The 120759-nt window shown below is 39.7% G+C and overlaps 4 protein-coding genes, 4 long non-coding RNA genes and 2 pseudogenes across 13 annotated transcripts; 7 read left to right on the forward strand and 3 right to left on the reverse strand.

The window, feature by feature from the left end:
• Window positions 1–3793: 3793 nt before the first annotated feature.
• Window positions 3794–5706, forward strand: LOC143883582 (cytochrome P450 89A2 pseudogene; annotated as a pseudogene).
• Window positions 5707–13221: 7515 nt separating this feature from the next.
• Window positions 13222–13974, reverse strand: LOC143882908 (uncharacterized). The gene has a single exon (XM_077386289.1). The coding sequence runs from the start codon at window positions 13972–13974 to the stop codon at window positions 13222–13224; it is 753 nt and encodes a 250-aa protein (XP_077242404.1).
• Window positions 13975–18898: 4924 nt separating this feature from the next.
• On the forward strand, window positions 18899–29421 carry LOC143885259 (uncharacterized). Of its 3 annotated transcripts, none has more exons than XR_013253179.1 (2): window positions 18899–19745; window positions 27273–27461. XR_013253179.1 is itself a non-coding variant. In XM_077389336.1 (2 exons), the coding sequence occupies exon 2, from the start codon at window positions 28042–28044 to the stop codon at window positions 28747–28749; it is 708 nt and encodes a 235-aa protein (XP_077245451.1). In that variant the 5' UTR covers window positions 18899–19745; window positions 27479–28041; the 3' UTR covers window positions 28750–29421. The 3 variants fall into 3 exon arrangements, 1 of the variants encoding a protein (XP_077245451.1); XR_013253178.1 differs by lacking the exon at window positions 27273–27461 and adding an exon at window positions 22627–27257; XM_077389336.1 differs by lacking the exon at window positions 27273–27461 and adding an exon at window positions 27479–29421.
• On the reverse strand, window positions 23851–24623 carry LOC143885260 (uncharacterized). Its single transcript, XR_013253180.1, has 3 exons — window positions 24424–24623; window positions 24295–24328; window positions 23851–24171 (listed from the first exon to the last, which is right to left on the reverse strand). It is a non-coding gene; the product is annotated as an uncharacterized LOC143885260 (long non-coding RNA).
• A 6749-nt stretch (window positions 29422–36170) lies between the features above and the next one.
• LOC143885261 (cytochrome P450 89A2 pseudogene) lies at window positions 36171–37954 on the forward strand (annotated as a pseudogene).
• A 10991-nt stretch (window positions 37955–48945) lies between these two features.
• On the forward strand, window positions 48946–61839 carry LOC143885262 (uncharacterized). The gene is made up of 2 exons (XR_013253181.1): window positions 48946–49713; window positions 61175–61839. It is a non-coding gene; the product is annotated as an uncharacterized LOC143885262 (long non-coding RNA).
• A 7290-nt stretch (window positions 61840–69129) lies between these two features.
• LOC143883583 (ammonium transporter 2 member 5-like) lies at window positions 69130–73569 on the forward strand. Its single transcript, XM_077386925.1, has 3 exons — window positions 69130–69771; window positions 71256–71541; window positions 72829–73569. The coding sequence occupies exons 1-3, from the start codon at window positions 69175–69177 to the stop codon at window positions 73380–73382; spliced, it is 1437 nt and encodes a 478-aa protein (XP_077243040.1). The 5' UTR covers window positions 69130–69174; the 3' UTR covers window positions 73383–73569.
• A 924-nt stretch (window positions 73570–74493) lies between these two features.
• On the forward strand, window positions 74494–77472 carry LOC143883584 (uncharacterized). 2 transcript variants are annotated; one of them, XR_013252432.1, is made up of 2 exons: window positions 74494–75035; window positions 77056–77472. It is a non-coding gene; the product is annotated as an uncharacterized LOC143883584 (long non-coding RNA). The 2 variants fall into 2 exon arrangements; XR_013252431.1 differs by having other exon boundaries at window positions 77094–77472.
• A 13209-nt stretch (window positions 77473–90681) lies between these two features.
• On the reverse strand, window positions 90682–91664 carry LOC143883585 (uncharacterized). Of its 2 annotated transcripts, XR_013252434.1 has the most exons (3): window positions 91229–91664; window positions 90988–91098; window positions 90682–90878 (listed from the first exon to the last, which is right to left on the reverse strand). It is a non-coding gene; the product is annotated as an uncharacterized LOC143883585 (long non-coding RNA). The 2 variants fall into 2 exon arrangements; XR_013252433.1 differs by having other exon boundaries at window positions 90682–91098.
• A 4128-nt stretch (window positions 91665–95792) lies between these two features.
• On the forward strand, window positions 95793–107496 carry LOC143885263 (2-methyl-6-phytyl-1,4-hydroquinone methyltransferase, chloroplastic-like). 2 transcript variants are annotated; one of them, XR_013253182.1, is made up of 4 exons: window positions 95793–96796; window positions 98076–98382; window positions 106068–106460; window positions 107086–107221. XR_013253182.1 is itself a non-coding variant. In XM_077389337.1 (3 exons), exons 1-3 carry the CDS (start codon window positions 96237–96239, stop codon window positions 107239–107241), a joined length of 1023 nt encoding a protein of 340 aa, XP_077245452.1. In that variant the 5' UTR covers window positions 95796–96236; the 3' UTR covers window positions 107242–107496. The 2 variants fall into 2 exon arrangements, 1 of the variants encoding a protein (XP_077245452.1); XM_077389337.1 differs by lacking the exon at window positions 106068–106460 and having other exon boundaries at window positions 95796–96796; window positions 107086–107496.
• Window positions 107497–120759: the final 13263 nt, after the last annotated feature.

The following is a 120759-nucleotide window of genomic DNA, read 5'->3' on the forward strand; positions in this document are numbered from 1 at the left end:
TTGAAAGACAAGGAAACAAACAACTCCACCCAAAATATGATTGATTTTCCTTGTTTTTAATCACTTCTCACACTCCAATCATTTATGCCCTCTCAAATCTCTCCTCCTCACACCTGCCCTACCCCACTCTCTCACCACTTACATAAACTAATTTATCACGAAAAAAATATTCATGGTTGCCAAACGTGGCCTAAATGGAAGCGTATCGTCTCTAGTGTGAAAGTTAGAAAATCAAAGAGATGAAGTGTGATTACACTAAATAATAATAATCAATAATAATAAGATAGTTTAATTTTCTATGCACCCAGTTGAAATAAGAATCCATATACATGTAACCTAATTTGGGTCTCATTGGTGGTGGGTGTGATCAGTGTGAAGATCGAAAACATGACATTAGCGAATGGGGAATGGTTGACATTTCTTCATAGGGAATATGTGTGTGATGATGAACAGTGAGTTATATCTATTAAATTGATTTTTATATGCCCTTAATCATTGACTTGAATATATGACGAGGGGACTTGAGCTTCGTATCTCTCTTCCTTCTCTTGCAGCCCCATTATACCAAAGCTTATCATAATTATGTCTCCAAGATACACTAAGTTCCCTGTATGGGCTTATTATTCACAGAATTTTATCTATGTCACGGCCACAAGCCGACAACATAAGTCAGGGACGTGGAAACGACCACAAACTAAGTCCGGCCAAAAGTGCTTGTCTAATAGCTACGGTTGGAGGACGTCCAAAAATGAGCTCGTCCAAAAATCCAGCCGAGCTACGTATTTCGCAGCATTTTTGGGATTCTTAAAAATCCTAAGTTGTAGCTCGGCCAAAGGAGGTCGTACAAATGAGTCCGGCCAAAAGAGCTCATCTAATAGCTATGGTTGGAGGATGTCCAAATAATGAGCTCATCCAAAAATCAGCCGAGCATCATATTTTGCAGTGTTTTTAGGATTCTTAGAAATCCTAAGTTGTAGCTCGGCCAAAAGAGCTCGTCTAATAGCTATATTTGGAGGATGCCCAAATAATGAGCTCGTCCAAAAACCAGCCGAGCTTCGTATTTCGCAGTGTTTTTGGGATTCTTAAAAACCCTAAGTTGTAGCTCGGCCAAAGGAGCTCGTACAAACGAGTCCGGCCAAAAGAGCTCGTCTAATAGCTATGGTTGGAGGATGTCCAAATAATGAGCTCTTCCAAAAACCAGTCGAAGCTTCATATTTTACGGCGTTTTTAGGATTCTTAAAAATCCTAAGTTGTAGCTCGGCCAAAGGAGCTTGTACAAACGAGTCCGGCCAAAAGAGCTCCTCTAATAGCTATGGTTGGAGGATGTCCAAATAATGAGCTCGTCTAAAAACCAGCCGAGGATCGCATTTCACAGCGTTTTTGGGATTCTTAAAAATCCTAAGTTGTAGCTCTGCCAAAGGAGCTCGTACAAACGAGTCCTTCCAAAAGAGCTCATCTAATAGCTATGGTTGGAGGATGCCCAAATAATGAGCTCGTCCAAAAACCAGCCGAGCTTCGTATTTCGCAGCGTTTTTGGGATTCTTAAAAATCCTAAGTTCGGCCAAAGGAGCTCGTACAAATGAGTCCGGCCAAAAGAACTCGTCTAATAGCTACGGTTGGAGGATGTCCAAATAATGAGCTCGTTCAAAAACAGCCGAGCTTCGTATTTCGCAGCGTTTTTGGGATTCTTAAAAATCCTACATCTTGTCAAATTTAACTTTTTCTTTGATTTTCATTGCCCAAGATCCAAATGGATCATTAAGTTAATGTTTAGAATAACAAGTAATACTCCTTTAATTTAGTAGATAAATCCTCCAAAAATCTCTCTGAATCGTAGTACATATTTATTCCTCTCTCTCTCTCTAAAACGCACTCTCTCAAAACGCATGCCTTTCCGCGACTCTTTATATCCCAAAAAAGTCTCTCTCTTCACCGTTTAATTCTCTGGAAGTATGAGTAGCGCCTGGAATTCCAAACGCATGGCTTTTGGAATTCCAAAAGCCATGTGTTCTGATTCTAATCAATATAAAATATGTCTTTGGGGTATTCATTTCACTTGCTCTATTGCCGTTCCCATTTTCCATAGAACTCTTCTTTATTTGCAATTTTGGGTTCATGGATTTCTCCATGGCCATTCCATTTTGTTGCTTCTCCATACAGGTAACTTTACTTACTAATTTCTTCTTTTTTACTGGTTTAATCTGCAATCAGGGCTTTTTCCCTCTCAATCCTCCACCTAAATAGAAAAAAGGTAATAAAAAATGAATGCATGTTGACCTCTGTAGTAAAAAGAAATAGTGCAACATTTTCTTTCATACGTGAGTAGCATTTTTATTTGGCCCTTTCAGGTTTCTTTCATGCATGAGTAGCATTTTTATTCGACCCTTTCAGGTTATTTATTTCTGATTTTGTTTCATATTCATGATCTGTTTGGCAAAACTTTATGAATTCCTTTGTTTTTGTGCTTAAATTGGTTCTATATTTCAATTATTCATTATTTTTTGTTAAAGGTATGTCCTTACTTCTTTGGACGAATTTCTCATGCCCTCTTCTGTTGAAATTTTTTCTATGTCTTACTCATGAATGTTTCTTCTTTATTTTCATTTTTTTTCTAAAAAAAGTTATAAAGCTTTCTTTTTTGGGCCGCCCTGTGCATCGCACAAGCCTACAACTAGTTTCATCTATAATAGAATATGTATAGGAAAATGATATGGAAACAAGGAGTATGACTGAACATCGACCTACCAAGAGAATGTTGTTTGCAAAAACAAAATTAGTTTTTGTTGATTTTTTAAAACCTAAGGGTGGCTTATGTCAGTTGTGATGTTGCAGCGAGAACCCATTGGTTCCTCGGTACCTCGCAGTACTCTATATGCAAATAATTAGGTTTAACTTTAAAGTCATGTGCATATGTGAGTACTTTAAATATTTTAGGAGAAATTGCCAATGGGAGATATCAAAATACGAGAATTGCCAATGGGGGGCATACTTTTGAAAAATTATTAGAGAGGGACGAAATGGGGGTTATCAAGTCTCTAAAAGGGGGTTATCGACCCTCTTTAACAATTTTTCAAAAATGTGTATCCCGTTGGCAATTCTTGTATTTTGATGTCCCCCATTGGCAATTAGGATGCTTGTTGGCCAAGTTATGGGGCTCCTTTTCTAGAAGGTTGACAAGCAATTCTTTTTAGGAGAGTTTTGCAAAAGAGGTCTTATACTTTTCTTTATATGCGAAAAGAGTTTTGTAGTTTGACCATTTATAAATAAAGTTTTCACATTATTGGACGGGAATTGCTAGCATCCATCACAACGCATTTCACGACTGGTCTGTCGCATGTCAGACCGGCCACCCACATCGTAAATGGAGACAAAAGCTGTTGTCTTCATTCACAAGGTTCCAGACTTCCTCTCAATCGCATTGGAGTGAGTACTTTTCTGACAGAGCAAAAGCCTGGCCCAATCTATAGGATGATCCTAACCCTCCGATCTATAGAGCGACTACTCATTATGAAAACCTATCCATTAACATTTGGATACTTGAGATCCATCGGTTCGTCGGGTCCATTGGGTTCTACTAACAAAAGCTGAGCCGTTGATTTTTGAAATTCTTTATCTTTTGCATAGGATGCCAGTCTGTAAGGGACCAAGACCTAATTAGTTCACCTCATCATGTCCTACAAGATCAATGGTCACGATTGCAAGTAAATGTTCCGCATGGGATCCTAGAATTACGTGACATTTCTCCTCTTATCTTCAAACCAATATAAAACAACATCTCGATGGAAGACAATTACGTATGCTTTCATTACTATGGAAATGTGGTCCCTCATCTTCTTCTCCCTCTCTATTTGCATTTTCCTTAGATTCCTCACCCTCACCATAACCAACCAAAAAAAGAGAAAGCTCCCACCTGGTCCTCCAACTCTCCCCTTTCTAGGCAACCTCCTATGGCTAGGCAGATCCTTCTTCAACATAGAGCCCGTTCTCCGGCAGCTTCGGTCCAAATACGGCCCCATCATCACCTTCCACATCGGTCCTCGTCCGACTATCTTCGTCTCCGACCATTCTCTTACCCACCAAATCCTCATCCAAAAGGGCGCCACATTTGCTGACCGACCCCCGGCAACTGAGGCCGGACGCATCATCAACTCCAACCAACACAGCATTAGTTCTGCACCCTACGGTCCTCTATGGCGCCTCCTTCGTCGAAACCTCATGTCCGAACTTCTCAACTCTTCTCGTGTTAAATCTTATGCCCGCGGCCGCGAATGGGTCCTCAATCTTTTGATAAAAAGATTTAGATATGAATCCGAATCTAGTGATGGGACGGTTCCCGTCCTCGAGGGCTTTAAATATGCCATGTTTTGCTTGCTCTTACTTATGTGTTTTGGTCAGAAACTCGAGGAAGATTTGGTCAAAAAAATCGAATCCATAAAACAACGATTGCTCTTGGGTTTCGTGAGATGCAATGTTTTTGCTTTCTTTCCCAAGATTGGGAAAATCATTTTCCGCAAGCGGTGGAACAAGCTACTAGACCTTCGCCGAGAACAAGATGAGCTTCTCGGTCCACTGATCAAAGCCCGTAGAGAATATCAAAAGAAACAACTGCTGGACGGCAACGACGAAGACTTCTTCTTGTTCTCATACGTTGATTCCCTTTTGGGTCTAGATCTCCCGGACGAAGGGGGAAGGAAGCTCACGGAAGGGGAGATCATCTCACTCTGTTCCGAGTTTCTAAATGCGGGGACAGACACAACATCCACAGCGTTGCAGTGGATTATGGCCAATCTGGTGAAGAGCCAGGAGATACAATCCAAACTGTTCGAAGAGATTAAAGGGGTTGTGAAAGAAGAAGATTCCATCAAAGAAGAGGATTTACAGAAGATGCCGTATTTGAAAGCGGTGATCATGGAGGGGCTACGAAGACACCCGCCGGCGCACTTTGTGCTGCCTCATTCTGTGACGGAAGAGGTGTCTATAGAAGGGTATGTGATACCAAAAGATGCAACTTTGAATTTTACTGTGGCAGAGATGGGTCTGGATGGGAAGGTGTGGAAGGATCCGATGGAGTTTAGGCCGGAGAGGTTCTTGGAGGGGGAAGAGGTCGATATTACGGGGAGTAGGGAGATAAAAATGATGCCTTTTGGGATTGGGAGGAGGATTTGCCCAGGGATGGGTCTTGCCATACTTCATCTAGAATACTTCGTGGCAAATTTGGTGAGGGAATTCGAGTGGAAGAAGGCCAATGAGGAAGAGATTGATATGTCGGAGAAGCTAGCGTTTAACGTAGTCATGAAGAACCCACTTAGAGCAGCCATTGTTCCAAGGAGAAAGTAGAGAAGGCGTGCTGATATCATTTCTTTATCTTTGTAAAAAGCGTATCAATAATTGATGAATATGATGTGTGACATCAAGTAAAATAAAACTGAAATAGAGTTGAGATGTCAAACTTGTTATTTACATAGAATACTTTAGCATCAATTTGTCACGCAGGACGCACGGTTCTTGCCGGCCAATTTCACATTTATATTCATGGGGCTAAAAAAGGGATACTGATATTTGCACTACAATGTTTTGATAATGAAATAAGCTCTCCTTGTTGTTTCCTTTTTAATTGCCCGGTGAGACGTTTTAGGGAATTGTAATAGCTTTTGACTACAGGTTAAATAATAAAAGAGGAAAAGTGAGCATGTCTCACTACCGAAACATGGGTCAATTTTTTGGAAATCTAACCCGAAAATAATAACATTAGCCACGTTTAGAAATCGTGGGTGTTAACTTGGGTTGGGTTTCGTGTTGACAAACCTGTAGGGATCATTATTTTTTTGAAATGGTGTTACATAGAGGCAACCATGACCAAGGTAGTCATGGGGCCTGCATAAGAAGAAACTGTGCAGTAAAGCCCCTAGGGGAAAGAATGTCGAAAAGCTCTAACTCCGATCTGACCAAGCAAGAGGATCTACCTCTTCATTTGCCGACCTCCTAACATGATGATAGTGAACCAAATGCCCCTCAACCTGATCTAGGATCTCATCAAAGAGCTAGGAAAATCTCCACAGGTGAGGAGATCAGCCTTCCATCCACTTGACGACGTTCAGGGAATGTCATTCCACAATAAGGTTATCCATTTCACTTTCTGACTTTTGTCTAATTCCTTGAAGGAAGGCCCTCACTTCCACTTGGTTGGAATCTTTAATTCCTATAGGTCCTGAGTAGGCCCCTCTCATCTCTTAGGAGACCTCCTATACCTGAGGGCCCCAGGTTTCCGAATCTAGATCCATCAAAATATAACTTCAACCACACAAGGGGATCCATCTAGGAGCAACAACCTCTCCGTTATCCCTGCTATTGCAAATCTCTTTCCATCACCTTCTTATGTCAGAGGCCGAATAAAAGGAGAAATTCTGGAGACCTTTGCCCAAGAAACCACTAAAGAAATTATTCTAGAGAATGAGAATGCTGCACTTTTGACCACATTCTTAAACTTTTGTGTGTTTCTCTCTTTCAAAAGGACCCAAGTGGAAGCTAATAGTGCCAGGTTCCATAAAGTCTTACCTTTCTAGGCGAAGTATAAAAAGACCAGCAACCCAAAAGATCAAACATATGAGATGAAAAGACCCATGAGATCCTGAAGAGGGCTAGAAATGATCATGGCTAATAATGCCAGGATCCATAAAGTCTTACCCTTCTGGGCGAGATGATCGCGATCGGAGCTAGAGGCTGAAATGGAAGGATCATCGCTTTGGGTCGGGGCTGCAAGGTATTCTTCACGCAGTATCTGCGGCTCTTCCTCCATTGGCCTCTACACCTCCTGCTCCATTATCCTTTCTTGAAGCTGGGTTACCACGTCTGTTCGTCGATCGAGCTGGACCATTCTCCGAGTCAGAGGATTGAAAACATTACACTGACTACTGTTAGCTACTCTTGGTTCCCCACACTCAGCACCTCTAGTGCGGGGGTGGGGTTTGTGGTGCGTTGAGTACTCCTTCTGGTTGTAATGGTGTTCGATTCTTTACTTCACACTTAGCTCCTTTTACATATGAGGACACAATCAGGCCCTATAGTAGGCGCCAATCTATTGCAGCTCAAATCTGGTCGAGTGTATAAGCGGGTCTCTCCTACCCCAGCTCTGGCAAGGAGGAGGTCGACGGAATGATTATGAGGAATGGCCTGCACCCACAGGCATAGGTTAAAGACACCTGGAGTTTGAACTCTGGGGGATCTCTTTGTCACCATCAAGGCAAAAGATAGAGCTAAATGCAAAGAAAAGAGGCTTTGGATTGTTGATGGGGCGTACCCCGGAACTGGAGTGGAGGCTTACCCTTTATAGGTGGTTGTTTCATGACTTGCAGTGCGACGATGATATGTTGTCGGGGAAATCTTTGATATTGGCGTCGGCATCGGTGTTGCAAGATCATCTGGGTATCAAGCGACAATGGTGTGGCCTGTGACAGGATGCAACTGGGCAATGGCATGATTAACAATGATGTGGAATGGGGCCCATTGAGCAGTCCATTGGGCATAGGAGCGGCGTGTGGCTTACATCGTGTAGTCTTCGCATGCCGTGGAGGATAGATCGCCATGTGAAGATCATGTTCCGCGGTGCTATGTGGTGGCATTCGACGGAGCATGCTCGATGGGCTACATCATGTGCTACCACATGATTGGGGTCTTATTTACCCCCAACAGTTACCAACCAAATTTCTCCAAATTTGATAGGTTATTGATCTAAGTAAAGCTCACTTACAGTAAATGAAATTTCAGGAAAAAGAAGGCACAAAGCATTATGTAAGCCCAATGGTTCCCACCTTGGCATTCCCATCTTCTTTTGATGATTCCAATACACAAGTGATTTTATATCACTAATGTGTTTGAATGTCTAAGTTGTAGATCATGATTGTGTTAAGACAAGATTGCTTGGATTGAGGCCAAGAAGCACTCATTTGACCACATTCGGAAGGCCAAAGTCGTCGGAAATCCAAGACTCTAGAAGACTTGAAGCATTGCAAGTGAAGACCATTTTAAGTCTTTTTTAGTTTATATTGATCCAATCCTAGCTTAAGTTTAAGAGGCATAAATAAGTATCCACACACCCTAAATGCTTAAGTGGTTGTCCTTATGGTGTTCTAACAATTTGGAACCCTCATAACAATCCCACTTGGTGAAGATTTGGAAGCCCAAAACAAATAAGAAATAATAATTGAAAATCTGCTGGAAATAGGCTTCTCGGAACTCCGAGAGAATTTCTCGGAGCTCCGAGATTTGGTTCAGTAACATTTTCCATCTTCTGTTTCAATCCCCGGAACTCCGAGAATACTATAACGAGAAAAAATATAAGCGTTGGGGAACTTTGCCAGAATTACGACTATGCCCCCAAACGGTCATATTTGGGTTTTTCTATATATATGGGTATTATAAACTTCCCAAAGAGGGATCCTAACACTCAAAAACTCTATTTGAACATCCTAAGAGTGAATCAAGCTTGTTTATACCTCTCATCCTCTAGAATTAGGATTTGGATCATTATGCTCAAATTTGTACATCTTCTACAAACCTTGTAAACCCTTGTGAGGGATTTTTTGTTCTTTCTTTCTTATTCAAACGATTGTATTCGGGAGAGTGTTCGGAGAAGCGAAGCCCACTCTCCGTGGTGAGGATTGCCACCAAGGTTAAAGGCAATTGGAATTGTAATTGGCACCGATCTTCGCCGAAGTTAAGAAGATCAACATAGTGAAGCCATCAACGGGTTTGGTTGGTGGAGTAGAGTAGGCCTCGCATTTTGAGGACCGAACCACTTTTAATCTCAGGTGCACTCTCTCTTATCCCTTGCTTTACATTTGCATTGCACTTAGGATTTAACTTGTATGCTTAATTGCCTTTTTGATCTCCTAAATCTTCAAAATTGTGTTAGAATTTTCAAAAGCTTAAAACTTGTTAGAAACCTAATTTTTCCTCCTCATAAGTTGCCATTAGAATAGTACTCGGGCCTACCCTTGGAATTTCACTTGGTATCAAAGCCTTAGCTCTTAAAAGATTTTCTTTTCTTAAAATCTTTGGTAAATTTTTTAAAAAATTTTAACAAGGGAAAGATCATAAGATCATTGGCAACTTTCTAATTGTGAAATGGCAAACATAAATAGAACCGGACTTCTGAAAGGCCATTCTACAACTAGATCTCCTTTCTTTGATGGGTCCAACTATGGACATTGAAAGATCATAAGATCCTTAGCACTCAAGGTGAAAGCAGACTCATCTTCCTCAAGTGAGGCGGATAGTGATGAAGAAGAAGCTTTAAAAAAATTTAAAAGCTTAAGGAGAAAGAAGCACAAAAAGGACAAAAAGAAGAAGAAAGTGAAGTAGAAGGAGGAATAAGATGCTATAATTGTAAGAAGACGGGACACAAAAGACCGGAGTGCCCTCTTCTCAACTCATCTTCCTCGAAGTACAAGGGAAAGAAGAAGGATTGGAAGAATAACAAGGGTCTTGTAGCCGCTTGGGATGCTTCTAGCACTTCGGAAAAAGCTCAAGTGAAGGGAAAGCTAATAAGGATGATCTTTGCTTCATGGCACTCACCCATGAAGATGAGGTAAATTCTAACCCCTCTTGTAATTCATCAAGTAGTGATAGTGAAAACATATCTTATGATGAATTGTGCATTACCTTGCATTCTCAAATTTCAAAAAATAAAGTTCTTAAAAAATCTAATTCAAAATTAGAAAATGAACTTGATGTTTTGAAAAATGAATCTTCTTTTTCCAAATCTCAAGCTAAAGTAAAAATTAAAAATTTTAAACTTGAGATTGAAACCCTTAAGGGTAGTTTGGATGAGAAATCTTGCCAAATTGTAAAACTCCAAAATGTGGCAAGCTCTTCCAAATCTTATGAAGATGACTCTAATGATTTTTTAAATCAAATAACACATCTTCATAATGAAAATGAAAGGTTAAGATGTCTCCATGGATTCCTAAATGATGATAAAATTATTGACATAATCTTGAAAAAGGGTAGTCATAGACCTAATCATGTATTTTATGATAGGACTAGTCTATCTAACCCTCATGTTAGATGCCATTATTGTGAAATCAATTGTCACTACCAATTCCAATGTGCATCTAAGATTAAGGATTGTGGTGGAACCAAGAAAGCTTGGGTTCCTAAAGCCCCCATATGATTCTCTTCATATGTGTTTAGATTAGGAGCTTGCACTTAAAATTGAATATCTTTGTATGGTTGTTTAAATATCCCCTCTTGTATTGAATAAAAACTTTAAATAAGGGGAGTTCTATGTTTGTCTTTTTCCTTGAAAAAGGGGGAGCTTAAAATTGAAAATTTTATCCCTTTGATTTTCTTATACCTCATCTTTTTTATTGATGCCAAAGGGGGAGAAAAATCTTGTGTAAGGAAATATATGTATACTTTTATTGGAAAATCTCTTGTGCTTGTCATCATAAAAAAGGGGGAGATTGTAAGCCCAATGGTTCCCACTTTGGCATTCCCATCTTCTTTTGATGATTCCAATACACAAGTGATTTTATATCACTAATGTGTTTGAATGTCTAAGTTGTAGATCATGATTGTGTTAAGACAAGATTGCTTGGATTGAGGCCAAGAAGCACTCATTTGACCACATTCGGAAGGCCAAAGTCGTCGGAAATCCAAGACTCTAGAAGACTTGAAGCATTGCAAGTGAAGACCATTTTAAGTCTTTTTTAGTTTGTATTGATCCAATCCTAGCTTAAGTTTAAGAGGCATAAATAAGTATCCACACACCCTAAATGCTTAAGTGGTTGTGTTTGTGGTGTTCTAACAATTTGGAACCCTCATAACAATCCCACTTGGTGAAGATTTGGAAGCCCAAAACAAATTAGAAACAAAAATTGAAAATCTGCTAGAAATAGGCTTCTCGGAACTCCGAGATAATTCTCGGAGCTCCGAGATTTGGTCCAGGAACATTTTCCATCTTCTGTTTCAATTTCCGAAACTCCGAGAGAAATTCTCGGAACTCCGAGAACACTATAACGGGAAAAAATATATGCGTTGGGGAACTTTGCCAGAATTACGACTATGCCCCCAAACGGTCATATTTGGGTTTTTCTATATATATATATGGGTATTCAAAATTTCCCAAAGAGGGATCCTAACACTCAAAAACTCTATTTGAACATCCTAAGAGTGACTCAAGCTTGTTTATGCCTCTCATCCTCTAGAATTAGGATTTGGATAATTAGGCTCAAATTTGTACATCTTCTACAAACCTTGTAAACCCTTGTGAGGGATTTTTTGTTCTTTCTTTCTTATTCAAACGATTGTATTCGGACGAGTGTTCGGAGAAGCGAAGCCCACTCTCCGTGGTGAGGATTGCCACCAAGGTTAAGGGCAATTGGAATTGTAATTGGCACCGATCTTCGCCGAAGTTAAGAAGATCAATATAGTGAAGCCATCAACGGGTTTGGTTGGTGGAGTAGAGTAGGCCTCGCGTTTTGAGGACCGAAACACTTCAAATCTCGGGTGCACTCTCTCTTATCTCTTGCTTTACATTTGCATTGCACTTAGGATTTAACTTGTATGCTTACATCGACGGAGCATGCTCGATGACCTACATCATGTGTTACCACATGATTGGGATCTTATTTACCCCCAATAGTTACCAACCAAATTTCTCCAAATTTGATAGGTTATTGATCTAAGTAAAGCTCACTTACAGTAAATGAAATTTCAGGACAAAGAAGGCACAAAGCATTAGGACCTTAATTACCTTAATTTTAGCTCCAAACTAATTTGAAAAAAATTTGAAAAAGGAATTAGCAAAGAAATCCATAAAAAAATCTATTTCAGGTTATTCTTACATAGAATTGTTGGAAATTGCCAAATTTGTAAATTTCTAAACTTAATAGAATCCTTGGAAAGCAAGGATTGCTATGTTTAGACTTACTAAATTTGAGTGTGGCCTTGCATGTTTAGCAACCTTTTATGTACGTAAGGTAATATCTTGTATTTGGAAATGTTTGGCAAGGGAAAGGTGACTTAAATATCACTTTCTATTTTGATTAAAGTGACCAAACGAATTGGACATTAGAATAGAAGTTCTATAGGAGCTTTGCCTATAAAAGGAGACCCTTGGTACCTCTTTTTACACTCCTACAAACTTAAGAGCAATAATGAGACTGAGAGTTTTGCTTAAAGTAAGGTTTCACATAGACTGAGTGGTGTGCAAAGGAAGAGAAGAGCAAAGGGGCGTTTCTGGCCTTTCGTCGAACTCGGAGAGACCACGAGAGAGGGAGGCGGCTCACGGGCCATTCCCCTCTCGCGGGATCGGGTCCCACAAAAGGTTCTACGCTTTGGCCCATGAAAGGAGAAGCTTGATCATTGTAATTGGCTCATTGATCCGGCCATTTGAAAGAGGATCGAGATAGTGGAACTCGCGCGTGGACGTGAAGAGTGGAGTAGGTCTTGTTATAGACAGAATCACTATAAATCTCGTGTACATTGTCTCTTTCTCTCTTCTCTCCTTTGTGCAAGATTGTGGTAATATCTTTTACTTATTCATTTATAAATTAACAAGGGCTAGTTGCACTTTTAATTTCTAGGGCTTAATCAAAGTACAAATTGTAGAGATTTTTAATTAGACCCAATTCACCCCCCTCTTGGTTTGCCTTTGGGATTTCACTTACCATGAAGCCAAGGAACTTCCCGACGGCCACTTCGAATGTGCACTTGGTGGGGTTGAGCTTCATATTGGGTTCCCTCATAACCTGGAACGTCTCTCTCAGATTGGATATGTGATTCAACATCTTCATGCTTTTGACCAACATGTCGTCAACGTAGACTTCCATATTCCGTCCAATCTGGTTCCTAAAGAGCTTGTTCACGAGCCTTTGATATTTCGATCCGGCATTTTTCAGACGAAGGGCATGACGCAGTAACAGTACATTCCCTGGTCCTTTACAAAAGATGTTTTTGGTGTATCCGATTCATACATTCTGATATGATTGTAGGAGGAGAAGGCATCCATAAAGCTTAGCAGCTCATGACCGGCGGTAGCATCTATCAATTGATCGATTTTTTGGAGCGGGTAGCTGTCCTTCGGGCAGGCCTTGTTCAAATCGGTGAAATCTATGCAGGTTCTCCACTTTCGTTGGCTTTCTTTACCATAACAACGTTTGCGAGCCAGTCAGGATATTGGATCTCCTGAATGAAGTCAACCCTCAAGAGCCTCTCCACTTATTCTTTGATTGTTTGTCGCCTTTCTGGGGCGAAATGTCTTCTCCTCTGCTTTACTCGCTTGCAGGTGGGATCGACACTGAGTTTGTGCGTGCTGACCTCAGGATCTATGCCAGGCATATCTCCGAGGGCCCATGCGAAGACGTCTGCATTATCTCTTAGAAACTGGATGAGTTCCTGCCGGGTGTCTTCGCCTAAGGAAAAGCCGATTTGAACCATCTTTTTACTGTTACTTTGGTATAGAGGAATGGAGAGGAGGTCCTCGACTGGTTCATTTACGACGATCTGAGGTTCGTCTCTCAGATCGAGTAGCTCAATCGGTAGTGTCTCTAATGCATTTCTGCCTTTGAGCGCCGTGGCGTAGCACTCTCTTGATTGCGGTTGGTCTTCTTTGACTTCGCCCACACCATTTGGTGTTAGGAACTTCATTTTTTGATGGTATGCAGATGCGACGGCACATACAAGGTTTTGCCCGGGTCTTCCTAAGCTAGCGTTATAGGCCGAAGTGGCCCTCACTACTAGGAAGTTGATCATTGCGAAGGCTTGACGAGGGGGCTCTCCGACAAGGACTGGGAGCTTGATTTGTCCTTCGACCTTAACTACATCTCCCGAGAATCCGAACAGATCTGAATTTGCAGGCCTCAAGCGATCATCTCCTATCATCATTTGTTTGAAAGAGTGATAATAGAGGATGTCTGCAGAACTTCCATTGTCTACCAAGATCTTCTTCAACTCCCAGTTGGCAACGACCATGGTTATGACCAAAGCATCGTCATGGGGAAGTATTAAGTTATCGAGGTCTGCATGTGAGAATGAGATTTCATTTTCCACTTTCATCTTCTTGTTGCAGGTATGGATGGTGTTGACTTGATGGGCATAAGCTTTGCGACCTCAGTAGTGGGATCGCTGCATTTCTGAGCGCGGGCTGAGAGGGGCAGGAGATTCATGGCGTGCTGGGGGCGACGGTGGTCATTGGGGGCTTTTTTAGTTTTGAGGGCTCCTGTCCCACTGCTCTCTTTGGCCGCCGCAACGCTCGACGTACTTCTTGAGGTAACCCCTCTTGATCAGTAGCTCTATTTCTTCCTTAAGATGTCTACATTCATCCGTGTCGTGCCCGTGGTCCCCATGGAACCGGCAGTACTTCGATGTGTCTCCCTTGTTTCCCTTCGATAGCATTTTGGCTGGCCATCTCACAAAGTCTTCTTCCTTTATCGCAGCTGTGGGACCCGATCTCGCGAGAACGCGAGGCGCTACACTCTCTCTTGGTCTCTCGTACCCACGTGAATGACGTGTGCTTTTTATTATTGATTTTAATTACCCAACCAAGCAGGCAGCAACCAAGCCATAGGGGGCAAACAAACATGCAACCCAGTACCCATAAGGGCAGGGGTAAGCCACCGAGCCTAGCAAGGTGTGATTTAATTCATCTTTTCCGTGAACTTGGGATCACTAAGGCAATCCGAATTCCACGCAAAAGAGAGTGACAGAGTCGCCACCTAGATGAGGGATCTAGGACCCATAATTGACCAGAAATCTAGACTCGTTACCTGGTTACGAGAATGGAAGGTATGGGGAGTTACCACCACATCCACCATTCCTGCCCGATAATCGGTCTTCAATTCCAAAAGTTAACTCTTTTGAATTTCTTTTAAATGGCTCATTTAAGTCTATATTAATGTGCGAACTACATGACATGCATCCTAAAATCTAATTTCAGTGTAATTCCTAAATGTGTATCTTGATTTTTGTAATTTGTTTGAATTCAATCTAAGTGAAAGTTCTCCTAAAATTCTAATTTCATGGAAAGTCCTAAGTGATTTAATTACTTTTAATTTAAGGATTAATATACAAAACCCCACCACTTATGTGTGGAGCCGACTCGAGCTTGGTATGCCACTCAAGTATTCAAGTTGCCAACGTATCCCAGCCTCACTGGAATTAGAGTCGATCGTAGTTCGGTGCACCTAAACTAAGCTATTTATGCTTAACTCATCTAGAACACCGATCTAGACTGGATTGACTGTTTCAACAGTTTTCAGAGAAGTTATTTAGTTCAAGTTGAAAATTTTATTATCCTAGGACTTCATCTAAGATACTATATGGTCCTAGCTAAGTGCAAGACATCCCTTAGACTAATGCAGGTTAACCTACATCCTAGGTAACTAAGCCTGTCTTATGGGAAGATTGGGTTACTAGTGTAACTAGATCTATGGCGCGGTTGCTATCCATAGCAAACGGCCGTGATGAGGTTGGACTTCTAACTTTAGGACACCCTAAAACTTAGAGCACGACATGACATAAGTGTTCCTAAAGGGGACTCTAAAGGTTCTTACGATGGAGACCGCAATCCAACGGTTCCGAAAGACATGGGGTAAATTGATTCAATTTGTTGAAGTTAATGATTTTTTATTTTTGATTTTTGAGAATTTTTTATTCCTAAACATCTAAGGAATACCAAAGGCTCTATAGTTCCTAAGTTTCAGCGTCGAATCGCAACCATGGAAGGGAATTGTGCTCTCAACCCTTGTATAATTTAGCACGTAAGTTATAGTATCTTATTGCCTGGCATGTTTCTCAGGATTTTCGTGGACAGTGGATCTCGGAGCCAATAACATATTATAATTTACGCACTCTAATTATGCTGGATCGATCGCAATTAGTATACGATTATGGTTTCGATCTCGGCAGTTAAATTATCACAGCATAGCCAATTTACAAAGACTATCTATGAACCCTAAGGTTTCTGTTTTAAAAAAGTTAGGGATTGAATTTATGATGAAAATTTAAGATTTTTGGAGATTTTTACTGACCTTTGTATTGATTTGCTATTAAATTGTGATTTAATATCATTAAGACCAGATTGCTAAGATTACACAGTAACCCTAAGCAATCGAACTCCAAATTAGTTGAAACGTTTTCAGTAACAAGATATGGATGATTGTGGCTTACTGGAAAATTTTCATGAATTATCATTAAGATTTGATATCAATTTTGGATTTTTCAAAATTCAAATTAGATTATAGATTTACACAGCAACCTATATCATATCAATTTTAAATTACTCCAAACTTTCACAAAATAGAGATATAGGTGATTATAGTTTACTGAAAAATTGGCATGAATTATCATTAAGATTTGATATCAATTTCTGATTTTTCAAAATTCAAATCAGTTTATAGATTAACACAGTAACCTATAGTATATCAATTTCAAATCAACTTACACTCTTACAATATAAATATAATCATAAGATTAGACTACTGCATGACTTTCATGAATTTTTATTACTATTTGATGCCCATTTAAATTCACACATAAATCAGATGAAACCAAAGAATTACTTAAATAGCAAACCTAATGGTATCCTAAAATCAAATAAAAAACTCCAGTAGATACATAATAGATTATAAAAAATTTTGTCAAAATTTCAAAACTTAAAAATTAAATCTCCTCCATAAAATTGGTTTTTAAATATAAGAAATCAATTTATTTTCTAGGCGTTAAAACCCGTTTATTAAAATAAATTGTAAAACCTTATCAAATCTTTGCAAAATCAATTAAAAATATTTCTCTAACATTCCAGTAACCTAAGTTACTGGTTTGTAAAGAAAAATTTTGAAAATTTATTAATTTAATAAGAAAAAGAATTATGGCAAGTAAAACGGGGAAGCGATTAGAAAACAGTGAAAACCATATTTTTTTAAATAGTTGTCAATGGAAACTTCCATTTATTATTAAGCTTTAATTCTGGAAAGTTTGATCAATTTTTAAAACCATTTGGTATTTATTAAAAATGGACAAATTTAAAATAATTAATAATCCGATTAAATAAACTCCCAAAAAATATGAAACTTTTTGGGTGATCTAAACACCTTGTAAAACTACTGGAAACAAACTTTCACTAAATTTGGACATGATTTGATATACTTTTGGCTCCATTCATCAAGAAATAACCCTTTTCGGGGTTATTCTTTGAAAAATAGAATGAAAAATAAAACGGCCGAACCGCGGTTGGAAATTAAGTTTTTAGTAGTTTTGTATTTTATATAAAACCCAGAAAAATATCAGTTTTTTAAAAAGAACCATGTTTTCAAACACTTGCTTTGATAATCTAATTTAAATCCATATTGAAAAGAAAACCATTTTTAAATAGAGAAAAATTAATTTTTGGATCAAATTTTGGATTTTGAAAACTCGTAATCTATATTATAACATACTAGAATTTCAAAGAAAAACTCGTTGATTTGATCCATCAAAATTAAAACCCTAGGATGCTTTTTCTACTTCACAAAGATGAGGAATCCTTATCGTTGATCGCGATCCTTGTCTCTAGGGTTGGTGATCCAAGATATACGCTTTGTCCAACCCTTTTATACTCTAAAAAAGATCCAAAGAACTGTAGACACCCCATTTTGACTGGATCCTAATTCTCGAAATTGAATAAAATTTCGAAGCCCAATCTCAAAATTTTAGCAAAAACCGAGCCCTAAATGTGAAAGAACTTGAAAAATACCAATTCGCAGACCCTGGTTGAAACCTTTGTGGAGCCCGAATGATTCCGAACCCCATCAATATCCATTGATCCGTTACCCTTGATATCATTTCTTATTTTCCTAAAATTTGCAAAAAAAAAGAGTGAAGCGTCCCTTGGATTTTGATATTAACACCACTGTATTGGTACCCCTAATCTCTAAGGGGCTTGAATTCAACCTTGTTCTGATATTTCCATTGACCGTATTCTCTTTTAGTGTCTGAAGAGGTTTCCCATATTTTTTATCACTTCCAAGCATGTCCTTGTAAAATTTCAAGTAAAATGGGAGAGAAGTTGCAGAAAAGACAAGTTGATTTTGTGCCTATATCAAATCATTGGAGTGCCAATGTAATTCCCCTATATCCGAACAGCAAGTGGTTGAGTCAACTACACAGACAATGTCTAGTGGAGGAAAGGAGGGTTTGGAATATTTTATTTTCTATATAAAGGAGTGGTGGTTTAGCAAAACCTGGGTGGACCAAGACTAATTTGAGAGCAAGGTGATTAGAAAGAAGAAACTAAGTGGGGAGGTGCAATTACTACAACAGAGGTATGTTGAAATCATCACGTTGCTTTTCATCTATAAATAGCATTCGTTCAAGGAATTTGAGGAGAAGCTCATTTGAGCGTATGGGAAAAATTAAAAGGGTAAAAATCCTAGCCAAGCCACCCTCTTGTACAAGGGAATAGTCATGAATATTTAATACACCAAAGAGGTGGCTGTCTAGAGAAGAAGAGGGAGATGAATAAAATATTTCTTATAATGGAATGGGGGTTGATTTATTAGATCAAGGAGGTGTCAATACCAATTTCTATGTGTATGTGACAATGAGGAAAAGACAAATGGGTGGTGTGATTATCGAAGTGGGGGTGCTAATATGATTTTTTTTTTCTCACTCATAAAAAGGAGATTAGAATTGGGAAAAAGGGGGGCTGTCCAGGGCACTAATGAGCGTGGGTGACAATATATCATTTCAATAGATATTGCTCGTTTAGAGCTCTTCAAATGGGTGCTGTCCTTGGAATTAAAGGGGTGAAAATTTATCATTCCCTTTAAATATCCATCGAGCAAGGGCATAGAAGAGGGGTTTTTCATTTTTCGTGAGAAAAAAAAAATTCCAGAGGGGAGAGAGAGAGAGAGAGAGAGAGAGAGAGAGAGAGAGAGAGAGGGGCTTTTGATCTCCTTCACCGGAGATCCGACCATCATCCTCCGCCTACCTTGCCGAAGCTCCGATCGTCCTTCACCTCTTCTATTTCACTTTCTTTCCCCCTGATGCAGTCATTTTTCTTCAATTTAACCCTCTTTTAGTTATAAACCCTCACATTTCTATCGATTTGAGCATCCACTTCATCTTCTCCAGCTATTTTGCCGGAGTCCCGATGGCCATAAGCCATTACCACTTTGTATGCTCCATTTTATTTTACTTCATGCTTCAGCAGTTACAGATTTGAAACCCTAACACAGAGAGGGGGAGGAAAATCAGGTCTAAAGAGGAGGAGCATAGAGTAGAAGAGAGGAGAATTGGTTAACTTCTTCGGCAAGCTTCTCAGATTTCGGCAACGATTCTTCTTCTCCGATCAATTTTCCGACCAGCTATCTCCTTTACCTATCATCATCTAAACCCTTTCTCTCCATCAAGCCCTAGATCCGGATCCAACTCAGCCCATTCCTCATTCTATCAGATATCATTTCTCATCTCCATTCCTAGATCTCTCATTTCCATAATTTCTGGCAATTTTCGTCGGAATCCGACAAAAATTCACGATCCGATAACCTCTGCAAGTTCCGGCCTCAAGTTGCAAAAGAAGCAAAGTAAAGAAGATTAGCAGGGAGAGGATAGATTTTTTTTAGGGTATTGAAGGGAGAATCACATATCTAGTTGAATGGGCTAGAGAGGAAGAGGAATAGAGAGTCGGCTACCATCTCCGCTCTGTCGCCGTCGTGGCCGATGTTTCAATTCCGCTGCGATTTTGTCAATGCACGGCCTTAGAGGTAAAGTCTCTATTATTTTCTTACAATTTCATGTTGGTTTGCTCTTATATATGTGTGTTCTGCAAAGGCATTTCTATTTTGGTTTCCTCAATTTTAGGTTTTAAGCTTGGGTTGAAAAGGGTCAGCGTAGGATTATTCTAATTTTGGTGGCCACTTGAATTTTGAGGTTTTGATTTTATAACCATGGAAAATGATGGCAAAGACTAGATTTGTGATATTTTGGTTATAAATTTGTCCTGAGTTTTTCATTATCATGGTCGAATGGAGACAGAGAGGAAGCTTGGTGTAGGCACAATGACTCTTTGATCAGTAATGTTGACACCCCTCTATTTCATTGAGTGTATCTAATTAACTTGTTTTGGTTCGGATGTTCATGCCCCCTTTGCTCTGTCCCAATTTTTCCTCAACTAGATCTGTGACTTGGGCATGCCTTGATTTATACATTCAGATACCTCTACACTTCTATTCAAACATCCGATCTTCTACTTTACGAATTTGAAATCTAGGGTATAATTATTCATTTGGGCTCCTCAATCTTTCAAGGTGTATGCCCAAGTACCATGAGGAAGGGGTTTTGTTGGTTTTCTTTGGGTTCTAGAATTCAATTTATATGGTTAAATGACTCAGTTTTAGGGTTCATCCTTTGCCTTAGTTTGGACTTTGATGTTGGGGCTCCTAGTGTGTGCCTTCAAATATATGGTGTGTATGTCTGAAAGATATGATGGTAGGAATTTGATTCTTGGCCTTGGCCTTGTTTCGATTTCGTAGTTCCTGAGGCGTCTCTCCATACAACGCAAAGGCGAAGCTTGTTTTCCTTCAGTTTTTACTTCATTCGAGTATCGGTTTCTAGCCTAGTAGTAAATATTCCTTAGGGCGATGAAGGCGTTAGCCTAAGCCCATCATTTAGGGGACTGGCTTAGTCCATGTAGCACTTTTCCCCTTTCCCTTTCTCTTTTAGGTAGACTTTCTTAGTTTTTTAGACATCCTTAGACATTGGTTCTCTTTCATTGCAAGGGCAATGAAAGAGCTATCTAGAGCCCTTCTTAGAAGACAGGTCGTGTCTCATTTATCCTAGTGGTTATCATCCTTTTGGAGAGACATGCTTTGTCTCTTTTGCTTTACTCATCACGTCTTTTTCGGGAGACATGCTTTGTCTCACTAGATGGTCATTCTTTTTAGGGAGACTCGCTCAGTCTCATCATTTTCTTTTTTAGGAGACTCGTCCAGTCTCATTCTCTTGTCGATTCTTCTCTTTTAAGAGTCAGGGTATGTCTCATTGATCCTAATGGCCATTTTTATTTGAGAGACATGCCTTGTCTCATCTGCACACTCTTTCAGAGAAGAGCAGTGTAAGACTTCATTTTTTATTTAGTTCTTCTCCTTTCTCTTAGGGTCTAACTCTGTCTTCTTTTTCGGGAGACATGCTTTGTCTCACTAGATGGTCATTCTTTTTAGGGAGACTCGCTCAGTCTCATCATTTTCTTTTTTAGGAGACTCGCCCAGTCTCATTCTCTTGTCGATTCTTCTCTTTTAAGAGTCAGGGTATGTCTCATTGATCCTAATGACCATTTCTATTTGAGAGACATGCCTTGTCTCATCTGCACACTCTTTCAGAGAAGAGCAGTGTAAGACTTCATTTTTTATTTAGTTCTTCTCCTTTCTCTTAGGGTGTAACTCTGTCCTCTTAGGTTTTCACACTATCTTGGGATTCCTTCCATTCTATCATCTATTTGAGACACCAATTTGTTTGTTTAGAACGACCCTTAGGCTAAAAGGGTTCCGTCTTTTCATCTGACACTTCTCCAGGCTAAGGATCACAAGAGTGTTCTTTTTCTTTCTGATTGTCTCTTTTTTTTCCCTTTGGCTAGAAGGGAGAATCCTTTAAAAATTCAAAAAATTATTGAAACATTTCAAAACAACAAAAACACTTGGAAAACTTCAAATCATTTCAAAAGTCTTGAATCATTAGGAGTAGTTAGGGAAATCTTTTCCGAACTACGTTGGCTGGATCACTTTCCACAGGGTACGTAGTGCAGCTTGGGATTCATATCCCAAGTCCAGCCAAACCTTTAAAAATAAACATTTCAAACCCTCCAAAAAAATACAAAAAAATTTGTCAAAACCTTTTTCAAAAGATCTTCCCCTAGAGTTAGGAGTCTGTCTTAGATGTTTTGGGTGTTTTAGAGTTAGGAGGCTGTCCTGATTTGTATTGATATGGTGTGTCCTGTCGTGTGAGTGTCCCTAGAGTTAGGAGGCCTCGAGTTGATCGGTTAGACATTTAGTCGAACTGATGGCTAGACTAGAAAGCATATAGTTAGCCCAGGGTTTTCATTAGGATGCACAGCCTAGATACACATAGGATGTAGGGCCCACCTGCATTAGCTTAAGGCTAATCAACTTGCATTAGTTAGGACATATAGAGAGTCCTAAAAATTACAATTTACATGAACTTAACCAATTGTACAAAAACCTTTAAAAATCAGTCGAGTCTGGTGGATCGAGTCTAGGATAGCGGTTCTAGATGGTTAGGCATCGTAGTGTAAAATAGGTCATCGAACTACGTTGATTCTGATTCTTTCCGAGGCCGGGATACGTAGAGCAGCCAGGGTGGATGGTCATTCTGGTCCGAGTCAAGTTTTGCATTAGAGTTTTAGGATTTGTCTTGTCCAGTCATGTATAGAGTTGATTTGTGTTGTGTGTTTTGTTGTGTTTTCTTACTTTCATGTACATATCCTATACTTTTAGCTGTAGCATGCATGTGTTTGCACACCAGAACTTAGAGGGTGGCATGACCACGTGAGGAGAAACATGATTGCTATCAGTTCTAGCGATTTTCATATAGACAGGGTGACAGACATTGATGGTTTGAATGCGCGTCAAGGTGTTCGTAGGGTATGCACAGGCCCTAGGTGAGATATGAATCAATGGTAGGGGTCATGAGATCTTTGACCAACTTTGCACTGGGAGATAGCATAGGCTCAAAGTGAGCAGGTGATTCAAATTCCAATTAAGGTGGCTTAAGTCCAGTTCAAAATGCGAAAGAGATTGGGATTTGAGGAGAAGCAGAAGATAGTTGTCGACATAAATCATGGAGTTGGCCATTTAAGGAGCAGTTTTCATGTATACTCTTCACGATGAATGAGATCATAAACTAAGCTAGCTCTTGGACAAGGACATCGGACAAAACACCGGCGAGGTAATGCTTGTGAACAAGCTGATACTATTTAGTTGGTGGAAATGGAACTCTTATTGCGTCTAAGATGTAAATTATAGTTGCACCTATTTTCCACTTAGGGAGCCATGCCCTAAGCTGGCAGCTTGTATATATGACTGATGGCAAACAGAACTGGGAAAAATTAAACAAATCATCTGAAATATCCATACAAATCCAATTCAGTTGTTGTAAATGGATCTCTAATTGCGTCTAATACTAGATCTCAATTATGGTTCCACCCATATCTTCCATTTAGGGAGCCACTCCCACTTCGTAATCTTGGAAATTCTAGGGGCCTCACTTTACAAAATACCATGTTTCTTACATTTTTTTTTTTTTTTGCGTCCTAACCATGGTTTAAAATTTCGGTTTCGGACACCTGAAATTTCGAAATTTCGACCAAAATCCAGCAAAACAAAGAAAAGAATACTATATTCAATATTAAATTTCGGTCGAAATTTCGGTGAAATATTAAATTAACTAAAAAAAACAGGTTTTTTGGGTGAAATTTAGGAAAAATCGAAATTTCGGAAATAAAATACTGTTTCGGGTTTTCGTGATTTTGGTGTCGGTCTCCATCGGAATCTGAAATTTCGGTCCAAAATTTCGGATTTCAGTCGAAATTTAAAACCATGGTCCTGACTCTTCTGGTAAGTAGAAACTAAGGTATGATCACCAAGCATTTAGGTTTCAATAAATTATAACTCGTTATACAAGTCGGCAAAAAAAAAAAAATGGCACAATAGCAAAATCAACATGTTATGATTTCAAATATTACAATAGCAAAATCAAAATGTAAATATTTCACAAAAAGAAAATAAATAAATAGATCTTGAAATCTGTTGCTTGAAAGCACAAGCCCCAAATATTACGAGATGAACTTGTAAGATATTGAAGGAAAATACAACATGACCATATTTCGAATAATATATAGAATCCACTCAACATAAAACATAATTAAATCTCTAACTTTAGTGATCCATAAACAATCCAAGGAGGCAAACCCCAACAAATGATTCAAAAACTTCAGGAAAATTCAAGTTCAGCATATTGAAACCCAAAATAAGATACTGAAATCAACAACTGATATACCCTGAGAACAACGATCCTGTACAGAGAGAGATTCAAAAACCCTCAACAACAAAGAGCTACTCTCCTCCTCTTTCAGTGCAACAGGAATTCCTTCTTTTCCCACCTTCACCCTAGGATACACTTCAAAACCCAAAAGGGAAAAAAATCCCACAACAAAAAAAAAAAAAAAAAAAAACGTGAGTTTCTAACTTTCTGTCACACAATCTGGTTCTTAAAAAAACCCATAAACAAATGAAATCTTACTCGTTATCGATTAAGATCTCTGCCCCTGCAAACTCTGCATGAAGAAAAACCCACATCAGAAACATGATTTTCCATCGAAATTTGGGAATAACAAAGAAAAATCAAATTAAAGGGTGTTGGATATTTTACTTGTTTCAGTCGATTCTGGGTTTTTTTTTTTTTTTCCTCGTTTGAAGACGGTTGTCTATGAAAACTCTGGGCAAAGTCAATACATAGAGGGAGTGGAGAAGGAGAGCAGAATCTATAAAGAGTCAAACAGAAGAAAGGTTGTGAAATGAATAGGAGAAGACTTGGCTTGCAAAAAACGAGAATCGTGATGAAAATTTTTGGAATTGAATTCTTAGCGTGGCTCATGGGGTGGGTCCCATTTACTTTTGGGGAATTCGAATTAGGACTAATTACCAATAGGGGACAAACATTAGGCAAAATTATCAACAGGGCCCATGCTTTTCAAAAATTATCAACGGGGGACAAAAGAGGCCTTGTCAGTAAAAGCTGGACAAAAATACCCTTTGGCATATACAACACGTTTTGACTTTGCAATGGGGTTTTCAAGTCTCTACGATTGGGGTTATCAGGTATCAAAATGGGGTTACCAATTTCAGAATGGGCTTATCAAGTCCCTGAAAATTGGCCGAGGGTACTAGAGTTTTGGAAGGGGGTTTTCAAGTATTTGGGATTGGGGTTATCTAGTATCAAAATGGGGTTACCAATTTACGAATTGGCTTATCAAGTCCCTTAAAATTGCCCAAGGGTACTGGAGTTTTGGAAGGGGGTTTTCAAGTCTCCGGGGTTGGGGTTATCCAGTATCAAAATGGGGTTAGCAAATTCCGAATGAGCTTATCAAGTCCCTTATGAACACGTTTTTACTTCCTGTTTTTTTTTCACTCGTTCATTTTCACGTTTTTCTTTCTTTCTACCGTACGATTCATCTTCCTCATCCTCCATTGAAAGGGAGAAGGAGAAATGCAAAACCCTAAAACAAATGAAAAACAAAACCTAGATATTGAAAGATAGATTTGAATGAACTCACGTTTCAAATTTTTGAGTTTTCCCACCTCGAATGGTGGCTAAATGATGAAGATGACTGGTAATGTAGAAAAAAACAAAGTTGAAAATGAAAAAGTGAAAAAAAAAAAAAAAAAAGAGGGAAAGAAGAGAGAAGAGGGAAAAGTGGAAAAGCAAAACGTGTTGCTTAAGAAAATGGCATTTTCGTCCAGCTTTTAATGACAAGACATATTTTGTCCCCAATTGATAATTTCTGAAAAGCATGGGTCTGTTGATAATTTCACCTAATTTTTGTCTCCCATTGGTAATTGATCCTTCGAATTAAATGAGACGTTTCCAATTTTGGTCTCTCCCTTCCTCTTCTTGTTGATCACGACAGAATCCATACGTTTTATTCAAAGCACGAGAGAGAAAGACAGAGCGGTTTTATGATCGAAACCGTTAATTTGTTTTTTCTACATTATGCACCCAAAAGGGTTTCCTATTCTACAGTAGGGCCTGTTTGAAAGCGCTCCTCAACCTCCTATATTTGATTATTTTCTAGGTTGAATTTTTTATATGTTGTGGGCCTGTCGAAAAAAAAGTGGTGGGGTCCACTTCATAGGATGATCCAAACCGTTCATTTGTTGGACCGAAATGTAAAAAGGTTGTACTTGTAGATCATCTCCATGTGATGATCCTAACTGTCAGATTTATAGAGGTTACTATAATATTGTGTTCCTTTATACAGATTGGAGGGTTTGGATTAGACCTGGCAAACGCGACCCGTGCCCGCGGGTCGACCTGACCCACCCGCAAATTTGCCGGCACGGGTCTGAGTTTTAGTGACCCATCAAAACTAACCCGCGGGTGACCCAACCCGCAAAAACACGGGTCAGGTCGGGTCAACCCGCGGGTCACTTGGCTTTTTTAAGGGTGGTGATTTTGTTATGCTAATCTAGTTAGATGGCTTTTTTTTTCTAATGCAAAGGATGGTGATTTTATCATGCTAATCTATTTTTAAGGGTTTGATGCCTGAATAGGTTATGGCTAGCACCATAGGTTGATCCCAACCCTCCGATTTGAATGTTAGAGGGTTGATCACTTGATCCTAACCCTCTATAGATCGAAGGGTTAGGATCAACCTATTGAAATGATTTTTGGGGCAACTCCTATTTAGCCCGTGGGTCATCTAATGGACGGTTTGGATCATCCCACAGTACCGGCCATGCCGCCCTCATCAAAATCCAGTGATAACATCTCCCAAAATAAACAACTGTTTGAATTTGGGGGTGACCGGCGGGTTGACCCGGCCCACCCGCGGGTCGCGCGGGTCACCTAAATTTTGACCCGTACCCGCATCACCCACAGGTTGACCCGGCCCCACCCACCCGTTTGCCAGGTCTAGTTTGGATCAACCTATGAAGTGGGCCTCACTTTACTTTTTGAAAAATAATGTAATTCACTGTTTGTATCTCGCATTTTTGGGTAGAAAGAGAGGCCAGTCCGGCCGTGTAAAGGGACTGCATATAATACAAACTTCTATAGATCTGATGGTTAGGATCATCATAGATGATCTACCGGGTACAGCCTATTTATGTTGTTGTCAAACAAATGAACGTTTCGGATCATCCTATGAAGTCGGACCCACGGTACTTTTTGAAAGATAATGGACTTCATGAGCACACACCATATAATCTTGGGTAAAAAAAAATACTTAGTATGTGATGTCATATTTGGACATAATTGATTTATGAACATTTGGTTTTGGTCACCGAGTTTTTAATCCCAATTTTTAAAAAAACTCAAGATTTAATTGTAAATAAACATCACTCTTTTCTTTGTGTAGTTTGAAACCTCTATCTCTTTCTATTTAAACCAACTTAATTTGATCTAGACTTATCTTAACTAGTGTCTGCCATGATCTTAGCTTCTAATTGACTTCTTACACATAGATTTATCAATATCAAATTGCTTCATACTGATATCAGGTTGCTTCATACTTATCCTTCGTACTTATCTGGGAAGCGATACCTTTCAAATTCCATGGATATTGTACTATTCGGCAATACTCTATTGTTTTGAGTGAACTGGCAAGCCAAGTTTGGTTACTTACCACATGTTTGGCAACCAAAATACCCATGTAGTGCAAAATGGGCAAAAATGAGGGAAACCCTGAAAATTCTAAAAATAGCAGGTTTTTTCACTTGCTTGGAAACTTGATTTTACATCTTCCGGAGGCCAAAGGAAGCCCCTAGAGACCTTCAGGATCGCGAATCGACTTCAAAACTCCCATAATGAGGTGAAATCTACCCGAAAATGCATGGATGCCTAATCTAATGCTGAATACGGATTCAAGACTCGATGATACTACCGAATCTTTCTTGTTAAAGCGTAGCAAAATGGGGGTGTCTACAGCAGCGAGTATGCGTCTTCGAGAAGTATTAAGGAGAGGGTAATTCTCCTCTTTCCTCTATGGGCTTCTTTCTCTCCTTAGAGCTTTATCGTCCTTACGTTGCTTTGTAGGGTTCTTTTCTTCTTCAGAGGTTCTCCTCCAATTCGAATCCAGGGCAGCCAATGTTTCCTCCACAGATATGTACTCTTCGGCCCCAGCCATTAGATTCGCTTGTGAGTGCGGATTTCGGCAGGCTACTGATCACCGAAAATCGTTGGACTTGGCCCCTGCGAGGAGCGCGTTTGTGGCAGCGGATGGATCTAAGTTTGGTACCTGAAGAGCCTTCCTATTGAAACGGCTCATGAATGCCTTCAGGGGCTTGCTGTCTCAGGGCCATTATCGATGCCGCTGTTTTTATTGGCCTTCGACTACTCATGAAGTGTCGGGCCAGTTCATCTCCGACATCCTCAAAATTGTCTATGGAGTTTGGTTTAATCCTTGAATACCAATCTCTAGCTGCTCCTGTTAGAGTGGTCGGGAAGGCCCTTCAAAGGAACCCATCAGAAGCACCGTGGAGGAGCATCATAGTTTTGAATGTCTCCAAATGGTCCACGGGATCGGTGGTTCCATCATATTGCGAGACCGGTGGCATCTTGAACCCTCTGGGTGCTGGTGCATCTAGCACTTTGTCCGTAAAGGGTGGTCTGCTTGAGAACGTCTTTGAGACTGCCGACCATAATCTTTCGCCAGTTCCTCGATTCGATGGTCTATCTCTTCGAACCTTCGCAGCATTGGATCGGCTTCTCTCCCTTCACGGCCAACCAGTTTGCCTCCCCTTTCCGCAGGGGGACTTGCCGCCGAGTCTGAATGCCTTTCTGAGCTCTTCCGCTGATGCCGTGATCTTGCCTGCTCAGCACGGTCATCTCGAGCTCGGTGTCTATGCACTGAACGAGATCAAGATCGGCGACGGTGGTGAGGCTCTGTTTGAGCGTGTCTCGTCCGGGAGTGATGGACTTGTCTTAAGATGGAGTGATGGATTTGATCACAGTGGGAAGGTACTAGTTCTTCTCTAGGAGGGTTCAACTTTTCTTGCGCAGGTCGGAAAACCTCTGGGGGGTGTTGCCGAGGCGCCTGTTGGATCAAGTTCTTGTACTGGTCGACAAGGGTGGTCATCTGTTCAAAAAGTGTCTGGATTTGCTCAGGATTAGGAGCTGAAACGGGGGTTGGATGCTCGGAGCGAGTTGGGCTGTGATCTGCTATCATCAGGGGAACAACCACCTCCGAAGCGATCCATCCATTCTGCACCGTGCGGTGTGAGGCAGGTCGGGTCGCCCTCGTAGCAGGGACTCGTGCACTCCTCCGTCCTGTCATTTATGATGGGATTTTAGAATGGCTTTTAGTTCGTGGTCCCACGGATGGCGCCAATCTGCTACGCTCGAAATCAGTAACAAATGAGACAGTGACGAAAGAGCTGATTTGACGAGCCCTGGTTGTCCGAGCTGGCTAATTAACTGTGTCCTGCGCAAGGAAGCACCCAGTCAGAAGACCAACCCGGAGTCGTAGCTCCGGACGGGCCCTTTGACAATCAAGTCAGTGATGGACACAGAAAAGGAGAAAAGCCAAAGTAAGGGATTCTCACTCTTAGGGATTCGCCCCTCACCTTAGTGTTTTAAAGGCTATTTATAGTGAGGGCCTTGGGTAGCTGGATTACCTACCCAAGACAGGTGTCAGCCTAGGAGTTGGCCAAATTTACATGGTTACCCCTGGAGCTGGTGTTGTCCTGTCAGTGGGCCACGTGTCGACAGCTAATTGGGGGTGACTTTTCATACCCCATCAGGATGATACAAGCCTTTGGATCTATTAGGACTTGTTAAGTGTATGATGCCTTGTATTCCGGACAATTCATTCGAGGGTTATTTCAAACATTCAGCAATGGACGTTTCAATGTCAAGAAAATTACTGGTTTTGACCTTTTATATAGTAAATGAAACTCTATGCATCCCCTTATTTTGTTAGAAAAGCACATTATCATCTGTCCCCGTTTTTAACTTTTTATTCTGAATGCGGCAGTTCCCGTAGGCAATTGGTACTACGAGATTTGCTTCGTGAGACTTGATGCAACCCAGATCATAGCCATTCATCTAATGGGCCCCATCATCAATCAAATGATATTGACCGTTCTATTGAAGGTTTATTTATACATTGAATGTGCATGGTTGCTTTTTTGCTTACAACCATTAGGCCACATGTTAGGTGGTCAGGATCACTTAGATCGGCCGTATCTTCGAGCTATATGGTGAATTCATGATGCACACGGTGCGTCCCACTTTTGGTTGATCAGAACCGTCCATTTGATCATAGCCCAAAATTCAAGTCAATCAACCAATTATAATATCAAATAATCAGTATTTTTTGTCATGATGGTTTAACAGAGTAAAACTATATAGCCAACGGTTCACATTCATCGGATAAAAGTACACATTATTGGATGTTAAAGTAGATGTTTGGCATCATCTTGGGGCCATAGGAGATCGATCCAAAGCAAGGCCTATCAGATGGACCGTTCTGATCGGTTGAAGGTGGGACCCAGTCTACCATAGTGTGACCCACCTTGATAATTCAAATGGCCTTATAAGAAAAGGTCTCATGATATCACTGCCCTAGATTTTTGTAACCATGAGATGTTAGTTTATTGGACAATGGCTGCAAGAGGGCTCACTCTCGCTGGCACTAAGGTAGCTAGCAATATGCCCTTGTCATTTTCAAGTAGTGTTGTTTTCTTTCCTCTTTCTATATTTTAGAATGTGACAGGAGCATACAAAATTAACTGATTTTTTTATGTCATCAATGGTTACGTAAGTCATCAGACATCTAGAAAAAGATGGTATGGTGGGAAGTGAGATTACTATTATGCCAATGTAGTTTTTCATATACCATGTGAAATAAATAGGTCTTTATGTGAGAAGACAACGGATTTCCTTTTATTTGGTTAAAAATTTTCTACCAGGCTCCCTTTCTCTCGACATAAAATCGGTGTTTAAAATAAATTTTAGGCACATTTTTTCTGGAAAATTAGAATAGAATTTGTTTTATGCAAATTTTACAACGGGGATTCTTAAAGATCCCACATCGAAAAGGGAGGAAAGGTTACTGGGCTATATATGTGGATTTCTCATTTCCCTATGTAGATGCATTTCCAGCATCTCCAAGGGGCGGGCCCCGCGGAGTGAGTCAGGCACGGTTAGTGCTGTTGGAAAACAAAACCGGGGAGGGTAGATGACCCAGAACCGGACAAAATCTACACAATGGAGTCAGAGCGTGACAGAATGGTATCAGAGCGGGACCTTCCATCCAGTACGGTGTGCCAGCGAGGACGCTGGGCCCTAAGGGGGGAGGATTGAAAGATCCTACATCGGAAAGGGAGGAAAAGTTACTGGGCTATATATGTGAATTTCTCCTCTCCCTATGTAGGCGCCCTTTCAGCCTCTCCAAGGGGCGGGCCCCACGGAGTGGGTTAGGCACGATTAGTGCTGTTGGAAAACAAAACCGAGAACGGTAGATGACCGAGAACCGGACAATATCTACACAATGGGGTCAGGGGCGTGACATATTCGGATGTAAAATGGGTGTAAAACAAAATTTGTGCCCATTTTCCACTAAAAATGGATGTAAATTTTGTTTTACGCTCTAAAGAAAAAGAGCCTAAGGGCATGTTTGGCTTCCATGACTTTTTTTACTTGGAATATTAGCTTACCCAATGGGAAATGAGGGTGGGAGAGGGATTAACAGGAGAAGGGCCGGTTAAGGAGAGGGTAAGAAAATCTTGAAAGACAAGGAAACAAACAACTCCACCCAAAATATGATTGATTTTCCTTGTTTTTAATCACTTCTCACACTCTAATCATTTATGCCCTCTCAAATCTCTCCTCCTCACACCTGCCCTACCCCACTCTCTCACCACTTACATAAACTAATTTATCATGAAAAAAAAATTCATGGTTGCCAAACGTGGCCTAAATGGAAGCGTATCGTCTCTAGTGTGAAAGTTAGAAAATCAAAGAGATGAAGTGTGATTACACTAAAAAATAATAATCAATAATAATAAGATAGTTTAATTTTCTATGCACCCAGTTGAAATAAGAATCCATATACATGTAACCTAATTTGGGTCTCATTGGTGGTGGGTGTGATCAGTGTGAAGATCGAAAACATGACATTAGCGAATGGGGAATGGTAGACATTTCTTCCAATAGGGAATATGTGGGTGATGATGAACAGTGAGTTATATCTATTAAATTGATTTTTATATGCCCTTAATCATTGACTTGAATATGATCGAAAACATGACCTTAGCGAATGGGGAATGGTTGACATTTCTTCCAATAGGGAATATGTGGGTGATGATGAACAGTGAGTTATATCTATTAAATTGATTTTTATATGCCCTTAATCATTGACTTGAATATATGACGAGGGGTATTTATCTCTCTTCCTTCTCTTGCAGCCCCATTATACCAAAGCTTATCATAATTATGTCTCCAACATACACTAAGTTCCCTGTATGGGCTTATTATTCACAGAATTTTATGTATGTCACGCCCACAAGCCGACAACACAAGTCAGGGACGTGGAAACGACCACAAACTAAGTCCGCCCAAAAGTGCTCGTCTAATAGCTACGGTTGGAGGACGTCCAAAAATCCAGCCGAGCTACGTATTTCACAGCATTTTTGGGATTCTTAAAAATCCTAAGTTGTAGCTCGGCCAAAGGAGGTCGTACAAATGAGTCCGGTCAAAAGAGCTCGTCTAATAGCTATGGTTGGAGGATGTCCAAATAATGAGCTCATCCAAAAACCAGCCGAGCTTCATATTTTGCAGTGTTTTTAGGATTCTTAGAAATCCTAAGTTGTAGCTCGGCCAAAAGAGCTCGTCTAATAGCTATATCTGGAGGATGCCCAAATAATGAGCTCGTCCAAAAACCAACCGAGCTTCGTATTTCGCAGTGTTTTTGGGATTCTTAAAAACCCTAAGTTGTAGCTCGGCCAAAGGAGCTCGTACAAACGAGTCCGGCCAAAAGAGCTCGTCTAATAGCTATGGTTGGAGGATGTCCAAATAATGAGCTCTTCCAAAAACCAGTCGAGCTTCATATTTTACAGCGTTTTTAGGATTCTTAAAAATCCCAAGTTGTAGCTCGGCCAAAGGAGCTCGTACAAACGAGTCCGGCCAAAAGAGCTCGTCTAATAGCTATGGTTGGAGGAAGTCCAAATAATGAGCTCGTCTAAAAACCAGCCGAGGTTCGCATTTTGCAGCGTTTTTGGGATTCTTAAAAATCCTAAGTTGTAGGTCGGCCAAAGGAGCTCGTACAAACGAGTCCGGCCAAAAGAGCTCGTCTAATAGCTAATGTTGGAGGATGCCCAAATAATGAGCTCGTCCAAAAACCAGCCGAGCTTCGTATTTCGCAGCATTTTTGGGATTCTTAAAAATTCTAAGTTCGGCCAAAGGAGCTCGTACAAATGAGTCCGGCCAAAAGAGCTCGTCTAATAGCTATGGTTGGAGGATGTCCAAATAATGAGCTCGTCCAAAAACAGCCGAGCTTCGTATTTCGCAGCGTTTTTGGGTTTCTTAAAAATCCTACATCTTGTCAAATTTAACTTTTTCTTTGATTTTCATTGCCCAAGATCCAAATGGATCATTAAGTTAATGTTTAGAATAACAAGTAATACTCCTTTAATTTAGTAGATAAATCCTCCAAAAATCTCTCTGAATCGTAGTACATATTTATTCCCCTCTCTCTCTCTAAAACTCACTCTCTCAAAACGCATGTCTTTGCGCGACTCTTTATATCCCAAAAAAGTCTCTTCACCGTTTAATTCTCTGGAAGTATGAGTAGCGCCTGGAATTCCAAACGCATGGCTTTTGGAATTCCAAAAGCCATGTGTTCTGATTCTAATCAATATAAAATATGTCTTTGGGGTATTCATTTCACTTGCTCTATTGCCATTCCCATTTTCCATAGAACTCTTCTTTATTTGCAATTTTGGGTTCATGGATTTCTCCATGGCCATTCCATTTTGTTGCTTCTCCTTACAGGTAACTTTACTTACTAATTTCTTCTTTTTTTACTGGTTTAATCTGCAATCAGGGCTTTTTGACTCTCAATCTTCCACCTAAATAGAAAAAAGGTAATAAAAAATTAATGCATCTTGACCTCTGTAGTAAAAAAAAAATAGTGCAACATTTTCTTTCATACGTGAGTAGCATTTTTATTTGGCCCTTTCAGGTTTCTTTCATGCATGAGTAGCATTTTTATTCGACCCTTTTAGGTTATTTATTTCTGATTTTGTTTCAGATTCATGATCTGTTTGGCAAAACTTTATGAATTCCTTTGTTTTTGTGCTTAAATTGGTTCTATATTTCAATTATTCATTATTTTTTGTTAAAGGTATGTCCTTACTTGTTTGGATGAATTTCTCATGCCCTCTTCTGTTGAAATTTTTTCTATATCTTACTCATGAATGTTTCTTCTTTCTTTTCATTTTTTTTTCTAAAAAAAGTTATAAAGCTTTCTTTTTTGGGCCGCCCTGTGCATCGCACAAGCCTACAACTAGTTTCATCTATAATAGAATATGCATAGGAAAATGATATGGAAACAAGGAGTACGACCGAACATCGACCTACCAAGAGAATGTGCCATGTTTGCAAAAACAAAATTAGTTTTTGTTGATATTTCAAAACCTAAGGGTGGCTTGTGATGTTGCAGCGAGAACCCATTGGTTCCTCGGTCCCTCGCAGTACTCTATATGCAAATAATTAGGTTTAACTTTAAAGTCATGTGCATATGTGAGTACTTCAAATAATTTTTAGGAAAAATTGCCAATGGGAGACATCAAAATACGAGAATTGCCAATGGGGGACATACTTTTGAAAAATTATTAGAGAGGGACGAAATGGGGTTATCAAGTCTCTAAAAGGGGATTATCGACCCTCTTTAACAATTTTTCAAAAATGTGTATCCCGTTGGAAATTCTTGTATTTTGATGTCCCCCATTGGCAATTAGGATGCTTGTTGGCCAAGTTATGTGGCTCTTTTTCTAGAAGGTTGACAAGCAATTTTTTTTAGGAGAGTTTTGCAAAAGAAGTCTTATACTTTTCTTTATATGCGAAAAGAGTTTTCTAGTTTGACCATTTATAAATAAAGTTTTCACATTATTGGACGGGAATTGCTAGCGTCCATCGCAAAAGGCATTTCACGACTGGTCTGTCGTATGTCAGACCGGCCACCCACATCGTAAATGGAGACAAAAGCTGTTGTCTTCATTCACAAAGTTCCAGACTTCCTCTCAATCGCATTGGAGTGAGTACTTTTCTGATAGAGCAAAAGCCTGGCCCAATCTATAGGATGATCCTAACCCTCCGATCTATAGAGCGACTACTCATTATTAAAACCTATCCATTAACATTTGGATACTTGGGATCCATCGGTTCGTCGGGTCCATTGTCATCCCTAGCAACATTTATGTGATTGGATCCATGGGCCGACAATAAGTCCAGCCAAATGCGGTTGAGTACACCTTGATCAGATGATCACAGGCCATTGATCATCTAGTGCTTTTAGGGTTCTACTAACAAAAGCTGAGCCGTTGATTTTTGAAATTCTTTATCTTTTGCATAGGACGCCAGTCCTTAAGGGACCAAGACTAAGGGTGTCAATTTTGGCTCGGGCTCGGAAGCTCGCTCGAGCTCGGCTCGAATCCTTAACGAGCCGAGCCGAGCCGGCTCGCCAGGCTCCTTAAGCTTAACGAGCCGAGCCCGATTTAGGCCAGGCTCGGCTCGTTAAGGCTCGTTAAGAATTTAATATATTTAAATATATATATTATATATTAATATATACACTAAAAGGGTTGTCCAGGGAGTGAAAGGGGGAGGCAAAATATGTCACTTCATTTTAGGAACCCCATTTGTTACTTGGACCACCCCCCATAGTGTAAAAAAAGTAGTGAAATTACACTATATAGGGCTGTCCAGGGAAATTGAGGGGTGTGAACTTAATATAACCCAAGCTCGGTAAGGCTCGCGAGCCCGAGCCGAGCCGAGCCCGAGCCGAGCCGAGCCTGGCCAAGCTCGGCTCGGCTCGGCTCGTTTACACCCCTAACCAAGACCTAATGAGTTCACCTCATCATGTCCTACAAGATCAATGGTCACGATTGCAAGTAAATGTTCCGCATGGGATCCTAGAATTAATCGTCACCATTGATCCCAAGGGTGTTATGAGCCTAATGGTTCCCATAAGATATTTTCATCCAGAAGAGGTGTCCCTATTGAAAATAATTGTTCAGGGGCAGCATCCACGAAATTGCTTGTCAACATACTTGAAGAGGTCCTCCATGCGATCTTGACCAAAATCAAAGGAGATCTCAAATCAAAATAAACAAGTGGGCCCCATTGACGAACCCAATTCCGTGACGTCTCTCCTCTTATCTTCAAACCAATATAAAACTACATCTCGATGGATGACAATTACGTATTCTTTCATTCCTATGGAAATGTGGTCCCTCATCTTCTTCACCCTCTCTATTTGCATTTTCCTTAGATTCCTCACCCTCACCATAACTAACAAAAAACAGAGAAAGCTCCCACCTGGTCCTCCAACTCTCCCCTTTCTAGGCAACCTCCTATGGCTAGGCAGATCCCTCTTCGACATAGAGCCCATTCTCCGGCAGCTTAGGTCCAAATACGGCCCCATCATCACCCTCCACATCGGTCCTCGTCCGACTATCTTCGTCTCCGACCACTCTCTTACCCACCAAATCCTCATTCAAAAGGGCGCCACATTTGCTGACCGACCCTCGGCAACTGAGGCCGGACGCATCATCAACTCCAACCAACACAACATTAGTTCTGCACCCTACGGTCCTCTATGGCGCCTCCTTCGTCGAAACCTCATGTCCGAACTTCTCAACTCTTCTCGTGTTAAATCTTACGCCCACGGCCGCGAATGGGTCCTCAATCTTTTGATAAAAAAATTTAGATATGAATCCGAATCTAGTGATGGGACGGTTCCCGTCCTCGAGGGCTTTCAATATGCCATGTTTTGCTTGCTCTTACTTATGTGTTTTGGTCAGAAACTCGAGGAAGATTTGGTCAAAAAAATCGAATCCATACAACAACGATTGCTCTTGGGTTTCGTGAGATTCAATGTTTTTGCTTTCTTTCCCAAGATTGGGAAAATCATTTTCCGCAAGCGGTGGAACGAGCTACTAGACCTTCGCCGAGAACAAGATGAGCTTCTCGGTCCACTTATCAAAGCCCGTAGAGAAAATCAAAAGAAACAACTGCTGGACGGTAACGACGAAGACTTCTTCTTGTTCTCATACGTTGATTCCCTTTTGGGTCTAGATCTCCCGGACGAAGGGGGAAGGAAGCTCACGAAAGGGGAGATCAGCACACTCTGTTCCGAGTTTCTAAATGCGGGGACAGACACAACATCCACAGCGTTGCAGTGGATTATGGCCAATCTGGTGAAGAGCCAGGAGATACAATCCAAACTGTTCGAAGAGATTAAAGGGGTTGTGAAAGAAGAAGACTCCATCAAAGAAGAGGATTTACAGAAGATGCCGTATTTGAAAGTGGTGATCATGGAGGGGCTACGAAGACACCCGCCTGCGCACTTTGTGCTGCCTCATTCTGTGACGGAAGAGGTGTCTATAGAAGGGTATGTGATACCAAAAGAGGCAACTTTGAATTTTACTGTGGCAGAGATGGGTCTGGATGGGAAGGTGTGGAAGGATCCAATGGAGTTTAGGCCGGAGAGGTTCTTGGAGGGGGAAGAGGTCGATATTACAGGGAGTAGGGAGATAAAAATGATGCCTTTTGGGGTTGGGAGGAGGATTTGCCCAGGGATGGGTCTTGCCTTACTTCATCTAGAATACTTCGTGGCAAATTTGGTGAGGGAATTCGAGTGGAAGAAGGCCAATGAGGAAGAGATTGATATGTCGGAGAAGCTAGCGTTTACCGTAGTCATGAAGAACCCACTTAGAGCAGCCATTGTTCCAAGGAGAAAGTAGAGAAGGCGTGCTGATATCATTTCTTTATCTTTGTAAAAAGCGTATAAATAATTGATGAATATGATGTGTGACATCAAGTAAAATAAAACTGAAATAGAGTTGAGATGTCAAACTTGTTATTTACATAGAATACTTTAGCATCAGTTTGTCACGCAGGACGCACGGTTCTTGCCGGCCAATTTCACATTTATATTCATGGGGCTTAAAAAGGGATACTGATATTTGCACTACAATGTTTTGATAATGAGATAAGCTCTCCTTGTTGTTTCCTTTCTAATTGCCCGGTGAGACGTTTTAGGGAATTGTAATAGCTTTTGACTACAGGTTAAATAATAAAAGACAAAAGTGAGCATGTCTCACTACCGAAACATGGGTCAATTTTTTGGAAATCTAACCCGAAAATAATAACCTTGGCCAGGTTTAGTAATCATGGGTGTTTACTTGGGTTGGGTTTCGTGTTGACAAACCTGTAGGGGTCATTATTTTTTTGAAATGGTGTTACATAGAGCCAACCATGACCAAGGTAGTCATGGGGCCTGCATCAGAAGAAAATGTGCAGTAAAGACCCCTAGGGGAAAGAATATCGAAAAGCTCTAACTCCGCTCTGACCAAGCAAGAGGATCTACCTCTTCATTTGCCGACCTCCTAACATGATAGCGAACCAAATGCCCCTCAACCTGATCTAGGATCTCATCAAAGAGCTAGGAAAATCTCCACAGGTGAGGAGATCAGCTTTCCATCCACTTGACGACGTTCAGGGAATGTCATTCCACAATAAGGTTATCCATTTCACTTTCTGACATTTGTCTAATGCCTTGAAGGAAGGCCCTCACTTCCACTTGGTTGGAATCTTTAATTCCTATAGGTCCTGAGTAGGCCCCTCTCATCTCTTAGGAGACCTCCTATACCTGAGGGCCCCAGGTTTTCGAATCTAGATCTATCAAAATATAACTTCAACCACACAAGGGGATCCATCTAGGAGCAACAACCTCTTCGCTATCCCTGCTATTGCAAATCTCTTTCCATCACCTTCTTATGTCAGAGGCCGAATAAAAGGAGAAATTCTGGAGGACCTTTGCCCAAGAAACCACTAAAGAAATGATTCTAGAGAATGAGAATGCTGCACTTTTGACCACATTCTTAAACGTTTGTGTGTTTCTCTCTTTCAAAAGGACCCAAATGGAAGCTAATAGTGCCAGGTTCCATAAAGTCTTACCTTTCTAGGCCGAGTATAAAAAGACCAGCAACCTAAAAGATCAAACATATGAGATGGAAAGACCCATGAGATCCTGAAGAGGGCTAGAAATGATCGTGGCTAATAATGCCAGGATCCAAAAAGTCTTAACCTTCTGGGCGAGATGATCGCGACTGGAGCTAGAGGCTGAAATGGAAGGATCATGGCTTTGGGTCGGGGCTGCAAGGTATTCTTCACGCAGTATCTGCGGCTCTTCCTCCATTGGCCTCTACACCTCCTGCTCCATTATCCTTTCTTGAAGTGGGTTACCACGTCTGTTCGTCAATCGAGCTGGACCATTCTCCGAGTCAGAGGATTGAAAACATTACACTAACTGTTGTTAGCTGCTCTTGGTTCCCCACACTCAGCACCTCTAGTGCAGGGGTGGGGTTTGTGGTGCGTTGAGTACTCCTTCTGGTTGTCATGGTATTCGATTCTTTACTTCACACTTAGCTCCTTTTACATATGAGGACACAATCGGGCCCTATAGTAGGCGCCAATCTATTGCGGCTCAAATCTGGTCGAGTGTATAAGCGGGTCTCTCCTACTCCAGCTCTAGCAAGGAAGAGGTCGACGGAATGATTATGAGGAATGGCCTGCACCCACAGGCATAGGTTAAAGACACCTGGAGTTTGAACTCTGGGGGATCTCTTTGTCACTCAAGTCACCATCAAGGCAAAAGATAGAGCTAAATGCAAAGAAAAGAGGCTATGGATTGTTGATGGGGCGTACCCCGGAACTGGAGTGGAGGCTTACCCTTTATAGGTGGATGTTTCGAGACTTGCAGTGCGACGATGATATTTTGCCGGGGAAATCTTTGATATTGGTGTCGGCGTTGGTGTTGCAAGATCGTCTGGGTATCAAGTGACAATGGTGTGGCCTTTGACAGGATGCAACTGGGCAGTGGCATGATTAGAAATGATGTGGAACGGGGCCCATCGAGCAGTCCATTGGGCATAGGAGCGGCGTGTGGCTTACATCGTGTAGTCTTCGCATGCCGTGGAAGATAGATCACCATGTGAAGGGCATGTTCCGCGGTGCTATGTGGTGGCATTCGACAGAGCATGCTCGATCGCCTACGCATGTGTTACCACATGATTGGGGTCTTATTTACCCCCAACAGTTACCAACCAAATTTCTCCAAATTTGATAGGTTATTGATCTAAGTAAAGCTCACTTACAGTAAATGAAATTTTAGGACAAAGAAGGCACAAAGCATTAGGACCTTAATTACCTTAATTTTAGCTCCAAACTAATTTGAAAAAAATTTGAAGGAATTAGCAAAGAAATCCATAAAAAATTGTATTTCAGGTTACTCTTACCTAGAATTGTTGGAAATTGCCAAATGTGTAAAGTTTCTAAACTTAATAGAATCCTTGGAAAGTAAGGATTGCTATGTTTAGACTTACTAAATTTGAGTGTGGCCTTGCATGTTTAGCAACCTTTTATGTACGTAGGGTAATATCTTGTATTTGGAAATGTTTGGCAAGGGAAAGGTGACTTAAATATCACTTTCTATTTTGATTAAAGTGACCAAACGAATTGAACATTAGAATAGAAGTTCTATAGGAGCTTTGCCTATAAAAGGAGACCCTTGGTACCTCTTTCTACACTCTACAAACTTAAGAGCAATAATGAGACTGAGAGTTTTGCTCAAAGTAAGGTTTCCCATAGACTGAGTGGTGTGCAAAAGAAGAGAAGAGCAAATGGGCGTTTCTGGCCTTTCGCCGTACTCGGAAAAGCTACGAGGATCGTCAGATTATATGTCGTCAAGGACAAGCCATGGCACAAGGTACTACAAACCCATCTCATTTAATTTCGAATTTTTCTTTGATTTCACTGCCAAGATCCAAGGGATCACTAAAGTAATGTTTATAATAACATTTGGTATCAGAGCTATGGTTATAGGCTTTGAAATCAGAGAAAAACAAATTTTCTGGGTTTTTAAGCTATACTTGAAGATCGCTGGAAAATATGTTGCTGCCGGCAAACGAGAAAGTTTTCCGGCAAGCTTCCAGTACTAGTTCCCTTTCAACTGTAGATTATTCCCCTAAATTTTCATGAAAATAATGGTCGGATTGTTAGATATAACCTCTAAAGTTGAATGGCGATCCTATAATTTATTAAGAAAGTTGCAAGTTTAAACCATAAAAGACGACCTTGATCAGCAGTTATAAAAACTTTTAATACTGTTTGGTTATTTAGGAAGTTTAAAAGCATGGTAGTTTTTTTTTTAAATATCCATTAAGTGTGGCATCTTGGTGAAGCTACAACTAGAAGGGGGTGAATTATCCTCGGGGAAGTGAAAAATCAGAAGGGGGATGAATTTATCTGAGACCAGAATCTTTCCGAAGGCTAGTTCGGCCTTCTCCCCTCCGGTTCTTGGCAAACCGAAATCTGTTCCGGAACCCTCTAGGTCCCCTCTATCTTCGAAAAAGTTTTAGGGCCATAGCCTTTCATTTTGTATGAAATCTGAACTTTTTGGCATATTTGGGTTCCCTTACTACAAGCTTTTTGAACCCATTTTTGAGAAACTTTTTACAAGATAGGATTGTTTTCTAAGGTTTTTCAGTGTTCCAGATCCATTGGCGTGGGTTTCGAAGCCATCTAAGGTTCGGATCTTATAGTTCATGTGTAAATGTCCTTGTGGGCCTCCTCTTGTGAGTAGGTTTTGGACCCTTTAGAGTTGCAGTTTTCTATTTCTCACAACTGATACTTGTTTGGTCTTACTTAGATGAATTAGTTGTACAAAGTATCTTTTTGTGATATGCTTGTCTGGTTTACTTTTTCCATGCACACAAATAGACATTGTGAATGTTTTGTATGCCCCAACTTATCTTTTAACCATTTTGATTCCTCATTCTTGAGGTTATGAGGCAATACTATTATTTGGGTACATCTTAATTTTATTGTTAGACATGAATCTAATATGAAGATGAGCTATTAGGCTCTATTTATACATCCAACTATATTTTATGTGTACTTTTATATTCAAATTTAGTTGAATTACTTACAAAATATTTGTGCATGTTATGAGAAGGACCATTGGATTCATGCAATAAAGTTTCCAATGGATTCCTACTAATCTTGAAGCACAAATTAAGAGCCTAATATATGTGAACACACACTAAGGGATTAATATCTTGTGAGTTGCATTATTGGTTGGTCATGGATAAGCACTATTGTTGCACTTGTATCTATTTAGTTTCCCTTATGCACCCAACTACTGTTTCTACAAGCTTATTGTTTACATAAAAGGTTTTTGTGCCTATATGTAAATGATTATTTGGATTCACGCAATAAAGTTTTCAAAGGATCTCTATTGGCCGTGAGGCAGAAATTGGGAGGCTTACATGTGTATGCACACTGTGAGAGTTTTCAATCTTGCAAGTTGCATAAGGGATTTGATCGGCCCAATGGAAGGTCATTGCTCTTATGTAATTTTGTATATGTGATTGCAAAATTTCATAATTGTAGCCTCTATGCATGTGATTGAGATGTTGTATTTTCTAAGATAAATACTTTGATGGATCTTATCTTTTATGACCAACTTTAGTTGTGTAATCTCCTTAAATTATTGTGTGGGTGTATATTACAATCTATTGTATGAAATCATATTCAACTGGCAACCACCCAAGCATGAAAAGGTTTAACCCAACCAAGAATGCTTGTCCAAGTTGTTTTCGTGCTATGAGGATGTTAGAAATGAATAATTGGGATTGGAATTCTATTCTGCCCAATGACAATGGAATTCCTAGTGCTAGGTTGTTCCTTTTCACTTGTCTTGTGGTGAGAACCCACTGTGTGTCGTGGTTCGGTCCAACAAAAGGGCCACGATGACATGACAGGTGTCTCGGCAAGATCACATAAGGATATTTTGGGTGATCTTGTAAAGACCTAACAAATCATAGAATGTTAAATGCTACTTAAACTCCAATTGTGAATAATAGGTGTTAAAAGTAGTGAGCTTGTTAGAAAATGTAGGTCCATGAAATTGAACCCTAAAGGTGTCTAGCATGGATACTTGATTATATTAAAGTACATTGGTAGAATAAAACCAGAGTGATGTAACAGATCAATAAGTTTCAGGCTATATGGATAGACTATACATTAGACATGCCCACTAAATTCACATATGAAGAAAACTTGTGAATAGTAATCATATTAGTCTAAGAACTTCATCTTGACCTCAATCCAAGATACTTGTTCTAGCTCAGAATGCAAATGAGGATTGTTGACATAGTGGATCAACTATTCAAATGATCGTTCATGACACTCCTTAGTACCCTCAAGATGAGATTAGATAACCCTAAAGTAAGTTGACCAAAGAGGTCTTTATGAGCATATTTTTGAAGTCTTGGAGCTTACAGCTTTAATAATGTTTACTCTGAGGTCATTTCAAATGCAACATAAGCAGATATAGTGACCCAGCAGGGTCAGCCAATAAGAGATTAAAACTTTGTATTTAGTGTCGCCCTTGTGGTAGATGGATCACACATCAAGTAACAATACCTTAAGTTTGTGATGGTTGGAAAAATATTATAGGACCCTATTTTTCCAAGTGAGTACTTCTAAAAATAAATTGATGAATAGATTCAGATCTTACTATCCATATTTAATCTTCATGTGAGGATTCTTATGAGTAGATTCTAAGCAGATGAAAATTAGCTCAGTACAGTAGGGAATGAGAATAAAGTACAGATTTGAGGTCGTTATTGTTCTTTGTTCATTTCTGGATATGGTTTTTCATTGATTTTAAAAATCTTATTTCAGGAAACTTGATTATTTCTAATTTTCCCATTCCCATTTAGTATGCATGTGGTATTTTTTAGTACAATCCATAAAGATTCAGATTGGTTTCTTCTTATGATCAAAGTCGAATTACCTTACATGAGAATAAGATAGTAATGTTGGAAATAAGCAAATCAAGTGGATAAGAGCTTATCTAATCAGTGAGTCAAATATTAGACTGCATATCTGTTTGATGGATTGATTGAAAGGAAAGTTCTAAATAATTTAATTCTATTGATTCCAGTGTTTCTGTGGAGTACATTAAAGGAAAAAGTATAATGGTAAGGGTTTAAGGGTATCACTTAGAGTATCGGTCCACTAAAGATCATTCATGGTAAGATCGGCAGACCTTTTCTGACTCTGAATGTTAGTGAAATAGATCATTAATCTCTGACCCTTATAGTATAATTTTTCAGCTGTTATTGTTCATCTCTTAAAAGCGAGACTGTACTCTTGTGGACATAATGATGAGCACATTGTGCAAATCATCTTTGTTTGAATGCCTATTGGGAGATGCCTTAAAGACGATGGTGCAGATCTTAACTTGGATTCCTACTTAGTGAATAATTAAGACCCCTTGTGTGTCATTACGGAGCAGAGATTAGAGTATTTACACATATCATGATTCATTGGCCGAGGCTAAAGTCTCCAATGTCCAATCAAGGATAGTTGGATCCTAAGACAAGTAGTTGCTATTTAAGTGATTATCCTAAGAGATTTAAGGGTTCTTGGTTTTCTTGCCCTACAGATAGTACCTGTATTTTAGAGACAAGATTCGCAGAGCTGGGAATAATGGTGACCTTAGTGAGAGTGCCATGATCCCTTCTTTTTCCATCCAGCCATAATGGATGATCATTCAGCTCAGTGGCTTGACGCCATGAAGGAAGATCTGCTCTAAATAGAAAAGAATCAAATTTAGAAACTCAACAAGTTGCCAGATTGAGTCAAGCCAGTTGGCTATAGGTGGATCTTTTAAGATTAATATTTGACTCCAATGATGACATTGAGATGCATAAAGTATGGCTGATTGCAAAAGGCTGCACTCAGAAGAGAGCAATAAGAGACTTTCTCTCTAGTTTCAAAGAAAGTCTCTTTATGTATACTCACGATTTTGTAGCCCCTTATGGTCTAGATTTGCACTAGACATCTCGGTTGTGGTACTAAAAGTTTTACATATAATCATAAGATTTAGGTTCAATAAATATGTTATGGATAAGTGAATATCTTAGGGACAGTGAGAGTGATACCATCACTTTGGTATTTGCGAGTTGATAGTGTACTACGCTCTAGTAGCATTACTTTGTCCATGTTGTATTGAGACCAAGCAAGTGTAGGCTCTTGGCCCAGGTAATTCTTCTGCTCAAAGGTGATGAATTACTCTAGTGCCTTGTTGACTATGTCTTGGAAGGAATCTTGGTATAAAGGTTTAGGTGAAACATTCTATATGATAGAAGTCTATGTTCACCTAATTAGGACTCGAGCATTACCGGGATTTTCTCGGAAAGCCTATAATGATAAAGGTCCTTGAATTATCAACATGGATAAGTGCCCCACAAGTGGTTCCCCTTGTGGTTAGTGATGATATATTCAGTTAAGTTTGTAGGTCCCAAGATCAAACATGAGCAAATAAACGAGAATTCAATATTGGTCAGCATTTGGGAATCTCATAAATGCTTGAGTTTGCACCTGTCTCTGCATAATCTATGTGGTGGGCCAGCTTAGAAGCTACCAATGTGATCCTATGAATGGATCATTAGGAAGCTGCCAAGAAGGTTGTGTGTAAGGGACTAAAGGCTCACATATAGTCGATGAGATGACCCTAAGGAAATTAGTTAATCTAATTATGACTTTAAAATTTTCGGACACCTAGAGTTCTGCTTAAGGATTCTTGAATCGTGGATGAACATAAAATATACACCATTAGTTGCTTCCACATTCGGTTTTGAAATCATGGTGTATTACAAGGCCTTGAGCTATTCCTTGAAGTTGTGGAATTTTGTCACAGAGTGTTACCTTGTTGATAATCAACAAGTTACTGAGAATGTGTTGTAATTCCGTTGTAGTTTTACTTTTTCAAGAACGACAAATAACACAAATAGTCAATGTGTTGACATATTGTCGTGAGGAAGATAATTCATGATCAATTAATGTCTATTGAGTACATAAGTACCGCACATATGTTAGCAGGTCCAATAACGAAAGGCTTACCATTTGAGGTCATTAATGACCATAAATCAAGCATAAGGTTAATGGGTAAGGCCAATTACGTTGATTGGTGGGAGTCTGCATAAAGTTTATAGACATTGTAATGTGATCACTTTCGAGATTTAGATACTAATAAATAAAGTTATCTGCTTTTTCAATTATTTGTATTGTGCACATTGAATGGATATTTTGAAAAGCAGAATGTTGGTAATGACATAAAGTGGACCTTGTTCATGTTGGTAAGTTTGCTAACTTTGTGACCATGGGAGGTCATTGGATATTACATGATCTGTTGTTGGTGTAACTTATTGAATGGAATATAAAGTTGATAATATGAAAGGTAGAAAGACAATGCAGGCCAAGTAGGAAACTGTTGGAAATTACCAAATGTGTAAAGTTTCTTAACTTAATAGAATCCTTGGAAAACAAGGATTGCTATGCTCAGACTTGATAAATTTGAGTGTGGCCTTGCATGTTTAGCAACCTTTCATGTAGATAGGGTAATCCCTTGTATTTGGAAATGTTTGGGAACGGAAAGGTGACTTAAATATCACTTTCTATTTTGATTAAAGTGACCAAACAAATTGGGCATTAGAATATAATTTCTATGGGAGCTTTGCCTATAAAAGGAGACCCTCGGTCCCTCTTTCTACACTCTACAAACTTGAGAGCAATCGAGAGATTGAGAGTTTTTCTCAAAGAAAGGTTCCCATAGACCGAGTGGTGTGCAAAGGAAGAGAAGAACAAAGGGGCGTTTCTGGGCCTTTCGTCGTGTTCAGAAAAGCTACAAGGATTGTCAGATTACACGTCTTCAAGGACAAGCCATGGCACAAGGTATTACAGACCCATCTCATTCAATTGCAAATTTTTCTTTGATTTCTTTGCCAAAGATCCAAGGGATCACTAAAGTAATGTTTAGAATAACAAGAATCTGCACCAATTGATTCTTCAAATTTTTTTTTATGGTTTTCTTCAAATGGTAATGAACTTGATCTAGCAATTGGATGCCAGATCAGTCATCACCAAAAGCCCCTTGCAGTTCAAGGGTAGAAAGATTGAAAATCAAGAGCTCCTTCCCTTGGATGAAATTTGCAAGGGAAATTTTCCCCTCCAAAAAGGTTGCTAGATCTATTCTGGGTAAAAACTCAAATTCATTTTTCAGTTTCTAAAAATCCACGTATAAGTTCAAATGGAGGTAAAATGATCTTTTATAGGTAATTGCGAAGTAAAATGACCTATCGCCCCCTACTTAGAGTAAATGACAAAAAATTAAGAAAAAGTAGTCAAAATAAACAAACTACCCTTGCCGATGGACAAAGACATAAATGGACATGACAAATATCCAAAAATGACAAAGCTATCCTATTAGAACAAGTAGATAGAAAACAAAAATTACCCTAGACTAATGGAGAATTCTTAGATGCTGATGGGTTAAGGGATGCCTCTACATCACTCTCTCGCTTATTTTATTTGGCTTCTTAACTTAGCAAGATCTAAGGTCTCAAAACCGTTTACCTTTTGCCAAAGCTAAGGGATGTAAGGAATGTTACCATTTTACGATAGCCCATGCGCAAATTTCTAAAGATTGGGCGCATGTGTAGACACCCCATTTTGACCGGATCCTAAATATCCTAAATTCGATTGTCTCATAAATTGAATAAGAACCCTTACAACAAGTAAATTCCCGAAGAGTTGATCCAAATGAGGAAAGAACCTATGTTTTCACTAGTTCATTAACGGGTACAAAGATCTCAAAAGATTTCAAGAGATTGTTACTGCTACAAGGAAGGTGTCTACAAATTTGCGGAGAAAACGGTTAAAAAATCAAGGAAAAGACAAGCTGAGTTAGTGAGAGTGTTAAAATACAGTAGTGTCGATTAGGGGTGGACATGGTTCGGTTCGGTTCGGTTCGGTTTTGGGGTATACCCATAACCGAACCATATGTAATCGGTTCCCAAAAGTTTGGAACCAGAACCGAACCATTTATCTTTGGAACCGAACCGAACCAGAACTGAACTTGATCGGTTCGGTTCGCTTCTGGGTTTACCCAGGTGCAATGTATACCCAGTTTCTGAGTTATGCAATGTATATCCATAATCCAGTTTCTGAGCCATGCAATCCAATGTATATTCTTTCACACTTTCTTAAGACAGATTATGCAATCATTAGTTCAGATCACTGTAATTTGTCCAATGTATATTCAGTGAAACTTAAGACAGTGAAAGTTAAGACACGCACACAGTCATGGACCAATGTACACTAAGATTAAAAGGCAAAGCAAAATGTTAAAGGGGGGTGCATTAAAATTTAAAAGGCAAAGCAAAACTTTAAAGGGGGTGAATTTTCTCATGGAAACGGGGGGTGATTTATCAGTTGGGGGTCGGTTCTCGGTTCCACGAAACCCAAATCTAGAACCGAACCATGTACAATTGGTTCCAAATAGTATGAACCGGAACCGAACCATATAAATATGGAACCGAACCAAATAGGCCGGTTCAGTTCGGTTCTTCGGGTTCAACCCGGAACCATGTCCACCCCTAGTGTCGATAACACTCCCCTGGGCAAGTTAAACAAAGAAGAAAAGACAAACTAGGAGAGTGCACTTATTAAGAACATGGTCGAGCTAGCATCATCCCCTTAGTGAAACAAGGAACAGGGGTGTGATTTATTAGAGGCAAGGTCCGCCAATACCAACCCACATCATCCCCTTAGTGAAACAAGGAACAGGGGTGTGATTTATTAGAGGCACGGTGCGCCAATACCAACCCACATGTGCACCAAAGAAGAGAGTAAAATATGCTCCCCTTTTTCTACAATGGACACTCCTCGTAGAGTAAAAGAATGCCAATGGTGATAAATTTCATTAGATAGGGGCTATCCATGGAAGAAAGAAGGGGGTGAAAATCATCATTTCCCATTTATAAAGGCTCGAGGGGGTCGTTCATTTCAGGGGGAATTCACAAACAGGGTGGGGGGGGGGGGGGGGGGCACCCTAACCGAAAAATCAGAGGGAGAGGAAGAAGGAAACAAGCACCGGCCATTCTTTCGAGCTCTGGCCAGTGCTCCTCCTCCGTCCGGCCACCACCTTCTCAACACAACCCCATGAAACCACCATTACCTTCACCTCTACCCCATCAGCCCCCCATCACCATAGATCCTTCACCAAACCCCTTTTTTCTACTTTTCCCTATTGCAGCCACTCCATTTTTTCAGACAAACCCCGCCGGAATCCCGCAAGACCATCACTCTCTATAATTTCCACCTCCATTATCCCCTCCATCAGCAGCCATTAAAGGCACATTTCCCTACTCTCATCTTTAAAAACTCTAATTGATTTAGGGAAACCGTAGATCTAATCCATCAAACCCTCCTCCATTGCAGATCTGCCCTTGTAACCCTAACTCCGGCCATTACCACTTCCTCCACCGTCGTCCGCCATCTACAGACCCAATTTCCCTCCCTCGCTCTTTCATGGATTTGGAGCCAGGGTTTCAAGAAAGATCTTAGTTAAAACAAGAAGTTTGCTAGGGTTTTCTTTAGGAGTTGAACAAAAGGTGAAAAGAAGAAGAAGAAGAGAGAGATCTGTAGCTATCTTAACCAATCAGATCACTTGCTCCGATTGCCGTCTACCTCTTGTTGTTTTTTCCCAAATTCTGTCGGATCATCATTTCCCTGCATTTGTTCCAATCAGAGGCTAAAAAAAAGAAGAAGGGAAAAGGAAGATCAGATCAGCATCTTACTCAAGTAATCTCCTTCCCTTTATTCCAATTTATGGGTCAAATTGAGGTTAAGTCTATTACTATGGATTAGGGTTTGCAATTTGTTACTATTAGTCCATGTTTTTCATGTCATCAAGTTGCTAATAGGATCGGTGAATTGGTTCTGGTTTTTCGTTTTCCTAAAAATTCCTTAAATTCCCATTCCATTATGAGATTTATATTGACTAAGAAGATGAGCCTTGATAGTTTGGCTGCAATTTTCCTTTAGTATATTCTCTTCATAGAGTTTTAAATCTAGTTCTTTTATAATTGTTGATTTCCTCTCTGTGATCTGATTTCGAGATTGAGATTAATGGATTTGTTCTTCACCTTTGATGTGGTTTACCTAGTTCTTATCCTTGGTGTTTATTGTCATCATATAGGAAAAAAGCTCTGTTTCTATTTTCTTCATACTGTAGTTCAAATTTTAAGTAATAATTTTTGGTTGCTGATTTAACAAATAAGGTAAGGCGGGTTGGGTTGGGGTAATCAATCAAACATAGAACTGTCAGTGTCCCAAGGCTAAAAGGCATTCCCTATATTCTTCTTTTGTGAGAAATGGCAACAACACATGTATGTTTTGATATTTACACACTCGGAGTATATTTCTCTTGTGGCTTGTAAGAGTCTTTATGGGGGTTGCAATTATATCCAGAAGACAAGATGGGTTGTGGGAATACCAAAATGTGATTATTCTGATACCATTTCTGTATTTTTTTCCATGCCCAGATGTTGACACTATTGTGTTATGATTGTATAATTCTATGTTGTCTTCTTTCTCTAATTGGCTTGTGGGGAACTTTCACTCTAGGAGTTTTATATTTCGTCAAAATGCAAAAAGGGCCTTCTAGTTTAGCAATTTGCTACTGTAATTACTGAACTCCAGCGAGTGTTGTGAATAGGGTTTCCCTATTCATTTGCGGCCAAAATGCTGTCTTTACAAGCTGATGTTGACACCATTGTATTGATAATTGCATGAACTCAGCTTGTCCTCTCTGTTAAATCTGTGATGATTTTTTTTATTCTTGTGTTGGGTGAAGAAGAAAAGAAGGATTTAGCGCAAATGTTTAAACGTAGCAATGTAAATGTCATTAGTTGGTGTCGTACTGTTCCAAGCAGGGAGTTGGATCATATATTGTTTTTTTGGTTCCTAGAATCCTAGCCATGGATAGAGGGAGCACCTTACCTTGATTATTTTCACTACTATTGGAAGAATACATAAGCAAGACTGGGTTTAGAAGCTTACATTTCTTTAGACTGCTTAACCGTAGAATGATATTAGCTCAACCATGTCATGATGATTGCACAACCTGATTTGCTTTATTCTTTATGGGCCTGCAAGAGCATTTTAGGACTCATAACAACATTTTCATAAATCTTTGGGCAGTAATAGACGAGAGGCTTCAGTGCAAGCATCAAGACATAGTATTGTTAATATTGTTTCTTACCAAGCACAAACATGGTTCGATAGTTGAGCAAGCCTTTGTATAGTTCCTAGCTCTTAGTGTGTCTTGTTTCATTGATTTTGGGCTATAACACAAGAGGGGCATAATCTTTCCATGTTAGTTGAGTCTACTCCTCCTTTGGGCGCTATAATAATCTTAATATAGTATAAGATGTGTGTAAGCGGTATAACAAGCATAGTTGATAGTTAATACTGACATGCCTTATTAATTATGCAAGCTTAGTTAGAAGGTTCCCCTTCATACTCTTAGGAAAAGGGATATCAGTATGCTCATGCTCTAATGTTTGCGCGAATTTGGCTTATCTTCACATTTCTCTTGCAAACATGTTTGTGATGATACTGTTCTCCCTAGACAGTCCTTCCCTTTTGACGAATGATATCTACATTAATATACTTAGAAGATGGCACTACTGGGTCATTTTTTCTTCTTGCAAGTAACTTTGCAATGATCCGACATCCAAGAGGAGAATATCTTGTTCATGTTTGATATTGCCATTGTCCAAATATTGTGGTTTGGTGGCTTCAGACACTGGCATTCCTAGGCTTTAACATTTTCACAAAGTCGCCTTGTCTACTTTACCCTGATTTGTAGGTGAGGGCGATGATAAAGCTATTTGGAGCCCACCCGTAGGAGATTTGCTTAGTCTCAATAGCATCTCATTGCTTCTCTTTTCCCCTTGTCTTTTCTGAGACTTGCCTAGTCTCATAGATGTGTCCTTCCTACCCTTATTAGAGATTGGCCAAGTCCTATAGATTATTCTTTCCCTCTTATTGTTGCAGTGGCGATGATAAGGTTACTTGGAGCCCTTCCCAGGGAGGCTTGCTCAGTCTCATTAGTACCTCATTCCTCTTCTTGGAGTTATAGTCTAGGAGTCAGTCCTATAGTTTAGGAGTCAGTCCTATAGTCTAGAATTATGTTCTATAGTCTAGGAGTCTGTCCTTTAGCTGAGGTATCCATCCCCATAGGTTAGGGCGATAATGGGGGTACTCGGAGCCTTCCATTGTCTCTCCTTCTTTAGAGACTAGCTCAGTCTTATTAGGATTCTGTCTTACTTCTTTGAGATCATTCTTATTATCATTTCAGGGACTCTTGTTCATTCATTTCGGGATTTCCTTTAGCTTTTGGGATTTTGCCCTTCAGTGTCGACATTCCACCAGACTGTATTATTTTCACTACTGTTGGAAGATTACATAAGCAAGACCGGGTTTAGAAGCTTACATATCTTATGGCTGCTTAACCGTAGAATGATATTAGCTCAACCATGGCATGATGATTGTAGAACCTGATTAGCTTTATTCTTTATGGACATGCAAGAGCGTTTTAGGACTCATACAACATTTTCATAAATCTTTGGGCAGTAATAGACGAGAGGCTTCAGTGCAAGCATCAAGACATAGTAATGTTAATATTGCTTCTTACTACCCACAACCATGGTTCGATAGTTGAGCAAGCCTTTCTATAGTTCCTAGCTCTCAGTGTGTCTTGTTTCATTAATTTTGGGCTATAACACAAAGGGGCATAATCTTTCCATGTTAGTTGAGTCGACTGAATATCCCCCCTTGGGTGCTATAGTAATCTTAATGTAGTATAAAATGTGTGTAAGGGGTATAAAAAGCATAGTTGATGGTAAATATTGACATGCCTTTTTGATTATGCAGGCTTAGTTAGAAGGTTCCCCTTCATACTCTTAGGAAAAGGGCTACCAGTATGCTCATGCTCTAATGTTTGAGCTAATTCAGCTTGTCTTCGCATTTCTCTTGCAAACATGTTTGTGATGATACTGTTCTCCCAAGACAGTCCTTCCATTTTGACCAATGATATCTATTAATATACTTAGAAGATGGCACTATTGGGTAATTTTCTCTTCATGCAAGTAACTTTGCAATGAACCGACATCCAAGAGGAGAATATCTTGTTCATGTTTGATATTGCCATTGTCCAAATATTGTGGTGTGGGTGTTAGTTGGTGACTTCAGACACTGGCATTCCTAGGCTTTAACATTTGCGTAAAGTCGTCTTGTCTACTTTACCCTGATTTGTAGGTGAGGGTGATGATAAAGCTATTTGGAGCCCACCCTTAGGAGATTTGCTTAGTCTCAATAGCATCTCATTCCTTCTCTTTTCCCCTTGTCTTTTCTGAGACTTGCCTAGTCTCATTGATATGCCCTTCCTATCTTATTAGAGATTGGCTAAGTCATATAGATTATTCCTTCCCTCTTATTATTGCATAGCGATGATAAGGTTACTTGGAGCCCTTCCCAGGGAGACTTGCTTAGTCTCATTAGTACCTCATCCCCCTTCTTAGAGTTATAGTCTAGGAGTCAGTCCTATAGTTTAGGAGTCAGTCCTATAGTCTAGGAGTCTGCCCATTAGCACAGGTATCCATCCCCTTATGTTAGGACGATGATAGGGATACTTGGAGCCTTCCGTTGTCTCTCCTTCTTTAGAGACTACCTCATTTTGATTAGGATTCTGTCTTCTTTGAGATCATGCTTATCATAATTTCAGGGACTCTAGTTCAATCATTTCGTGATTTCCTTTAGCTTTTTGGATTCTGTCCTTCAGTGTCGACATTCCGCCAGACTGTGGAGTACGGAGTGTCTCTTGTATATTCCATTTAGCTGAAAGGGTGAAAACACATAAAAACTACAAAAACATCTAAAAAATGCTAAAATACAAAGGACTTAAAAAACACTAAAAATATATTTCGAAAATGCTGTTTTCGAACTAAGTTGGCTTGATCCCTTTCCGTAGGGTACGTAGGCAGCTTGGGTCCTCCCAAGTCCAGTCAAACCATTTCAAACAAAAAATCTTTTCAAAACCTTGTTTTTCAAAGTTAATAAAATGGTTTTCGAAAACCTAAGGAAAAAACAGTTTTCAGCCAATAACAAGGAAAAAAAGGTAGTTGTCGACGACACTATGAAGTCAACACTCTTATGAGAGTTCATTTCATTGGACACAGGCTATAAGTAATGACGATTGCCCTCTCAAGCCTATTAAGCCCCTTTTCTTCTGCAAACCCCTTTATTGATTCTTTAATTCTTTGACTTGTATGTTGGCATATTTAGCATAGCTTTGCTTTGATCACATACTTACTCATACTTGTTTGTAGCGTTATTTGTTTCTTTATTGCTTTGATCATATGCTTAATTGTAGCATTATCTGTATCTCTTTCTTGTTTTGATCACATGCTTATGGGCTCTGCCTCTACCCATTTGGTGAAGTAGTCCACCGCTACCACTACAAATTTTCGTCCCCCGGGTTCCCGAGGGAAGGGCCCCAAGATGTCCATGCCCCATATTGTAAACGGTAACGGACTGGTGATGGGAGCTAGTGGTGCTGCCGGTTGATCGGAAGTAGGGGCGAACTTTTGACATTTGTCACATTTCTTGACGAGATCTAGAGCGTCTTTCCTTAAGGTGGGCCAATAAAGTCCTCTTAGAAGTATTTTTCGGATCAGCGCCTTCCCCCTAGGTGTTCGCCGCAAATACCTTCGTGAACCTCTTGTAAGGAGTATTTAGCATTGATGGGGTGAAGGCATTTCAGGTATGGACATGTGTAGGACCTTTTGTATACGCTTTGGCCATCGTAGGTGAAACGAGATGCTCTTTGAATCACTCGGCGTGCTTCCTTTTTGTCTTCCGGGAACTTCCCATCTCGAATGTATCGAATAATTTCATCCATCCAACATGGTTCCCTTTCTACTGCCATTATCTCCTTGATCTCAGTTTCAATGGTGGCTTTCTTCATATGTTCAACGCATACGCATCCCAACGCTAGGTACCCTGATGCTGCTAGTCGGGATAATGCATCTGCTTTCGCATTTTCTTCCCAGGGGATGCGCTCTATGTCAAATCTCTGAAGCTTTTTTATGAGATGTTGGACTTTAGCAAGATACTTGGCCATCCTTGAGTCCTTTGCTTCAAATTCGCCATTCACCTGGCTGACAACCAACTTTGAATCACTGAAGGCTTTAAGCCGATCTGCGTGCACCTGGACTGCTAGGTTCATTCCTGCTATCAACGCCTCGTACTCGGCTTCATTGTTCGATGCGCGAAATCCGAACCGAATGGCGTATTCAGCGATGAAATTGTCGGGTCCTGGTAGAATGAGGCCGGCCCCACTCCCTTGTTTATTGGAGGAGCCGTCTACATAGAGTTCCCAACCGTTGTCTGGATCTTGCCGGTCGTCCTTGTCTGGATCCATCGGTCCTTCAGGATTCAGGGTCCTTTGCTCATGCTCTTGCCCTCCAGGAGTAGTTGTATTATCCCCTCCTGGAGGGGGTTGAGTGCTTTCTGTGCTGTTCCCGTTTTCCTGTCCCTCGGGCGTAGTTGTATTATCCCCACCCGAGAGTTGTTGAGGGCTTTCCTGTTGTTCTTTTGATCGCATGGGTTGAGTACATTCTACTACGAAATCGGCCAAGATCTGTGCTTTTATCGCAGGTCGAGGTAAGTACCTGATACCAAACTCACTGAGTTCTATTGCCCATTTGACTAGTCGTCCGGAGGTGTCGGGCTTGTGTAGGATTTGCCTCAGTGGTTGGTCGGTCAGCACTTCGATAGTGTGCGCCTGGAAGTACGGCCTTAGCTTTCTTGCTGCCATTACCAGTGCATATGCCAGCTTTTCCATTCGGGTATACCTCGTCTCGGCATCATGCAATACTTTGTTGACGTAGTATACTGGTTTATGCTGCCTATGATCTTCTCGAATCAAGACTGCTGACAAGGCTATAGGGCTCACGGACAGGTATACTATTAACTCCTCTCCATGTTCGGGCTTAGTGAGCAACGGAGGTGAAGAGAGGTACTGCTTTAGCTCTTCAAATGTTGTCTGACATTCGGTCGTCCAAGGGGCGGTTTTTATTCCCTTGATAGCCTGAAAGAAAGGAAGGCATCTCTCTGCTGATTTTGACACTAATCTTCCCAATGCTGCAACCATTCCAGTTAGCTTTTGTATTTCTCGGATAGTAGCAGGAGGAGCCAAATCTATAACAGGTTGAACCTTTTCTGGTTGACTTCGATCCCTCTCTGACTGACCATAAATCCAAGAAACTTGCCGGCCGTCACTCCAAAGGCACATTTGGTTGGGTTCAACTTCATTTTATATTCTTTTAAGACCCGAAATGTCTCTTCGAGATCTGAGATGTGATCGACTTTCTTCCTACTCTTGACGAGCATATCATCTACATATACCTCCATGTTTTTCCCGATCTGGTTCTGAAAAAGCTTGTTGACTAACCTCTGATATGTGGCCCCAGCGTTTTTAAGGCCGAAGACTCGGTAGCAATATAACCCCTGATCGGTGACGAAGGATGTCCTTGGGATGTCTGCTTCGTACATTCTGATCTGGTTGTATCCTGAAAAGGCATCCATAAAGGTTAGTAGCTCTTGGCCTGATGTGGTCAATCCTGGGGAGTGGAAAACTGTCTTTTGGACAAGCCTTATTTAGATCCATGAAATCTATGCAGATTCTCCACTTTCTGTTGGATTTCTTCACCATCACCACATTAGCTAGCCAATCGGGATATTTGATCTCCTGAATGAACTCCTCTCGGAGAAGTTTTTCAACCTCTTTTCTGATAGCTGCTTGTCGCTTGGGGGTGAAGTGTCTTTTCTTCTGTTTGATTGGCTTATAAGTTGGTTCCACGCTGAGTTTATGGACACTGACCTCTGGGTCAATACCTGGCATATCGTCCGGAGTCCATGCAAAAACATCGGCGTTGCTTATGACAAACTGAATCAACTGACTTTTGACTTCCTCATCTAGCGACGATCCTATTTGCACAGTTTTCTCAGCCTGATCCTTGTACAACGGGATTTGAACAAGTTCTTCCACGGGCTTGTTGACGACAGCTTGGGCTTCATCTCGTAGGTCCAGCATTTCAATGGGCATCGCTTCTGGCGACCTTTTCCCCTTAAGAGCGGTGACATAGCATTCTCTAGAACAAATCTGGTCACCTTTTACTTCGCCGAGCCCTCTTGGGCTGATGAATTTCATCTTTTGGTGATCGGCTGAAGGTATCTCTTTCAACAAGTTCTGCCCTGGTCTCCCAAGAATTGCATTATACATTGATGGGGTGTTTACTACCAAGAATTCGACCATTGCGGTAGCTCGCGGTGTCACGCTCCCCATGAGGACCGGCAGCTCTATAGATCCTACTACCCTAACGACCTCTCCTGCGAACCCATACAGTTCCGTGGAGGAAGGCTTCAGGAGGTCGTCTTTGATGCCCAGCTGCTTGAAGGTGTGGTAGTATAAGATATCTGCGGAACTTCCATTGTCGACCAGGATTCTTGGCGTCTCGAAGTTGGCGATCAACATGGTGATGACGAGGGCGTCATTATGCGGTAAGATCACATCATTTATATCAGCATCAGAGAATGAAATTGTGTTGTCCGCTTTCAATTTCTTGTCAGGAATGTGCACTGAATTGACTTGGCAGGCGTAAGCTCTGCGAGCAGCTGAGGAAGTTCCTCCAGCAGCCGGCCCTCCCACTATGGTCGTAATGACCCCAGTTGGTTCGGGGCTCTATTGCTGGAGGACTCGCCGGGGCTAGAGATTTGGCTCAGCTTCCCTGCGACGGCGATCTTCGTGGACTTCTTCCCCTGGCCGGACTGGGAATTCGGGGTTCCCTCCTTTCCTGGCCTCCATTCTTTATATACTTTCTCAGATGCCCTCGCTTAATGAGTAGCTCGATTTCTTCTTTCAAGAGTCGACACTCGTTGGTATCATGCCCGTGGTCCTTGTGATATCTGCAATATCTAGTCTCTCTTATCGCTATTAGTACACATTTTGTCTGGCCACCTGAGAAAGTCTTCATTTGTTATGGCAGCTAAGATTCTGGCCCTGGATGTATTGAGTGGGGTATAATAGTTCTCCTCTCTTCGCAATGGGCTCCCATCCTTTCGGAGTAGTCTATCCTCTCGCCTGTGCTTCTGGTTTGATGATTGCCCATTCTTCTCAGATTGGCCACCGTGTTTGCTATTCAGGGGGGGCCACTGTGTCCTCTACCGAGATGTATTTTTCAGACTTTGCGATTAGATCGGGTAAGGAGGTTTGCGCCTTCTACGCTATTGATCGTTTGAAGTCGTCTGACTTAGCTCCCGATAGCAGTGCATTAACGGCTGCCGACATATCCAGATTAGTTATCTGCAGGGCTTCTCTGTTGACCCGGCGCACAAAGTCTTTTAGAGACTCGTTGTGCTCCTGCCTTAGTGCCATGAGTGATGCGGCCGTCTTCTTGGGTCGACGACTACTCATGAAGTGTTGAACCAAGCTGTCTGTGAGATCGTCGAAGGAGCTAATAGAGTTTTGTTTTAGTCCTACGTACCAATCTCTGGCATCACCGATCAGAGTGGCTGGGAATGCTTTGCACAAGAATCCATCCGAGACCTGATGTAAAAGCATCATGGTCCTGAAGGTCTCCAGATGGTCCACAGGATCAGTTGTCCCATCATATCGGGGGATCAGCGGCATTTGAAAGTCTCGAGGAGTTGGTGCGCTTAAGATGGCTTCTGAAAATGGAGGCTTGCTATTAAAAGCCTTGAGGTTGGGATTTTTACTTTCTCTGGCCAACTCTTTGATTCGATGATCAATTTCCTCAAGCTTCCGCTCTACACGCTCATCTTTCTTATCCTCTTTTCTTTCTCTGCGTCTTTTACGCTCTTGTAAAGGACCAGAAACAGAATCTGATCGACTTTCAGACCTTCTCTTGTGACTCTGGTGCCTTGCTTGTTCTGTGATATTTTTCAGATCTTGCCGCCGGTTTACTGATCTAGACCGGTCCCGTCGACGATTTCGACTTGGCGACGGGGATCGCCCCCGACGTCTATTCCTGCTCATCGAGGGAGATCGCTCGCGACTGTGCCTTGAACATCGGTTGGGGGAGCGGAGACGAGACCTGGACTGGTTGGGTGGTTCTTCGTGCCTATGGGACACTCCTTCTCTTTGCACATGTGGCTCCAGAGGCTGTGGACGTGCGAGAGGAGGGTGAGTGAGAATTTTCACTTGCTTAGTTAGATCGGCGACTTGTCGCATCATCTGGTTGAATTGTTCTGCCGGGAGCTGGACAACTGGTGCGACCGATCGCTGATCTTCCAGCACTTGGTCTTCTGACTGGACTTCAGCTACAATTTGTGAAGCTAGGCGCCGGCTTCTAGGAGGAGGACAGGAAAGTGGAGGGTCTCTAGGTAGCTGCTGAGAGTGAGTTCCTCGCCTTGATCCCGCTCCTCGGCCTGAACCCGCACGGTTGTTCTTCCTGCCTGCCATGTGGGAGATTGGGGACAGCTTTTTGTTCAAGTCCCACGGATGGCGCCAAACTGTTGTGGTTAAAAACAGTCAATGTGATGTGGCAATTCAAGAAGAGAGAACTTGGCTGGGTTACAATCGGATATTGGAATGGATGCTAATCTGATCGTCTGACAGAGAGGGTCATGCACTCAGATGAGTCCTGCACAAGGTAGCACCCGGTCAGAAGACCAACCCGGAGTCGTGGCTCCGGATTGGCCCTTCGACACTCAAGTCAGCGTATGATCTCATCTTTGGACCAAAAATAGTAATGAATAGTAATTTCTCGGGTTCTGGATCCCTACCTTTGAGCCTCGGACGACTATTTATAGTAGGTGGTCAGAGTCGATTTACCTTTTTACCCTTTTGGATAGGTGTCGCCCTGTGGTTGGACGGAGGGTCAACGCTTCCTTTACTTTCTAGGATTAGCTCTTTAATTATTCCCTTATAACGGGGGTAATTAGGGTATATCACCAGAGGACACATGTCACTTCCTGGTTGGATGATCAATCCTGGGTCCCGTCATTAACTATGCTCTTATTAATGAGGGAAAGTTTACTTTACGAAAGGCAAAAAGCCTTAGATACATGAATATGTGATGGTCGTGAGAAGAAAGGAATATGCCAAGTGGATCGAAGATAATGAGATTACCAGGAGTCTCTTACTTACTTAAATAGATGACAATTTTATCAGTCTTTGAACGGAACGAACTCTCTAGCTAGGGTGTTGGCCATAAAGGAAGACAAGGAGTCATCGAACTAGGCAAGTGATAAGGAGGATGATCCAAAATTAATTTTTGGACGGTGAAATTATATAGCTGTTAGTTTGATCTGGCCGATGGAGCTTTCAATGACACCTATGCATCCATGACAAGATGACCAACACACAAAATATAAGGGCTGTGATAAATCGACCCCCATATAGGGCAGTGCTGAGAGAGAGAGAGATGGGGTCGATCTAAGATAATTAGGGGGTCGATTTATTACTGCCCAAATATAATAGAGAGAGAAAACTAACCCTTCTCTAAAGACTTGCAATAATTAGATGGACTAAAAATATAAGACCAATTATCTTTTCAACCTAAGAAGATAAACAAAGTGACAACTAAACAAACCGACAGACTACTTCTACTAATATTATTAATATTATTTAGGGAAGGAACATGATCTTAATAATGAAGAGGGATAAAATTAAACAAAGGAGAAAAGAAATGATAAAATAATCCTTGTTGCCTCCTTTTTAAACGAAGGAGATCTTCTTCTTCAAAGCCTCACGATGTGTCTCGTCCGAGTTCCCTCTTCAATCCTTTTATCCCTCCCAGTTGACATCCATGCTCCCTATTTATAATAGTTGGGGGTTTACTTCAATTCGGATTTTCAGACTTAGTTAAAATATTAAATTTGTGGACTTACTAAAAATAATAGGTTGCATACTTACCAAAAATTGTAAGTTTCCTATGAATTCTCTTTCCACCTACAAATAGGAGATGGGGATATTTTCTCATCCCATCCTATGAAATAGGGAAGTTTCCAAAAACATAGGGGAGAGACCTCCCCCCACTTAGATGTATTCTATCACATTATTCCTTTTATGCATATCTTATTATCTACACATGTTCAACATGCGCATATGTAAAATATTCTCTTGCATGTGGGACCCCCTAATCTTGACCCACATACCTTTGAGATCATCCAGGATCAGAAGAAGACAATCACAAAAAGGAAAAGGCAATGAGAATCAAGAATCAGTTTATAGAGCGATAACTTGGCGTGCGAGGCTTTAAGGAACGCGAAATGAAAGAGGCAAGGAGAAACGATGTGTGCCCTCACAATGATGAGATAAAACCTTTATCCCTGATTTTTATGTCATCTAATATGTAATCAAGGCGTAGCTAAGATGAAAATGGGGATGTTTGGCAAGAAATAAGCGACGATTTGACAGCTAGGACCATGCCATGTGTATGGACATGAGAAGGTGAGCCGGAAGGATGGAGTAGGAGAAGCTTTCGAATGAGGCTCTTGCACATAATTTAGAAGTAGCAAGTAGTACTACATGCTACACGATGCCATCACTTAGGAGACTGCACCATATTTGGGCAGTGATAAATCGAAAGATCATCTTAATTTACTTTATATTGGATCCGGGACCCTCCCATGGCACCCAATTCAACGATCATCTTAATTTACTTTATATTTTTACTTTTACTTGTATCGCTCAGCAGCCATGGGGATTATACTTTCACTATCATTAATTTCCTATTATTTATGTTTCTCATGCTTGTCATTTACATTCTAACGATCAAGGGGCCCTAGGTACTTGTTCGTCATTTGCTTTTAATAATGCAATTTATGTTTCCAGTACTTGTATTTTACATTCCTGTTATTTAAGTTTACTACACATTTAGTTTTCCTCCCACTCTACATTTTTAGCAGTAGTTTATAGCTCCGTCTCTTTCACTCATTCCCAGTTAGTACTTTTCGTTCTACTCTAGAGGATGCCCGTAGGAGGGAGACCTAGAACTCTATAATCGCCTGATTTGGAAAGTCACCAAATCGATGGTAGAAAAACCTTGGCTGTAAGCGATCGCACAGTTGGTTTGTGATGCAGGACGAGCGAGCATCAACACAAGATGGAGATCACAGAAGGAGCAACTAAATCAACTCATCAGAATTTGAAAAACATATAGCACGGTTTTGGAGAAAAACTCCAATATGACTTGTGAATTACTCAAGCTCCTTCAGCGAAGTGGCAGTGTGAAGGCTCTCTTCACAATTGCTCCAAAAATCTATTTTATTCAAATCTATATCTTTCTTTCCCCATTCCATCACATTATATAGGTGTTCAAAATCCAGAAATAGAAAGAAAAAGCAAGAAAGAATTGTAGTTTTACGTAGGACTCTTTGATACACATACTTAAATATGGATATTTCTAAAATAATATATAAAAAAACATTCTAAGAATAAGCTTACTAATCTAATCTTTGCTATCTAATAAAAGATGCATTCTCAAGACGTGAAAAGAAAATATGAGAGGCTATGTGAATGTGTGAGAGTTCCAAAATTGGAACTACTTGTACGTGGCCCCATTTTGGGTGGTCAATCCAAGTCATGCAACACTCAATCCAATGGTCATGTGATGTGCTTATGCATCATTTGCCCCTGCTTTAAAAAACTTGAGCTAGAGTTTAGATCCATGTTGATGACGACGTGGGAAGAGTAGCCCCGCATGGCGGGTGTACGTCTCACTCCTTCTAGGATGTGACTATCACTAACCGATCAACTCGACCCAAAACAAAGAGTTATTCCTGTTGATTTCACAAAAATAATAGGTAGGAAGCACTTGTTGATTTCACTAGGAAATAGCTAGGAAGCGGGGCTTCTTGTTGATTTTCCAAAGAAATAGTCAAGGCGTAGGGCAGACTTTGGTTGACAAAAACTTATCACTCAGGGTTGTACAACTGATGGAATCCTCTGTAACTTGCTCTGGAGGATCTGTAGTAGATGGAACTTTATAAGCTGGTTATGATGCCCTGGCCTAAGATTACAAATGAGGTGGAATCCTCTGTAACCTGGGCTCTAATACTAACTAAATGCATGACGAGCGCGCAACAACACAAGATGGAGGTCACGTAAGGAAAACTAAATCTACTCGTGGTATTTTGAAAACCCATACTACAGTTTCAGAGAAGACCTCTTGTTGGGAAAATCCGTCGGGCAATCTAATCCAATCATGCACAAATTTAACGAAAAAGTAAAAGTAACATAAGCAAGCTACAAGATGAACACCAAGATTTTACGTGGTTCGGCCAAGCCTACTCAACGGGCAAGAAACACGATCTTCCACTATGAGAAAAAACAATATACAAGGATTACAATGGATTTAACCCAAAACCCAAAAACCGCAACCCTTTCCTTGCTTCTCAAACCCAAGACCGTATACACCTAGAGAAACCTGAGAGAAAACCCCAAGAGAAAAACCCAAGAAGAAAACCCAAATAGAAAACCTTCTATTCTTCTTCTTCTCTTTTCTCTCTTTTTCTTCTCTTTCTCTCTCCTCAAGAGGTAGCCGACACACCTCACTCCTCTCGCCGTTCCGTACACCACAAGAGTGCAACTGAAATCCTTTTTTATGTAATTTTACAAAACCCATAAAAAGGAACACTTTGTAATTTGGTTTCCACCTTCCCACTGTTACCTTGGGAAATAAGGCAACTGTCCCAACAATCTCCACCTTGGCTTATTTGCTAGCCACCTGAAGATTTTCCGTTGATGTCACCACTGGTCCGCTGTCGCCACAAACCACCATTGGCCTCATGAAGTACCAGCTACACACCCTCGAATCATCTTAGTTCTGACTCCTCCCGATTCGATCAACACGACCAATGCACATGCGTAGTTGCCAATCCGTTGACTCATCTAGTCAATCCTGGAGAGGGATCTCGATCAATCCTCCCCAATGCAGGTACTATCACCTTCTCACCATCGTCTGCACCCTGGAAATCTGTCTCTGCACCAACTGCAAAAAAGACCCTACGGGTGCACGCGCTACCACTCTGTTTCCAACAAACCATTAAGATTTTAGGAACACTAGTCACCGTGTCCCCAACCAGACGATACAATCCGCCACACTTCTCTCCTTTCATCAGACCCATACAGCCGTGTGTGATTTTCATGACTCCACCTGCAACTGAATGCCTGCAACCCCTAGAGTCCAACTGGCCAAGAGATACTAGATTCCTTCGTATCTTTGGGACATACGCCACACCACCCAAAATACGAATCACTCCATCAAATATTTTGATCTTCACCGCCCCAACTCCCATGACGTCACAAGTAGACCTGTCACCCAAGGACACTACACCCGCCCTTGTCTCCTGGAACGTATCAAACTATTCCCTCCTGGAGCATACATAAACAAAGCACCATGAATCTAAAATTCACTCATCATGAGGAGAAGCGTGATTACCTGTAGAGACTGTGAGAACGTTTCCAAACTCTTCGTTCTGTTCATCTGTTACCGCCACCGCCAAATTCGTAGAACCATTGTTCGCCTAGTCAGCTCGCTCTGGACAATTCCGCTTGATGTAGCCATATCTTGCAGTCGTAACATTGCACGCCCTTTCTGCTAACCTTGAATCTTAACCTGCCTTTTCCTGATCCCCTGTCAGACGACCTTCCTCTTTGATTCCCACCCTGGACAACCAACCCATGCTCTTCATTTCCAGTAAGAACATGTTTCTTCTGCATCTCATTCGATAAAAACGACGCCGTGACTTCCTCCAACTTTATCGTATCCTTACCATACAATAAAGTCGTCACCAGGTTGTCATTCGAATCAGGAAGAGAAGTAAGAAGCAAAATGACCTTGTCTTCTTCCTTCAACTTTTCGTCAACCTCGTGGAGTTGATCCACAAGCCTGTTAAACACCGTGATGTATTCCAAAAGATCTTCTCCTTCCTCCATCTTTAGCCTGTACAATTGCCGCTTCAGATACAACCGGTTGGTCAAGCTTTTTAACATATAAAGCTTTTCCAACTTATCCCATAACGTAGGCGCATCTTCTTCTTCCATAACGTTAAACATAACGCTATCTGCTAGACATAGCCAAATCGTGCTGACCGCCTTTGACTCAATGTCTTCCCACTCGGCATCTGTCATCTTCTCTGGCTTCCCATCCTTTCCCTTCAACGCCTTAGCCAAGCCCTGTTGAACTAAGATGTCCTTCACCCTCATCTGCCATAAAGTGAACTTGCCATTTCTGTCAAATCTGTCGATGTTGAATTGAGTAGAACTTGATTTTACCGTCATCTCGGATTACTCCGTACTTCACGGTGTAGCTCTCCTCCTCGAACGAGAATCATTTCTTAGACAATCTTTCTACTCCTAAAGATCGCTCTAATCGCGATCCAACCACAACACCCATGATCACTCCACCCGGCCTCGACGATCGCTCCACCTGAGCTCTGATACCACTTGTTGGGAATATCCGCCGGGCAATCTGATCTGATCCTGCACAAATTGAACTGAAGAGTAAAAGTAACACAAGCAAGCCACAAGATGAACACCATAATTTTACGTGATTTGGCCAAGCCTACTCCATGGGCGAGAAACACGATCTTCCACTATGAGAAAAAATAATATACAAGGATTACAATGGATTTAACCTGAAACCCAATACTTGCAACCCTTTCTTTGCTTCTCAAACCCAAGGCCGTACACCTAGAAAAACCTGAGAGAAAACCCTAGTAGAAACCCAAATAGAAAACCCTCTATTCTTCTTCTTTTCGTTTCTCTCTTTTTCTTCTCTTTCTCTCTCCTCAAGAGGTAGCCGACACACCTCACTCCTCTCGCCGTCCCGCACACCACAAGAGTGCAACTGAAATCATTTTTTATGTAATTTTACAAAACCCATAAAAAGAAACACTTTCTAATTTGGTTTTCACTCTTTACGCGCACGCTCCCCTTATAATGTGATTTGACGTGAAAAGCGGGCAACTTCAACGCTTTTTGACGTCAAATCACGTTATAACTTATAAGGGTGGCGTGCGCATAATGCACGGGGTGAAAATATCATCGCCCCATATAAAAGCAACATTCTAAGAATAAGCTTATTAATCTAATCTTTGCAGTCTAAGAAAAGAAGCATTCTCATGATGTGGGGAGGAAATACAAGAGGACATGTGAATCTATGAGAGCTCTTAAAGAATTAGTAGTGGACCTTATTTTGGGTGGTCCATCCATGCCATGCATAGCAGTGCTAATCCAATATATAGTCACATGCTTCTTCATCAGTTTGGTACTGTAGGTCGAAATTTGCCTATTACGTTGAAATGCTAATGATTGTGCTATGCCCGCGTACCCACACCATCTGCTGAAGAGCAAATGGATTAATAGATCAATGTATACATTATTTTTTAATAACTTCACCCATTTTATCATGGCCCACGAGGCGGTGATAAGTAGCTCACCAATTGCTCCATGCAGTTAATGATTCGGGTGGATAGGAAGAGATGCAACCCTAACAAGTGATAGGCCCCACTCATCACCATCTTTTGATGTATATACAACTATCAATTTTTTAATGTGATATCAGTGGATTTTGAATTAAAAAACAACAGTAGCATGATAGTCGGATTCAAACGATTTAACTATACATTTTCACCAATGCATCGACCGAAAAAAGCACAAGCTTTCCTTGTTTCAAACGTAAAAATAATATCATGCAGATAATTAGAAAATCCAAGTATTTTTATATTTAACTATTGGGATGAATCCCAAGTATCAGACTAAACAAGTCCCCATTTTCTTGGGAATTTCAATTAGAGTAAACTATCTTTTAATCTACAAAAGAAGACAAACAGAGTTTCCAATGTGGAATCTTATTATCATCATTACAAGGAAGAAACCATTAAATATGGGGAAAACACCCATAGAAGGCAGTTGGCATAGCTAGATTGTGGAAAGGGAAACCTTTGGTGGCCCCAGAATATTTAAAATCTTACAAATATAAAGTTTCCATTAACTATTACATACATTACAAGTGTAAATCACTGTACTTGTTAAATTCTAGAGATTTCATTAACAGTACTAATTGAACATTAGTCCTAAGTACTTATCAAATTCTACTAGATTTGACAAATCTTAACAGTACTTATTGAATATTATACAAGTAGATTTCTCATAGTTGTTAAACACTATAAATTTAAATTTCTCTGTAACTATAAAATTAAGAGATCGATTATCAGGACGATCTTGTCTTGATGAATGAAGCAGCCATGATCCAATCCACATGTCCCATGAGGTGATCAGGATCGTTGATCTGATGGGCAATCATAGGACGATCTAGTGAGTTTAGGTCTGGTGCCAAATGAAGATCTCATTCATAAGATTAAGTGCTTGGATTGCCAGAATCACGCATTGGAATCGGGATGCGATTCTGATTCCAGCATTTGGTTTCGAAAAGAAAGGAATCAAGGGGTAGAATCGAAACTAGGTTGGGATTAGAGTGGGGGGATGCCAAAATCTGTTACCCGCCTAGACCTGGCAAACGGGTAACCCGTGCGGGTACAGGTACAACTCGTGCGGGTACGGGTACCGGCGCCGGTACGGGTAAGAAATACCGGCGTTTAAGTGAAGGTTTTTTATTAGAATATTTTGTCAAAATCATGCACTAGAATTGGCATACTATTTCGATTTTGTTTAGTAGATTCCGACGTTTGTTTCAAATAAATGATTTTGAATAAGGGTGCCAAAATTAAAACCATGAGGGAATAGATGGGGGAAAATGTTGGAATCTAATTTCTTCCCAGGAGCTGGTATTCTGAATCCACCTTGGCCGGAATTAAATTTTTATTAGAATATTTTGTTTATTTTTTTATCATTCCATTTAGAGGGGAATTAAAATATGAACAGAAATAGGATGCTGATTCCGATTCTGGATTCTGGCAATCCAAATGCACCCTAGGTTTTAGAATCAGCTGATGAGGACTAAGTTACATGTTTCCTTAATTAACCTATATTTTTAAGCTCCGAGTCTATCTCTATCTTATAAAAATTTAAGCAGAGAAAAAAGTAATTCACATGTTTTCGTCCTGTTTTGTAATGTTAAAATAACAGAGAAAAGATTATAGAGTGATGAATATATTGGCATAGATATTCTCCCTTTGGTCGTATCAAACTAAGGTTTTGGAATTTTCGCGGGAGTTCAAGTGATGTAGCCGTTGGATATTCCGCCCTTGTATAAAAGCAACACTCAGCTGAAAAACAACAACCACTTCAGCGACCCGGCTTTTGAGAAAAATTACAAATATGCCCTAGTTATGTCATATTTTCTTGTCATATTCTGTTGGACAATCAAAACCTTCGTAGGATAATCAAAACCATTGATCTGCGTGCCAACATTTTAGGTGGGTCCCACTCATAAGATTAAAGCTAATATGCCCCTAGAAAAGGGAATAAAAGAGGTTTAAATTAATGAAGGAAAATTCTAAAAAGAAAGTCATTTTTATGCTCTTTAATAAATGACAATTTCGGGTCCCACTTCTACCTTGTTTACGTGATCAGATCCATTGATCCGAACAGAAACCGTAATTTCGCAAAACTTTATTGAGAACGCCATGATTGGATGATCCTAAGCCGTTGATCCATCAAGCCCGATTAGGGTTCCACGAATAAATGTTCAAACCTTTGATTTTTGTTGCCTTGTATCATATGTTATACATACTACCGTTTGGGATGGGACCTGCCTAACAATCTCTCAACCATCACCCAACTCGAAATCAACTCCTTCCAATGCTCAGTTAGGGTTGACCATCCTTGACCCAAGGCTAGGGTTGGGTCGAGTTAGGGTTGAATTTTTGGGTCCTCGGGTTGGGCCAGGTTTGGCCTCAACATGCGACAGCTAGCCGCGAATTTCCTTTCTGTGATGGCCCCTATCACTTATTAATATTAACCTCAGACATATCATATCCAAGCAGGGATATTTCAATAAATACAAAAAAAATGGCAAGGGGGTAATTTGGTCAAAGAAGGTTAAACTGCCGGCCCACCCGCCATTTCCAAAGCAAATTAACAGCTAACCAAGTCCTCTTTTTTTTTTTATATAGCAACCCCCAACCCTCACAAAACAATAGCAAGTGAAACCCCAAAAACTCATCTTCATCCTCACGTCTCTACGGAGAGATTTTCCGCCGAAAATGGCTTACGTCCAACTGCCCGATAATCTTTTACCAAACGAGGCGAACCCACCATGGATGAGCAAGGGAGACAATGCATGGCAACTCACGGCGGCCACCATGGTCGGCCTACAGAGCGTCCCCGGCCTTGTCATTCTCTACGGCAGCATAGTAAAGAAAAAATGGGCCGTAAATTCCGCCTTTATGGCCCTCTACGCCTTCGCGGCAGTCCTCGTATGTTGGGTAGGGTGGGGATATCAAATGTCCTTTGGAAAAAAATTTCTTCCCTTTTGGGGAAGGCCAGACATTTCCCTAGACCAAAAATTCCTTCTAGCCAAAGCATTCCAAGGCAATTTTCCATCGGCCACGATGGTCTTCTTTCAATTTGTCTTCGCCGCGATTACTTTGATTCTTATTGCTGGGGCTCTTTTGGGGAGGATGAATTTCCATGCTTGGATGTTGTTTGTTCCCTTGTGGCTTACATTCTCTTACACTATTGGCGCTTATAGCATATGGTGCCCTGATGGTTTCTTGTATCAGGCTGGCGTCATGGATTACTCCGGCGGGTATGTCATTCATCTTTCGTCCGGTGTTGCCGGATTCACAGCGGCTTATTGGGTAAGGATTTTATGAGAATTCTCTATAAAACAACTAGTTACTCCAAAAGCTTCAGTTGTTAGACTAGTGTTATTTAATCATTTATACTTCAACACTCCAACTAACATGTGGCTCCAGTTTTGGGATGCCACCGCACGTGAATTTTTAATATCAGGAGTTGTTGGGTTTTGAACCCAAAACATGGGGCTCTGATTCCGTGTGATACATATACTTACTCCAAAAAGCTTATGCTGTTAGAGTTGGTGTTATTTAATCATTTATACTTCAACATTCTCTACATTTTTATCCATTTTGCATGATCTTTTGAATAATTTAATGGATTAACTTCGCATAGGCCCTCTTTGGATACCTCTAAAAGCATTTGCATATAATTTTTACTATATAAAATAAAAAAAAAACATAATTTTGAGCCTAATAATCAGTTTTGGAAATCCTTTTTGAAGTTAAATATTTATATTTGTAAATTAGAGATTTTATATTGTGTGTGGCCCTTTAGTCTAGTATTTTTCAAAAGGGACAGTGGGGCCTACTTATTTTTTTGGTGACGTAAGCTGAGATTGAACCTTTGATCCTGAGGCTGAAGAACAAAAGCCTTGACCATTGAGCTAAAGGCTCTATCCCAAAGTGGTGCCCACGTCATAGGAAGATCCAAACCGTTCATTTGTCGGCCCACAATATAAATAGGTAGTACCCAGAAAATCATCCCCATAGGATGATCCTAGCCATCAGATTTATATAGAGGTTTCCGTCTCATACTCATAATTACAAAATTTTCTGAATACTTGAATTTTTTTGAAGAAATCTTAATTATTATCTGCCGTTTTAAACTTTTAAAAATCTCGAATAATTTAAATATTCTCAAGTGTATGAGCAAAAATTTTTCTAATCTAAACCTGAATTTTTGGAATCAAACATGAATTTGACAAAGAATTTTTCAATTTCTAATATATTTATGTAAATCTCGTGAGAAAGTTATAATTATTAAAAAAAAAAAAAAAAGACAACCAAAACTGAACTCACATCTAGAGTGTAAACGGATCCAATTTAGATTTGGACCACTCATGTCTGGGCCCACGATCTGTTATGGTCTCATAATCAAAACTGAGCCTTCCATCTAGTAGGGACAACATAACCCAATATTGCTCAAATGATCTTAATTTGATCATACACACATGCCATGTCTATGTTAGATTGAGCAAAAGTTTATAAATAAAATATTTTATTATTAAATATTGAGGAATGCTAGACTCACAGGCACCCTTGCAAGAAAAAAGTATAAAAGGGGGCCCCATTTGTCGATAACCATTATGATAATGGCACTGAAAACTACGATCATAACCGTCAGATATTGACCAATGGGGGGGGGGGGGGGGCGCATTTACCCTTCTTTTGCAAGGGTACCTGTGAGTCTAGCATTCCTATTAAATATTATGGAGGGTCTTTCTTGAGATGTGATCACAATTTGATTTGGATAATTCGTATAGGTGGGCCCAAGGATGAACAAAGACAGGGAGAGGTTCCCACCAAACAACATCCTTCTCATGCTCGCCGGTGCAGGTATGCTCTGGATGGGATGGACAGGATTCAACGGTGGAGATCCTTACGCCTCCAACATCGACGCAGCTCTCGCCATCCTTAACACGCACGTGTGTGCGGCTACCAGTCTTCTTGTTTGGCTCTTCCTTGACATCATCTTCTTTGGAAAGCCTTCCGTCATCGGAGCCGTACAGGGCATGATCACCGGACTGGTTTGCATTACTCCGGCTGCAGGTAAATGACCAAAACACCCTTCATGATACTATATCTAAATCATGAGATTTTATATGGTGTAACCTATTTACGTTGTGGTTCCTCTATAGATCGGAGGGGTGGGCCATCCTACGGAAATGATTTTTTGGGCAAAACTTATTTACATTGTGGCTCATCAAATGGACGGTTTGGATCATCCTATGGTGTATGCCGTACATTACATTTTGAAAAATACTGGACTATACGGGCTCACAAGTTACACCATATAAAATCTCATAAATCATTTGTTTGGATCGCAAGAAAAACATTTTTGATTCCTAAGGAATTTTTTGTCTTCAATTTAGAGTGAAATGATATGATTTTGGTTAATTAGGGGCATATTATTAAAAAGGGAAGTGATATTTACACCTCTTTTGATCACGAGGGACACCCAGTGTCAGTGTATCAATGACAAAAAGGGGCCTAATGTACTTGATGTCAGAAAAATTCAAGGGCTTTGATTGCAACGTCCACTGTCAATGAGTGTCCCGGGTGATCAAAACAGGCATAAATATCATTTCCCTATTAAAAATTGTAGGTCGCTCGAATAAGGTTGGTTCAAGTTTTAACTTTTTCCTAGCGTGAATAGAGTAGGACTATTAGTGGGCCCAATTGTGAAAGAGGAGCTGAGAGGGAGGGAGGAGGATGGCGTATTGTGCTCCTAAATGTAACAGCTCTATCTTTAACGAATAAACGGTAGGGGTCCCAGCCAAACCCCAGCTTACGCATAAAAAAAGATGGAGGGGGAGATTTGAGAGGCATCCGTAGAAAGAGCACGAGAAATTCTTAAAAACCACCCATCTCTCACAATTGGCCCCACTAATATTCCATCGAATATTTTTTTTCATGGTTGCCAAACTGGCGACTTCACCTGATCACATTTCCTTGTTGGTTCCTCGGATAGGCTATCCTGCTTTGATTATTTGATCTTCAAATTATCTTGTCAGTTGTTCACTAATTTTGTTCAATTAATATTTAATCCAAGAACAAGTGTTGACATGTGGAGGATAGTCCAAGTATAAATAAACCCGGTCTTTCTATCTTTATATGCTCTAGCTATCCTTGAAAATTACATGATGTTATCCAAACAACATATTTTAAAATCTAAGATTTAATAATCAGGCCTTCTTCAATCCTAGATTTTGAAGAAATTCAAGATTTTAAGACGATGTTATCCAAACCGCCCCTTAAATCATGCAGGCCCACGCAAGTTTTCTTTTTCTTTCTTTTTTTATTCTGATAATTAAGCTGTGGCGATATCTTGAGCAGGATTAGTGCAAGGTTGGGCTGCAATCCTCATGGGAATACTCTCAGGAAGCATCCCTTGGTACACAATGATGGTCCTCCACAAGAACATTCAACTGCTAAAGCAAGTAGACGACACCATGGCTGTCTTCCACACTCATGCCGTAGCCGGGAGCTTGGGCGGTCTACTCACGGGCTTCTTCGCAGAGCCCAAGCTCAACCGCCTCTTCTACGGGCCCGACGACAAGTACATTGGCCTTGCCTATGGGCTCCATATGGGCAGGGCAGGCGCCGGGTTTCGTCAAATGGGTCTTCAGTTCGCTGGAATTCTCTTCATAATCATCCTCAATATCTCTGTTACTAGTCTAATATGTATCTTAATAAGGTATATTGTGCCACTTAGTCTATCAGAGGAGGACATGCAAGCTGGGGATGACGCAATTCACGGTGAGGAGGCTTATGCTCTGTGGGGTGACGGAGAGAAGTTTGAGAACTCAAAGATGAATAATTCGGTTTATGATGTCGAAGAGTTCCAGCCGGTGATGCCGAAAGCAGGGGGTGCTGTTCAGATGACATGAGGGATTTGGGAAGGCTAAGTTGGTTTTAGCAGGATCACTACTTGTGAATCATGCATTGGATTTAAAAGGAATTAATTAGCTTTGGAGGAAATGACCTTTATTTCATATATTTTGTTGTAAGAAATAAAACATGCATCCTCTTATTTTATCTTCCTTGTGAATCAAAATAATGAAGTCTAAATAGAAAGCTGAGCAAGTTTTTGCAGACGTCTCTCTCCCTCTCTATAACGTGTGATGATCTTCTTTTCTCCTAATAGCATTTTGATATGCGGATAGTGGAAATCGGGTTTAGGCCACCCTATCACGAATAGACCTTGCAAAAGGTGACCCGGACCACGGGTGGACCCGGCCCGCCCGTAATTTATAGGTCCGAATTAGTGACCCGATGAAATTTGACCTTGCCCGTACGGGTCCCGTCAAAACAGGACCAGGTGGCGTGGACCCGCGGGTGCCCGTAAAAACCCAAATGATGGAGATTTTATATGGTGTAAGCCCTTATAGTCCCATATTTTTCAGAAAGTACTTGACCGGCCACATCATAGGATGATCTAAACCGTCCATGTGATGGAACACAACGTAAATAGGTTGTGCCCCAAAAATCATTTCCATAGGATGATCCTAGCCCTCCGATCTATAAAGGTTTCCATAAATAATAATATGCAATTTCTCCATAGATCAGAGGGCTAGGATCATCCTATAGAAATGATTATTTGGGCACAACCTATTTACGTTATGGTCCATCTCATGGACTGTTTAGATTATCGAATTATAGTATGGGAATAAAAACGGCACAAAAAAAAAAAAAAAAAACGGGGTGACCTGCAGGTCGACCCGGCCCGTACGGGTTGGGTCCCGGTTCAGCAAATCGTGACCCATAAAATTCCGGGTCATAAATAACCCGGCTTGTAACTACTGGCCTACTGGGACCCGTATGGGTTGGTTGAAACCGGGCCCGGCTCACCCTTTTGCCGGGTCTAATACTCACGAATATACTATCGGTAAATAACTTAGCCCATTCTCCCAACGCCCACGTGTTCGCCATGCGTCGTAAAGCTGGTGCATTCAAATCTGTTTACAAACCAAACGTGTCTTCTCCTTCTTTCTCCTTCCCCTTAAAAAATAAATGAATACCCTCTTCCTTCTTCACCGACTCAACCAAAAACATGCCTTCTTGTACAGCCTCCATCAACTTACTCATGAAATTCATCCCTCTCTATTCAACACCAAGAATAACTCCACATCAATCTTTTCCACATTCCCTTTCAATCTCATTCTCTAAAAACCACTACCAGAATTCAATCACACCTCTCTCTATGTCAACCCCCATTCCCTACTTTTTCTCTCCGGAAATTCCATCACCACCGGCCCAGGACCCGCCGGAGATTCCAAACCCTAATACACCTTCTGAGTTGGAACCGTGGGAGTTCCCTGAATGGCCGGTCCCACCAGAGCCCATGCCTGAATTTCCATGGCCACCAACACCCTCTCCACCTGCTCCTGACAATCCAATACCTCCACCCGTTACTTTTCCACCAAGACAGCCGGATACAGTGCCGCCAGAGATCTTTCCACCGGGAGCGCCTCCGCCACCGCCGTCAACACCGCCGGACATTCAGCCTCCTTGGTCGTCGTTTATGAGCTTCTTTTCCTGGGGTTAGTGTAGTATTTTCATTTTTTTTTTCAATGTGTTTTTTCTTGGATGGTAGGGTTTGGAAGGGACTTCTATGTTTACCGATAAAGATAATGTAGTTTATCGACTCCTGTGCATTGCTCTATATATATATATATATATATATATATATATATATATATATATATAGAGGAAAGTGAAGCTACACCGCCGGTGTAGCTAACTTAGCTACACCGCCGGCTTAAAATACAATGGGCCCACATTGTTTTGGTGATCCAAACCATTCATTTGGTGGACACCCTATCTATGAGGAAAGTGAAGCTACACCGCCGGTGTAGCTAACTTAGCTACACCGCCGGCTTAAAATACAATGGGCCCACATTGTTTTGGTGATCCAAACCATTCATTTGATTGGCCCTCACATAGATAGGGTGTCCACCAAAAATCAGCTCCATAGGATCATCCTAACCCTCCATTTTTGCCTCCACAAATCGTAGGGTTAGGATGATCCTATGGAGCTGATTTTTGGTGGACACCCTATCTATGTGAGGGCCAATCAAATGAATGGTTTGGATCACCAAAACAATGTGGGCCCATTGTATTTTAAGCCGGCGGTGTAGCTAAGTTAGCTACACCGGCGGTGTAGCTTCACTTTCCTCATATATATATATATATATATATATATATATATATATATATATATATATATATATATATATATATATATATAGGGCGATGATATTGTCACCCCCCCCTAAATTACGCATTCGCTCCCCTTTTGGCTTGATTTGACGTCAAAAAGCATTAATAAGGGGGGCGAATGCGTACGCAGGGGGGTGACAATATCATCGCCCTATATATATATATATATATATATATATATATATATATATATATATATATATATATATATATATATATGAGGAATAAGAGTGTGCGGTCGACCGCACCTAAGCTTATGTGCGATCGAGGGCCTAAACACATGGGTCCCACACTTTTTGCAGTGATCAAAACAATTCATTTGCAAGGCTCTATCATAGATAGGGTGTGTACAAAAAATCAGCTCCATTGGATCATCCTAACCCATCCAAAAGTGGAGGGCAAAATGAACAGACACCGTTTACCACAAATCTGTCCATTTTGCCCTCCACTTTTGGATGGGTTAGGATGATCCTATGGAGCTGATTTTTTGTACACACCCTATCTATGATGGGGTCTTGCAAATGAATGCTTTGTGCCATCCTAACAATGTGGGCCCACATGAGTTTTTGGCCCTCGACCGCACCTAAGCTTGGTGCGATCGAGCACACACTCTTATTCCTCTATATATATATATATATATATATATATATATTAGGTAGTTTATTGACTCATGTGTGTTGCTCTCTCTCACACACACATAGATTAGAGGTTTCATTGAATTTTGTATGGAATGTAATTGCAATCGATCAAATATCTTGATGTGATATAACTATCTATGATCAATAATATATATATATATATATATATATATATATATATAGAGAGAGAGAGAGAGAGAGAGAGAGAGAGAGAGAAAACGGTTCCTACACATGTGTAGATAAGTTATCTACACACTAGCTTAAAATACAGTGGGGGCCACATTATTTGGGTGATCCAAACCATTCATTTTTAAATCCCTCACATAGATAGGGTGTCCACAAAAAATCAAATCCATAGGATCATCCTAACCATTCGAACTGTGAAGGCAAAAAATGGACTAATTTGTGAAGGTCACATCCATTTTACCTCCACAAATCGTAGGGTTAGGATGATCCTATGGATCTGATTTTTTGTAGACACCCTATCTATGTGAAAACGGTTCCTACACACATGTGTAGATAAGTTATCTACACACTAGCTTAAAATACAGTGGGGGCCCACATTGCTTGAGTGTTCCAAGCCATTCATTTTAAAGGCCCTCACATAGATACAAGGTAGAAGAAAAACAAAACTCTTATAACTCCTAAGACTTTAAGAAAGCTGTTTTCATTCTTGACGAATGATATCTCATTTTTGACGAAGGTGATCTCATTCTTGATGAAGTCGATCTCATTCTTCAGGAAGGCGATCTGATTATTCAAGAAGGCGATCTCATGCTCAAGTGCTTTGATGCGTTCTTCGTTTATCCCCTTCTCGCCACGATCTGCGCATCCGTTATGGGACCTTACCTCCCTGCATGTCCAGGCCTCGTCCTCCCAACGAAATTATTTGCAACCGCAGCTCTGCATGTTATTTAAATATTACATTCCCACAAGTTTTCCAACAACATTTTCAAAAAAGAAAATAGATAACAAGTAGAGAATTGCAAGTTTACTCATAGCACATGCCCAAAACGGCCGGCCTTGGATATTGTTTACGTTGGTCCGAGTGATTCTTCGAACTAGTAGTTGTGGCTGTTTACAATGACATAAGTTCGAGTCCAATCCATAGCTTGATGTACCACTTGCATTGCTTGAGGATGGCATTTGTTCTAAAAATCCAAAACAAAAACGATTTCAGAACATGATAAAGCAAATCAGAACAAGCTAGCAGATGAAATTTCCATTGAAAGACAGCAAGGAATAGGAATATGACATAATCAATAGGAACACACACAAATCTTAACTCCAATTACTATCTTAATGACATGTTTTTCTTTAAAATGTTCCACCAACTTAAGCAAATCTTAACTCCAATTACTATCTTAAAGACATGTTTTTCTTAAAAATGTTCCTGTAATGCAAACAGAAATCTCTAAACAAATCAAGATTATTAGTTACTTACAAAGTTGCTGCTAGGTACTCCATCTGAGATTTTCATGTTATCTCGAACACTCTTTAAATCATCTTTTTAAAGTAGAAACTCTCTTTCCTTCTACTTTATAATCTTGATTTATGTTCACATTCTGTCATGTTTCCATTCTAAGAACTTCTGCATTAAGTTGTTCTTGGAGACACCAAAAAATTCTTTGTAAAAAAATTCCAAAAAATGATTTGGAACCCTTCCACATTAAATCAAAGTACACTTTGAAATTATGTCAAAGCAAAGTGGTTCAGAGAGTTAAAGACTGGTTGCAAATAAAATAAATAACTTCACATGCTGTGAAAGATAGCAAGAAAGGCAAATATAATTGCAAGAAAAATCTATATTATAAAGAAAATACTCATTTAGTACAACAAAATATTCACCAACATATTACAAGGACGAAGGCACTTATTTTTGCCTCCATCGAAGAGCACGAACATAAAAAGAGAAATGAGGGATTTAAATAAGAAGAGAAATTAGGAGTTTTAAGGGTATTAAAACAAGTTGAGTGAGAGAAATTAGTTGTTTTAAGGGCCCAACATCAAATGAAAAACCATCTCTCTCTCTTCCTAAAAACCCTATTTTTCACCTACATAAAAACCCTATTTTTCGTAAGAATTCAGGAACAACAATCCTCTTCTTTTTTTTCACGTTCAGAACAACTACAGAAACCCTAACCTAGCGTAGAAGGAGGGTAGAAGAAGAAGGGTAGAAGAAACCCTAACCTAAAAAATGAAACCCTAACCTAAAAACGAAAATAATAGAAGAACAACTGCATAAAGCCTAACCTAGAAAACGAAAATAATAGAAGAACAACTGCATAAACCCTAACCTAAAAAACAAAAATAATAGAAGAAGGGTAGAAGAAAATATATTCGGCTGGAGAGGAGAATCAAACCAAAATAAACTGAGATCACCAAGACCAAAAAAAAAAAAAACACAATATAAACTAACCTGTATAAAAATTGATTTGTGGCGGGTGGTGGATTTTCAAGCTCGTCACCCAACTGAAGAAAAAAAAAACTGATTTCTCATATTCTGTATAAAAATTGGTTGATTTTATTTCTAGGTTTAAGCTTTCGAAGATCTCTCATGGATGTGGGTTTGTGTATAAAAAACAAGTTTCTTATCTAGTCCTTCTTTCTCTTCTGGGTTTGATATTTTTGGATTCTGGAAAAAAAAACAAAAAAATCGTACTAAACTGGGCGGAGGAGAAGCAGAAGCATAATGGAGGCCGTAGAGGGAGGAGGCAAGAAGCAGAGACAAGAGGGAGGAGAAGCAGAGACGAGAGGGGGGGAGAAGCAGAGGCGTATTTTCGTTTCAGCAAACCCTAGAGAAGCAGAGGCGCAAACCCTAGATTTTCGAAAGAGTGCGTTTTGTGTTTTTATGAAGAGAGAGAGAGAGAGAGAGAGAGAGAGAGAGAGAGAGAGATGGTTTTTCATTTGATGTTGGGTCCACCATCAACGCACCAATGAGGAGCCTTACTAAACACTTCAGCGCACGAAACTTTGGTGCACTTAAGCGCACCAACAGCTCTCTCTCTCTCTCTCTCTCTCTCTCTCTCTATATATATATATATATATATATATATTCTCTCTCTCTCTCTCTCTCTCTCTATATATATATATATATATATATATATATATATATATATATATATATATATATATATATATAGAGAGAGAGAGAGAGAGAGAGAGGTGTTAAAATAGCTGGGGCTTGGGCATGAACATACTACAAAGGACTTCGTTATTTTGAAATCTAAGCTGGTGGGTGACAGGTAGAAAGTGAGCACGCATAGCTTCAAGCATGAACTCCATGCAAGAAAAACCATGTGTGCTCACTCTCTTCTGTCACCAAACGAGCACCTCTGTTAGTATGTCCACACACAGAAGCACACCTTAATTTCCTTGCTTACTAATCATCTAGAGAGGCCTAATGAACTGCCTAGAAAGAGATGTCTTGAGTGGTATAAATAGGCCGAAGGCCTGCATCGTTGTATGAATGGAATAAATGTTCTGTTTTAACATCCATTGGTTCCTCTATTTAAAAATGAATTTCTTCCCATAAAACATTTATTCATCTCACCCATTTCCTCTTACTTGTAATTCTAAAATCGCTCTCCAATACCCATCTCCCTTATCCTCTCTCTCTCTCTCTCTCTCTCTCTCTCTCTCTCTCTCTCTCTCTCTCAAGAAATATTATTCTTAAACATGGTAGGGCTAAAATGCGTGAACCCCTTCACCCAGAGGTCGACAGTGGGCGGTGACTAATGGAAGGAATATATACAACATAACTAAAAGTAGCATCAATATCTCAACTTTATATTAAACTAACCTAGAATTTAGAAGCAAATCTCTACAAAAAAGAAATTTTTAATTTTTAAACTAGTTCATTCGATTTGTATAAGTGCTTTTAGTTAGAACCATGACACGACAATAAGACATACTCACCAAAAGCTCCCTTTTTTTGACGTGAAGAGAGTGTTCGAAATTGTGGAAGGAAACAAATTACATCTTTTGTTCTGATGCTTAGCAAAACTTCGAAAAAATTCCGCTAAAAATCAGATAAGAAAAATGAAATCTAACGTGCGTTTTCAGCTGTGTTTCTTTTCTTATTTTACAGAAAAGGTGCTTCCCTTTTTTGGAGTGAGGTTTTCTTTAAGAAAGTATGCAGACGTTCCCTGTTGAAAGTGGCCAATAATAGAAATGCTTTGCACATATTTTCTTGATTCTCATCTTTAAAAGAGGGTCAAATTTCTCAAGTTTTCTAGAACATGAGTCTGCCATAAGCAATGACGATTCTTGCCAACAATTAGGTAACACTATGGTTATTGTATGGGTTGGTTATTGGTTCTTTCTCCTTCTCACTTTGCATAGTGTGAAACAACCAATTACTCCAAAAGCTTAAGCAGTTAGAGTTTGTGTTAGTTAATCATTTATGTCACACCCCAAACGAGACCCAGCCTAGGCAGGTAACGACGCTACATATTCACATTCAACCATGAACATGGCATCTCAAGATAAAGCATGCAACAAACAGAGCATAACTAAAGCAACTAATTTTATTAATTCAATCAACTAATTGTCTGAGTATTAATTGAACCATGGAAGCAACTAAATACTGTCCAATGGACTACATGAGTAATAAATCAACTAATAAATTCCAACTACTGTCTGAATAACTAATCGACTGGAAATATATAAAAAATCTTGAGACGAATCTCCTCCTGAACAGTATCTATAAACATAAATAAATAACGAATGAGCGAAGTCCCAATGATCAAAGCAATAATGCAACTGGCAAATCCATGAAACAACTGTATAACTGGCGCATACACACACAGTGTGTGTATATGTGTATATATATATATATATATATATATATATATGAGTTAAGTGAAGCTACACATACGTGTAGCTAACTTAGCTACGCCGATGGCTTAAAATACAGTGGGCCCACATTGTTTGAGTGATCCAAACCATTCATATGATAGGCCCTCACATTGATAGGGTGTGCCCAAAAAATCAACTCCATTGGATGATCCCAACCCTTCAAACTGTGGAGGCAAAAATGGACAGATTTGTGAAGGTTTTTACACGTCCATTTTTGCCTCCACAAATCGTAGGGTTGGGATGATCCTATGGAGCTGATTTTTTGGGCACACCCTATCTATGTGAGGGCCCATCAAATGAATGGTTTGCATCATATATATATATATATATATATATAGAGAGAGAGAGAGAGAGAGAAAAGTGTAGCTACACACACATGTAGCTAACTTAGCTACACCGACGGCTTAAAATACAGTGGGCCCCACATTGTTTGGGTGATGCAAACCATTCATTTGATAGGCACACTCTATCAATGTGAGGGCCTATCAAATGAATGGTTTGGATCACCCAGACAATGTGGGCCCACTGTATTTTAAGCCGTCGGTGTAGCTAAGTTAGCTACACGTATGTGTAGCTTCACACACACACACACACACACACACACACACACACACACATATATATATATATATATATGAGGAAAGTGAAGCTACACCGTCGGTGTAGCTAACTTAGCTACACCGCCGGCTTAAAATACAATGGGCCCACATTGTTTTGGTGATCCAAAGAATTCATTTGATTGGCCCTCACATAGATAGGGTGTCCACCAAAAATCAGCTACATAGGATCATCCCAACCCTACGATTTGTTGAGGCAAAAATGAACGTGTAAAAACCTTCACAAATTTGTCCATTTTTGCCTCCACAGTTTGAAGGGTTTGGATGATCCTATGGAGCTGATTTTTGATGGACACCCTATCTATGTGAGGGCCAATCAAATGAATGGTTTGGATCACCAAAACAATGTGGGCCCATTGTATTTTAAGCCGGCGGTGTAGCTTCACTTTCCTCTAGACCTGGCAAAAGTGACCCGTGCCCGCGGGTCGACCCGGCCCACCCGCAAATTTGCGGGCACGGGTCTAAGTTTCCGTGACCCGTCAAAAACCAACCCGCGGGTGACCCAACCCGCAAAAACACGGGTCTGGTCAGGTCAACCCGCGGGCACCCGCGGGCACCCGCATTTTTACAGTATTTTTTAATCTTTTTGAGAATGTTATCATCACTGCTGTTTGTTTTTTATGAGTAACTCCTCACTTTATAAAAAGTACGGTATGTCCTGCACCGTAGGATTATCCAAAGTTCCAAACCGTCCATTAGATGGGCCATACCCTAAATAGGTTATGCCCCAAAATTATTTCCATCGGTTGATTCTAACCCTCCGATCTATAGAGGGTTAGGATCAACCCTTTAACATTCAGATTGGAGGGATAGGATCATCCTATGGAAATGATTTTTGGAGCATAACCTATTTAGGCTATGGCCCAACTAATGGACGGTTTGGATCATCCTATGGTGTGGCCATACATAAAGTGAGAGTGCCCAATAGTGTTGATAACATTTAAATGTGGTTTTTATTTTATTAGAATTTGCTATCAAGCTTCTCCTTTGGCAATTTCTCGGCAAGTGGCCTTTGTGTATGCAAAGATGCGCATCCAAATGTTTGCTAAACTGTTCGTAGAAAATGTAAAAAAGTAGTCATTACACCACAAAAAGTAAATTAGCTAAATTATAAAGTTTTGAATGAAAAATTACCTAGAAAGGGTTATAAAATTTTAAAATTACGAAAAAAATACCAAATCACATATGGGAGGTTATGACAATTACGGGAAAAATAGAGGCTCTCAGATCAAAATAATTATTACAATCCCATATTTGCGGAATATTTGCGGGTGACCCGCCGGTTGACCCGGCCCACCCGCGGGCTGCGCGGGTCACATAAATTTTGACCCGCCAAAATGCGGGTCATTTTCTCACCCGACCCGTGGACCCGCACCCGCATCACCCGCGGGTTGACCCGGCCCGACCCACCCGTTTGCCAGGTCTACTTTCCTCTATATATATATATATATATATATATATATATATATATATATATATATATATATATATACACACACACTAGTAAAGTATCGGGGCGAAAAAAATTAATGATTAATTAAAAGAATCAATGAAACATCATTGCAATTTCAATTAATTTTTTTTTTTATTTGGTAAACTAATGATAAGCCCTATCAGATTTGCATGCTCGGCTAAGAACAAAGAAACCACACTGTCAAAATTGGACCTTAAAAGAGAATAGAAAAGTTGGTAAAGAAGATAAATCATTAAATTTGTGGGGTTCCTAAAAATACCTTTCCTAGCTTTGCCTGATTAGAAGTGACGTGTGGCAGAGAAAGTTTAATCAATTAATGGTCGTTGGTAGGTAAGGTTTTACATCACATGTTAAGAGGCCAAGGACCTGAGGAAGGTATAAGCACCCGGTTTAGAGTGTTAGATCACACCGTTAAGATGATTTATGGGCGACAATCTATATACTCCATGGCACAACAAATGAACAGTTTGGATCATCTTAATGAAGTGGGCTCCAGTATGTTTTTCAAAAAATACTGAGAAATGATTAAATTTAGGAATATCATTATTAATTAAAGATCCCTGTGACTAAAATTTCCGTGCATGACGCACCAAAGAAACATAAAAAGTAATGGAAGAAAGAAATTAAAATAGTCATACTAATTGAAGCATCATACAGTAGAAAAATAAGGCGGAAAGTGCAATAATAAAGCGAGCTTGATAGCTACACATTCGATAATACATTATAAAATACAAAAATATCTGTGGGTAGTTAAGGTTCCAAATTAGAGAAACTTGGTAAATAAGCCTGATCTCAATCATAATTAACCACAATGACCAACACACTTCGCGCCACACTTACCCAAACATCCACCGCAATGATATTCAGCAATGGAACACCGTATGCAAGAGCCTGTCCCCCAACAGTCCTAAGATCGATCTAAACTGGATGAAAACCGGCCATATAAATAAACGTTGAGATTCATGGCTGAAACTTTAGTTCTGTAGAAAGTTTAAATTAATCAATTTGCCAATGGAAATCTTATCCGGTCACTCACTGGTACGACTCACTGGTACGAATGGAAGGTATGTATAATCCTCGTTGTCGGCTTTAGGGCCAAAGATGGGCTCTCCGATGAATCCCAATCTCCGATCTCTGAGACAGTGTCGAATAGATAATGTGGCACGTAAATGTCGGCAAGATCTGGAAGTTCTGCACAAATGTAAGGGACCATTTGGATACGCAGATTTTAGAATCCAGGTTTTTAGCTTGAAAACAGTGTAAAAGAGGGTTCATGATCAAGCTGTTGTATGACGTCCTGACAGCGTTTCTTGGATTTCACGTGAGAAATTTAGGTTTTAAAAATCTCTCCTGCATCCAAAGATTTCTAAAACCTGGAAATATGAGAGGATCTGCTAGTCTCCTGCTGACGGAAAGAAGGGCGAGAGGTAAAAAATGAGTCAAAAATGACGGCTGGTCCGCTTTTTCTCTTGTCTCTTAGCTACAATTTTGAAGAAATCCCGGTTTCTAAAATCCGCATATCCAAACGGCCCCTTAGTGTTTTTGCTGGGAAATCAGATTGGGAGTAAAGAAGTCAGATGCTCTATTCCCTTGATTTCAGGGTTCAATGGAACTTCTTTTTTTTAATCGATACCTGCATTTTTTAAGGCATTCACAGAAATTGCTAAGCACGTGAAGAATCCATAAGTGCAACATGTAATCTATAAAACTTTTGTTTTGAATTCTTTAGTGATGAAGGCCAATTGCAGCAGTTTTCAAAACAATTTTGTAAGACTATAAACCTTGGTATTGATATTCGCATTACCATATTTTAATAATTGCAAAGACTCATATTGTCTTTTCTTTTTTAATTGGTTTCCGGAAGGTATTTGGGACTTGTAATAACCTTTTTTACTTTGCTTCAGAAAACCGTTTCATATTTCTCATAAGCTGGTTTTTTATATTTTAACACACATTTGACATTTCCCTAGGGTCCTCCTTGGATTGCAAGAAAAATATTTCGAATGAAATTTTTTTCCCCTGCTTGGATTGCAAGAAAAAATTTGTAATGAAAGAAAAAAATTCTTATGCCCTGTTTGGATTGCTGGAATCTTGTGGAAAAGTTTGGAAAGAAAATAAATTTGTTAAAAAATTGCCTACTTTACCCATGAAAAAAAAAGAACTTGAACCAACCTTGTTCGATATTTATTTATAGGGACCTTCAATTGGTGATGACATTCCCTAACCTAACCATAATCATATTATTTTCCTTAAGGGAAAATTTTCCATAGAAAAAAATATTCCATCAGAAAAGTTTTTCTGGAAATCAAAACAGGGCCTTGGGGAAAAAAAATCTTTCTACAGTTTAATGGGAAATGATATAATGGGAAAAAATCATAAATTGAAGGTCCGTAAGTAAAAAATTGAATAGGGTGGCTTCAGGTCATCTATTTTTTCGTGTGAAAACAGTAAGAAAATTTAGAAAAATTTTCCTTCCTAAACTTTCCCTGAAAATTCTTGCAACTTATCTTTGCTTCCCATAACAAAGTTGGGGATATCATTATGAAAACAGGAATGTAGATATCACTTCCGAAAGAAAAAATCCAATGATATTAATTGTTTTTTGAGATTAACGGCAGCCATGAGAGGTGGCTAATTCATTCTCCACAAAAAATCGAATCATGTCTTGGCCCAGAATCAAGATATTCTTTGTAATATAAAATTCATAAAAGTTGCCTCAAATTCTAAATGAGAGAGAGAGAGAGAGAGAGAGAGAGAGAGAGAGAGAGAGCAAAGGAAATATTATATACAAATTCAAATGGAAAAAAAAAAGAAAGCAGGAAGGAGAAAAAAGTAGATACAATAATGAAATAATTTATTTGGCCGTGGTATCCGGATCTCGTCAAGAAGGGAGCAGAATTCCGGACGCGCTAGGGTTTGGGATAAAGGCAAGCCAAACCTCAAAATATAAGGTCAGAGAGATGAAGAAGAAGAATCTAGAGATAGAGAGAAAGAGTGTGTGGAGTGAAGGATCTAGAGATAGGGGTTTGGGAAGGCTGGGAAGGGCGGCAAGGGCAGTCGAGAGAGAGAGAGAGAGCCCAGAGATATCGAGAAGAAGATTGTAGAAGTGGGAGGTAGGGTTTTGCCCGTTCTGGGAATTTCGTAGATAGAGAGAAAGATACGTGTGTTGCTGGAGATGGGCCCGGGTGGCAATATTTGGTACACGTGGAATGAGAAATATAGAGACGCGTAGAGACAAAAGTGACGCATAAAGGTTGGGATTAAATGGGTATTTCAATTCTAAAACTGCAGAAGACTGCCCAAAATTCAGTCAAATTACACTTGTAAGAGTAATGGATATTTCAGAAAAATAAAAAAAATTCGGGACTTTCCCAACCTGCTTATATATATATATATATATATATATATATATATATATATATATACTGGTGGGACACCCCGTGCGATGCACAGGGAGTGGGAAAACGTTATATTTAGCTTGCATCGCGGCCCATCAAATGGACGGCTTGGATCATCCTATGGCGTTGACTGCAAACTTCATTTGAAAAATATGGGTGGGGCCTACAATTTGGCCTTAATGTTAATGCACGACCCACACCATAGGATGATCGAAACCATTCATTTGATGGGCCACAATGTAAATAAGCTGTGCCCCAAAAATAATTTCCATTGGATGATCACAACTCTCAAATCTATAGAGGCTTCTGTAATATGCAGTATTTCTTTAGATCGGAGGGCTATGATCATCAAATGGAGGGTTTGGACCATGGGGTGGTGCGTACAATTCATTTTGAAAAATACAGGTGAGGCCTACCTTGTTCAAAGAATTGAAGAAATTAATATTTGGGACCACCAACTGTGGGGGATAGACCAGTTCAAAGATTTGAAGAGATTAATTTGGGCCCATCAAAAAGATTTTGAAAAATATGGGAGGATTTGACCAACCCGTAAGGGTCCGAGTGACACGGGCCAGGTAAAAATGACCGGGGAAAATTTACGGGTCACAAATCTTGGACCCGTACCCGACCCAAGAACTGTACGGACCACATCACAGGTTGATCCAAACTGTCCATGTGATGGAACACAACATCAACAGATTGTGCCCCAGAAATCATTTCCATACGCTGATCCTAGCCGTCCAATTGATAGAGGTTTCCATAATATGTTGTTCCTCTTACATCGGACGGTTAAGATCACCCTATGGATTTTTTATTACAAATGCATAAAGGAGGGGGGTAAGATTGAAATTATGTGATTTTCATGGGTGCCTTCGTTAAAAAGCATAAAGGAGGGGGTAGGATTGAAATTATGTGGCTTTAATGGGTGCCTTTGTTAGAAAGCATAAAGGAGGAGGCAGGATTGTAAATATGTGGGTTGAATGGGTGCCTTTGTTAAAAAAAGTCAAAAAAAGTGATGTGTAATTCTCATAGATTTTTGGGAGAAATTCAAATAATTCCCTTAGATCGGAGAGTTGCGATCATCCCATCGAAATGATTTTGGGGGCACAACCTATTTGCGTCGCGGCCCATCAAATGGCTGGCTTGGATCATCCTATGGAGTTGACCACAAACTTCATTTGAAAAATCTGGGTGGGGCCTACAATTTGGCCTTAATGTTAATGCACGACCCACACCATAGGATGATCGAAACCATTCATTTGATGGGCCAGAATGTAAATAGGTCGTGCCCCAAAAATCATTTCCATTGGATGATCACAACTCTCCAATCTATAGAGGTTTTCGTAATATGCAGTTTTTCTTTAGATCGGAGGGCTATGATTATCAAATGGAGGGTTTGGATCAAGGGGCGGTGTGTACAATGCACTTTGAAAAATACAAGTGGGGCCTACCTCATTCAAAGATTTGAAGAAATTATGTTTTGGGCCCACCAACTGTGGGGGATAGACCAGTGCAAAGATTTGAAGAGATTAAATTCTGGGCCCATCAAAAAGATTTTGAAAAATATGGGAGGGTTTGACCTGACCCGTAAGGGTCCGGGTGACACAGGCCCGGTCAAAATGACCTAGGAAAATTTACGGGTCACGAATCTTGGACCCGTACCCGACCCAAGAATTGTATGGACCACATCACAGGTTGATCCAAACCGTCCATATGATGGAACACAACATCAACAGGTTAATTGTGCCCCAGAAATCATTTCCATACGCTGATCCTAGCCGTCCAATCGATAGAGCTTTCCATAATATGCTGTTCCTCTTACATCGGATGGTTAAGATCACCCTATAGATTTTTTATTACAAATGCATAAAGGAGGGGGGGTAAGATTGAAATTATGTGGCTTTCATGGGTGCCTTTATTAAAAAGCATCAAGGGGGGGTAGGATTGAAATTAAGTGGCTTTAATGGGTGCCTTTGTTAGAAAGCATAAAGGAGGGGGTAGGATTGTAAATATGTGGGTTGAATAGGTGCCTTTGTTAAAAAAAGCCAAAAAAAGTGATTTGTAATTCCTACAGATTTTTGGGAGAAATTAAAATAATTCCCTTAATTTCCATTCCTCTATATATATATATACTAGTAAGAAACCCCGTGCGATGCACGGGCGACAAAGAAGAGAAAAAGATAGTTAAATGACTTGAGAGGCCAAAATACCAAAAGTCAAAAAAGAAATAAAATTTTAAGTTCGAGTAGAGAAGAAAGGAATGGGAGAACAGAATAGAACGAAGAAGAAAAATATGATATTTTGATGCCAAAGAAGAAGTTCCTTATAATAACTATCTGCCAATGGAGATTTGACTGACAAAGAAAAGTAACTGAGTAAGGAGATTTGCCCAACATCACAAAGTAACTCACAAAGGATATTTACCCCTAACAGATGGATTTTTCCCAACTCTTAATTGGTAAAAGAGGAGAGCTGCCCAACATGGACAAATGCCCTTCAAGTGTTCAATGGCGCAGCTAAAGATCGGCCCGACAAAATCAAATTTTCTACTTTTGACTTGATCATCATCTATCAAATTTTCTACTTTTGTCTTGATCAACATCTAGTACTTACAGTAAATACATTGAAGGTTCTAAAAATTTAGTTACTTTTCTAACACTTTTGATTGATTTTTCTTTAATTTGTAAAGTCACAATCGAAGGAAAAAAACAAATGCAAAATTTGGATGGCAAAAGAACATATCTAAATGCTAAAGTGCAAAAAAAGACAAAAAAAAAAACAATGCAAAATATGGACTTACATGTCCATAAACAGAAAGAGGGAAATCAGGAATAAGAAGAAAAGGCAGAACCCAGGAGGAGACAAAGAAGTAAATAATGCTTTAGTCACAGTTTCGTTCATACGGTAGTTCTTACAAAAGTAAGGAAACACTCATTTTTAGATTGATAGACTCGTATATTGAAGTGCCTTCACCAAGAATATCAATATGTCATTGAATCATGACATATATTAGACCAATTCCATTAGTAAAATAAGTCCAAATTTCAGCTGCAGATTCATTCGGGGTTATGGTGTTTTGTGAAGCCATACATCTATCACAATGCAACCAATAAAGAAATATAAACAACACAGAAAACCGGGATTTTGTATAAATAAACAAAATGAAGATGACCCTGCATTTCTAAGAGTTGAGTATTGAATTAGCGAATCAATTTGATGGGATTAACTGAATTGGACATGGGCATTCACTTCTCACATGCATCACTGTAACGTAGCACACCACCAATATCAATAATGAAACCCCATCTGGAAAAAAAATACCCAAAAAATATGTCCCTAGTCCATTCCAATAAAGCTCAAGCACTGAAAACGCTAAACCAAACATATGATAAGATAATTTACAGAGAGAAACTAAATCAGGCATAGGAAATTGTATGAAAATTCATCAAAAAATATAACTGGTACATTAACTTGTGTGTCAAACAAAGATGATGAGAAATAGTAGTTGGATTAATGGACTATATAATTCTAACAATAAAGGTTCATTCAACAGGAAGGAAAGAAGGTAGTTGATGCTGTAAATAGAAGGCTATGCCAATTGCAGAGATTTATGTCGTTATGAGTTATGACAGAGAGCCTCTTAATTGTTCTACCTTGAACTGTCATAATACATCATTATTTGAACAAAAAGATAAATCTTAAACCCCAAACAATTCACAAAAGTTCTCATTGCTCATTGCTTGTGTTGTGGCAATAAATTCATCCATTTGTTCCAATTCTTCAGCGCCATGAGGACTATTATTACCAACTATAAATCAAAGGGGAAAATGTGCCAGGAGAAGAGGAAAATAATTAAATTATTGTGTGCAAAACATAGATTTTATTAACAAAAATTTCAGGTCGTCCCATTAAAGATTTTGATTGCTCAAACCATCACAAACTGTCACGATCATCCATCAAAGAACCCACAAGAGTCAAAATTAAAAAATATGATTTAGACTTGTATTAACCTTTGAAACCCCTGTATCATCAGGAAGCACTCACTTGGAAGTTATTAATAGAGCAGAAAATGTGAGTAGTTTTTACATGATTAGGAAGTAGTTGGCAATATGCCACAAAAAACTCCAAATGCAGAAGCCCCTCAAACGCATCAATAAGCTGCTCATCATAAGTAGTCCTGAAAGCAAGGATTGCAGATCTGATTCATTTGAAAGTTGCCAAAACAACAACCAGAAGCATCATAAATTTCGCCATGATACAGAAGGCTTTTTGATGAAAAATTTAACCTGAAGAAAGTATTGGTTTGATATGGGTGAGTCAATCGGATCGGAGGGGAGATATGTCGGCAACCGCTTGGGATATGTCGCCCCTGTAGATCGAATAAGAGCCTTTCCCCTCTTTTTATTAAAAACAAAAAACACCAACAACGTCGGACACGAAATATGATTAGAACCAGCTGGCAAAATGAAAAACCTCTCCAATATAGAGGAAAAAATAAAAATTAAATATATATTCCTTTAACAATACCAAAGATGGGTAGATTTGCGTTCTAGATGAGGGATAAGCCATCTCCAGAGTGCTGATATGAAGAAAACATCGTCTTTGCTGAGGCTAGGCTTTAGGGAAGTAAGGAAAAAAAATGGAGGAGCGAGGAAACATCGAGGAGGAAAGAAATAGTAGGGAGAGAGGCCAGGCCCGCAAGTTCATTTTTAGGGTTATGCGGTTTAGATAGACATGCAATGGAATGGGAAGTTTTGGGCATAGAAAGGAGGTCGACTCTTCTCAAGCCTTCGAAACAACGAACCGAAGAAGGGCATGGAGATTTTTCGGAGGATATAGGAGAGATTTGGGTTCTCTGCGAGAGGTTTCTGTATTTTAGTGCTGAGGGTAATTCTTCTGCAGATTCAAGGAGATGGCGTGAGAATTTAAGGGCATAGGAGGTATTTTCACTTAGATGTGTTGGAATTTTAGGGCATAAGAGATATTTATCTGTTTGGGGGTGATGTTAAATCCACCGAATTTTCAGGAAAATCAGAAAAGCCTGGGCTTTTCCTCCCAGCTTATAGTAGTAGATATATATATATATATATATATATATATATATATATAGATGTGAAAAGAAAAACAAACCTATTGGAAAATCGTTTCTTTATACCTCATTTTTTTTATAGAGGCTAGGCCTATTAAGTAGTTTTTAGTATTAAATAAATCAGTTATATTTTTATGATATTTTCAGGTTGGTAAGATAAGGTTTATCTTTGTAAATAATGCCATTACAAGCTATTTAGGAGTTATCTAGAGTTATCTACTGCTTGTATTTGGTAGTTGTATTTAAGCACTTTTCAATAATAGAAAGGGCAACAGAGATTTTATTCGTGTTCACCTTTATCTTGGTGCAATCTCCCATATGAGATTAATTACTCTATCTCTTTCCTCTTGAACAGTGCCTTGTGAGACACCATAGTTCGAGGACACAACAGACGCTTCCTCGTCGAGGAATCTATTTTATGAACATAACAACTTGGTATCAGAGCAGCACGATCCTACAACATTCAATGGAAGAGTGGATTGTTAGGACGAAAATACAGGAGAGATCAAAAGGCTTCTCGTTTCTTTAAGTGCCAGCTACGATCTTATGTCGTTGTTTGTCCTAAAGCCAGAGGACTAGAGGAGCCTCCATGTCTGAAGAAGAGCAAAAATTTTAATTCCTGCAGCAAGAGCAATTTCGGAAAGGCTTCTACGGAGGAAAAAAAAAAGAAACAAAAGAAGAGAGCGAGAAATCAGAAAGAAGAAAAAGAAAAAAAGCCTCAAAAGAAAAGCGTAGATGATTATCAGCGTCGTCGATTCTTACAAGGTTTTAGGCGAAAATTTTCTTTTTGCTGCATTTGCTCAATGTCATTGAAAAGATCCTCACCCACTGTCATCCGTTCGTCAACGTTCCGATCATTTCAAAAAGACACAACAAAAGAGCTTGGATTTACGACGCGATAAAATCGATTTGAAAGGGAAGCTGCCTCTACCCCTGGTGACAACATACGAAATAGCGACTAATCGCAAGACGAAGAGAATGAGAAAGGGAAAGAGAACGAAAAAAGAAAAAGAGAAAGAAGACTTTCCGAAAGTGCGCAAAATTTGATTTGTCACCAACTTCCAGCGCTTAATCTTCAACCTTGAGGACAAGGTTGATTTGAAGAGGGGAGGAATGTTACGTAGTTTTTAGTATTAAATAAAAACTTAAAGGTTTCTAAACTTGATAGAATGCCTTAGAAAGCAAGGATTTCTTTGTTTAGACTTGCTAATTTGAGTGTGGCCTTGCATGTTTAGTAACCTCTCATCTTTATAGGGTAATCCCTTGAATTTGGAGACGTTTGGAAAGGGGAAAATAACTTAAATTAGATTTTCTAATTTAAGTGTAATTGCAAACGAATTTGGGCATTCTAGGAAAGTTCTATGGGAGCTTTTTGCCTATAAAAAAACCCTTGGTCCCTCTCTCTACACACCATAAAACTTGAGAGCAATCGAGAGATTGAGAGTTTGCTCAAAGAGAGGTTTCCCATGGACCGAGTGGTGTGTGAAGGAAGAGAAGCATCAAGGGGCGTTTCTAGGCCTTCACTGTGCTCGGAAAAGATCGAAGACTTGTCTGATTGTAAAGCTTCGAAACGGCTGCTATGGCAAAAGGTACATCTAACCCATCTCATTAAATTCAGAATTTTCTTTGATTTTCAATGCCAAAGATCAATTGGGATCACTAAAGTAATGTTTAGAATAACATTTGGTATCAGAGTGTAGGTTAGAGGCAAATTAGATTTATGGCCTTTTTGTGCAATTTTCGTCTCGCCGAAAAAAAAGCCAATTGCCGCCAGCCGCCGGAGAGTTTTTCGGCAAACCGATGATACCATCATGTTCCTCCCTATCCTCCGGTCACACCCTTGAAATTTCGTCATGTTTTGACTGTCGGATCATGAGATATAAAGCTCCAAAGTTAAGTGGCAATTCTGTTTTTTTTTTCCTGAAAGGTGCAAGTTTTAGAAAACTCAGGTGGAGAAGAAGGGTTTAATTGGTAGTTTTTTTTATAAAAGTGATATTAACTGGTAGTTTTGAAATTTTTAAGAATTTTTTGAAACTATCATTTTAGTTGTAATTTCAAATTAAACTAATATAGACTCGTAGTTTGTTAAAGTTTAGATTTCGTTTCTTTAAAAATACACGCCGGTTACACGCTACAACTAGAACGGGGGGTGAATTATCCTCCATGAGGTGAAAACAGAAAGGGAGTGAATTTATCCGAGACCAGAAACTTTCCAGGGGCCGGTTCGCCATTCTCCCGGCCGATTCTTTGCAAACCAAAACCGATTCGGGACCCTCTAGGTCCCCTCTATCTTTGGTAAAAAAATTTAGGGCCTTAGCTTTTCATTTCTATGAAATCTGAACTTTTTTGTATATTTGGGTTCACCTATTACAAGCTTTTTTAACTCATTTTTGGGAAATTTTTTACAAGATAGGATTGTTGCTCAAGGTTTTTCGGCATTCCGGATCCATTGGCAGAGGTTTTGAAGCCATCTGAGGATCGGATCTTATAGCTCATGTGTAAAAGTGCTGATATGCCTTCCTTTGTAAGTGGTTTTAGACTATTTAAGGTTCTGGTTTTCAGTTTCCCGCAACTAATACTTGTTTTGTCTTGTTTAGAAGCATTAATTGCACAAAAATAGTTTTTGTCGTATGCATGTTTAATTTTCTTTTATGCACCCAAACACATATTGTAGATCTTTTGTATGACCCTACTTGATCTTTTTACTCTTTTGATTCTTGTTTCTTCAGGTATTGTGGCATACTATTAATTGGGTACATCTTAATTTTATTATTAGACATAAATTTGATATGAAGATGTACTTTTAGGCTCTTCTAAATGTCCAACTATATTTTGTGTGTACTTTTGTGTTTGTATTTAGTTGGATTACTTAAAAAAATATTTGTGCATGCTTTGCTTAGGACCTTTAGATTCATACAACAAGATTTTCGAAGGATTCCTACTATTTTTGAAGCACAAATTAAGAGCACAATATACGTTACCGTACACTAAGGGATTGAAATCCTATAAGTTTATTGGGAATGGCTGAGAATAGTCCAACTAAAAAACTAATTTTTTTAAATCTCAACCGTTCACTGAAAAGTGAATGAGCTGACTGTAGGCGTGAAATCGACTCTTTTAAATATTATTATAGAAACACCCCGATGAATTGACATAAATTAATAAAAATACTAAAGGTATTTTTATAAGGAAGTGATATTTACGCCCCTTTTAATCACCAGGGACACCAAGCACCACCAATGTACATGGCAATCAAACCCACTTTAGGGGTGGCAATGATTCGGTTTCGGTTCGGTTCGAACCGAAATTTGAATCGGTTGGGTTTCACCAAGTTCGTACGGGTTCGGGTCGTACCGGCTTGGTTAAAAATGACCTAGAATTTTACAGGTCACTGTTTGGTGAACCCGGACCCCACCCATACTGCCAGGGTGGACCCGCGGGTCACCCGATTTTTATTTTTATTCCCACACTATAATAGGATGATCCAAACTGTCCATGTGATTGGCCATAACGTAAATAGGTTGTGCCTAAAAAATCATTTCCATAGGAAGATCCTAGCCCTTTTATCTATGGTGGAATTGCATATATTATTTATGGAAACCTCTGTAGATCAGAGGGCTAGGATCAACCTATAAGGGCTTACACAGTATAAAATCTAGATCATTTGGGTTTTTATGGGCACCTACAGGTCCACTCAGCCAGGCCTAGTTTTGACGACCCACACCGCCGGGTCAAATTTCTACGGGTCACTAATTTAGTGACCCGAACCTGGCCCGTACAGGGTGGACCCGCGGGTCTGGGTCACTTTTTGCCGGTTCTAATGGCTGCCTCTACATCAGAAAGTCCAAAATAATTTTGGACTTAGAATATGTCCAATAAACACATTGGATCCAACTACCACGGCCAAATCGTGTACATTAATGTTCAATTATTTGAATCCAACGGTCCGTTGACATTGTAGCAGCAGCCGCAACTCATATCTTAAAACGTGTGGTGGGTGTTTGTGTTTAACTTCGGAAGGTCACTGCCCTCATCTGCTCCCTCTCTCATGTCACTTCCATCGATCTCTCTCCCACTCATCTCGACCTCCTATGCCTAAGCCACTGAACTGGTAAACCAATTCTTCTCCACATCTTTCGAGTTTCTATTCTTTCTTTGTTCTCTGAAAAAGAAAAGAACAAAAACAGAGATAAAGAAAGATTGAAACAATTATATAATAATGCATTTGCAGATGAATTTGTCTTGTAATTCTGGAAGAAAACTAGATTTTGTTGTTGGGTCTTCAGGCTTCCATCTTAGTCTCTCCAGTCTGTAGAAAAAAATAATTAGATTTTGCTTGTGGGTTTTCTGTTTTCTTGTGTTTCTCAGTCTTTAAATCTCTCCAAAGAAAAAAAAAACCAGGAAAAACTAGATTTTGATTGTGGGTTTTCTTTATTTGATCATTTCATGGCTACCTCCCTCCTCAATGGAGCTGAAAATCTCACCCTCATTAGACGAAAAAGTCCAATTGGGCTAGGCTTTTTGGGGTCAGACTTTCATGGGCAATGTTTGCCCAAGATATCTTTCATGCCCTATGGTCAAAATCCTAGGACCAAAACCCTAGCATCAAGATGCAGTCTTTCTTCTTCAAGGCCAGCTTCTCAACCTAGGTTTATACAGCACAAAAAAGAGGCATTTTGGTTTTATAGGTTTCTTTCCATAGTCTATGACCATGTTATAAATCCTGGGCATTGGACTGAGGATATGAGAGATGAGGCCCTTGAACCTGCTGATCTTAATAGTAGGAAAATGTTAGTATTGGATGTGGGTGGTGGGACTGGTTTCACTACTTTGGGCATTGTTAAACACGTCGATGCGAAGAACGTCATAATTCTTGACCAGTCCCCTCACCAGCTTGCCAAGGCGAAGCAAAAGGAGGCTTTGAAGGAGTGCAAGATTATGGAAGGTGATGCTGAGGATCTCCCATTCCGTACGGATTACGCAGATAGATATATCTCTGCTGGGAGGTAATTTTCTGATTCCCTTACACTTATTTTGATGAAAGATTTTGGGATTCCAAGTTATGCAGTACAATTCCATCTATCTTTTTGAAAATGAGTACAATTCCATCTATTAAAAGACGATTTGTGGGTGTATTACAGTTACTTAGCCGTATCATACATTGTCGGATGGCGCTTAACCAATTATCAGCATGGCATGTGGTTTTATACTTTTATTTGAATCTGTGCAATATGTTGCATCAGTCCGGATACGGGTGTCGGAATCCGACATAGGTAACGAGTGTCAGATTCGACAAACCTCAAAAAGAAGGATTCGTTGATTCGCCAAAATATTTTAATCAATTCTCAAGTTTTTTTACTTAATAATATGTTTATATTACCATTCAAAAAAAAATGTTTATATTGAAAATTTTAATAGGTTAAATAGACATAGGGAAATGATATCAGCGCTCAACTGTTTTGATATTTCCTCTTCACTTTCTTGTCTTTTAGTATTTAAAAGGCTGTCAAAAGGTTAATACAGTTCCCAAAAAGCTCTCACAAGCCCTTTAAATGCTAAAAGACAAGGAAGTGGAGCTGAATTATCAAAACATTGGAGAGCTGGTATCAGTTCCCTAGACATAATTTTTTTTTTCCATATAAGAAACTTCCAAGAATTTTTTGGAAGGGACATGATATTCATGTACTGTCTCCGGATCTGTATCTGGGGCATCCCTGATTCATGGTTGTTTGTTGTTTCTTAGATGAAATTCAACTTTGATTATTTGAAAATGACTGTTATTGCATTTTTATGGGGTTATAACAGTTGTTGGTTAGCCTGTTTATGCTCTTAGAATGTGATATTATTGCAATATATTGGGCATCCATATGACCTGGCTCTTGTAATAAATCCATGTTGTTATATGACACTGTTCTTTGTTCTGTAAAATTCATTTACCTTGATTATATGTTTTCATGGGTCTCTACTCGTTTTTCTTTCTCTCTTTTGTCTTTTAGTCTCCATTTGGTTGCCTTCCCTCAGTGAAAAGGGACTCTCCATAACTCCTCCCCCTTTTCACTTTTTGTAATGACATTTTCCCATGGATATGAAATTTTGCTTCATTACTAATGCATATAATGAAACCACAATCTTTCCTATTTCACTTTCCTTTCCACCGAAGGGAGGCAACCAACCAAAAATTTAAGAATTTTAGGCCATATCTATGCTTGACTACATGATACATCCATTTAGTACAAATAATAGTAATTGGTCTATGATATGGTTTCCATGGTTCTTTTTTGTCAGCATTGAGTACTGGCCTGACCCCCAACGAGGCATCAGGGAAGCATACAGGGTCTTGAAAATTGGTGGGAAAGCCTGTGTCATTGGTCCGGTTTACCCAACTTATTGGCTGTCTCGCTTCTTTGCGGACGTGTGGATGCTCTTCCCAAAGGAGGAAGAGTACATAGAATGGTTTGAGAAGGCTGGATTTAAAGACGTTCAACTGAAAAGAATTGGCCCCAAGTGGTACCGTGGAGTGCGTCGGCATGGTCTAATCATGGGATGCTCAGTTACAGGCATGAAAAAAGCATCAGGGGATTCTCCACTTCAGGTATTATTCAGGCACTACATTTCTTGGTTCTACAAAAATCATATATCAAGAACAGCTCTTTTTTTGTTTTATTATGTGGCTTTCGTTATTTTCCCCCTTTTTATGGTGATCTAACTTTCATCAATAGGAATAGAATCTTTCATTAGGCCCTTATAGGCAACTTTTCTTATCAGAGAAAAGCCTTGTTTCATTTCTGATCAAATAAAGTTTTTTTTTTTATTAAAGCAATTAAGGCTTTAACAAGTAACAAAAGATTTCATTGTGTACCTTTCTGTTTTTCATGTTCGTTTTCTAGTTAACTTAATCCTTTTATTATGAATAAATCAAATCAACTAAAAGAAGAATGAACACACATCAACCCTATAGAAAAATGTCTCCGGTCAATCCATCAATTAAGGTACCAGATGCTGCAGAATTTTGATTTTTCAATACTTCACCGATCGGGCAAGGCATCAGCCACACTATTTGTGTGATTGTGACTGGTATGCATTATCTACACGACTACACCCAATGAAAGGCAACCAAGAACCTTTCAAACACTATTTTGAGTTGGTAGCTTGGTTTCTCATTTACAAAGTACAAATCGATAAAGTTAAAAGACCTAAAAACAAACAAGATATTTCCAGAAAATCGTTTCTAAGAAAAAATGTTCTCATCTGACCACATTTTGGATGGCCAAATCTGCCATGAAACCAAACCTCAAAAAGTACGGGAACTTATTATTCCAATAATAACAATTCTCTGTCAAATATCGACTCCGATGATATAAAGTATAAACTATGGTGAACCTCAACTCAACTGAGCCTTTGTCCCAAACTAGTTGGGGTCGGCATAAACTTTGGTGAACCAATGGACCAAAATTTCTTGTGAAGTGCTCATGTTGCACCCCTCCTTTTTTCGTCTTTAAAAATATTTAGAACTTAATAGATTCAGAATAAAAAAGAAGCAAGTTCAGTGTATGTTATATCACAGGTTCTCAATCTGTGGTTCATGTATTTTATTGCCACAGTTTTGTCCCCCACCAAATAAGAATAATTAGTGTAAACTTCCGTTATATGAAGTAGAATGAGTGCCGTATATCTAACCAATTAAGTTGGAAGGCTTATATAAGCATCAGCTCCTTGAAGCTCTCCCCTTTTCCATGTGTGCTCTAGAATGTAGTTAAAAAACCAAAAAATCAACTTGTCTCAGAGTTCAGCTGGTTCAAGTCGACTTGTCCCAGGTGAGTCGTGATTGAGTCTTGCAATAAGGTTTCCATTAAGAAGTACTTTAACTATAAAAAGCAAGTTCTAAGAGGAAAGAGAGAGGTGGCAAGAAATAGGCTGTAAACCATAAGTTCTTTCCTGAAAAATTAACATAGGGCTATCAATAGGAAATCCCTCTGTGTGTATGAGAGAAAAAGAGAGCAAGAGAAACATTCCACTAATAGGAAATCCATATCTCTGCTATTTCAAAAAAAAAGAAGGAAATCCATATCTTTAGGACTATTGGTTCGTTTCTCCCTTTCTCCTCACTTGCTTCTTTTTGGAGCTGGGTATGTTCACATGAAGCAGGAGAGAGGGGAAAGAGGTAGAAACAGGAGAATGAGAAGGGTAAAAATTTAGAGGTTAAGTTATCGTTTGGATTCACGTAGAAGTACTCCTGATGAAATAGATTTCCACACAAATTGATTTTACACAATTTGTTTAGTACATTTTTGTGGAAATCTACTTCAGGGTTAAGACTTTCTCATTGTTTTTTGGGGTAAGAGGATTTTTCCCATGGCTGTCTGAATTCGATTTCAGTGGAAATTGGATTCTTCAGTTATTAGTCTCTCTCTCTCTCTCTCTCTCTCTCTCTCTCTCTCTCTCTCTCTCTCTCTCTCTCTCTCTCTCAAATGTATCACCCACACTCCAAAAATTTATTTGGATGAAGCATTTTTTATTTTCTGCTATAGGATTTCTCATTTCTCAATCCTGATAGTTCATTATTCTTCCTTCCACCAAGTATCTTTGGGTGTGTGTGCTTCGTTCATGTTCTGCGTCCAACAAGAAACTAGTTAGATCCCCAATTCACGAAGTGTGCATTTTTTGGGATATTCCAGTGCTCAGAGAGCATAAAAATGTTTTTATCCAGTCGCTCAGAAATGGTTTGTATCTAAAGATAGCACTGTCTTTGTAGTTGTTCTACATTTTTCTTCCTTGAATGATATGTGGCCACTTCTTTTTAGCCTCCTATGCCTCTTCCAGTTGTTCTCAATGATTCAACAGATCCTTTCCCGTTGTTGTTGATATTCAACCAGGCCTCTTCTAGACTTCTAGTCATTGTTGATGATTCGACAGAATGTCCTCCTAACATAACATTGTAGGTTTACATTAAGAGAAAGTGTCGGACCCATCGAATATACCATTCTAACGAATAGCTAAAATCATCTGATTCACCAAGTATTCCTTTTGTCCTTCTAGGTACTTCCTCTATTCCTTCAACCTCCTCTTTTGACTTGCCTATTACTCTTCATAAAGAAAAGATGACTTAAAAAACTCGTCATTCCATGAGTCACTTTTATTCTATAGTTCATGCCTCATTCTTTTCAAGCATGTCTTGCTTCTCTGTCCTTTGTTTCTATTCCTACGCAGCATGCATATGCTCTGCGTCATCCTAAATGGGAAGAAACTATGGCTGAGGAGATGACAGAATTGAGTAATATTGAACTTGGGGTCTAGTTGACTTATCTGAGGGAAAACATTTTGTTAAATGTAAGTAGGTTTACACAGTGTAGTACAAGCTAGATGGAAATGTTGATATTATTAGGAGACTTTCTCTTTTGTTGCTAAGTTAAACTTGCTGCAGATTCTTCTATCTATTGTTGCCATGTGCTCCTATCCTTTACATCAATAGGCATGGCGAATGCTTTTCGACATGGAGATCTTTGAGAGGAAGTTTACATGGTACTACCTCTGGGCTTAGAAACAGGAGTCTTCCCTCGGGGTGTCGATCCCGACTCGGAACCTCGATTCGGCGCTCCTTAGGAAAGAGCTTCCAGGGAGCTCAATCCCAAAGAGATGGAAACTGCTCCCATGGCACTCCCAACCCGCTCCTATTACTCCATTAGTAACCCCCCCCCCACCAACTTACTTGCATCAAACTCCTCCAAATGTTCAAAGTACTTCATTGGAGCAAGCACAGAGGCAAATCTTCAGAAGGCATGAGGAAAGAGGGGATGAAAATGAAGACGGTTAGAAATTATTACTTTTTATGTACTTAAATTTTGAAAGATTTATGAAGATAGTTAAAAATTAATATTTTTTATGTGGTTGAATTTTGAAAGATAAATGATGAAAATATTACATTAACGCTCCCAACCTTAGACTCTTCTAGCGCCGCCCCCCCACCACACCCGCACTTCCCCGCCCCCGCTCCCGCTCCCGCCGCTGCTCCGTGCTTCTATGCCTCTAGGGCATAGTTAGCAAAACTTAATACGGGCAAAAAAAGGCACGCGGGAGGGGGGGGGGGGATTCGAGTTCAATACGGTATTGGCTAAAAAAACGTTGTAAAAAACATGTCAAATAAATGAAAACACGAAAAAAATTGGTCATTTACAAGATATAGCAGGGGTAAAATTGGAAATTTGATAAAAAAGCACATTTCAGGATCATTCACTTTCTTAGTATGGTTTTTGACAAAGTATCAACGATCATTGATCATTCACTTTTCATCAGGAACTACTACAATTATGATAGTGTCTACAATTGACATTGTTCTTACTAGTGTTAGTTCATGAGAGATTTCAAATTCTAAACGATACTTGTAGTGTTTTTGATATCAAGGATATGAGGCATCTTAAGTAACTTTCTTAGAATTGAAGTCACTCGTTCGAAGCAAATCATCTTCATTTCTCAATGCAAGAATGTATTAGACCTAAATGAAACAGGTTTACTAGGAACAAAGCCAAATGAATAGTCCTCATGCGGATAATCATTAGCTCTTCAGTAAGACCATATATCAAATACATGACCGTACATGATATCTATGAAACTTATCTACTTGAACATCACACGCCCGTACATTGCAAATGTCGTGAATATGGCTAGTCAACTCAATTCATTCTCCGTGTATTTAACATTGGGAGACTCTCCTCATAATTCGCTATCTCAAAGGGTACCTAGGAAAAGGATTGTTGTATTGAAATCACGAACATTTGGAGGTAAGAGGGTCTTGTGATGCAAACTAAGCTGGACCATCAAATGATAGAAAATCAACTAGTGGATACTGATATAAAATCAACTTGTGGATATTGCATGTTTGTTGGTGGTAATCTGATGACTTGGAAAAGCAAGAAACAGTCAGTGTTGGTTCGTTCGCCATGTAAGGCAGTGTAAATCCATTGTTCATGCTACAAGTCAATTAATGTGGCTTCATTCACCTCTTATAGAGATGGGAGTTGAGGTTTTCATTCATATGAAGCCTTACGGTGACAATCGGATGACACACTACTTTTAAAATATAAGTCAAATGTCATTTGGTGCGCGATCAAGTGGCTTCCAAGACTATTGCACACCATGTGTTCGTTCTACTTCTCAACTAGCTGATATATTTATCAAGCAGAAGTATGACCTCGTTTATGTAATACTATTAGATGAATAGGGGTATTTCTGTAACTTTCTTATTATTAAGTGTAAATATAATTAGGAAGTGTGTTAGAGAAGTCTTAGGACTCTCTTCTCTCATGGATTCCCTAGTTCTTTCTTCACGACTTCTTCTTCTCCATTCTCCATTCTCCATGTGGCTATCTAACATGGTATCAAAGCCATGGTAGATTAACACATCTTTTTTTCCTCTTTCTAATTTTCTTTTTTTTTCCTCTTCCTTAATCAATCCTATCCCCAATCAGCCCTAACCCTAACCTAACCCTACTCTAATCTATCCCTAATATGTGATGTCGTAACACCCCACCCCTCCCTGTGTTTGTCGTAGCACCCTCACCCCCATCCCTATGTTTGTCGTAACACCCCCCCCCCCCCCCCCCAGCCTATGTTTGCCGTAGCTCCCGTAGCGAACCTGTATTGATTTGTACGACCAACCCCGTATCCCGTAGCCAACCCGTATTGATTCCCTTAATCAACCCTTCCGTAGCACCCACGTAGGAAGATGGCAGGCGATTCCCTAGAAAACATGTCGTGATCCTAGGCAGGTATTTCAGCCTCCATCTCCTCCACAAGCCAACTCTCCTTCTATGTCTGATGATCAAGGTCCAGGTAATCCTATTATTATCTCTGACTCTTCGGTTGCAAGTCGTACTCATTCTCGTACGACTGCTCATCCAATTTCACAGTTTGTTTCTAATGTCATCTTTCACCCAAATTTTGATCATTTGTTTCCTGTGTTTCTTCCATTTCTATTCCAAAATCAGTTACAGAGGCATTGGCTCATCCTGGCTGGAAGGCTGCAATGGATGCTGAGATGGATGCCCTACACTCAAATAGCACATGGCATCTTGTTCCCTTACCTATCGTTGGCCGTCGTTGGGTATTTGCTATTAAATATCAGCCTGATGGGACCATTGAGCGTTTCAAAGCTAGACTTGTTGCTAAAGGTTACACTCAGACATTTGGTGTCAATTACCAGGAGACTTTCTCTTTGGTTGCGAAAATACCCTCCGTACGAGTGTTGATCTCTATTGCAGTTAATCGTGGTTGGCCGCTCTATCAGTTGGATGTGAAAAATGTCTTCCTACATGGTGACCAACTGAGGAAGCGTATATGGAGCAACCTCCTGTTGCTCAGGGGGAGATGGGTTCATCAGTGTGTCGCCATAGATAGATTTCCCAAGGGGGAGATGGGTTCATCAGTGGAGCAAACCGAGGGCAAGGTTTGGTCGTTTTAGTGGTGCAGTTATGCGTTTTGGCATGAAACAGTGCTCGGTTGATCATTCGGTGTTTAGCCATCACTCCACTATTGGATATGTTTTCTTGATTGTTTATGTCGATGACATCGTCATTACTAGAAATGATCAAGACGGGATACATAGATTGAAGATCTTCCTTCAGGAAGAATTTGCTACAAAGGACTTGGGTCTTCTCAGATATTTTCTTGGAATTGAAGTTGCTCACTCTAAACATGGTCTTTCCCTATCACAAAGGAAGTACACTTTAGATATTTTAGAGGAGACAGGCTCCATGAGAGTAAAACCAGCATCTATTCCTATGGACCCAACTGTAAGGCCCACATTGTTGGGGGGATCCAAAGCATTCATTTGGAAGGCCCTTTCATGGATAGGGTGTCCACAAAAACTCAGCTCCATTGGATCATCTTAGGATGTCCATTTGTGGGGTGAAAAAATGGGCAGTTTAGTGGACAAACAGTATCTGTCCATTTTCACCCCCTCAAATGGACATCCTATGATGATCCAATGAAGCTTATTTTTGGTACACACCCCATTCATGATGGGGCCTTTCAAATGAATGCTTAGGATCAACCCAACAATGTGGCCGCCCACCCTTGTTTTATGCTAACGTTAGCAGGAACCTCTCTCTTTCTCTCTCTCTCTCTCTTTCTCTCTCTCTCTCTCTCTCTCTCTCTATATATATATATATATATATATATATATATATATAGAGAGAGAGAGAGAGAGAGAGAGAGAGAGAGAGAGAGAGAAAACATTTCCTACACACTTGTGTAGGTAAGTTACCTACACACTAGCTTAAAATACAGTGGGGGCCCACATTGTTTGGGTGATCCAAACCATTCATTTGAATGGTCCTCACAGAGATAGGGTGTCCACAAAAAATCAGATCCATAGGATCATCCCAACCCTACGATTTGTGGAGGTAAAATGGACGTGTATAAACCTTCACAAATTAGTCCATTTTTTGCCTCCATAGTTTGAATGGTTGGGATGATCTTATGGATCTGATTTTTTGTGGACACCCTATCTATGTGAGGACCATTCAAATGAATGGTTTGGATCACCCAAACAATGTGGGCCCCCACTGTATTTTACGCTAGTGTGTAGGTAACTTACCTACACAAGTGTGTAGGAAATGTTTTCTCATATATATATATATATACACACACACACACACACACACACACACACACACACACACGCACACCATAATCCCGATATCCAAATCATTATTCTTATTGGTTGGGCCAGAATGACATGTATCGCCCAAATGGGTACCACGTATCATTTTATACACTCGTGAATTTTTTGTTCCTCATATGGTCCTAAATGACCGTTGTGGATGCTTTTCTCAGGAGTCCTTTATACGTCTAACTTTAGTGATGTGTGGCCTTCTAATAAATATGTGTTTTTGATCATATTAATATAATTTATAGCATATCTAGGTACAGGATTTAGTGGAGGGAATTAGCTTTCGTGAAGATCTATGGTTGGAGAGTGTCTAGTTAGTGTACGTTTTGATAATTCAAAAAAAAAAAACCTTAAAGATTGCTTTGATCATTTAGAGGAGGTGTACATTTCTTCAAATATTGTGTATCGTAGGATTTAGATGCTGGGTCCGAAAGTGTGCATTCTTTCCTCTATAATCTCTTGGCAAAAAAAAAAAACTTAGTACCATATTTGGAGATTTTTGTGCCACCTAGATTCAAGCAATTAGGTGGATAGTGCTGCTTTGAAAGATTATTTCTCTTGATATTTTTAATCGGAAGAGTTGTCAATAGCTAATCGTTTTTCTTGTGTAGGACGGAAAAGGAAAATTACTTCTTCTAGTTTATCTTCGTTTAGTTTTCCATGCTCCTCTCACCTTTTGGAGGAGTGCTCTTGTTGCCACTTGCGTAAGAAAATCCATCTTCTTTGGAGCGTGGCCCATTTTGCGGTAGGTAGGACTTTTCGGGAGGAAAGGAATCGAAGATCAGAGTAATGGTAAGATGCATTGGTGGATAGGATCATTTGGGAGTGGAGAGCTCAATTTTGATTTGGCTGCAGGGAAAGGTGCATCTGCACGTGTATTCCTTCTATGTCTATCCATGAATTTGGAGTTCATCATCACAAATTGCTGAACAACAATGAGAGGAAGGCGAGCTGGCAGGCTGGCACCCTCCCATGCCTAATGCAATCAAGCTTAATTTTGACAGGTATCTTTAGGGAACCTTGGTCTTGTTGGGGATTGGGTTTATTTATTTATTTTAATTTTTTTTGCAATAATAGAATTCGGGACCATGGAGATTGGCTCGCTATTATTAATAAGATTTATGGAGTTCTCAAGAGAGATCTGTTCACTTTGTCATAATCAATGTTAATGGGATTGTGGACACACTTGCTAAAAGAAGGCTCCAAGATTGCATTAATCGATTCCTGGGCTTATGTATATGGCTAACAAGATTGCATTAATAGAGATGTGCTATTCTTTCTGGTACACACTCATAGGGCTAAAAGTGGGGTCCGTAGGAATGTACTATAGATGGGGCAAACTCTACACCAGTTGTAATTTTCATCCTCCTAATAAAGTCCACTGTTTAAGAAAAACATTGTGGCTGAATAGCCGATTTTTAAGAGGCCAACACTTTTGTAACTGTATATTCTTTTTCAGCTCTTTTTTAGTTTTAATATTAATACAACTCAGAGAAGATCACGCATCGAAAACAACTGTCATACTTCATAATTGCATCACATTAGAGTGAACTTTAAGTACTTTTGTTTTCTATGCTTCCTTTCTGTTTCCTTTTCTCTGAGATTTTCGTGTGGGTGGTGCTTGTGCAGCTTGGCCCAAAGACCGAGGATGTGTCCGAGCCTGTAAATCCTTTCGTCTTCGTGCTGCGTCTCATTCTGGGTGCCATGGCTGCGACCTATTATGTGCTCGTTCCCATCTACATGTGGATCAAAGATCAAATAGTTCCCAAAGGCCAGCCCATATGAGACTGTTAGAGAATTACAGCTGCCTGTCTAGTCTCCGCGAAGCTGCATGAAACTGTTGTGGTAATCAATCACATTTCTAGCATGCATTTCTATTTTAGGGCTTTACATCTGCCATGGTGGTTTATTTTCCCCTGTTTTTTTTGGCTTAATCTGCTTTCTTTATTTTATATCTCTTCTTATATACTGTGCATCTTATGTACTGTATTGGGCATATATTTAATCTTCTTATTAAGACAACCTGGCTATGTTGCATCATTACAGGTACTAGTGTCAGAATCTGATATGGGTATCAATGTGTCGGGTTCAACAAACCTCAAAAATAACAATGTGGATTCACTAATATATTTTAATTAAGTCATAAATTTTAATTTTTTATATAATAATATGGTTATATATTGAAAATTTTAATAGGTTAAGTAGATAAAGTTAAGAAATTTACTTTGATGATGGATTAAGCTCAGAGGGCTGCTAGTAAAACGAATCTGTTTTGTTAAAAATATGAAACCCTATGTTGTGACACCTGTGCAAGAAGACAAGTGAGCGAGCCCAAATTGGCATGAAATGTAGAAAGTACTGTGGAAATGACCAAATCGTTAGTCCGTTTCACTTGTCTTTATTTTCTAAACAAAATCCTGCTTCGGAAGTGTTTTCCAAGTTCAAAGCATAAGGTAATTGTAACGTTGTGGTAAAAGTGTTCAGAAAAAAAATAAAGATATATTGTAATGAGGTGTATCCAACACGGGTACTTCGTCCATTTAGAAGAATCTATGTAACATGGCGTTGGCAAGTCTCGTTGCTTCAAAACTGCACGTTCAAGCGAAATTTTTTCTGGGAATTACTAATCTGTGGTTACTTATGGGGATTATGGGCAAATCAAATCCAAGACCAATTTTGTGGGACTCCAATGGTAATTACGTATTTTTAAAATTTAGAGATTGTATTGAGGATGAAAATATGCAGAAAAAACGAAATAAAAAATTGAAATTTGGAGGTTGTATTGATGAGGAAAATATGCACAAAAATGAAATAAAAATGGGCATTTGGAATTAGTGAAAATAAGAGCAGGAACCAGAAGAGATAATGACTGCCAAATATGTATGACAGGTATGGGACTTGATCTCGGTTGCAGTTTACAGTGAGTCCAAAATTGATTGTCGCAAGAAAGCGATCATGGAGGTGTGAGATTGTTAATTGAAGGATATGATGGTCATTTTATAGAAAAAGTTTTACTTATAGGATAGTGCTAATCCTATAAGTAACATATTTTCTAAATTTCTAAAGTTCCAGATATGGTGAGCCTTTAATAGGATAGTGCTAATCTTAAATTTCGTGGATTTTGGTATGGATTTAACCCTATTAAAAATCCACATGTAACAGGGAACAAAACATATTTTCTAATTTCTTAATTTACACACACTATGAAACGATGGATATCTGAGACGAGTCACATAACCAGAGTCGAAGAGAACTTAATTTGTATTGTGTGATTGGGAGATACATAATTCGATATTGTTTTGAGCTTTTTGGAATTACATCACGATGTGTGTATCATACCACAAGTGCTGCATATCATGACCTACAAGTACAAGTTTGGTCCATATTCTTATTATTATGTGAGGATTCGGTCCCTTTAGGTGACCCTTGTGCTGTTAGAGACCATTCACCTTGCCATGAAGTTGAAGTTTAGAGATCACTATTTTGGTACGCTTATCTATAGTTATCGTTACCTACAAGAACAAGATTGGTCCATAGTCATATTACTATGCAAGGATTCAGTCTTTTAGGCGACCCTTGTGCTGTTAGAGACCCTTCATCCTGTTATAAAGTTGAAGTTTAGTGATCGCTATTTTGGTACGCTTACCTATAGTTGTGCTCGATTTGACCAACTACGGTATTGTTGGGAAAGCAGCTAAATTGATATGAAATTATGTGTGGTTGGAGAAGATTTTGTGATATTATATTAATTATGACGTTTTATAAACCTGATAATCGATCAGGGATTGTGATCCAATGGGCAATGTGAGTAGTGTATGTGTGTGTGGCTGTGATGAGTACACAATCATGCCAATTTTATAAAAAAAAAGTCTGAAATTCAGTTCTAGGTCCCATCGGCCAATTTTTGTCGCCCAAGATTGGATTTTACGCTATTGAGAAGAAGATGAGAACGACACTTCTCGGATTCTAATACTTTTCTAGACAAAATGACATTTTCTAGAATAACGCGGGGCTAAAGTGATGGCTTTGAATGTCAATACACGCAAAATGTAAAGGACACATTGAACACGCACGCAGAATGTAAATGACACATCAACACAAGCAGAATGTGAACGGGTTGCATTGAATGTCGATGCGCGCTGAATGTTGATGTGCCCAGAACGTAAAATGATGGCTTCGATGCACACATAATGCAAACTCTAGAGATCGACGGGTATCCGATTAGCCTCCTAATAAAACAACACACAAGCGTCGGTGCAGAGGGATAAAGAATTAAAGAGAAATACTCACATGAGAAGATGAATCCATTTTCATGTGTCTTCAATTCTTGAAGGTAAACTACAGCGAAAATTAAAATATACAATGCGGAAAAGTAGAGTAATTAAATGTAAAGATAATCTAAGACATGTTTAATGTTAGTTCTGGACTTCTGGGACCTCTCTCTGATGCACTCGTTCCCTTTTGCTTTAACTTTTACACGTTAAGTTATTTGAGAATAACCGCTGTCCAATCTTCTGGAAAAATGACCGCTAGCATGCAACTACTTTGACTCCAAAGGACAAGTCATCAGTCATCGCTCACGACAAATGATCTCGTGACCATGTTTGGTAAAAAATATCATTAAAAAACCTTGGTTTTTAGATTATAGATTGTCATTGAACCTTAGCTAGTTAGCTTCCTTCTTACTCTTCACCTTGAGAACGATAGGAGTCTTGACACAGATTCTAGAGGCGCTATGAAGTTTTACTTACATGTGCATAAATAAAGGAGAGTGGGGAAAAAGTCTCTACACACAAAAAGTCTACGTAAGAGACTTTTTTCAATCAAAACTACTCGGAGGCTTCTCTCTCCATCTATGTTTTTATTCCACACGCCTAGGCTTATACGCAATTTGTCATTAAAAAACAGAGCCATTTAATGGGAGAATGGTGCGAAGCAACCGCGTCAACGGATCAGAAAACAACTGCATTTACTTCAAACACATCTCTTTACTCGGCTTACATTTCTTTCCTGACTTCTTTTAATGCTCTTGTCTAGAGAAAATCCGACCTACAGCTGTCCAAACCATAAAAGAAATGAAAAAGGAAAAAGAAAGAGAAAAATGTATAATTATCCTCACCCACCGTGTTACAAAGACCGGACTAAAAATCAAGTAAGCAGTTGAATTGTTTTCCAATGGAAGAAGAACGTGATTTTGGTCATCGTCCCTTTTGCTTTTATTTAAAAAGGGAGTTTTGCAAAACTAGTATTCTCCTTGGCTTTATTTGCAAAAACAGCCTTCTAGTTTGACAATTTACAGAGTTAAATGATTTTTGCACTCAACTCTTTTGATACGTCGCCAAAGTAACATATGTTTTGTTTTTACTTGGCCTTGTCAGAGCTTTCTGGGAATCCTAAATAACCTTTTTGAAAGCCCTTTAACTACTAAAAGACAAGAAGCTTTCTCCACGTATCAAAAGAAGTGCTAAAATCATTTCAAATGGGAATGGATATATTCGCTCCTTTTCTTACCTGGGACGCCCTCATCTAGTGTATTTATTAGGGCTGCAACATGGGTCGGGTTTTACCTGACCCGCATCGACCCGATCCTAAAATAACATGGACCTAGGTTTAGAAATCATGGGTCTTGGGTAGGGTTGGGTTTTAAATTGGAAAACCCAACTCAATCTTGGGTAGAGTTGGGTTTTAAATTGGAAAACCCGAAACCCGACCCGACTCATATGGGTGGACTGTGACTTTCTTAAATATCTCTTGAATAACATAGAAAATTATTTTCCAATATATTGATAAAATTGTTTTCATTGAGGTGATCATGTATGTCATGTGAAAATATAGTCCTTCTTAAAGTTTTACACTTGATGACATAAATTTAGACATTTTAGGTGTGAAGATTTTTTTTTTTTCTACAATCTTTAAAATTAGCCACTATCCTACGCTAAAAAAATAAAACCCAACCTGATCCGACCCGACCCGAGAAACTATCTTGGGTAGGGTCGGGTTTAGGAATCTCGGGTTTTCCTGTAAAAAATTAGACCCGGCCCAACCCGAGATAATTCTCGGGTAGGGTAGGGTTTTGGAAAACCCGACCCGAGTTGCACCCCTAGTATTTATGAATTATGACTACTCTTTTATGCTAGAGGGGGGTGTCCGAAGTAAGAAACACAGCGAATATATCATTTCCCTTTGCAAATGATGTCTTCAAAGCAAATCCCGTCGTGCCTTCAATTTTTGACCAAAATACTTAATGGTAGATTTTTTTTAACTCATAAAGACCAAAATATCCTTATATGTGAAACGAAGAAATTTTCCTTCGAAAAAGACCAAAATACCCATGCCCCTCAATTATATGTTTTGAATCAAGGGTATAAGAATATTATTTCTAGATTTGCTAGGGACTCCGAGAAAGGCGGCATGCCTTTCTCGGCTGGCTATTGCATGAGAGAGCAGCCACCTCAGATGAATTAAATGAATAAGACAAACTATGTTGAAAAGTGAGCCTATGTGGCTGCCCTCCCATGCAAAAGCTAGCCATGAAATGCCTTTCTGCGAAAGTTCCTAGCAAATCTCTATTTCTATATATACTAGCACTCTTGGCCATGCTATGCTTGGGTGTAAAAAAATGAGCCCCTCCCCATCAAAACATGAGGTGTACAAATGTGGCCCTACCCTATAAATGAGATTAGGTGGAGATCGTGTGACCCACCCCATCAAAACATGAGGTGTAAAATTGTAGCCCTACCCTATAAATGAGATTAGGTGGAGATTGTGTGAACCACCCTGTTGAAAATAAATAAGAACTGCATACCTTATTTGCGCAACCCAAACGCGAAAGTGAGGATCTTTGCTTGATATTACCAACCCTTTGATATCGCAATCGATCCGGTAACAATCTCGTTGTTTGTCCTATGAGAGGCTACTAGAGTCGCTCCTTTATTCTTCACGATCACAAATCCAAGAGCCTATGGACGATGGCTCTAGAGAGAGTAGAGAGAGAGGGAAACTTGGGAGATAATGGATGTCTCATGATATCTTCCTTTTTAGAGATATGGGATGCTTATATAATAATAGTAGTTTAGCAATATAAGGCTCCTTCTCAAGATAGGAGTCTAGAAATCCCACCCAAGTCCATCTTCAATTGCTTATTAAGATAAGCCAATATGAGAGTTCTAATATCTCATCACAACTAATTGGATTTATCCATTTAGCATGTTGGGGGCCCACCACTTATGTGGGCGTTCCTATTGGGTTACGGGTAACCCAATATGTATTCCAACATCTCCCACTCGCACACTGTGGACCTCGATCTTGAGAGGACCGGTGCCGAGGGACACGAGATCCCTCCTGCAATCCTCTATGATCTCCACAATGTAAAGGAGAGCTCTGCCAAGGAACTCTCAAAATAAGTGTCACTCTCACAACATAGCACGAGTGACGATACATAACGAATGAGATACATCTTGATCCGGAGCCAAGGCTCGAAACCAAGATATACTTAAATATAACTCAGAGTCGCCATCCATGGATAGGCCATGGAACCCCAAAAATAAATCCTCTGTGCAATGGATAACCAGAAATATAAATGGGCTCGTGCCTGATTACGAATGGAGAAGGTCCGAAGAGCACCTCCAATTCGTCTGAGTGCAAGCACTTGGTCTCTTATGCCATTTTCATTAACTACAAAGAAGTTTGGGTACAAATCATGTGAAATGGGAACAAATATCCCCGAGTGAACGTCTACCTAATCATGCATGACTCGGGGATGAAATAATAAGCACACATAAAGTAAGATAAAAGATGTGTCGCCTAATGACAACTAGATTGTGAGTGACGTGCCTAACTGGTTTCTAAGTTCTGATGGACGTACACATGCAAGCTACCTGGTGTTCATCCAAAGAAGCCTACGTATCCCCGCCTCCGCAAGAATCAGAGCAACGTAGTTCTTCGCGCCTATTCTAAGCTATGATGCCTAAGACACCTAGAGCTCTATCCTAGACTCGATCTAAAAGACCGGACCAGTTATTAAAGTTTCTTGTACGATTATTTAAATTTCAGTGAATTGTGAATTTTAGGACACCCTATATGCCATAACTAAATGCAGATTAGTCCTAAGCTAATGCAGGTAGCTTCTACAACCTATGTGTAACTAGGCTGTCTTTCCTAAGGAAAATAAAGGGTGGGCTAACGTATCCTACTCTAGTCATCATTCGGCGATGTGGATCGCTGACTGACCGGACGGAGGCTTTCCTATAACTCTAGGACAGACCCCTAACTCTAAAACAAGCACACAACAAACAAACAATCAAACAACCTATCAAAAGAAACTCATAACTCTAAAACTCTCTATCTAGGAGAAACTCCTAACTCTAGACGAAGATCTTTTGAAAACAAGGTTTTAAAGGTTGCTTATTCAAAAAGATTTAAAATGCTATCTACAAAAGCTTGGCTGGACTTGGGATATAAATCCCAACCTGCACTACGTACCTCGTCGAAGAGGATCAAGCCCACGTAGTTCGAAAATCGAACTCTCCTAACTAAAACCTAACACTCCAAATGATTTAAGGGTTTTTAATGTTTTTTTTAAATATTTTTGATATTTTTAAAGCTTTCAAATGTTTTTGAGTTTCAAATTTCTAATTTTTTGGATTTTAAAATATTCCAATGCTTTTGGATCTTTAGATGCTTTCACTCTTAAAGGAAACACGCAAGCACAACCACAAACTAAGGCAAAGCCCTAAATCCAAAGGAGAAACCCCGAACAAGCAACTAACGCCTCAACGAAACGATCCACAACAAGTAACTGGTGTCCTAAGAACAGAAAACGATCTAAAATCCTAAGTTAGCAAAGCTCTAATAAGACTGAGTTAGTCTCTAACCAAGATGAAGTAACAACTCAATACTAAAGAGGGGGACAAATGAGTCAATGACTCTCTAATAACGCTATCAAGAATGAGGGAAAAAAGAGTCAAAGACTCGCTAGAAGAAAGGGCTCTAGCATGGGGCTAGGTAAGCCTCCTAACGGGAAAACTCTCTAAATGAGACAAGGTTTGTCTCCAAATAAGGGCTCTATAAATGAGGCAAGGTATACCTCCTAACGGAGAAACTCTCTAAATGAACAAGGCTTATCTCCAAGGGAGGATCGCCTTAATGAAGCAAAGCATGTCTCCTAATATAACTCCTTAATGAGACCACAATGGTCTCCTAAATGAGGGCTCCAGATGACTCTTTTATTGCCCTTATAAAAAGGAAGGAAACCTAAGGTTTAAGGGTCTTCAAAAGACTAAGTCTACTATACAAAGGAGGGGACCGCTACTTAGACTGAGCAAGTCCCCTGAAGATGGGCTTGAGCTAACGCCTTCATCGCCCAAATCTGAGAGGGAGATTTTTGAAAACCCATGGAAAGATCAAATGTTGGAGACAATTCGAAACTCTGATGAAAATCACGCATACAGGAAGAGGCTCAGAAACGAGACTCAGATGTCAACACAAGACCCGAGGGGAAAGCAGGAGAAGATGAGAAGAATGGGGCTCTGAGCGCGCGGGCTAATGTCATTATAGAAACATGGGGATATAAACACCAATTTTCAGGAAAAGAGACATTTCCATCAAATATATGCTGAGAGCCTCAAATCCAAACCAAACTAAAGTAAAGAATTAAGCCCCTCCTCACTGATCAAAGATCAAAAGCAAGATGAAGCTAGTCCCAAAAAGCCTATTCGAGAATCATATATTCAACAACAGATGGTTTGATTGATATTATTTCATGCGAAAGTTAAGGAGAATTGCTTGGGAAGAAAAGGTAACCATGGGACAACTCTCATACACTACTGATCATGACCATCATGCTTTGAACAAAACACTCAACAACTGTAAGATCTAAAGACCATCAGACATAGTTACTATCACAACATCATTACTATCGATCCTCAAGATGAACTTAATAAAGTAATATCCAGGAAAAATTATGATTTTTCAAAGAAAACAATCATAGACCAATCAGTGAAGGGAAACATGCGATCCATTTTCATTCACTCAAGCATTTGGTGATAACAACATGCTTTTTATTTTTCGCTTTCACAAGAAAAGGCATTCAACCCACTATGTTGTGAGGCCATTTCAAATCCAAAACAAAAATATATATTTTTTCAGTAATATCATATCCACATGGATATTTTTAAATCTTCCAAGAAAACAATTAATACAAATGATAGATCTAATAGGGGAATAACCATCCAAATGACAACACACCCTATCATCTGATAATTCAAACATTTATTCCTTCGATATGAGGTAAAGAAACGAGATCAAATAATGAACACAATCAAACCCTCGACATGGGGTCTCCTGTGAAATCAGATATTACGCATACCCATGACATGGAGTAGAGTAATAATCTGACTTCCCACATCAATTAAGCCTACATCTCTCCACTATTCATTCATCAAAAAAATAGATTGTCACCTCAAATTCAACAGCCAGATTAACACCAGATTAATGAATTACTGCTATCATACCAGAAAACAGAGTAGATCTCTGTGCAAAATCTCAGCCATACAAGGGTTAGAATAGTTACCTACGGAACTACTAAAATTATCAAGGAGGCGATTGGATGCGGTGGGGAAGAAGATGCTCTGCACCGGTGGAGTTGCCGGAGAATAAGGTTGTCGGAGATGATGATTCTTGCCCGAGAAGGTTGAAACTGACGGAATCCAGCAAAATGACCGGAGAGGATAATCAAACCTCTCTCTCTCTCTCTCAATATCTCTCTATTTACAGAATCTCTCAGATCTCTCTCTCTCTCGTTCTTTCTCTGTACTTTCTCTTGGAATTTTTTAAATGAAAATGGAAATTGGGGTTTGCAATAGAGAAGGTGAGGTGGAAATGATGGTGTGGACCCCGATCCGAGGACGGTGTGGGAGCGAGTCCCTCACACCCTCTCTGGATCATCCACGTGAAAGGAGAGCTCTACCAAGGAACTCTCGAAACGGATGCCACCCTCATAGCATAGCACGAGTGGCGATATAAAAAGAAAGAAATACGTCTTGATCCGGAGCCAAGGCTCGAAACCGAGACATACCTAAAATAAACTTAGAGTCGCCATCCATGGATATGCCATGGAACCCTAAAATCAAATCCTCTATGCAATGGATAACCAGAAATATATATATATGGGTTCGTGCCTGGTTACGAATGGAGAAGGTCTGAAGAGCACCCCCAATTCGTCCGAGTGCAAGTACTTGGTCTCTTATGCCATTTTCATTAACTCCAAAGAAGTTTGGGTAAAACCATGTGAAATAGGAGCAATCCTCGGGAGTCGTCTACCTAAGCATGCATTTCCTGAGGATAAAGATAATAGGCACACATAAAATAAAATGAAAGATGTGTCACCTAAGCATAGCTAGGTTATGAGTGACATGCCTAATGGGTGTCTAAGTTCTGATGTGCAAACACATGCAAGCTATAGCTAAAGGTATAGGATCAGTACGAGAAAGTAAGAAAACACATCAAAACATATAATAACAACACAATAAATCCTAAGACTCTAAAACATTAGCCCGAGTCCTCGGATGGTCTGGTATTCATCCAAAGAAGCCTACGTATCCCCGCCTCCATGAGAATTAAGGCAGCGTAGTTCTTCGTGTCTATTCTAAACTATGATGCCTAAGACACCTAGGCCTCTATCCTAGACTCGATCTAAAAGACCGGACCAATTATTAAAGTTTCATGTACGATTATTTAAATTCCAGTGAATTGTGAATTTTAGGACACCCTATATGCCCTAACTAAATGCAGATTAGCCATAAGCTAATGCAGGTGGTTCCTACAACCTATGTGTAACTAGGCTGTGTTTCCTAAGAAAAACCAAGGGTGGACTAGCGTATCCTACTCTAGTCATCACTCGGCGATGTGGATCGCCGACTGACCGGACGGAGACGCTCCTATGACTCTAGGACAGACCCCTAACTCTAAAACAAGCACACAACAAACAAACAATCAAACAACCTATTAAAAGAAAAACCCTAACTCTAAAACTCTCTATCTAGGAGAAACTCCTAACTCTAGAGGAAGATCTTTTGAAAACAAGATTTTAAAGGTTTTTGAAGAAAGTTTAAAACATTATTTACAAAAAGTTTGGCTGGACTTGGGATATGGATCCCAAGCTACACTACGTACCTCGTGGAAGAGGATCAAGCCAACGTAGTTCGAATGGCGAACTCTCCTAACTACTATTTCTAAAAACACTCAACACTTTAGGCTTTTTTCAAGGTTTTCAAATATTTTTTTGATGTTTTAAATTTCTAATGTTTTTGAGTTTTATATGTTTTAACATGTTTTTGAATTTTAAGGTATTTCAATATTTTTGGATTTTTTTTTAATGTTTTAACATGTTTTTGGATTTTAAATTTTTGATTTCACCCTTTTGGTCAAAGACCGGAGGGAACATACAAAGCAAAACCCTAGGGCAAATAGGGGAAACCCCTAAACAAGGTAAACTAATGATCAAGGATAAAGACAACGATCTAAAATCCCAAAAGGTAAAGCTCTAATGAGACTGTGCTAGTCTCTAACAAAAAAGAACGGCGACAACACTAAGGAGAAACTCCCAACTAAAAACACTATCAAGAGCGAGGGTAAATGAGTCAAAGACTCTCTAAAAATACCAACAAAAGAACGAATGAGTCAAAGACTCTCTAATAGAACTCCTAAAAGGACAAATGAGTCAAAGACTCTCTAATAACACTCCTAAAAATGACAAATGAGTTAAGGACTCTCTAATAATACCACTAAAAATGATAAATGAGCCAAAGATTCTCTAATAACACCACCACAAAGAAGGAGTCAAAGACTCTCTAATAATACCGATATCAAAGGATGAGCGAGTCAAAGACTCTTTAATAAGGACAAATGAGTCAAAGACTCCTTAATAAGAACCAACGAATCAAAGACTCTCTAATAAAACAACTAAAGAAAACAATGGAGTCAAAGACTCCCTAAAACGACAAATGAGTCAAAGACTTCCTAATAATACCAACTAAAAGATGAGTGAGTCAAAGACTCTCTAATAAAAATCATCTGAAAGGAGAGTGCTAACGTGACTAAATAAGTCTCCTAAGAAAGGCTCCTAGTACTTCCATCATTGTCCTGGCAATGATTAAAGACAAAGGCAACTAACAGACCAAATTGGTCTCCAACTAGCAAAGGTACAAGTTGGGATACAACCTGGAAAAGAACCCTATAAATGAGGCAAGGCATGCCTCCTATGGGTACACAATCTATCAAGATCAAGGTGATCTCCCCGAGGGTAGGCTCTAAATGAGGCTTATCTCCAAAGGAGCAAGGCCTAATGAGACATAGCATGTCTCCTAGCAGGGTCTAATTTCTACCGGCGCCCAAAAGACTAGTAAAGTCTACTATACAAAGGAGGGGAGCTCTACTCGGACTGAGCAAGTCCCCTAAGGATGGGCTTTTTCTATAGAGACATAAATTGTCTCTCTAAAGGGCAGGCTCCGACTATCGCCATAATTGCAACATACACTGCGGATCAACCTCCCTGTCTAAAAGTTCTGAGGGAAAATAGGGCTGAATTATTAAATTGAACTGTGACAAAACAGGGCTGAATTATGGACCGAACCTTGTGCCAAAGCAAGGCTAAATCATAGACTGAACCTTGTCAAGACATGGGCCAAATCAGAGGCTGAATTTATGTACGACAGGGAATAGCATATAAGCATCATATTATTATGTGTTATCATCGGATAAAACCTCAAAATATCAAGGGAGAGAGATCATGCCCTTATCAAAAGTGATGTGAGGGCTGCCAATATCCAAAATATTAGGGCTGCCAATATTAAAATAAGTAGGGATTTTAAAATCAAGGTATAAGGGTTGCAAATATTAATTCTCCATGATGATGCTCTAAGACCCAAGAAATTTAACATTGCTAACTGATCTCACCCATCCATAAAAATAACTTGTGCTTCTTCCAAGAGTTATCATTTTTACATTGTTCTCTCTATAAACAGTAATCAGTTATTATACCTTTTTCAAAATTTACAAAAATAAAGCAAAACAACTCTGTTTGTAATTCCTAAAGAGGTTACAGGAACACCTGAATGGCCAAAATCATTTGCAATGAAAAAAATTGAATCCCATTCTTGATAAGTCATTTCATAAGGAGAAAGAGCTTTTTGGTTCAGTTCAAAGTTGATCAACACAAGGAATCATTAGAAATAAAACAAAACTACGAAGCTCAAATCAAATCTTGACTATGGTTATACTCCAACAAAATTAAGATGCTGAGAACAAAGTAAATGTCACAGGAACAACAATAATTTCTCCACATCATAAGAACGAGCTTTAATCTCCCATTTTCTACCATTTTCCAGGATGAAACACTAATTATCCCCAATACCAAAGAGAATTAATAACAAAAATAATTACAAGTGAAACAGGTTCAAAATATCCCATCATTTGCTACTACAAAACCTCGAGGGACATTAGTGTAACTCATGAGATCAAGGCATACACCACTGACATTCACACTTCCTCAAATTTGATGCTCGATCTTTCAACCACAAAGCACTTCTACCAACTCAAATTCATTAAATCATTCAAGGAAATACATATGCTAACTCTGATAGAAGATACGACAACAGGAACCATTTGTAATGCTAGATCTACCATGAATTGAACAACTAATTAGAGCCACAATTATTCACAGAAACAGTATGATATAGGGTAAGGTCATCGGAAATTACCTCAAAAGATTCTAGAAAAGTGCGGATCTTGCTGGATTTCTTGAGCTATCGCTGATTGAACACCAATCGAATACAAATGCTATAATTCATACCAACGCAACCAGATCTGAAGTTTAAACACTCTCCAAATAGTAGAATGTCTAGATCTCACTCATTCAGGCATAGCTCAAGCTAGGGTTTGAGATAAGAGCAAAACAAGATAGCTGATCTTGTTTTCTAGCTAAGCAATGTCAAAGAAAACTCATATAATACCCAAAGAAAAGAGAAAGTCCGATAAAAAATAAATAAATAAATAAATAAATGGCCGGAGCTCCGGTGAAGTGACCGGAATGGCTAATCGGAGAAGACAATCAGAGAGAAAAAGAAAAGCAAGATCTCTCGCTCTCTCTCTTCAGTTCTCTCTCTTCTCTCTCTCTCAGATCTCTCTCTCAGATCTCTCTGCTTTAACAAAAATGAGGATCTCCCCGAAAGCAACCAGAGAAAATGAAGAGATCAAGGAGCTAGGGTTTTGATTTTTAGGATCTCTTTCTCTCTCAGATCTCTCTCT

The sequence above is a fragment of the Tasmannia lanceolata genome, unplaced genomic scaffold (genome assembly GCF_043159265.1).
Source record: "Tasmannia lanceolata isolate RefF3 unplaced genomic scaffold, GAP_Taslan_0.1 ptg000008l, whole genome shotgun sequence".
Classification (NCBI taxonomy): Eukaryota; Viridiplantae; Streptophyta; class Magnoliopsida; order Canellales; family Winteraceae; genus Tasmannia; species Tasmannia lanceolata.

What these genes read in the sequence shown, in the direction of transcription:
- LOC143883583 (XM_077386925.1), top strand. Translation starts at nt 69,175, where the DNA reads ATGGCTTACGTCCAACTGCCCGATAATCTTTTACCAAACGAGGCGAAC. An exon ending in GATTCACAGCGGCTTATTGG is followed by an intron (nt 69,772 to 71,255) that starts GTAAGGATTTTA and finishes TAATTCGTATAG; the next exon opens with GTGGGCCCAAGGATGAACAA. An exon ending in TTGCATTACTCCGGCTGCAG is followed by an intron (nt 71,542 to 72,828) that starts GTAAATGACCAA and finishes TATCTTGAGCAG; the next exon opens with GATTAGTGCAAGGTTGGGCT.
- LOC143882908 (XM_077386289.1), bottom strand. Translation starts at nt 13,974, where the DNA reads ATGGTCGTTGCCAACTGGGAGTTGAAGAAGATCTTGGTAGACAATGGA.
- LOC143885259 (XM_077389336.1), top strand. Translation starts at nt 28,042, where the DNA reads ATGCCTTCAGGGGCTTGCTGTCTCAGGGCCATTATCGATGCCGCTGTT.
- LOC143885263 (XM_077389337.1), top strand. Translation starts at nt 96,237, where the DNA reads ATGGCTACCTCCCTCCTCAATGGAGCTGAAAATCTCACCCTCATTAGA. An exon ending in AGATATATCTCTGCTGGGAG is followed by an intron (nt 96,797 to 98,075) that starts GTAATTTTCTGA and finishes CTTTTTTGTCAG; the next exon opens with CATTGAGTACTGGCCTGACC. An exon ending in CAGGGGATTCTCCACTTCAG is followed by an intron (nt 98,383 to 107,085) that starts GTATTATTCAGG and finishes GTGCTTGTGCAG; the next exon opens with CTTGGCCCAAAGACCGAGGA.